The following is a 125,506-nucleotide window of genomic DNA, read 5'->3' as shown; positions in this document are numbered from 1 at the left end:
GAAAAAAATAAATGATGAATTCCTGTTCTGTCTATAGAAGTGTCTATTTGTACGTCTCTAAATGTTTTGATGATTTGAACATGGTGGACCCTATTGGAAACAAGTGTAATGCTTAATTGGGTCGTCCACTCACAGTTAACAGCCTTTGTATTGAGTTTGTGCTTGAAATGTACTGTAATTCTGCAAACTGTTAATACATTCTTCAATCAATCAATCAATGGTCTCCTAAAGGCGTGGTTTGCTTCTCCCCGACCCCCCGCCCATCTCCCAGGCTCACAAGTGACAACAACACATAGGACAACGTCATGTGGATGGATGAGCAAATGTCAATGAAATTAAATGAAATGATTACTATATTTACCCAGGGTATCTGGGCTAAGCTCAAGAACTTGTTTCCAGCCAGGCCCTGCTCATAGAACATTTCATCGTAGTGGTCCAATGCCTTGTTCAAGGGCACTTCAGCGGTGGTAATTTGAACGTGTCGGACCGCTGTCATGATTCCCATTACCCAAATCAGCCCCATCATTCAACCAAGAGTCTATCCCAATTACAATTTACAATTTACAATTTAGGCATTTAGCAGACGCTCTTAATCCAGAGCGACTTACAATAGGCAAGAACAAGAAGCATGGGAATACATCACATATGTAAAAATGCATTTATCGCGAAACATGTGTAAGCTAAGAACGTGACTAGAACATATCTATATAATGACACTATACATATAAACTATAACTAGAACATATCTATATAATGACACTATACATATAAACTACACATATATGCTATACTATGCTGTACATATATACTATGAAGTGCTATGACTACATACAATGCACTTATTGTGCTGTCTACATGACATGCTATAAGTCTGTTTCAAATGCTATATAAGTCTAAGAAGTGCTGTCTAAGGGGGGTAGGGTAAGTGCTATGGGCCATGATGGAGTCTGAAAAGGTGGGTTTTCAGACTACGGCGGAAGATCGGGAGTGATGCTGCAGTTCTGATTGCAACGGGAAGTGCATTCCACAGTTTTGGGGCCAGAAGGGAGAAGAGTTTGGGACGTGTGGAGCGTTGTCCCGGCGTTTTTAGTGAGGGTACTTCCAGCTTCCCTGCGTTGGCTGATCTGAGTGCGCGGGAGGGTTTGTAGGGTTCAATCATGCTGGCAAGATATGGGGGAGCCATACCTTTGGTTGCTTTAAATGCCAACATCAGAGTTTTGTATTCTGTGCGGGCAGCGACCGGGAGCCAGTGCAGGGAGCGGAGCAGGGGGGAGACATGTGAGAATTTTGGCTGGTTGAAGACCAAGCGAGCTGCGGCATTTTGGATCAGTTGGAGAGGCTTCAGTGCACATGCCGGTAGGCCAGTAAGGAGAGAGTTACAATAGTCAAGTTTTGACAGGACTGTTGTCTGGATTAGGAGCTGGGATGATTCCTGGGTGAGGAACGGTCTAATTCGTCGTATGTTATAGAGTGTGAACCTACAGGATCGAGTGACAGCTGTGATGTGAGTTTTGAACGAGAGCTGACTGTCCAGGACAACACCAAGGTTCCTGGCTGTTGGGACAGACGTTACCAGGGCGTTGTCTACGGAAATAGTTAGCTCCCGCATCGGGCAGGACTTAGCTGGGAAGAAGAGAAGCTCAGTCTTGTCTGGGTTCAGCTTGAGGTGGTTGGAGGACATCCACTGTGAGATGTCAGCCAGGCAAGCAGTGATGCGCTCTTCCACCTGGGTGGCAGAGGGGGGGAAGGATAGAAACAGTTGTGTGTCATCGGCATAACAGTGATAGGATATATTGTGAGCAGAGATGATAGTGCCAAGGGATTTAGTGTACAGTGAGAAAAGGAGGGGACCAAGTACAGATCCCTGTGGGACCCCAGTTTGGAGGGTTCGGGGGGATGATAACAGACCTTTCCAGGAGACCTGGTAGGTCCGGTCGGTGAGGTAAGAGGAGAACCACTTTAGTGCCGTCCCGCCGATGCCTAGATCCGCTAGGGTGTCTAGGAGCAGCTGGTGGTTCACTGTGTCAAATGCTGCTGATAGGTCTAGGAGAATCAGGACTGCAGAGTGGGAAGCAGCCTGGGCAGCATGTAGTGCTTCTGTGACTGCCAGCAGGGCAGTTTCTGTGGAGTGGGCCTTTTTGAATCCGGACTGGTTGGGATCTAGCAGGTTGTTATGTGAGAGATGGAGAGAGAGCTGGTTGGAGACAACACGTTCAATGCTTTTTGATAGAAATGAAAGGAGCGATACCGGTCTGTAGTTCTTGACATCTGAGGGGTCAAGGGTTGGTTTCTTGAGGAGTGGTGTTACTCTGGCTGACTTGAGGGCAGATGGGACGCAGCCTGAGGTTACTGAGGTGTTGATGATGGAGGTGATGAAGGGGAGCAGATCAGGTGCGATGGTCTGGAAGATTGGAGACGGGACAGGGTCGAGAGGACAGGTGGTAGGTCTAGTGGAAGTCACTAGTTGTAGGACCTCGTCTGGGGAAAGAGGAGAGAAGGAGGACATGCATGGTGTGTTGGGGTTAGTGTTGGTTGAGTCAGATGCCACTTTATGGGGGAGGGGGGGGGAAGGAGCTGCTGATATCGTCAACCTTCTTCTCGAAGTAGTTGACAAAAACATCAGCAGTGAGGGATGAAGGTTGGGTGGGGGGAGGGGGCTTAAGGAGGGAGGAGAAAGTGGAGAAGAGCTTCCTTGGGTTAGAAGTACAGGATTGGATTTTGGTGTGGTAGAAAGAGGTTTTAGCAGTGGTTAGTGAGAGGGAGAAGGCAGAGAGGAGTGAGTGAAAGTGGGATAGGTCATCAGGTAGCTTTGTCTTGCGCCATTTCCTTTCGGCTGCCCTTAGAGGTGTTCGTTCAGATCTGAGAGTTTCAGATAACCAGGGAGCCGGTGGACATGAGCGAGCTGGCCTGGATGAGAGCGGGCAGTGTTGGTCGAATGCAGATGAGATAGAGGAGAGGAAGGATGAGGTTGCAGAGTCAGGTGAGAGAGAGAGGAAGGACTCCAGGGAGGGTAGAGAGGAGAGAATAGAGGATGAGAGGGAGGAGGGGTTTAGGGATTTGAGATTGCGTCGGGTGGTGACGTTAGGAGGGTTAGTGGGTTTAGGCGGGAGGGTGGAGAGAGAGAGGGAGAACGCTATGAAGTGGTGGTCAGACCTAATTAACGGAGTAACAGAGAGTGTAGAGGGAGAGCAGGCTCTGGAGAACACAAGGTCCAAAACATTACCAGCCTTGTGAGTGGGAGGGGAGGGAGATAGTGAGAGGTCAAATGAGGCCAGAAGGGATGTAACGGGAAGATACTTCTCTGCTGTAGGTAGGTTGAAGTCGCCCAGTAGGATCAGGGGGGTGCCATCTTCCGGAAATGAACTAATCAGGGAATCTAGTTCTTCCAGGAAGTTCCCAAGAGTTCCTGGGGGGCGATAGAGCACAATGAGGGTGAGGGGGACTGGTTGTGATATTGAGATAGCATGGAATTCAAATGTGGACAGAGAAAGGTGAGAGAGATTTAAGACACGGAAATTCCATTTGGGGGACATTAGTAGTCCTGTGCCACCCCCTGCACCTGTTGGGCGAGGGGTGTGGGTAAACTTGTGGGAAACAATCCGCTCCCTTGCTGACTCAATGAGCTCTCAATTCAATTCAATTCAATTCAAGGGCTTTATTGGCATGAGAAAACATACGTTTACATTGCCAAAGCAGAAAGCACAATACAACAATACATCAATACAATCAAAACAAAAAATATGTACATTTGAACGTCAGAATCTTCAATAGATCAATTTCTATATTGTACCAAGATCACTGGATGCAGGTATAGTGCAGGAATATACACAATGATTAGTCTTTAGGGTGGTTGTGTTCCGTTTAGGAGTACACCTTTTGTGTTGTGGTACTAGTAAATTAAGGGGGGAGGAGTGTAGTGTATTGCTTATCCAGGGACTACTTTATGTGGCAGACCACTGCCTTGTGCTAGGTGCTCTTAGATCCTGCGCAGCTGCATTGCATTATACCCTTGATTGATGTATGTCAGTTCTGGCTTTGACCAGTAAAGTACTATAAACCTGAGCTCCCTTCTCCAGTGTTTTATTTCCTTATTAGTTGTGTTCATAGGCCACATACACAACAATATCCTTCTCCTATCACAGCAACTCACAAATCTTGCTGCTGTGTTTGCACATTGTTGTACTTCGCCCAGCAGATATGGGAGTTTTTTGTCATTGGTCATGTTTTCAAAATCTCCGTGTGTGGTTGTAATCTGTGGGAAGTATGTGTCTCTGATGTCTTGGTACAATGGACAGATGGTTAGGAAGTGTAGCTCGGTTTCCACTTCATTTTGTGTGCAGTGGGTGCATAGTCTGTCTTCTCTCGGGATACAGGTCTGCCTATGACGGCCTTTCTCGATCGCAAGACTGTGCTCACTGAGTCTGTACCTAGTTAGGATTTGGCTTTGTTTTGGGTCGGGCACGGTGCTCAGGTATTCTGCCACTGCGTATTCTCTGTTTAGGGCCAGATAGCATTCTAGTTTACTCTGCTTTTGTGTTGCTTCTTTCCAATGTGTCAGGTAGTTTTCCTTTTGCCGTTTTATAATTTGGTTTAGTCCAATGGGTTTTCTATCTCGTGGCTCTGTTTGCGTTTGTGCCCGGAGTTCCAGGGCCAGCTGGCTGAGGGGGCATCTCTCTAGAGTTTCGCTGTGTGTGAGTGCCTTTTTATGGAGTGCATCTAGGTCGCTTTCTTTTAGGTGGTTGTAGAACTTAAGTGCTCTCTTTTTTATTTTGATTATGAGTGGGTATCGTCCTAATTCTGCCCTGCATGCATTATTTGGTGTTTTCCGCTGGGTACGGAGAATGGATTTGCAGAATTCTGTGTGTAGGGTCTCGGTTTGGTGTTTATCCCATTTTTCAAGGTCATGGTTTGCTAATGGTCCCCAGATCTCACAACCATAGAGGGAAATTGGTTCTATCACAGAGTCCAGTATTTTAAGCCAGGTTTTTATTGGGATGTCTATTTTGATGTTTCTTTTGATAGCATAGAATGCCCTTCTTGCCTTGTCTCTCAGGTCCTTTACAGCTTGGTTGTAGTTCCCTGTGCTGCTGATGTTTAGGCCAAGGTAGGTATAGTTTTTTGTTTGTTCTAGTGGGATTGTATTTAGGAAAAATTGATGGTTTTGGCGGCTGGATCTTTTTTGAAATATCATGATTTTAGTCTTAGTTAGGTTCACTGTCAGGGCCCATGTCTGGGAGAATTTGTGTAGGAGATCAAGTTGCTGCTGTAGTCCTTCCTTGGTTGGAGACAGCAGCAGCAGGTCATCTGCGAAAAGTAAGCATTTGATTTCTGTGTTTGCCAAGGGGATGCCTGGAGCTGTAGACTGTTCTAACGTTTTTGCTAATTCGTTGATATATATGTTGAAGAGTGTTGGACTCAGGCTGCATCCCTGTCTAACTCCTCGGCTTTGGGGGAAAAAGTCTGTGTGCTTTTCGCCTATTTTAACTGCGCATTTGTTGTTAGTGTACATTGATTTTATGATGTCATAGGTTTAACCCCCAATGCCACTTTCCAACAGTTTGTACATCAGACCCTCATGCCAAATTGAATCGAATGCTTTTTTGAAGTCGACAAAGCATGAGAATAATTTGCTTCTGTTTTTGTTTATTTGGTTGTCAATTAGGGTGTTTAGAGTGTAAATGTGGTCTGTTGTGCGATATTTTGGTAGAAAGCCAATTTGTGATTTGCTCAGGACATTGCTTTCTGTGAGGAAGTTTAAAATTCTGTGGTTGAGGATCATGCAGAGGATCTTTCCGAGGTTGCTGTTTACACAGATCCCGCGGTAGTTATTTGGGTCATATTTGTCTCCACTTTTGTGGAGTGGCGTTATCAGCCCTTGGTTCCATGTTGTGACGGCCCGAAATGGTCCCCGAGCCGTCTACTGTGACACCTGTCACTCACCCCTGGGAACCGCCTTTTGAAATGCCCCGTTGAGTGCGCGGGTGCGTGAGCGTGTGCGAGTTTGGAGCCAGACAGAGAGACAGTGTGAGAGAGGACTGAACGAGGAAGTTAGCCCCTCGATTCGAGTGTGTTCGGTGTCGTTTTGGTCCGTATAAAGTGGCGTAGCCTCGGGCGTTTATAAAACCTGCAGCGCTACAAACAACCCTTCAACAACGGACGACAATAAACGAAACCCTACAACGATCCCCGCATCTGGAGCTGTCTCTGTCCCTGTCACTTGTCACACCCGGAGCATTGGTATTTCCCCCTTTATTATTTCCAAGCGCTGTTTTGTTTATTATTTTGTTGTTTTGGAGACTATTAAAGAGCCGCTCTGCTCGGACAGACGGACTCTCACATTCACATTGCGTCTGGATCTGAACATTGAATCCTCGCCGGGCACCGACCCGTGGTACACTTCTTTTTCTTCTTTTGCTTATATCTAATATCTATATCTATAACTTTGGGAAGGTAAACGAACGTGTTTAAGTGAATTGACGGTGGAAGGTTACGTGGGTAACCCCAGTTCTTGACATGCATATTTTGTTTCTTTTGTTTATTTAACTGTTGGTTGTTCATGAACTGAATTGCTTTATGGTTGATACTTCAATATAATAACTTGAACTGAGTTGACAAGTGTTTGTGTTGTTTATTTCTTGGTGTAAGGGTTTGCATTTTAATGTGCAAGTCCTTTGTGTCGGTTACACGTGTGGTTAAACCCAGATGAGGAAGAACTCAAACAAAAGGAGAAATAATATTTCTCTGGTAGACCAGATCTACCTGGCACCCCTAAAACCGTTAACCAGCCGAAGCGGAAACCGTTACATAAAAGTGGCACCCCAGATGGGACTTCTAAAACACTGAGAATAATAAAACAAACATGGATCAAAGTCAACTCAACCAAACAAACGCTGGAGTCAATCAGTCAAACAATTCAGTCAACGAGGCACCTGATGTTCTCAATCAACCAATCAATTCAATCAATCAACCAATCAATTCAGCCGATCAGTCACTTGACGCCGCCCACCAACCAGTCAATCACTCACTTGGCGCCGCCCACCAACCAGTCAATCACTCACTTGGCGCCGCCCATCAACCAGTCAATCCACCACTTGGCGCCGCCCTCCAACAAGTCAATCATTCAGTCAATCAACCAGTCAATCAATCAGCCAATCAACCTGTCAATCAACCAATCAGTGGAGCCAACAGTGTTCAGGAGGAAGGAAGCCACACCAGCCATTCTATCCTTGATATGGACCTCATTGACTTAACACACCATGATCTTCCACCTGCACATGGCCGAAGGCCACCTCCACCTCTTTTCCCACCTCCGTTACTCCAAATTCAAGGAGATGTACTCGGTCTGCGTCAGAACCAACACAGATCTCAGAATCTCATTCATGACCAAATCACACAACTCAGAGAGAAACAGGAAAGCGACACATTGGAGCTCAAATATGCCATTGACACACTGTCTAACCACATAACACAACTCCATGATCAGGACAAAGGGGACATGAATATTGTTATTGACAAACAGTTTGATTATCACAGAACACAACTCTTCACTGGCATTCAGTGGCGCTTACAGAACCACCACCAGGAGCTTCTCAAAGAAGTAAATGCCATCACTACTCCTTTAATGAATTCAATAACCCACTTACAAATGGAGCTTTCACAATGCAGCCAAATGTTAAAGAACATGTCTGTTGACATGACCACTCTCAAACAAAGGTCACTGCACACAGCTTCTGTGGTATCCTCCACTCTGCCACCCCCTGAAAAACAAACCACCTTCTCCAACCCAGTGGCCACACGTCATGCCACACCCTCCCAGATGCACTCTACTATGCATCCTTGCCCTCAGAATCATGGTCTCCTTAACACTTCACCAATCACCTCTGCCCATACTTCTTGCTCTCCTGTTCATACGTCTGCTCATACTGATATGTTTCGACGCCCTGTAGGGAAACTGCCAATTAAATTGGAATTTCCTACTTTTGGGAAGAAGGATGACAGCTCTGATCCACTCCTTTACCTTGAGAGGTGCCGTGATTTCCTTGCTCTCAATCCTCTAGCAGATGACGAATTGCTTGCCACATTACGCAATGTGCTTGATGGAACTGCTAGAGATTGGTGGAACGTGGCACGCTTGAACACGCACTCTTGGGCTGACTTTGAGAACAAGTTCTCTTCTGCTTTCTTGTCTGAAGACTACACAGATGAGTTAGCCGACAGAGTCAGAAACCGTGTTCAAGGCGAGAAGGAGAGTATCAGGGACTTTGCTTACAGCTACTACTCGCTGTGCAAACGCTGGAACCCAGACATACAGGAGGATGAGGTCATCAAGTTGATTCTTAAAAATATCAACCCTCTTCTCGCTAGCCAGCTTAGAGAGAGAGTTCAGTTCGAAAAGGACAGAGAATGTCAACAACAATACGACCTGCGCACCAGACCCTCAAACAAGCAGACAAACAAACAACCCAACCAGACAAACCAAAGCCAACCCTCTCAGTCAGAGTCCACATCCAATGTTGGACTATTCTGTTGGAGATGTAATAAGAAGGGCCATTCGCCGGACTCTTGTTACTCTCTGCTACCGCCTGACCACCCCAAAAACCGGAACAGGTCCTCAAATAAAAACCAATCATCCAATCCTCACTCTCAGCAACAGACAAACCAACCGACACTCGGTGCTTTAACCCAACCAGAAAGACCCAGAGAAAACTCTTATGTCTATCCTTCCATAGTCCCTCCCCATCGACCAATACCACGTCAGCTGGTCTTACCTCTGGCTGTAGGGCTGTGGACAGGAAAAGCCATACTGGACACTGGGTCATCCTACACTCTACTCAATGAGAAGCTGTGGACTGAAGTGAAGACCAAAAACCAGAAACTTCACCCTTGGGTTGAAGGTCCTTTGTATCTGGCTGATGGTGGAGCCAAGCAACCACTTGGATGGAGTGAGGTTGAGCTTCGACTGCATGATCAGTGTTACACGATCCCTTCAGTCATTCTACCTCCCGAAACTCTTGCTTTCCCTGCTGTGTTGGGACTTGACTTCATGTACATCAGTGGTATCCAGATGAATGTCACCCATAACTCTTACTGGTTCCCTCATAACCCCGGTAAGAAGTACTCTTTCTTGTCAGAAGGGGCAAAGCTAAAGGATTGGCGTCCTACTGTCGCATTCTTTTCTGCTGTCCCTCCCTTTCTGCCCACCCAGGACAACCCAGTTGATCTACTTGAACTCTCAGTAAAGAGAGCTCAACTGGAACAGTCTGAAGAGTTAAAACTGCTGGCACAGCTACGCCGGAATTCTGATGTATGTACATCACTGCTGGGACGCACTGGGCTCTTGAAGCACAAAATACATCTTACACAACAAACTGTGCCCATCAAGCAAAAGCCCTATCGTTTGTCTCCAGCCAAGTACAGCATCCAACATGAACTTCTGCAGGATATGCTGGCCAAAGACATCATTGAACGGTCCATGTCTCCCTGGGCTTCTCCTGTTGTCCTTATCCCCAAGAAGACAGGAGATTACAGGTACTGCGTGGACTACAGAAAGTTGAACAGTGTCACCCAAAACGATGCGTACCCTCTGCCTACCATCAACGAGATCTTGGAGTCCTTGTCTGGCTCAGTTATCTTCACCACCCTTGACCTTAACAGTGGATATTGGCAGGTTGAAATGGATCCACCTAGCCGTGACATGACTGCCTTTGTCTGTGCGGAAGGCCTTTACCGCTTCAAGGTTATGCCATTTGGGCTGAAGAACGCGCCAGCCACCTTCCAAAGACTCATGGAGACCGCATTGGGTGAGCTGAAGGGGAAGAACTGCTTTGTATATCTTGACGATATCATAATCTATTCCCAGGACAGAGAACAACATTTCCAGGACCTCCAGGAAGTGTTGAACAAACTGAGGGAAGCTGGCTTAACTGTCAACATTAAAAAGAGCAATTTCTGCCAGACTTCACTGAAGTTCCTTGGACACATTGTGTCAGCCCAAGGAATCGAGGTGGATCCTGGAAAGGTCAGCGCAGTCCAGGACTTGCCTGTACCAACAAACCTCAAGGCTCTACAGAGATTTCTGGGCATGGCCGGCTGGTACCACCGGTATGTACCCAACTTCTCACACATAGCAGATCCTCTGAATGCCTTGAAGCGGAAGGGGGCAAAATTTAAATGGACGGCTGCGTGTCAGACTGCCTTTGACACCCTTAAGCACCATCTTGTCACCCCTCCAATACTTGGACACCCAAACTTTGACTTACCCTTTGTGGTATACACCGATGCCAGCGATGTCGGTGTGGGAGCAGTACTCGCTCAACGGACTGGACTTGGTACTGAAGAAGTGCTGGCATTCGCCAGTAGAACCCTGAACAGAGCTGAACGCAACTACTCAACCACAGAGCAAGAATGCCTTGCTGTTGTGTGGGCTCTGGAAAAGTGGCGATACTATCTTGAAGGCAGGTTCTTCACTGTCGTCACTGACCATTCGTCACTTGTGTGGGTGTTCAAAACGCACAACCCCAGTACCAGACTTATCAGGTGGGCACTTCGCTTACAATAATTCACCTTTGCAGTGGAGTACAGGAAGGGGAAGTACAACACAGTCCCGGATGCACTCTCAAGAGCTCCGGTAGATCCTGTTGACTATTCCCAACCCACTTGTGCCACAGTCTTGTCCAGCCATCGAGACTCGCCTACAGATGACTTCCCTCTCTCAGACGAGACCATCTGGAAAGCCCAGCAGGACGATCCTGAAACACAGGTCATCTACCAGAAAATTCTGGATGAGGGAGAACAGGTCATCAACCCTACCACAAAGTTGACCATCATTGAGGACAAAGTCTACCGTATCTTGGAGTTGCCCCACCGAACCCTCTACCAAGTATACATTCCACAACCTTTCCGTCTATCACTCTTACAACACTTCCATGAACACCCAATAGCAGGTCATCTGGGCAGATTCAAAACATACAAACGACTTCAGGCAGTACTGTACTGGCCAAACCTCAGCTTGGATGTCAAGACCCACACCAAAAACTGTCCGGTTTGCCAAGTGTACAAGCCTGAAGGCCGAAAGACTGCTGGGATGTTGCAGCAAACCAACCGTGGGAAATGGTAGGAGTGGACATAATGGGTCCATTCCCAAAGAGCTCCAAACTAAATGAGTATCTGCTCGTTTTTGTCGATTATAACTCCAAGTGGGTAGAGCTCTTTGGTCTTCGTCAGGCCACTGCAAAGACCGTCTCCAACATTCTCACAAGGGAGATCTTGACCCGCTGGGGAGTACCAGACTTCATCCTTTCAGACAGAGGTTCGCAGTTTGTCTCAGACCTCTTCGAGGAGACCTGCCAACGGTGGAACTTAAAGCATAAGCTGACCACAGCTTATCACCCGCAAACAAATCTCACAGAGAGAGTGAATCGAACTCTGAAAACAATGATTGCCTCTTATGTAGGGACCCAGCACAAACACTGGGATCAGCACCTCCATGAGTTCCGCTTTGCTCTTAACTCAGCCGTGCAAGAGTCTATTGGAGTGACGCCTGCAGAGTTGAACCTAAGCCGTCCTCTTCGTGGACCCTTGGACCAGGCTCTTCAACCTCAGAACGCTACGCCAGACTCTGCATGCTATGACCAGGTAGTTCAGCTTCACGACTTGAAAGCTCTTGTCAATGAGAACCTGACAAAAGCCAGAGTTAAGCAGAAGAGGAACTACGACAAGAAGAGACGGGAAGTCCAGTTCCAATTACGAGATCGGGTGTGGTTAAGGACCCACCCATATTCAAAGAAGGAAAAATCCTTTACAGCCAAGCTAGCCCCAAAATGGCAAGGTCCATATAGGATCGTGGAGCAGCTGGGCCCTCTGAATTACCGAGCGGTCAAGGAAGAAACAGGTGAAGACATGCGTGTTGTCCATGTCTCACGCCTTAAGGCCTGTTACCCCTCGGCAGAGGAAATGGAGGAACTGGAGCGCCGTAAAGTTCTGGATATCCTGGAGGAGGAAAGTGACGAGGAGACCTTCCTTGGTTTTCCGGACTCTGCAGTCTCACCAAACAAAATTTCTGTCCCCTCAGAGAACCCTGTGACGACAGAGGAAGAGGAGGATGAGGAGGAAAGTTTGCTGGAGACTAAAGCCCCTACTGGTCGTTACCAGTTGAGGAAAAGGAGCCCAAAACGGTATGGGAAGTAAATGGACGTAAGGATAGGACCTTACTTTTTTCAGGGGGGGAGGTGTGTGACGGCCCGAAATGGTCCCCGAGCCGTCTACTGTGACACCTGTCACTCACCCCTGGGAACCGCCTTTTGAAATGCCCCGTTGAGTGCGCGGGTGCGTGAGCGTGTGCGAGTTTGGAGCCAGACAGAGAGACAGTGTGAGAGAGGACTGAACGAGGAAGTTAGCCCCTCGATTCGAGTGTGTTCGGTGTCGTTTTGGTCCGTATAAAGTGGCGTAGCCTCGGGCGTTTATAAAACCTGCAGCGCTACAAACAACCCTTCAACAACGGACGACAATAAACGAAACCCTACAACGATCCCCGCATCTGGAGCTGTCTCTGTCCCTGTCACTTGTCACACCCGGAGCATTGGTATTTCCCCCTTTATTATTTCCAAGCGCTGTTTTGTTTATTATTTTGTTGTTTTGGAGACTATTAAAGAGCCGCTCTGCTCGGACAGACGGACTCTCACATTCACATTGCGTCTGGATCTGAACATTGAATCCTCGCCGGGCACCGACCCGTGGTACACTTCTTTTTCTTCTTTTGCTTATATCTAATATCTATATCTATGACTTTGGGAAGGTAAACAAACGTGTTTAAGTGAATTGACGGTGGAAGGTTACGTGGGTAACCCCAGTTCTTGACATGCATATTTTGTTTCTTTTGTTTATTTAACTGTTGGTTGTTCATGAACTGAATTGCTTTATGGTTGATACTTCAATATAATAACTTGAACTGAGTTGACAAGTGTTTGTGTTGTTTATTTCTTGGTGTAAGGGTTTGCATTTTAATGTGCAAGTCCTTTGTGTCGGTTACACGTGTGGTTAAACCCAGATGAGGAAGAACTCAAACAAAAGGAGAAATAATATTTCTCTGGTAGACCAGATCTACCTGGCACCCCTAAAACCGTTAACCAGCCGAAGCGGAAACCGTTACAATGTGCTGGGGAAGATCCCAGAGCTGAGCACGATATTTAGGAGTTTTAGTATGGCCAGTTGGAATTTGAGGTCTGTGAATTTTATCATTTCATTTAGAATACCGTCTGCCCCACAGGCCTTCTTGGTTTTAAGTGTTTTTATTTTGTCTTGTAGTTCTTTTAGGTTGATTTGGGAATCTAGTGGATTCTGGTAGTCTTTTATGGCTGACTCTAGGTTTTGTAGTTTATCTTTTATTTGTTTTTGCTCTTTGTTCTTCTCGATTGGGCCAAAGAGGCTAGAAAAATGGTTCACCCATATATCTCCATTTTGGATGGGTAGTTCGTCCTGTTTTAGCTTATTAAGTCTGTTCCAGTTTTCCCAGAAGCTGTTTGTCTGTATGGAATCCTCAATACCTCTCTCACTGACTTAGCTCATGTGAAGTCTGCGAGTGCTTGAGGGATATGTCCCATTTGAAATGGGTAAGTCAGTGAGGGCTCAGCCTGTATGTGCCCTTTGCCAAAGTCAGCATCGATGCTAACTTTGGTTGACTTTGGCAAAGAAATTACCCACAGTTCATAGCGTTACCAGGGGAATGAGGGGGATCCTCCGAACGTCAATCATTTAAGTATGCAAATTAGTTATGTATCGTCAGAATGTCAACAAACACAATAGTGCTTTCTCACTGTTCTCAAATGGAGACGGAATGGAAGGATATAGAGCGTCGCAGTCCCGCCTCCTACCCTGACCCAGGAAATGAAACCCAATGCATTATTCTCATAGACATTTCGTAAAGTATTTATTTAAAGACGGTTACGCCGCGGACAAAGCCAACTCGAGTCGTGACAACTCATGACAACACAAACAATATTTTGGACCAAACAAATAATTACAAAGAAGAAAAACAACAAAGAAAGTGTTGTAACCTGCCGTTTTTTTCTTCTTTGTAATTATTTGTTTGGTCCAAAATATTGTTTGTGTTGTCATGAGTTGTCACGACTCGAGTTGGCTTTGTCCGCGGCGTAACCGTCTTTAAATAAATACTTTACGAAATGTCTATGAGAATAATGCATTGGGTTTCATTTCCTGGGTCAGGGTAGGAGGCGGGACTGCGACGCTCTATAGGCTATATATTTAATAACAATAAATGGAAACATGAGAAATTACTAGCAAAGTAAAATAATATGGTAATGCAATTTATAATGATTATATGAATATTACAACCCCTATCACACAGGAAAGTGTATGAAACTAATAATAAAAGGATCATCTTAAATACTAAAATAGACATGTATAAATATAGGCCAAGCATATAGGCACTGGCTGTGAATAAGGACAGTTTTTATAAAGTGATGCAAAGTGTCATGAATGGGACTCATCTTCAAAGTGCTGTCCCATTCCTTTCACAACAATTTGGAGCCCTTGCAGCCTCAAGCACTTACAGCTGACGTCACTAAAGTCAATGAGGGTTCAGGGCTTGAGGGAGGCAATTGGGATTGGGCCTAAGACAGTTATGGAAATGCATATTATACAACAGGTCGTTTCGAGGAAGCGATCTGATTGGTTGAAACAGCCTTCTAGTACCACTCCACACCTAATCAAAATAAAGAATTCAGCTGCTCTGTTCTCGCAGCAAACTCGGTGGCTAGGCTAGCTAGTTTATCGGGACATTTGTGGCCGTAGTAACTATCTGTAAACACTAGAGGGGGTGGTTTAACGTCATTAATGCACTTCTGGGGGCACGGTGGCACAGTCGGTAGTGCTGTCGGCGTCGCCTCACAGCTAGAAGGTCCTGGGTTCGATTCCCGCTGGGGACGCTGTGGGTGCTGGGGGCGTGTTCCCTCCTCCACGTCATCAGTGCCCATACCCGAGGTGGGGTTGGCGAAAGGGCCTTTCTGTGTGGAGTTTGCATGTTCTCCCCGTGTCCCCTAGGGTAGGTACGCTCACAAAAGACATGCAGTAATCGTGGTCTCTAAACTAGCCTGATGGAGGGGAACCGAGCTGGTCGGAATAACGTGTTCCTTCCACGTGCAACCCCAGCACACTAGTGGAGATGCGGTGTACGACCTGGATTTCTAAACAAATGTTGTGTTCAAGTTCAGGAGACTCAGGGGGAAAATAGCCTTTCTCCTAAACGCTGTCGGCGTGGCATGGGCAGGAGAGGCATTTGCATTTCTTTCACCACAGTAAATGCTGCATCCGTGGTCTGGAGAGGGCAGTTGTTTTACAGACAGGTAAAAGGGCAGGGGCTGAAGCCCCCTTTGATGTCTATGTGTGCACATCCCTGCTATTGAAGAAACCTATGCATCGGCTAAGCCATTGAAATGGCAATCAGAGTTATTACGTACCTCGATTCGAGGTCCTCTCCTACCTTTCCAGGAGCGCTTGTGAAGAGGGTCGGGATCGAGCGGTGATAAAGGAGCTCAGACGAGTACCAGCCCCCCATCCATCCATCCATCTTCAACCGCTTACCCCTCCTGGGGGATTCCGAGACGTTCCAAGGCCAGTGAGTCAATGTATTTCCTCCAACTGCGCCTCGGTCTGCCCCGGGGTCTCCTCCCAGTGGGACGTGCGTCGAGGACCTCCCTAGGGAGGCGCCCGAGAGGCATCCTAACCAGATGCCCGAAACACCTCAGCTGACTCCTTTCCAGGCGAAGGAGCAGCGGTTCCGAGTCCCCCAGCCCAGCCCCCCGCCCCCATTCAAAACACAGCTCCTGCAGCATAAGGGTTTTTTTTTATTTCTTTTATTTTTTTTAGAGAAATATAGAACAATGAATTGATATCAAATAAAATACAGAATTCTATGCAAAAGGCTCTTACAATTAATACAATCGTGAAAAAATTAACTCATTTTCCTTCACAAAACGCACTGTTAAACAACACAAATATAGATTGTGCAACACCTGGCCGCCCATTCATCCAAACAGACAAGACAGATCTGATTGTATTAAACGTTAAACTCACCAACATTGCAGCTGTATGGAAAGCTTGAATTGTCCTTTCAATCTGCAACGTGTTTGTTTCATAAGAAAAATCTCGCACACATGCTCGTTCCAAGCATTAGTTTTGCAAAAAAACACTCATTGGGCTAAAAACGGCCAATGCCGTTAATCACAAATTGATGATGTCAGTACATTTGGGCAAGTGGGCATGGCCGTTTTAAGCCCAATGAGTGTTTTCTTTTTTTGCAAAACTAATGCTTGGAATGGATTCAGCATCATGAAAACCCCCTAGTTTGACACATCACATGCTAGATAAAGCATGAATATTTTGCCTTCTATAGGTTGTTAACTCGTAACCTGCCACTAAAACCCCCGGGCACTGTTGGCTATTGCCACCATAGACTCTTGTTCTATTTTGCTTGGAGAAGACCGCTTCTGCCCCCCCCCCAAAGAGCTAGCGAAAATCCGCTAAAGCGAATGTCATCATCGTCTATTTAAGAGCCTTTAGAAGCATTCATATTTTAACCGCGCAGTAACTGGGATTTAGAATTGAGCCGCCAACATCGGCGCGTTGTTCAATTCAGCTCAATCTGAGCCGTATGTCCGAGATAAACGGCTATAAAGATCAGCGGCCGCAGCATTGTGTGCAGGGCTCTAGCGTGCGACTTATTAAGTCGCATATGCGACTTAATATCTTAATGTGCAAGTTAAAATGTAACGAGGTAGCGCCTGTGATACTTGCAGCATTGCGTGAATAAGAATAAAACAACGATCAGAGGATCTTTTTTTTTCACTCCCTGCCTCAACCCACAGACACAATCATTTGCATGGCCGCATCGGACCTCATCCTACGTTATAAAGCATGAACAATAAAATCCACGTAGGAATTGTTGTACAACTACGAGTAGTTTGATAATCATAACACAACATGGGTGCCGCCATCTTGTCGAGCGAGACAGGCAGCACTGAACCGTATCCACAGACCAGAGCTCTTCAGAGAGAGAGTGTAGACAACAGCGTGGTAAATGACCCATGCAGCTCCATGAATACTATATGCATGAATAAAGTGAACTGAGTTGTCGCAACTCTCATCTAAACGGCGCTGCCTCAGACAGTCTCAGACCAAAGAGGGTCACTTCTTTGAGGAGTGCAACGCAGCGAAACAGTGGAACTCTCTGCCGTGACACGAGCAGACCTGAATGAATGGTACCGCAGACTGAAAAGTGTTTTTCCGAGCTTGTATATCTGCATATTGTGGCTAAAAACAGTCCATGACAAATGAGACTTCAATTGAGCCGTGCATAAATGCACCATACACTTTATTTAGCTCACTAAAGTACCACAAAAGTATTTAATTTACTTGTCAGATTTAGAACTGTGATTATTTCTTTCAGATACTTTTCCTACATGAATATAAGCATATAAGATGAAATGGGATTTAAATGGTGCAGTTTGTAAAAGATGTACCAAATGCTTTACCAAAAACTGTACGAGTAAAGGGATTTTCTCCTTTGAGTTCCCATGTGTTCTTCCAGATTACCCATTTCAACACAACCTTTGCCACAAACTTTACAAGTAAAGGGCCTTTCTCAAGTATGAGTTCTCATGTGACTTTTCAGATCACTCTTGCGACCAAAGCCTTTGCCACAAACTATGCAACTAGCGGATTTTTCGCCGGTATGTTTTCTCATGTGACCTTTCAAACTACACCTTTGACCAAAGCCTTTGCCACAAACTGGGCAAATAAAGGGCTTTTCTCCAGTATGATTTTTCAAGTGTAGTTTCATATGAGCCATTCTACCAAAGCCTTTGTCACAAACTGTGCAAGTAAACAACGTTTTGTCAGTATGAATAATCATGTGTGCTTTTAGATTACTCTTGCAAGGAAAGCCTTTACCGCAAACTTCACAAGTAAAAGGTTTTTCTCCTGTATGAGTTCTCATGTGGTCCTCCAAATAACTTGCACCATATCCCTTACCACAAACTGTACAAATACGGGGAACAGGCTTTTCTCCAGTATGAGTTCTCATGTGTAGTTTCAGATGACCCGTTTTACGAAAGACTTTACCACAAACTGTACACGTACACGGCTTTTCACCAGTATGAATCCTCATGTGTTTTTTTAGAATAGTCTTGCAATGAAAGCCTTTACCACAAACTTCACAAGTAAAGGGTTTTTCTCCTGTATGAGTTCTCATGTGGGTTTCCAATAAACACTTTGCAACACAGCCTTTGCCACAAACTGTACAAATAAGGGGAACAGGCTTTTCTCCAGTATGAGTTCTCATGTGTTGTTTCAGAATGCCCGTTTTACGAAAGACTTTACCACAAACTGTACACGTACACGGCTTTTCACCAGTATGAATCCTCATGTGTTTGTTTAGATTACCCCTGCAACTAAAGCAATTACCACAAACTTCACAACTAAAGGGCCTTTCTCCTGTATGAGTTCTCATGTGTGCTTTTAGAAGACTCATTGAAATACAGACTTTACCACAATCTTCACAAGTAAAGGGGTTTTCTCCTGAATGAGTTCTCATGTGTGTTTCCAATAAACACTTTGAAACACAGCCTTTGCCGCAATCTGTGCAATGAAACATTATATTCCCTGTGTTCAGGTTTAGGTCCTGGGACATATCGTTGCTTAAAGACAAACTTTGCCCTTCCACCTTTTGTGTCTCGAGTGATTTCAGTGTGGTTAAAGCCGACTGACCTTCCCTAATTTCTTTCCGATCGTCATTACCGTCTTCAGTGTCAGATTCAGAACAGTGTGAAGAGAGGAGCTGGTCATCAGTAGTTGGTTGTGACGTTCCAATGTCCTCTATATCAGCTTGAGTTTTCATATGTTCAGGTGAGGTGCTGCTTACAGCCTCTGTCTCTCTGTTTTCACCATCGTTGTCATTATTATCGGCATCATCTTCTTCACTTATCACTGCTAGTAACGTCAAAGTTGACCCAGCAGCCGTCTCTGGTCTTTGAAGTAGCTCCTCCTGATCCTCTTTAATCTGTGGGGGCTCTGGTTTCTCCTGGACCAGACTGGGACTCCTTTCCTGCCGTTCAGTGGAAAAACTCCTCTTTACACACAGGGAGGTGTCTAGGCAAAAGATGAAATGAGAGTTAAGCATTGAATGTTCGAATTTTACATTTCTTTGAATTTCACATTACCCGTTTTGCCTTCCACAGTGAACTCATTATTTTTGCGTCAGGCAGTATCTGGTATTTAACCCATTTAGGCCTGACGTCGAAATTAAAAAAATGTCATATACCTATGTTTCTAGGCCTACATCTGCCGACCCCCCCATCTGAAAATATGTTGTTCCAGGGACCCCCCCAGAAGCAAAGATTTGAGTTAAAATCGGTCGCTCTGAAAGAATAGTCCAAGGTTTGTGCAACATTTTCACGATTTTTAAAAAATAGCAGACCTACAAGCTCGTAGCGCGGCACTCAATTTCCGATCACCCGATCCTCCTCATACTCCTATTTTATCGCTGTAGTGCCGAAATGATTTTGGCTCGTCACAAATTTTCAGTAGCACCGAAGACCCGACTTTAGGACGGTACCCGCCCCCCCCCGAACCTCAAATGACGTCACATTGTAGGCTCTACAGAGCCGAACCGACTTTTATTCGGCTCTAAAATAGAAGTATGAATCGCGCCTTATAGTTAACAGCCAGCTAAGTCCAGTTACCAGCATATTACAGGCTCCAAACTTGTGGGTGGTACCAGAGTTCCGATTTTATATAAAACAAATGACCACTTCTGCTTCAGGTCCTGATGGGACGTGTGTGTATGTATGTATGTATGTATGTATGTATGTATATATATATATATATATATATTACTTACGCCAGCATATGACTCTACATAAATGACATATGTAGAGACATATGCAGGCGGACAATTTATAATAATGTCACATATACGATAAACATAATATGTTGCATATAAAAAATATGTTCATATAGTTCCTTTCCATCTAGGGGGGTGCATCAGCTAGTTCGGTAGGGAACAGGGGTGCACGCCACGGCCCAAAAGGTTTGGGAACCGCTGGTCGACACTTTGCAACTAGTTTGGCTTTAAGTCTTGTTAGATTAGTAGTATTAAAGTGATCATCATGTTTTACCTGCCTCCTCTTTGATCCGTGGAGGTTGTTGTGGTTCTTCCTGGACCCGACTGGGGCTCCTCTCCAGATGTTCAGGGGGAAACTCTTCACACACAAACGGAAGGAGCAGAAAAGAGGTAGCATCAGCACAACAACTCAGAGCGCTTTTCTCATTGGATGACAGCTATTCTCCTACTAGAGTTTAATATTTTCCCCGGATTTTTCATTTAAATCCATTTTGACCTGAGATCAGATTCTAAAAATGTCTTCTACATCCTGACAGTTTTCTGAAAAAACTATGTTTCTATGTCAGTCGTTCTTCGATTTTTCAAAAATAGCAGAGTGGCGCGCTATGAGCTTGTGGATCTGCTATTTTTCAATAGCTAAAGCATAACATAATGCTAACACCAAAAGGGGTTCACACCCAAAATGGGTTAAATCCCGGGAATTTGTCGACCTTTTCCCGGGGCTACCCGGGAATTCCCGTCGGGAAAATAAATTAAATTAAAGAAAAAGTGCCCACTAAAATGCATTAATATGTAGATACTTAATATTTTCAATAGAATAGTGATATTTTATTGTTTAAAACGTTTTATTTGAACAAAATATGAACATATACGAAATACGAAGGTATGCATGGACTGCAATTATATAGCGCCATTCTCCAGAGCGCTTTGCAGGGTAACAGGTACGGTCGCCCCAATTCCATCTCGCCCCAGCTTTTTTCCGCCGACCTCACGCCTAAAGCTCGGTGCGGCGGTTCTTGTATTCTTTATTTTACTGAGAATAAGGTTAGAAATAAGTTTAGGGTTAGGCATAGTTTTACTGGGGTTTAGGAATAGGGTTAGGCTTAGGCATCGTTTTACTGGGGTTAAGTTTAGGAATAGGGTTAGGTTTAGGCATAGTTTTACTGAGGTTAAGGTTAGGAATAAGGTTAGGTTTAACCGTTTAAGCATAATTTACCTTGATTACTTTAGGAATACCAGGCCGCGCTGTTCAGCCGGCTGTACGCCCGGGGCGAGTTGGTAAAGGGGCGAGTTGTTTTGTATTTATTTGCAGTGCATGTCACATTCACACACATTTACACATCGATGGCAGAGGAAACCATGCATGATGATGACACCAACCTGCTCATCAGGAGCAGTTGGGGGATACTGTAAGTATCTTGCTCAAGAACCCTTCGACAAGCAATCAGGAGGAGCAACTGCCTAGTCCCCATACCGTCCCAGTCCTACTAGTAGTAAGGCTTGCCGAGCTATGAGGCCCATAGGAAGATCTCTTGTAGCGTGAGCATATCGTGAGGCAGCTTGATGTACAAGTACACCCCCTGGAGTCTGGACACTAGCATGTCATTGACAGTGCCATGCAGGGAGGCACTGGGTCCCATTTTTCAGAAGGTTTTTTTTCTTTTCCAAACAATTTCTGGTCTGTCCTACATAGGACTGTAAAAGCTAATTCCAGGGGTGCAACAGTAATCTAAATAATCAAATTACTCAAAGAAATATATTTATTTTTTCATAAATCAATTTATTAGTAGCCGAATCCTATTTTGGCCACGTCATTACAGACAAAATATTTCAAAGAAATGTGGCTTTCAGAACTAGTGAAAATAGGAGATCTACGAGCTCACACTGCAGCCTGTGCTGTGACACGATGTGAGCTTACAGACCACTTACGCTTAAAGTTAAACTGTTTCAATAAAATAGCAGATCTACAAGCTCGAAAAGACGTTGCGGCACTCGTCGGAAGTCACTCAGCGGCTATGCGTAGCCGTAGGCCCATAGATATATATATAAAGAAAGACTAGATGGCTCACCCACGCTCTGGCCAATGGAGAGCGACGTTGCTACGTGGCGGCCATCTTACCGAGGGGCAGCATAACATTGTGTCTATGTGGGATGTACTTTTTGCGGCTTTCGCCTTTATTTTTTTATGGAGGGACAGACAGTAGGCTGACAGGAAATGGGGGGAGTGACATGCAGTAAAGGCCGTCGGGATCGGGAGTCGAGCCTGCGGCACACTGCCAGACTCGGGCTACCGGCCAAATTGCCTGGACCGCTGAGCCACGCCCCAGGCCGTGGCATGTACTTTTTAAATAACCATAACTTGCTCAATTTTCAACCGATTTTCAAACGGTTTGGTTTGTTATGAACGTCAGAGACGTCCGCATACTTATATGCTATTATACAACGTTCATATAAAAACATTAAGCAGATAAGCGTCCTGAATTATAGCCACGCCACGAGTTATGACTACTTTTGTGTGAGCTGCCATAGAACATACTGTACTGTAGCCCCTCAGCAAGATGGCCGCCGGGTGAACTACGTCAGAGACTCCACCTTGAGCCATCTATCTAGCATATATATATATATATATATATATATATATATATATATATATATATATATATATATATATGCGTAGGCCTGCCACCTGTTTCAAAGCAGCACGTTGGTTTGATGAAAACGAGTGCTTCCAAACTACAACACTTTCACAGAATTTCTTAGCATAAAATAGCTCGTTTTCTGTACAGCTGCAATGTTGGTGAGTTTAGTCATTTAATACAAGCAGATCAGAATTTTTATTGGATGAATGGAAATTAAATAAAAAGGTTACTTTTCAGGATTCCATTTCCAAAATAGCAAAAAGAAATTCAGGATTTCAATTAAAATATAGCAAAAATAGCTGATCAACTCATCAACACAAACTCTTACGTTAAGTCTGACAAATGCCTGTCAATCTTTAAATCATTACAAAGGCTACACATCATGGCCATGTAGTTATGGTGCCAAGACATTACTCAAATGTTCAATAATCTTAACCCATTTAGACCTGACGTTGAAATTAAAAAGCTAATCTTCTAAATCCTAACAGTTTTCTGAAATACCCATGTTTCTATATCAGTGGTCAATATTTCATGTCAAGGACCCCAAAAATTACATGTAATATGCCTCCGTCCCCCCATCTGAAAATATGTTGTTCCAGGGACCCCAACCCAGAAGCAAAGATTTTAGTTAAAATGTTCACTCTGTAACAATATATTAAAAGATTTGAGGCACATTTTCACGATTTTTCAAAAATAGCAGACCTACAAGCTCGTAGCCCACCCCTCGGTGGCGTGCTATGAGCTTGTAGATCTGCTATTTTTTCAATAGCTAAAGTATAACAGAATGCTTGAAACACCAAAAGGGGTTCCCGCCCAAAATGGGTTTTTAGCTTCCATGCACGTGTCCCATTCACAGCACTCGGGTGTCTTTCATGATTGTTGTGTAGTTCTGCTGCAAGAGAACAATGTTCGAAGACAGACAGTCTCCTTGTACATGTTCATGCTTGTTGAATAGCTGATTTTGTTTGTGCTATTTAGCATAGTATCTTTAGGATGTAACAACTTTTAATAAACAAATGACTGACTATCAGAGGCAGAGCGTATTTGTCCTCCTTGTATTTCCTTGTGGATATTTTCATTGATTGTAATGGCCTTGGTCTAGGTCTATATTAATGGGCTGGCAATTTACTTACATGGCACAGTGTATGCAGCATTATACTGTAGGCCTACTGGCTATGTTAATGATTAGATTTAGTCAGTGATGTAAATAGGTTTTCAATGTAATGAGTCCCAGGATGCAGGGATGGTCTTTTAGATGAGTCCCAGGATGCAGGGATGGTCTTTTAGATGAGTCCCAGCCAGGGACATTTGATGAGTCCCACTTCAACGACATTAGGAGTCATATTTTGCCATTTTTACAAATTGCACCATTTCATTTTATATGGTTATAATGTGGTTATATTCATGTAGAAAACAGAAGAAGAAATGATTATTATAACTAAAGCTAGCAAAATAAACTAGAATAAAAAAACAGTACAGTAGTGCATCCCGTGGATGCAGAGGTCGTTTTATTGCGTCCCTTAACTATAATAGTTTTGGGGTGCAAAATGCACCCCATTTTATTTTTAATCTCTGTTTAGTTATAGTGCATTTGTAAAGTTCTGATCGTATTTGTTTAGAACATCAGCAATGTGTTGTGTGCACAACAACAACATGAGACAACAGCGATTTATGGACCTATCTGACATAGAAAGTAGCATAATGAATGATCAACTGAAGAGGTGCAGATCGAGTCCAGGTTTATGGACCTGACATAGAAAGTAGCATAATGAATGATCAACTGAAGAGGTGCAGATCGAGTCCAGGTTTATGGACCTATTATATTTATTTGATAATATATGCATTAATGCATAGCAATATTAATATTGAGTCACCGTTTGATCTGGTCCTGCCTGCTTAACAGAGGACCTACATCAGGTGGTGCTGTTCTACTCACACACTTCCTGAAACAACGTTTCTGCTGTTCACAGCATGCCAGGCATAGAGCTATAATTTAATCCCGAATTTAATCCACTAAATCAAGTGTTTTTCAACCGTTCTTGTCTCAACTCTCAAGTACCATTATATATTCGGCATTTGAGCCACGGACCACCATTTGATTACATTTAGCCTCTCAGACCCAAAACTATAGAATATTTCGTTGTTGTTGGATAAGATTGTGTCCACAATTCCATGCTGTAATGATGTTGGTACCAGTCCATTAGGAGTCGACTCGATATAACAGGCAAACGTCGATCAAATATATTCTGCATTCTCCAATTGTGTAGACTTCTTGCAAATGAAATAAATTCAAATAATGCATTTGTTTAACAATATTTTTACTCTCGAGTGTAAAATGAAAAAATTTATAATTTTACGCTCTCAAGAGTTAAATATCTATTAGGGTCAATTTGGTATACCAAGTCTGCATCATTTAGCTGTGGGACCACCTGGAACCCCCTCAAAGACCACTGGTGGTCCCCGGACCACTGGTTGAAAACCGTTCAGTCATCACTAAATATGGGACACACCGGTGATACGATAGCGTCCCCCCAGTAAAATAAATACATAAAGCACCTGCACCACGAGTTGATGCCATGTAAATCCGTGTATATTGTGTCCAATCTGATGTTATTTCAAATCCGTGTCCGTGTTAATTTGGGGTCCGTACGTCCTTTTGAACAACGAACTCGTCTATTTGTACGTCTCTAAATGTTTTGATGAATTGAACAAGGTGGACCCTCTTGTAAACAAGTGTAATGCTTTATTGGGTCGTCCACTCACAGTTAACAGTCTTTGTACATTGAGTTGTGCTTGAATTGTACTGTAATTCTGAAAACTGTTAATAAATATTTCAATCAATCGTATGTAAACGTGTTTAAATGCCGCATGGACGTACCTGCAGTGTGTAGTTTGATGTCCATCACTTTGTTGTGTTTTCTAGTTTATGAGATGATTGAGATCTTGTTGTTTTTCTTTCCTTCACCGGGATGTTGGGGCTGTTGTTATGGGAAATAAATAAATGAAAAATACACACACTTACTTCCGGGTCAAAGCACTAGACGCATGCGCGTTGCACAATACAGCTGGTGCATGACTTAATGCATTGCGCCCCCTGGCGGAGGAGATGTGTAACTGCCACTGAAGAAAGAGAGAGAGACAGACACCCCCTTTTTGAAACTAGCTCCTTGCCACTTCCCCTACACACTTCCACTTGGTTTGAGCATAGATATATAAATCATAGAGACGGCACTGGATGGGATGGGAATCCCAGGGCCATCTCAATTATTTATATATCTATGCTCAAACCAAGTGGAAGTGTGTAGGGCGAGTGGCGAGGAGCTAGTTTCAAAAAGGGCCACAGACAGACAGACAGACAGACAGACAGATATTCTTGTATCTGTTTTGTTTTTTTTTAGGTTAAGGTTAGGAATATGGTTAGGTTAACCGTTTAAGCACAGATTACGTTTAGGAACACCAGGCTGAGCACTTCCTCCCCCATGAAGGAATGGCAGATTCGGCAATGCCCGAAATACCTGTATTTTATCTCAGAGAATAGGGCTTTGCACTGTACTATAGTACTATACTATACTATAGTGCAGTCAAGTGCACAGGCCCTAATCATATAGGGTGCGTTCGGAAATGCGCACGGGGAATGTGGTCAGTTGGTTGAGTGTGGTGGGCGGTGACGTCACAGAGTGCGTTCAGTGTGCCTTATTTACGAACGACCACAGCTGTGACACATTCACACCAGACAACCCCAGCTTCAGGGTAGGGTCGCTCAGTGCGGGCACTCGGCGCACTGGATTTCCGAACACACCGAGTGCACTGAATAAACGAACGACAAACAGAGCACACCAGTGCATTCAGGGCGCATTTCCGAACGCACCCTAATGTCATGTTGCAACACCCCTGTAAGAGAGGTTCCAGTGGGAACTGTCAAGTGAACATGTAACACATGGACGCGTGTGGAGGGCTGAGGTGTGATGGAAATAAAAAGTGAAGCCTAAGGCATCTCCAACTCAAATGTCCCAAATGACTTGCCCTTAGCTCAGTTTTTAATGTCATCTGCCAGGCAATCAAAAACAAACCACAATCGGTGTTGTTTTGTTTAATTATCGCAGGCATCAGATGCCATTTAAAGACCACAAGGTTGAAATGGCACAATAACACCAATTAATTATCACATGGGCCAATGCCTTGCTAAATTGGCTGTTTCAATTGTTTATCCCATTTTGACCTGAGATCAGATTCTAAAAATGTCTTCTGACAGTTTTCTGAAAATGTCAGTCATTCTTCGATCTTTAAAAAATAGCAGACCTACAAGCTCGTAGTGGCGCGCTACGAGCTTGTAGATCTGCTAATTTTCAATAGCTAAATCATAACATAATGCCGCCCAAAAAGGGTTATTTGACAAAATTTGCATCAAGTGTACGTTTAGTACCTTTAATACAAATCGCCTATTTCCCTACAAAGATGCGACATGTAGCAGAATAATATAATTTTATATGAAAACATGCCAAAATTATGTAGCGTTAGTGAATATCTGACACACACACACACACACACACACACACACACACACACACACACACACACACACACACACACACACACACACACACACACACACACACACACACACACACACACACACACACACACACACACACACACACACACACACACACAATATGAAAGTATTGCAAATGTATGTTAAGCCCTGCCTCTACTTCTGCCTTGCTGGCCCCAGATGAGTGTCATACGGGGGCACGGGGGATCATGACACAGCACTGTGTATAAAACTTAGCAACTGGACAATGGATTTAGAGAAGGGTGGGAGGGTGTTAGACAGAGCAGGACAGTCATGATGAGGTCCTCTCTAGACACACACCTGCTGCTGTCATACCTGTACATGTCCTTGATATTGTTGTTATCCTCAGTCTCTCCTTTGTCTTCCTCTACTTGTGAGTTACAGGCACCGTTTAATCTCAACAGATTCTACAAGGCAGGAGACGTGGTTCTGGGTGGGTTGTTTAACATCCACTTCTCCTCCATGTCTCCTGAGCTGCCTTTCACCTCCAAGCAACAGGAGCCCACTTGCTATGGGTGTGTATCACCTGACCCGAGATCAGATTCTAAAAAATGTCTTCTACATCCTGACAGTTTTCTGAAAAAGCTATGTTTATATATGTCAGTCGTTCTTGGATTTTTCAAAAATAGCAGACCTACAAGCTCGTAGCGCGCCACTCGGTGGCGCGCTATGAGCTTGTAGATCTGCTATTTTTCAATAGGTAAAGCATAACATAATTCTAACACCAAAAGGGGTTCCCGCCCAAAATGGGTTAATACAATAGCAAGCAGGAGAACACGGTCCGACCTCGCTGGGATATATGCACCGGGTTTTAGTTGATGTTGTATATTTCTACAAATTACTATATATCCTAGTCTATTGGGTCCAAAATCGTTACTTTTCAGGAAATAACTACATGGAATTCATTTAAATTTTCTTCCAAAATAGCAAACATTGTAGATCTACAAGCTCACAATGTGTCACTTTTGTGTGACACTGTAGTATGGCATTCGTTTACGAAAGAATAACATAAATTGAAATATGTAGATATAGTTTTCTGCCCGACAGCAACGATATTCAAGGTGACAAGTGTTATTTTGTGTCAGTTTTTGGATTGAAGGGTTCAGATGGGCCCAGACAATGGCTTTTGCCATTAATGAGATCAACAGAAACCCCAGCCTACTACCCAATGTGACTCTGGGATACAGCATTTATGATACCTGTGTCACGCTTGGAGTTACATTCCGTGCAGCAATGTCACTGATCAGTGGGAGAGAGGAGCAGTTTCAACAGGACGAGAGCTGTGCTGGGTCTCCTCCGGTGCTCGGAATTGTGGGTCCATCTACCTCGACAAGTTCTATTGCCATCTCTAGGATATTAGGTTTGTACAGAGTGCCCGTGGTAAGTTGCCCACTATAGAATCCCCCTTTGCCTCAACCTATATTATATACGCTTCATTTGGGTTATTTGGCTATATAACCTAAAATATGATCATTTATTTATAGACAAAAAAAAATGTCCCTTCTTCTTCAAAGTAGTACTGCTTAATTCCAAAAAGGTGTAAATTGCAGACTTGCAAAGAAAAAGATTCCAAGGCACTCCGTCCATATAATGATTTATTTATGAGCAAGGCAACAAGAAAAAAGACCAACGCGTTTCTTCCTACAAGGGTCTATCTAACATTTTGGCTAATCACTATCAGTCACACTGAAATACGTGATAGGTGATGTTCCAATCATGTCCTTGTTATTTTGTCATCATATCATTTCATTTCAATGAACCATGCAAGCGCTTCTTTTTCCCCCTATTTTTAAAATGATAATGTATTTGTCTTCTTTACAGTTTGGAAAGGAGGGACACCCGCACACCGCCACTTGAGAGGTAACGTTTCGGTCTTGCGACCTTCCTCAGGCGACCTCCCCAAGCCTGAGGAAGGTCGCAAGACCGAAACGTAGCTTCTTAAATAAATGCTCTGAACCCCCAGCAAGTGGCAGTGTGCGGGTGTCCCTCCTTTCCACATTGTATATGCCTCGTCATCATCGCACCTGCTCCAAATTACCTACCGGGTGTGCGGAAGTCATCTCTCTATAAGTCTTCTTTACAGTTTGGAATACCTAGAACATATTCACTTGGAGGCAGAGCATGTGAGCAGAGAGGGCAGGTTGTGAAGGGATCAAGTGTGAAGCCAAGCAGGTTTTCCAAAAGGTTGAAGCACAAGAATGCATCTGTGCATGCAGTGCCGCCGCTAGTCATACTTACAGTACGCACGTACGCGTGTAGGGCACCACGCCGAGCGGGCACCAACATGTGCCACAAAGACAGTATGCGTAGGGCACCTAAATGGCCAGCAGCGGCCCTGCGTCTGTGTTTGATTCTTTGCACAGACATGAGTGGCCTTGTGGTTAGAGTGTCCGCCCTGAGACTGGGAGGTTGGGGTTCAATCCCCGGCCGGGTCATACCAAAGACTCTAAAAATGGGACCCAATGCCTCCCTGCTTGACACTCAGCATCAAGGGTTGGATTGGGGGTAAGTCCCGGCGACATACTAGCGTCATGTCCAGGGGGTGGGTGTACTTGTACATCAAGCTGCCTCACGCTACAGAAACAGGAGATAGGCTACTGCCCCTATGGGCCTCATGGCTACAGAAACAGGAGATAGGCTCCTGCCCTATGGGCCTCATGGCTCGGCAAGGCTACTTACTTACAGACATGAGAGTAGGAATCCTACGGCCCTGAGTCAGACTCATCTCATGTAACGTCTTTTTTAATATAAAAGGGATGGAGAGTAAACTAAATCTAGTGTGGTATTCATATTCAGGATGTTAAATGTACTGTGCTCTGTAGGCCTACATCATTCAATTACAACAGCCTTATAATGTGGCATGACATGTCCTCGGCCTAGTAAGAACCCACACGTCATTCAAATTCGTCTGTATCTGTAATTCTTAATGAGTGATCGTTAACAATTACTGCCAATGATGTGTAACACGTCATGTTTTCCCAAGGCCCACAGCGTTGCTCTCCAAAACTAGCCTAATTATCCGACTGAGCTTTTCAGCAGTTCAGTCCACTCAGTGGAGTGGGCAGGGCCTATGGGCTGGAAACAAGGCTACTCCAGTTCAGTCCACTCAGTGGAGTGGGCAGGGTCTATGGGCTGGAAACAAGGCTACTCCAAAACAAGGACTGTCTAAAGAGGATGAGACGCGAAGACCGTACGGGCGATGCCATGTTGCTCCATGGTGTTCCATGGAAGGAAAGAAACATACGCAGTTGAGACCAAGGAAGCTGAACACGGAAGTGTTGGCTGCATATAGCCCATTGCGCATGTTTCTTTCCTTCCATGGAGCACCATGGAGCAACATGGCGTCGCCCGTACGGTCTTCGCGTCTCGTCCTCTTTAGACAGTCCTTGCTCCAAAACAGGACATTGAGCTCCAAATGCTTTCTGAAACCAAAATCCAAAAAGGCTGCCATGCACTGCTTGTTTGCACAGCTTTTTTTCTTCTTTGTTTCCCCCTTCTCTAAACTCCCTGATCAGCTCACACGTTCTGCTTGCAGGGTAAATTTGTAAAACAAAATAATGGAATGAATAAATAATGAACGAACACATTTGTTGTATATATATTACAGAACAGATGTGTTGTGTCTTCTTCAGATCAGTTACTATGCTGCGTGCACCTGTATATATATTACAGAACAGACTTCAGATCAGTTACTATGCTGCGTGCACCTGTATATATATTACAGAACAGACTTCAGATCAGTTACTATGCTGCGTGCACCTGTATATATATTACAGAACAGACTTCAGATCAGTTACTATGCTGCGTGCACCTGTATATATATTACAGAACAGATTGTTGTGTCTTCAGATCAGTTACTATGCTGCGTGCACCTGTATATATATTACAGAACAGACTTCAGATCAGTTACTATGCTGCATGCACCTGTATATATATTACAGAACAGACTTCAGATCAGTTACTACTGTATGCTGCGTGCACCTGTATATATATTACAGAACAGACTTCAGATCAGTTACTACTGTATGCTGCGTGCACCTGTATATATATTACAGAACAGACTTCAGATCAGTTACTATGCTGCGTGCACCTGTATATATATTACAGAACAGACTTCAGATCAGTTACTATGCTGCATGCACCTGTATATATATTACAGAACAGACTTCAGATCAGTTAATATGCTGCGTGCACCTGTATATATATTACAGAACAGACTGTTGTGTCTTCTTCAGATCAGTTACTACGCTGCGTGCACCTGTCTGAGTGACGTGGATCAGTTCCCATCCTTCTTTAGAACCATGCCAAGTTTTGACTTCCAGGTGAATTTCTATAGACTATAGATAGATGTGTTGATGTCTAGTGGTTCATGTTTCACATAATTTGACAAATTAATTACTCTGGCTCAGCCATTCTCAACCTGTGAGCTGTGACCCAGGATATTGTATGCGTTAAACTTTCCCATTAAAACTGTTTAAGTGCCAGGGACGTTAAGACGAGTTTAAAAAAAAACATTTATTTTTTTTATATTCTTTTTTTTTTTTTATCCATATTTTTGAAAATTCCTCTAATCTGGTGTGCAGGTAATGACATGCACAATATAATTACATTTTCTTTCTTTTATCCCATTATAAAATGGGCTAAAATGGCACCCAGGACCAAAACTGGTGTCCACCCCCTGGCACTTAAGGATGGGAATCCCTTTTTGTGTAAATGGGTTAAAAGAGTTTGGGAACCAGTGGGTTAGAATAGAGATTATTCACATAGTGGTCCCGGGCAAACGTCTACTTCTCTTTTGGGTCTTTGGGCTCCATTTTCGTCACCGCTAAACCCCTTATCCCTAAACTTCTTTGCCTTTTTTTTTTTACTATTTTGCAAAACATTTTTGAATAGTTAAAATGGCCAGTCTACAAGCTCACAACGTGTCAATGTAGATTGGCTAGTTGAACTATTCAAATATGTTTTGCAAAATAGTTAAAAAAAGGCAAAGAAGTTTAGGGATAAGGGGTTTAGCGGTGACGAAAATGGAGCCCATAATGTTTTTTTGTGGTTTTCGCCTTTATTTTATTTAGGAGGGATAGGCTGACAGGAAATGGGGAGAGAGATGGGGGGGGTGGCAGCGGTGGCAGCGGTGGCCGAACGGTTTGCGGATCGGTCTTGATACCGGAAGGTCGCCTGGACCGCTGAGCCACGTCCCAGGCCCTCTTTGGGGTCTTGAGCTAAAAATGTTGGGAAACATGCACTGATCTAACCTATACTTATCCCTCTATGCTTTATCCAATCAGGTGCGAGCTATGATCCAGATCACGAGGTGGTTTGAGTGGACTTGGGTCGGAGTGTTGTTTAGTGACGACGACGGTGGCCGTGATGCTTCCCTATTATTCCATGCTGACCTGGTCCAGTCTGGTTTGGGTTGTGTGGCTTATTCAGAGGCTCTGCCCTGGGACAATGACCAGGCTAAACTTCAGAGGATTGTCACTGTGATGAAGTCATCCACAGCTCGTGTGGTCCTTGCATTTGGACATGGCAGATATATATATAATGTCATGGATGAGGTTTGTGTTATGATGATGCATGCTAATTTCGGGGTTAAATCATCAGAATGAATCAGAGAAAAGCAAAAAAAAGCCATTCACAACATCTTTAAATTTAGCAGATCATTATACCCATCTGCCAGTGGTGGAACGTAACTACGTACTTTTACTTAAGTACTGTACAAGTACAATTTTGAGGTATTTGTACTTTACTTGAGTATTTCCAATTTCCAATACTTTTACTTCTACTCCACTACATCTCAGAGCCACAATTTGTACTTTTACTCCACTATACAATTATTTGAAAACTTTAGTTACTAGTTACTTTGGAGATTTTAATTTTGATTAGAAAACATACATTAACCACTTCAACCCTATACATCTACAAGCTTGTAGATCTGCTATTTTCAAAAAGAATTGTACACAGTTTGAACTTGTGAAGTGGGACATTCTGCAATATGAGTACTTTTACTTTTAGTACTTTAAGTACATTTTGATGCCGATACTTTTGTACTTTTACTAAAGTACATTTTCAATTCCGTACTTTCACTTGTAACGAAGTAGTTCTAAATTGCAGTATTGGTACTTTTACTTAAGTAAAACAATTGAGTACTTTTTTCCACCACTGCCATCTGCTGAAGACCTGTTTGTTCTATCACCACCACACCCGACAGGTGGTAAAGCAGAACGTGACAGGTCTGCAGTGGATATTACCTGCCACTTCAGCGTGGTGGGGAGACCCTAATCTCCAGTCTCCTCATTACCTGCCATACCTGAGAGGCACCCTGGGTTTTGCCATTCGCCGTGGAGAGATACCAGGTCTCAAGGATTTCCTGTTAAAGATAAATCCTGGCAATGACCCCGACAAGAGCCACGAAGATAACATAGTGAGTATTTTTGTTTAATTTTGTATTTAACCCATTTTTGGCGGGAACCCCTTTTGGTGTTAGCATTATGTTATGCTTTAGCTATTGAAAATTGCAGATCTACAAGCTCATAGCACGGCACCGAGTGCCGCGCTACGAGCTTGTAGGTCTGCTATTTGTTTTAACTCAAATCTTTGCTCCTGGTGAGGTCCCTGGAACAACATATTTTCAGATGGGGGCGGAGGCATATTTCATATAATGTTTGGGGTCCTTGACATGAAATATTGAGCACCACTGATACAGAAACATAAGGTTTTTCAGAAACCTGTCAGGATTTAGAAGGCATTTGTAGAATCGTCTTCAGGTCTAAATGGGTTAAGATAATTTAAATGTATTTGATTCATGCTCATTATTTATGTCTTCATTGATTTTCTTCAGGTGAGGCAGTTTTGGGAGCACACATTTCAATGTAAATTTGCACCCCTTCCATCAGAGTGGGTGGATGCTGGTGGATCGGTGTGTACTGGACAAGAGGACCTAGGGACAGTAGAAACTACCCTTTTGGATGTGTTCCGCCTCAGGGCAGACTATAATGTGTACAAGGCTGTGTATGCTCTGGCCCACGCCCTCCATGGCATGCTGCAGTGTGTGCCAGGAAGAGGGCCTTTCCCTGGGCACAGCTGTGCCACTTTGCAGACAATACAGCCGTGGCAGGTGGGATATTAATTCAGTTCATCTGTTAATGTTTCTAGTTGGATTTAAAATGTGAATAAATAATGAAATTGTCAATATAACATTGGTGAGAAACCTGTAGTGGAGGAGCTTAGGGAGATATAAGGGTGATTTTGCGCTAATTTGTCTAAAAAGCGCCACATTTTGCACAGATATGGCCCTGCAGGGCATGCTCTAATGATTTAGCTAGGACAGAATGCCCTGATAGGCATGGTAACCTATCCAGAAAAATCTGAGTGGACAATTTTTAGGTGGCCGAACGGATTGCGGAGCGGTCTTGATACCGGAAGGTCGCCAGTTCGAATCAGCGGTCCGACACGTTAAAATGAACGTGTCGCTGAAGTGCCCTTGAACAAGGCATTGAACCACTACGATGAAATGTTCTATGAGCAGGGCCTGGCTGGAAACAAGTTATTGAGCTTAGCCCAGATACCCTGGGTAAATATAGTAATCATTTAATTTCCTTTCATTTCACCCTTTCTAAACCTTTTTTTTTTTTTTTTTAAATGTTTTTTTTTTGTGGCTTTCGCCTTTATTTTATTTTTTTATGGAGGGACAGACAGTAGGCTGACAGGAAATGGGGAGATAGATGGGGGGGAAGACATGCAGTAAAGGCCGTCGGGATCGGGAGTCGAACCCGCGGCACACTGCCAGACTGGATTGCCAGCCAAGGTGCCTGGACCACTGAGCCATGGCCCAGGCCTACCCTTTCTAAACTTGCCCTTAACAGGGGTGAGCTGTGCTTGAATACAACAGTTCCTATCAGTGCACTTAGTGTGTATTGTATACACGCAGTAGGGTTTAAAATGTCTTGCTCTTCATGATTTTGCTCACCACCATTGCAATTATGGTTTGACCCTAGAAAAAAAGGTTTCTCAACTGTTTTGTGTAGTATTAGGTGTCCTTAATAACATACTAAAAGTTTACCAAAGTTTGACCATGCGAAAGGTGTCATTTTCAAGATGGCCGCCGCCAGTTCTTAAAAGACCATTACTCATCCATTATTCATCCTAGACAAGTAATTTTGGTGTCTAACCCTATGTTTTAGTTATGTAGGAATCCAATTAGCTTATATAAATTAGAGTTATGATTATAATAACTAGTGTATTTGAAAAAGTGGTTATAAGGTGGTTATAAGTGGTTTTAAAGGTATTTATGTTCAAAATGAACGCTTTCCAATATAAATTTACATTTATCCTTTTTCCACGTGCCATAATGCCCATCATGGTGATTTGTTGGCTCTAAATTCTGAACCAGATGAGCTATAAATACAAACTCATGGTTTCTAACCACGAGAGATATATACTGTAAATATTTTAGCCATAATTTCCCTCTATTAAGTATTATTGTTCTGGGGTGTTTATTTGCAGAAAGACATCCCTCTGGCTGTATTTTGGTTTTGTTCTACTGTTTCTGTTGGCATTTCCTCTGTTTATGTTGACAATCATCCCTGGCAGGGACGTGCATCGCCAAGCCGGACATCCCTTCACTGAGTATGGATGGTCTCTCAGTGATGGTCCCCTGTCCATCTAGAGCCAGCCTGGCCTATGCCAGAAAATCTGTTCATGTGCCAGGGACTGGAGACAAGATGCAGCAGGAGCTTCACTCCATTCCTGACTGGGGATGCATCACCATTATCTTGGACTCTGGCTGGCATCCTGTCATGAAAGGACGCGATGAGAGAGATCAATGTCCCTGGACAGCCAAACTTGCCAGGGATCTGCCACAGGCCCTCACGATTGACTGTGTGAAAGGCCTTGGTGAGGTCGACAAACACCATATAGAGACCCTTCTGCTCTCTGCACTTTTCTTGCAGCTGGCAAATGGAAAAGATCATGTTACAGGTACCTCTGCCTCCGTGGAAACCACATTGGGATCCAGGGATAACATTCTCAGCATGGCTGATTAGCCGGTTGAGGATGATTCTTGCTAAGATCTTTACTGTGATGTTCAGGACTCAGGAGGGCTATAGGATGGTTATCGCAGTATGCCCTGTCCCCTTTCCTCTTGTAAACATGCACTATGGATGCGTCCTTGAAGTCTGGAGGGACTTCCCCCTATCCAGATTACCTGGTACAGGTGCCATGCCTCCATTCTTGTAGATGTCTGCAGGCAACCCATCACCTCCTGGTGCCTTTCCAGAAGTGGGTTGTTGGAGTGCTTTCACTGTCTCTGCACTGGTGGGGGGGGTCAGCCAGATCAGCTTTGATTGGCAGCTGGGGTATCGTGGCAATATCCTCTTCGGAAATTGAGGACTCTCTGTTTAAGACCTCACTGAAGTGCTCTTCCCAGTGTGCTAGGATGTCACTCTTGTCAGTGAGCAGGACACTTGTCAGAGGAGCGGACTGGAGTTGAGCCAGTGGTTTTGGGCCCATAAAGAGCACACAGAATGATGCATGCATCTGAGACATTCCCAGTCAGGAATGGAGTTAAGCTCCTGCTGCATCTTGTCTCCAGTCCCTGGCACATGAACAGATTTTCTGGCAGCCTTTGATACAGCTACATGATATTGTCTTGTTCATTGACATAGGCCAGGCTGGCTCTGTAGATGGACAGGGGACTGCATTCCCGTCACTGAGAGACCATCCATACTCAGCGATGCACGATCCTGCCAGGGATGATTGTCAACATAAACAGAGGAAATTCCAACAAACAGTAGAACAAAACCAAAATACAGCCAGAGGGATGTCTTTCTGCAAAGAAACACCCCAGAACAATAATATCTTTCGTGGTTAGAAACCATGAGTTTGTATTTATAGCTCATCTGGTTCAGAAGCCAAACCTATTTTCTGGGTGCTAGTATTGTGGTGGCCATATTGGATATCATGGAAACTTCCAATACAAACCATTATGGTATTCATATCATTGATCAACCTGTGAAGTTTCGTGGAAATATCCCTCAGTTAAAAATGTTCTATTCACCCGCATTATAGGCTAATGGGGGCTAATATTGTGGTGGCCATATTGCATTTCCAGCAAAGAAATTGACCGGTGTGTCCTTATAGGTTGTGATTCTATTGGGTCATAGATATTTCTGGTGGTCAACCTTTGATGTTATGGCAAATGCAGGTATCCAAAAAGGGGTGGTTTGCCCCCCTGGGTAATAGGATCTGACAGGAAATGTAATGTCTCTTTTCTTTTTCATGTTTGCAGCCATTTTGACAATATGCAAGATCAAGAAAATATGTTCCTTCTGTGCCATGAATCTTAGCCAATGGATTAATATTGCTTGTGTTTGCCAAAACAGTCAACAGTCATGGTAGAAATCATGGTAAAGCACTATTTCGGGTAGCCACTATCTTGTAAATATGCACAATAAGGGTCCAGACACACCCAATAATAAAAATAGGTATTCCATTGAGTCTCTCATGGTCAGAAACCATGAAATAGAACGGTGTAGTATGAAAAAAGCAAAAAAAAAATAGGGGTTAGCCGTACTGAGCCTTCACGTGGCGGCCCTGTTTTGACTAATTTCACAGTACCACACAATAATAATGCATTTATTCCTTAAGTAAATTGTTGAAAGCTTCAACATAATTTGAATTACAAGTAAAATCACCAATGATGGGCATTATGGCACGTGGAAAAAGGATAAATGTAAATTTATATTGGAAAGTGTTCATTTTGAACCTTTAAAACCACTTATAACCACCTTATAACCACTTTTTCAAATACACTAGTTATTATAATCATAACTCTAATTTATATAAGCTAATTGGATTCCTACATAACTAAAACATAGGGTTAGACACCAAAATTACTTGTCTAGGATGAATAATGGATGAGTAATGGTCTTTTAAGAACTGGCGGCGGCCATCTTGAAAATGACACCTTTCGCATGGTCAAACTTTGGTAAACTTTTAGTATGTTATTAAGGACACCTAATACTACACAAAACAGTTGAGAAACCTTCTGTTGCAATTTTTCTAGGGTAAGGTGCCTTTTTTTCATATATGCCCTCACCTACATTTCTAGCTTGTGTATTACCTGGAAAAGGTCAGTTTCACCACATCATTTGGTGATCATGTATCATTTGATGAGAACGGTGATCCTTTACCAATCTATGATGTCATGAACTGGGCGTGGCTCCCGGATGGAAGCACAAAGATTCACAATGTAGGCGTGGTCACGAAGTCAGCCTCCGGAGATGAAGACTTCTTCCTTGATGAAGACAGAATCTACTGGAACTTTGAATCCAAAAAGGTTATTTTAAGCTTTCTAAAAAAATAAACTAATGTTGAGCTCATGATGTGAATATAATTTAGTTTAGGCTGAAATTGGTCGTTGTTCCTTTCCTGTGTAGCCTCCTGGATCAGTGTGCAGTGAGAGCTGTTCCCCTGGAACCCGTGTGGCCAGAAGGAAAGGAGAACCTGTCTGCTGCTTTGACTGCATTGCTTGTTCTGAGGGAGAGATCAGCAATCAGACTGGTTGGTTAACCATTTAGGCCTGACGGCGAAATTTAAAAAAATGTCTTCTAAATCAGTTTTCTGAAATACCTGTTTCTATATCAGTGGTCACTGCTGCTCAATATTTCATGTCAAGGGCCGCAAAAAATATATGTATACCGACCCCTATCTGAATGTTGTTCCAGGGACCCCCAGAAGCAAAGATAAGAATAAAAAACGTTCACTGTGATTTTCAATAGCTAAAGTATAACATAATGCTTAAAACACCAAAAGGGGTTCCTGCCCAGAATGGGTTAATAGTCCATTCAAAGGGTTGTTCACACCCAAACGTCTATGACTCCAACTGTAGATCCACATGCAGCCCGTGGCAAAAAAAACGATAATCACTGAAATTTGAATAAATAAATAATCTTAAATTAGCTAAAATTAGCGTAATTAATTTTGAACATTGTACTATTGATTGTAGTAGTATTTATTAACAGTTTGTTTTCACATGAAAGCACAACTCAATACAAAGACTGTTACTGTGGACGACACACTGATAAAGCATTACACTTCTTTACAACAGGGTCCACCATGTTCAATTCATCAGAACATTTAGAGACGTACAAATATACACTTCTATATATTAAAAAAAACAGAAATCATGTAAGGAGGTAAAAAGGGAAAAGACACAGTAATTGGGGGAAAGGGGGTGGGGGGGATTCAGATTTTACGGGGTCCAGTTTCGAATTGCAGCCGTCCGTAGGTGCCCTTTGAGAGCGGTTTTGAAGGAGTCAAGGGGTCTTAATGGCTGTTTGTTCCACATTTTGGTGGCATAGGAGCGAAATTAATTTAGTCCCTTGTTTGTGCCGAATCTGGGTTGCACATGGTTTGTTGAACTCCCTCTGGTGAAACAGTGTGTGTGTGTGTGTGTGTGTGTGTGTGCGTGTGTGTGTGTGTGTTGAGCCCAGGTGCAGGATGCCACAATAAAGAGGAGAGCACAATTACACAATTGGAAACACTTGCTGGTCAGTTAACCCAGCTGGCACTGCTCCTGTGAGTCACTCCCCCTGTCTCCACCACACAGTGGGAAATGCAATAGGCCTAGGAGGTCAGAGCGGGGTGCATACGTTGATTAGACATGCCAACAGTCCGACAGGCATAGTCCGACAAAACACTGTCGCTCCCGACATGCGTGGCAGGCACTAGTGGCGTGCACTGACACACCCATGTTGTACAACAAACAGACTAATAAAACCATTACTGAATCTTTGTATTTAAAATACTCAAATATGTATAATATGGATGCTATAAGGGGATAGAGGAATACAGACAGAGGAGTACATTTTATTCATAAATAATATAGACGTGTTAAAAATATAAAAATGTATAAAAAGATCAAAGGCAGCCGTCCTCCGAGTGAGGCTGGTCTGTTTATAGAAGATCGGGGCCGTTTGTGTTGTCAGTTTGAATTGTTGAATGTTTAAATAGCAATTAATTGTTTTCAGTGATCTCCGTCCAAATACATTGAGGAGGCTCCTCTCTAGTCGACAATAGACGATAATAAATAGCTCTAGCCTACATTTACTGGACTATCAACACGTCAACTCAATTCACACTTTGAGCTGTTTTAGACGTTATACTGTACAGAGCTACAGTAACTCAAGGGACTCAAGGGAACCGACAGCGTCCGTCCGTTGCATGTCAACTCCTACTGAGTCAGACATTTGAGTTCATACATACAGCCCTAGACGTCTAGAAAACGTCCATGTTACAGTGAATGTGTGAAAGTCACTCTGGTTATCTGTACTGTACGATAATTCTTCACTTGTCTATGTCCCTTTAACCTCGCTGTCTTTGTTAGACTCTGCAGAGTGCACCAGTTGTCCAGAGGACTTCTGGTCCAATCCTCAGCGTGATCTGTGTGTCCCTAAGAGCGTGGAGTTCCTCTCCTACCACGAGCCCCTCGGTATCTCCTTGACAACCATCGCATTACTAGGCACACTCATCTGTGCCATTGTCCTGGGGATCTTCATATATCATCGAGATACACCCATGGTACGCGCCAACAACTCAGAACTCAGCTTCCAACTTTTGCTGTCACTCAAACTGTGTTTCTTGTGCTCACTTCTGTTCATTGGCCGTCCCAGACTCTGGACTTGTCAGCTGAGGCATGCAGTATTTGGGATCAGCTTTGTGCTGTGTGTCTCGTGCATCCTGGTAAAGACTATGGTGGTGCTGGCCGTGTTCAAGGCCTCCAAACCTGGGGCTGCAGACATCATGAAGTGGTTCGGTGCGATGCAGCAGAGAGGAACAGTTCTGGCTCTTACCTCCATCCAAGCAACAATCTGCATAGCCTGGCTCGTGTCTGCCTCACCAACTCCTCATAAAAACACACAATACCACAGTGATAAGATAGTCTATGAGTGTGAAGTGGGATCAACAGTTGGTTTTGCAGTGTTACTAGGTTACATTGGTTTACTGGCACTCCTCAGCTTCCTCCTAGCATTCATGGCAAGGAATCTTCCAGACAACTTCAATGAAGCCAAGTTAATCACTTTCAGCATGTTGATTTTCTGTGCCGTGTGGATAGCCTTCATCCCAGCATACATCAGCTCTCCAGGCAAATATGCAGACGTAGTGGAGGTATTTGCTATTTTAGCATCCAGTTTTGGCCTTTTGGTGGCGCTGTTTGGACCAAAGTGTTATATAATCCTTTTGAAACCTGAGAGAAACACTAAGAAGTTCATCATGGGTCGCAGTGCCACATAGACGTAGTAGAGTCTGAAATTATTATGTGTTAATGTGTTCTGTGTGATTTTTATCAATAAGTTATATAGATATATTTGCTTACTGATCACCTTGTTATACTACTTTCTACCAGATCAAACCATCCATGCAGTCAGAGATGTAACTATCACAAATAAAGTTTATGAAAAGTGGGAAAAAGAATAGCACAAGGGTGTTCCACCGCGCCACAAGCCTGTGTTTCTCACTGGCAGGACTGGTAGCAGGTAAATGGAAGGCACTGGAGCAACTCGGACAGATTAAGCCTTTTTATTCAACAGGGTGCAGGTAATAAAACGTAATATAACTGAACGTTATGCATTGCTGTGAAGTGCTTCTCAATAATAGAAATCACACCCGTGTGAAGTGAGGGGCGCTAATATATTAAAGTCTAACTCATGTTGATTAGGTGATGTAACCTAATGGTGCCAACACAAACATAAGACGTCACAAATGTGATGATGTCAGCACATTAGCCCTTTTTAGCCCCAGGAGTGCAAAACTAATGCTTGGAATGGATTCAGCATCATGGAAACCCCCTAGTTTGACATGTCACAACAGTCACATGCTACACAAAGCATGATGACATTTTGATATTTGTTTTGCCTTCTATAGGTTGTTATAGTGCTCTGTTCAGGGCAGGCCACTATTCTACTGCCTGGACAGTTATAAACTGACTGGACAAGCTGTACTAGCATGTGTGACGGTGGCCATGAACTTGTCACACTTCATTATAATGAGGACAGGAATGTGTTTTGCCCCAAGCTCCTATACTCCTATACTCCATAGTCTACTCTACTGGCTAAACTAACTGCCGATTATGTGCACAAGATACGTTCCTTACCTCAGATAAACAAGGCAGCCTTTATGTGTTGACTGAATGCCAAAGGTATACATATGTACCTTGTAGGCCTATCATGTAACACATACATGGGCAACTGGCGGCCCGGGGGCCACATGCGGCCCCCACCTTCACTTAATGTGGCCCTCAGGTTAATGTCAGAATACTGATATGATATTGGTTTCAGCTGTTTACAATTCCACAACATGCAAACATGACCCACTTTAATTACTTCAGTCTAAATTAGTAGCTCATTGCTTCAACACAAGTATAATTAAAGGCATTTGAAATTACATAAGAATGTTAATTTTCAGGATTCCAATTACAAAAATAGCAAAAAATAATTCAAGATTTCAATTCAAATATAGCAAAAATAGCAGATCTACAAGCTCAAAACGCGTCGCACGCGTTTTTAGCTTGTAGATCTGCTATTTTAAAAATAGCAGATCTACAAGCTCAAAACGCGTCGCAGTGCAACGCGTTTTGAGCTTGTAGATCTGCTATTTTTGCTACGACAGTAATGTGGCCCCTCTGGAGTGAGTGTGGAAATATAGTGGCCCTCGCCATTGTCAAAGTTGCCCAAACCTGATGTAACATGTTACAAAACGAATTAAGTACATGTTGTCACCTGTAGCACATGTTCACGGGGACATCCGCATTCTTCCTACATGTTATGACCGCACGTACTTCGTACTTCGGATAGATAGTTTCTTCTATCATTATTATTATTTTGTTATTACATTATTGTTGTATTTTGATGTTTTATAATGTTTTGGTTGTTCAAGCACTTTGTAACTTGGTTTAAAAAAGTGCTATATAAATAAAGTTGTATTATTATTATTATTATTATTATTATTATTATAACACAAACATGAATGTTCACTGATTGTAGTGATTGTCTCACACCACAAGGTGGTAGTATTTCACTTCCCCACGGACATATGTACTCGACTATTTCCTCCGAGGTGGTGGAAAGCCTGGTGAGGCGAGGTTACTCTAGCCTGGCTTGGCAGCCTCATAGCGGGGATTCACTGAAGATTGTTCCCGGAGGAAACATCAGTGAACCCTCGCTATGAGTCTGGCCGCCGCGCCGCGCCAGGCTAAGGTTACTCGACTATAGTGGTAAGCAGAGCTCTGGCGGTAATAAGTATCCCCGCCTATGTCACGCGGGGGAAACCGGGGTTCGATTCCCTGGCTGGGAGATGACAACATTGAACATTCTGTTAGTTATTCACCCGGGACATCCTTATTCCTTTATATTAGCAATTCAGTGAAATCAACCAGGTACTTTGGCAATTAGGCCTGCAATGAGCATGTATTTAATTATTAATTTTAAATTTTTGATTGTGTAGCAATATGCCTTTCTACGTCAGAGAATACGTTTCAACACGCACACTTGACTTGGGCTGTCGATCTACTCACTGATGAATTCAACCCAGTTGATTATGGCAGGCAGGAGTCGTGAGTAGGACGTGGCAAAGTTTCAAAATAAAACAGGGGCAAACCGCAAACAAAACAAGAACAGGCTCCAGACATCTTCTTCTTCTTCTTTCTTTCATTCAAGAAAAATCAGTTTCTCTACTGGCGTCCTACCCATAGAGTATATATATAAGGTCCTACCACACACACACACACAGCTGTGACCTAATTAAAGGGAACTCTGGTGCTATTTCCCAAGGCGACCAGTGGGGGGCAGAGCTGCAGAGATACAGTCTTGACATTAAGGTTAATACATTTATTTTTAAATCAAATTAAATGGCTCCTACAGTAACAAGCAACACTGTCATACTAGCTATGGTGACCGTCTCATTCTCTGTGGTGGAAGGAGTAGCTGCTCCTTTTTTGTTTACTTGAGTAAAAATACCAATACCTTGAGGTCTTAAGTAGGCTAAAGTTCACATATTTAAATGTGTAGGCTATTTGAGTATAGAGGGTATAGCCTACCTACGCACATGCATTAAGTGAACGGCAAATCGAGTGGAAAAGTGAGCCTAGCATTGTTTAACGTTGATTAATGCAATCATACAGGACTTTTCTGTTTTTATTTTTTCAATCTGGCATCATTCAAATATAGGTAGGGCTAAGTGGTAGGTCTATGGTAGGCCTACTGCAAAATACAAACACTCAAGTAAAGTAAAAAATACCTCAATACTGTACTTATAGACTACAGAGTAAAATACCTGAGTAGGTCTACTTAGCTGCTTTCCATCACTGCATGTTTCTCCCACTGTCTGTCTGTCTGTCTGTCTGTCTGTCTGTCTGTCTGTCTGTCTGTCTGTCTGTCTGTGTAGTTTAGAGAATACATGTTCAGTTTTCTGTCTCCCATCCTGTTTGTACACATTTGTGTGTGTGTGTGTGTGTGTGTGTGTGTGTGTGTGTGTGTGTGTGTGTGTGTGTGTGGTCTGTTTGAAGATTAGCATCTACCATCCCCACCTTCATCCTCAATATACAGCTGTCTCTTCGTGTGCATGCATGCGTGTGTGTGTGTGTGTGTGTGTGTGTGTGTGTGTGTGTGTGTGTGTGTGTGTGTGTGTGTGTGTGTGTGTGTGTGTGTGTGTGTGTGTGTGTGTGTGTGTGTGTGTGTGCCTGCCTGCGTGCGTGCCTGCGTGCGTGCGTGCGTGTGTATCAGTGTGTGTGTGTGTGTGTGCCTGCGTGTGTGTGTGTGGTCAAGTTAATTGCTAAATGTCAGGACATCCTGCATGTTTCAGTGGCGACCATTCACCCCAAGCAGCCTGATCGACGCATATCATCTTTTCGATCTGGACTCCACTACATTGGAGTCAGTCGTCAGACAACTCTTAGATTGAATTTAGAATAGGCCTATATGTATTGAGCATTATTGAGCAAAGTACATTTTATTTATAAAGCACCTTTCAAAACAAAGGAGCAAATAACACAACAAAGAATAAAAGCAGAAACATTAATTGACAACAATGATGGTCAAAATAAAAGTTCACAAGATAAAATGTAACCTATATAAGTGAGTTTTTAACAGACTCAGCATTTTTAATTGATAAGGGTAGGGCGTTCCACAGTGTGGGAGCAATACCACTGCAAAGGCCCGGTCCCCCTTGGGGTGCGTTCGGAAATGCGCCCTGAACGCACTGGTATGCTCTCTTGTCGTTCGTTTATTCAGTGCACTCGGTGCGTTGTTGTTCGAAAATCCAGTGCGCTGAGTGCCCGCACTGAGTGACCCTACCCTGAAGCTGGGGTTGTCTGGTGTGAATGCGTCACAGCTGTGGTCGTTCGTAAATAAGGCACACTGAACGCACTCTGTGACGTCACCGCCCACCACACTCAACAAACTGACCACATTCCCGGTGCAAATTTCCGAACGCACCCGTAGTTTTAAGTTTGGTCACAGGAATATTCAGGAGGCCTTTGTCAGGCTTCGTACACACATAAAGAACAACTGTGCTGTGCTCTGCCTGTGTTTCTTGGCCGCCCCAATGCTTTTCCAATGGAAGTCACGTGGTTTGACCAACACTTGTTGTGTTTGATTGCCCCCCCCTCCCCCCATCACACACAACTGTTTGGTCAAACCATGCACGTGACTTCCATTGGAAAAGCATTGAGGCGGCCATGAAACACGGACAGCACAGAGCATGTTCGTCTGATATGTGTGTACGAAGTCTCAGAGGACCTGAGAGGTCTTACATTTCTGCTTCTATCCCTGTCTCTTCTACCCCTCTCTCGTGCTCCCTCTTCCGCTAGACAGAGGAACCTGTCAAGTCTGCTGTGCAGCTATTCGCATTAATATGCAAGTAATTACGGTCAGTAGTGGAAGGTATAAGTACATTTACTCAAGTACATGTGAGTAGCCTACTTCTTCCAATTCACTGATTACTGTTTAGACTTTAGCTACGGAAACCTATTGAGTCATTACTGGTGGGAAAGACATCACACACAGGCTCTTTGCAGCGTTGGACAAAAGAGCTTTTCATTCTGCAGTCTGATTTGTGTATGACGACGACATCTTCCTGGACATCAGCATCTCCACTTCTGAGGCTAAGGTTCTCAGCAGGAAACCAGTGGCTTGTCTAATGCACCGTGTATTTAGGAGAGAGAGAGAGAGAGAGAGAGAGAGAGAGAGGGATAGTTCTCCTCTGGGAAATCACGGTATTAACATTCTCTGGTTTTATTATATTAACTGACTTTGCCTTACAGACCATGCCCCCATTCAGTAGCCACGCCTCCCTATAATTTTGCACTTGGTTTTATTGTTCTGGCCCCGCCCCCTTAGGCCCTATCACAACTGTTAACCCCTTAGGAGCCAGAACTATCTATCTATCTATCCATCTATCTATCTATCTATCTATCTATCTATCTATCTATCTATCTATCTATCTATCTATCTATCTATCTATCTATCTATCTATCTATCTATCTATCTATCTATCTATCTATCTGCCCATGATCTATGGGTCTCTGAGAGTGTACAAATGGAACCAAATGCACCATAATGGGTCAATTTGGTTCAATTTGTAACTCTCAGATTTAAATAAACAGAGTTTTACAGTGCACATTGGGGTTCCAGAGATAAACGTGACATCAGATGGGGGTCCGTGGTCTGATGCATATTAAACTAGGCGTCGTTGAAATGAACAAGGTTGAGAACGACTGAACTAAAGTCTCTTCAATCTTCACTGACTCCTTATAATTCTCTCCTTCACTCTCTCTCTCTCTCCTCTGCCTTAAATCTAATAATAGTCTCTGATTGGATGTGTAGACGCTGAGGTGAGGTCAGTGTTTATAGATCAGTGTGTGTATTGATTATTATTGATTGTGTTAGAAACCCAGCAGGATGGATGGACACATATTGACACGTATGCTCTGCACACACTTGCTGTGATGTGACGTCTGATCGCGGGAGACTCTCTTCTCCCTGTGTTTCTTTCACCCAGGTTTTTTTTTTTTTCTAAATGTTTTATCCCACAATTTTCTAACCCATTTTTTCACCCAGTGTCAATTATCTAATGTAATTCTGGGCTCTACGCTTCCTCTGCCAACCCGGGCGGGCAGCGGACTGAACTCATGCTTCCTTCTATGCATGAGGAGTCCAAGCTGCTTCTTTTCACCTGACAGGGGAGGGTTTCCCCGGTCGGACGTAGCGTGTGGAAGGAACACGTTATTCCGACCAGTTCCTTTCCCCTCCATCAGGCGCCCCGGCTAGCCAGGGGGAGGTAGTTTAGAGACCAGGATTACGGCATGTTTTTGTGAGGGTACCTACCCTAGGGGACACGGGGAGAACATACTCCACACAGAAAGGCCCTTTCGCCAACCCCGCCTCGGGTATGGGCACTGATGACGCGGAGGAGGGAACACGCCCCCAGTGCCCACAGCGTCCCCAGTGGGAATCGAACCCAGGACCTTCTAGCTGTGAGGCGACAGCACTACCGACTGTGCCACCGTGACCCCAAGGTCAACAGGGTTTTGAGCTTGAGGTTAGGTTTACGCATCATTTCTGTGAGGTTAGGGGTTAGGTTTAGGCAGAGCCATCTAATAGAAGAGTTGCGATATTGAGGGGCAGAAAACAGCACGGTTACGTGGTTCATGTACTCGCGCGAGCCCATAGACTCCAATGCATTCCGTAAACTTCTGGTTAATTGTCCCCATTCAATACTTCCGGTTGTCCCCATTCTCAATAGAAGTCTATGTAGAAGAGCAGAGTTTGCGTAACTCTGTCTTACTCTATGGCTGGGTTTATGGCTCTGGGTTTAGGTGTTGGATTGGCCACACCATCAGAAAACCTGCGACAAATATCACCCTGACAAGCCCTGAAATGGAACCCCCTGGGGAAAAGGAAACAGCTGGAGAAGGAGCATCGAGGCAGAAATGGCAGAGAGTGGGCTCAACTGGGGAGATCTAGAAAGAACGGCTAAAAGCCGAGTGAAATGGAGGACATTTGTCAACGGCCTATATGCACCCTAGAGGAGCAAAGGGCTTAAGTCAAGTTTAAGTCAAGTCTGGGTTTAGGCATAGGTTTTGTGAAGTTAAAGGTTAAATTGGTCTGACCACTGGTGGGGACTTCCCCCAAAATGGACAACAGTTTACATACTTAAGCCATATTTCCAAAATAGCCGATCTACAAGCTTGCAGATCTTGCAGATATGCTAATTTCGAGTTGACAAATCTTCTCTTGTGGAGGTCCCTCCCTTTTTCACATAGGGGTCCCTGGCCAAACAATAGCCTATAGCCTACACATATTAATGTATGCGTCCTAAATGAAAATGTTTGAGAAAAAAAAGCTGTAATAACACAATAGGGAGAGACCAAAAACTGTGCACTCAACAAAAAAAGTATTTGGATTTATGTTATGATATTATATAAATATATTATGGTCTTTTTTTTTCGTAGTTATTGTCACTTCACTGTCATCTGGGACACCCCCCCCCTCCCAAAAAAAAAGAAAAATTAAATAAACAAACCAACAAACAAACGTGTGGGGTCAGGGGTCCCAACCTGAGAGGTCCCAACCCACAGGTTGAGAACTACTGCCCTGGGGTCACACAATTCGATAGGTCACCAGTATCCGTGCAGTATGCCAGGCCGGGCCGGGCCAGGCCGGGCCGGGGGGAGGGGGAGGGGGTGGGCCGTGGGGGCCAGTAGAAACTGAAGGTCCCAGTGTGTGTGTGTGTGTGTGTGTGTGGAGCTACTTCTGCTGCAGACCGTGTGTCTGTCTGTGTCTGTCTGTGCTCTCCTCTCACGCACTAGTGCACACTGTGCGCGGCGAGAGAGAGTTTAGAAGTTACAACCGTGGACTTTTACGTAACCATTTTTTACGAAGAAGGATTTATTTAATGCTTTTTTCTCCATTTTTCTGGATGGTACCACACTGCCGTTTTACAGTGAGTGTGTGTTGGACGCACGCACGGGGAGCGCACACGACACGGGAGAACTACAAAGGAGAGCCATGAGGATCCACCACGGCGAAACGAAGCTCTCTTTATGAGGAGTACAAACTTTATGAGAGGAAAATTATAACAACATTCACCGTTATATATATAAAAAAAACCTTGTTTCCAGGAGCTTGTTGGACTACAGAACATACCTTACAGCCACGGGACGCTTCAAATATATATTTCCACTACATTTTGAAGCATTTTTCTTTCTTTTCTTTTTTTTAACCTTCAACTTAAAGTTTCTTCCCCTCAAGTCAACTATGACACAGCAGTCCTCCTCCTCCTCCCAGGTCTGTTGTGTTCGTGAATCTGCGGGGTTTGTTTTTGGGGCTCGAGTTTCGTTTATATATTTGTAAATTTTTGTTTTGAAGCGTTTCTGAAAACTCTGGGAACCAAAGTGTGTGTTTCCTCCTCCTCCTCCTCCTCAACTATGGCGACAGCGGTTTGCAGCTGGCTTGATTCGATTCGATTTGACTTCATTAGATTTGAAAATCAAATAAGTAGTAGTAGATAATAACCACAGATAACGCCATAATACATATATATATATTTAAAAAAACACATTCAAACAAAGACGCATCATCACACATAATAAAACAAGACAACATAAAACTACTGAGTGAAAGTTTAAAAACAAAAACAAAAAAACAGAAAGCAAGCATGAGACAGATTAAACCGTTCTCGTTGTTTGGGGTTTGGGTGTTTTTTTGGGGCGGTATGTTGGGGCTGTGTGCGGGTGAACATGGAGGTGAACACGGGGGTGAACAGGGGGGTGTCCATGGTGGTGTCTGGGGCTCAGAGCACGGTAACTGTCAGCCCATCTCCATCCCCCTGTGCGCGGACCTCCAGTACAACCAGACCATCCTACCCAACCTGCTGGGGCACTCCAACCAGGAGGACGCTGGCCTGGAGGTGCACCAGTTCTACCCACTGGTCAAGGTAAATACAGTGCAAATATACTACCTGTGGTGCAAGTAAACATTTGTGTTCATATAGGTTACTACCATAACCTTTTTTGAATGAATAACTGATTGATTGTTTGATTGATTCTTTATTTAAGTGTAATGCTTAAAGGAGAATTCCATACTAAAAGGCTTTCTTACCTTTATTTGTAGTTGTTACGTCCCCACCAAAGAGGTCCAAGTGTTATTTTGTGCAAAAGCTCCTTATTGGCTATTTCCCTACCATAATCCCTCAATGAATTGCATTGAATGGGAATTGAATGGGGCTATGGGGTGTTGTGCTAATTCGCTTATTTCCATCGCTCAAAATTACATTTTTTTGAGTGGTGTAAACCACTCCTACAACTGGCTTTTGTGTGCATAAAAAAATGACCATGGTTGCTATGTTCAAAATAATTTCTGACGTAATTAAATCACACCCGGGTGAACTGGATGACCGTAGCAACCGTGGTCATTTTCTCTGCACAAAAAAAGCCAGTTGTGAAATCACATCCAGGTGTGATTTCATTACGTCAGATCAGAGCTGATCAGGGTATATAATACCTTACCTTATATAATACCTCACATCGGACAAAAACTCCAGGTGAATCAACTTCATGGTCACAAATCATCACATCAGAAGACGAGTCTACCTAGCCAAAGATCTTTAACGTCAGACATTACGTCAGACCACAGCTGATCATGCTATATAAAACCTTACACCACTCAGTTCACACGGGTGTGATTTTTTGTATATATCCTCTCTTCATAATGTAAATAATATCCCAAGCGGCACACTTTACTACTTATTTCGATGGAAATAAGCGAATTAGCACAACACCCCATAGCCCCATTCAATTCCCATTCAATTCAATGCAATTCATTGAGGGCTTATGGTAGGGGAAATAGCCAATAAGGAGTTTTTGCACAAAAAACACCTGGACCTCTTTGGTGGGGACCACTACAAAGAAAGGTATTAAAAAAGCCTTCTAGCATGGAATTCTCCTTTAAGAAGCCCAGCCCATATGGACTTCCAGGGACACCTTTAGAGTTTACATAAACAATGACAATAAACAGACATGACAGTTTGCAAAACAATGATCAAGTGAATACTAAACTAACTAATACACCCCAGATTCTTAAAAAGGCAGATTACATAATAATTAATATTCAACATAAAATAAAAGACACCATTAGGCCTGTAACATGACGGGAGACACATGGACCTACTTGAAGAGCTGAGATTGAACATGTCATTTTGTACAATATGTAGGGTGGTAGTAGGCCTATGTTAATATAAAATATGGAAGAGTATAATACAATATAACTTATACAGTATGGTAGAGTATGTTAATACAATATAACTTATATGTATAGAGTATGTTGATACAGTATTATAAGTTATAATACTGTATCAACATACTCTACCATACAGATTGTATAAGAATTATAATCTATAACTTATACAATCTGTATGGTAAGAGTACTATGTTAATACATTATTTTAACTTATACAGTTTGGAATGGATGGTCCCTGTTTTTGAGACATTGAGACATTTCGATCGTGTCAAGGTCACAGGCAATAATCAAGCAGGCAGACTCTATTATCTCGATGATGGCAGGCATTGTACTCGTATGTACAAAATTATCCTTGAGGAAAGGAAGTACCAAGGTGTTGGCATCAAATTACACCTAAAGTTTATCTTAAAGTAGGCTACCAAAACAAAATACTCAAATGTTGTTTTTTCCCCCCAGAATCTTCAGAAATAGCTTATCAACAAGCTTGTAGATTGTCTATTTTAGACAGAAGTACACAATAGTACTTCATTGGTTAATAATACACCTAATAATACACCTATTATGTTTTGCTTTAGCTATTGAAAAATATTTTAGAAAAATCGAAGAACGACTGACATAGAAACAGCTTTTTCAGAAAACTGTCAGGATTTAGAAGACATTTTTAGAATCTGATCTCAGGTCAAAATGAGTTAAAGTTAATTCCCACCCTGTTCATTAGGTCCAGTGTTCGGCGGACCTGAAGTTCTTCTTGTGCTCCATGTACGCGCCGGTCTGCACGGTTCTGGACGCCGCCATCCCTCCCTGCCGCTCGCTGTGCGAGCGTGCACGTCAGGTACGACTGTCCATATATACCCTTTATTTCTGATTAATTGAATAATTGAGAACCACGCTTTTGAATTATTTTGTATATTATCAATGAACCGATGAACCCTTTTAAGTCAGGGGTCCCCAACCAGGAGGTCCGAGCATTCGCTGGGGGTCTGCGACACGACACCCTGCCTCACGGAATGTTGTTTTATTATGTTTATGTTTTACTACAGTGACACTTAGGGACACATAGGGACACACATAGGGACACACATAGAGACATACATAGGGACATACATAGGGACACACTTAGGCCTGACTCACACCTTCACAACAGATTGATGTATAGCTGATGCATGAGACTTATTGACTGATGCAAGCTCACAATGCATTTCCAATGGGAGTCACATGGTTTGACAACATTTTTGTTGTATGAGGGGGAGGGGGGCAGTCGAAAAACACAGCCGAAAGCCGTACAACACAAATGTTTCTTTACATCTAGCATGCATCAATGTTGTATGCTAGATGCGGTGTGAGTGAGGCCATAGACACACACGGCCAGTTATTGGAGTGGTGTGCACCGCTCAAAAAGGGGGTAGTGAGACCCTCTTTTGCAGTGGTGCCGACATTATATATACTGCCCCTCACTCCCGCTGTTATGGCTGGCTCTGCGTTGAGAAGGTGCAAACAGATGGCATAGCTGCAATGTAAAGGATTCACACTGAGAGAGACAGTGTACAGGTCCATATTTATAACATAATGCAATGTGAATGGGTCCTTAAATCAGACCAACTGGCTAGAAAAGCAACAATGTGTGAATTCCTGGGAGTTATACCTCGCCGTATAGCGGGTCGCCCGTTGAAAATAGCAGATCTACAAGCTCGCGCTGTGCCGCGTCCATGGCGCGCTGTGAGCTCGTAGATCTGCTATTTTCGGCGCACGGCCGGCCCCTGCCATACGACGTACGGAGTACACATTTGGCTGTAACGTGCGGTGTCGGGTTACTACAGTTATGTGACTGTGCACGCTGTCAATGTACAGAGATGAGACGACAAGAATGATACGTAGCCGCCCTGCAAGGTTAGTTCAGGCAGAATACACTGGAGAGTACACACACATGCACTTTACCATGTGGGTGGGTTGTATTTACGCTCACCTAAGTCTGTGTTCATTGTGCATTATATATGTGTCCCTGGTTTGTTGTTATGAGCTGTTTGCTCCCACCACCACCACCCCATAACCACCACCACCCCATAACCACCACCACCACCACCCCATAACCACCACCACCCCATAACCACCACCACCACCACCCCATAACCACCACCACCCCATAACCACCACCACCCCATAACCACCACCACCCCATAACCACCAGTGAGCTCTTAAGTCAGTGGTTCCCAAACATTTTCGTGTCAAGGACCCCCAAATCAACATTTATTAGGCCACGGACCCCCATTTGAAAACATATGCCAGTGACCCCGATAAGGGAGGATTTTTACGGCTCTAGCACTGATTCCGAAACATATTAATTTAATGGACCCCCAGTTTCACACGCATTATGCTACGGACCCCCGATTTAATGGCATTTCTATCTCTGGTACCCCAATTTATATTGTAAAACCACTGTAAATTGAACTCAGAGAGTGTACAAATGTACACTATTTGTACACTCTTTGTACACTCTCTGAGTTACAGACCCATAAGGGTCCATTTGGTTCCTAACTATCTCAAATTGAGCTAGGTACTACTTGAGGGAGTTCCAGGGGGTACCTAGCTCAATTTCAGCTAGGTACCCCTAGGTACCTAGGTGACCAAACTCACATTTCAAATCACAGTGACTAGTGATATAAACATAACTGACATAAGTTTTAACATCCAGACTTGACAGCAAACGTTAAGAATCAAGTACTGGATCTTTGTGAGACCGGGGGACATGCATTCCTGATTCCTGCGTCGTCAAGCTTGCAACGCACCGTGAGAAAAACTAGAGTTGTAGTTTCATTTTCGTTGTTACGGCTCGTCTTTGAACATATAGCCTAGAGCTCACATCAAACGTACAGTAGCTGATTAAACCGACAACTAGGAAAAAGCAAAATCCATGACCTCGTTCCTCTGCTCTCCTCCGCCCCATTCAGTAGCCTATAAGACAGACAGGGGAGGGGACTGTGTTTTGTAGCCTAGAGACTCGATAAGTGCAACAAGAATGTTCAAACTAAAAATGTATGAAACATTTGGTGCACGCTTTGTATCGATTATGTTTTATTAAAGGGACACTTCACCCTTTTTGCAAAAAAAATGACGTTTAGAAGATTTAGAACACTTTCCTGGGAGTCTTTATGTGTGTAATATGTGGTTTTAGATATTTTAGATTTTAGCATTGAGCCCAGTGTCTCTGATGTCATCGACACTGGGCTCACTTCCTTCCTGGACTACAATTCCCATAATGCTTTGGTGCACTGCTCTTCCTTGTGGATAGGGGGAGGGCTGTCTTACTGAGACAACATGTAGTCCAGGAAAAGAGTGAGCCCAGTGTCCATGACATCAGAGACACTGGGGCTCACTGCTAAAATATAAAAGATCTAAAGCCACATATTACACACATAAAGACCCCCAGGAAAGTGTTCTAAATCTTCTAAACGTCATTAACATATATTCTTTTTGCAAAAAGGGTGAAGTTTCCCTTGAATAGATTCAAAATCCATGACTTTGATTTTAACCGTTGCCCCTCTACTCTCCCACGCAGGGCTGCGAGGCACTGATTTTAACCGTTGCCCCTCTCCTCTCCCACGCAGGGCTGCGAGGCGCTCATGAACAAGTTCGGCTTCCAGTGGCCCGAGCGGCTGCGCTGCCATAACTTCCCGGTCCATGGCGGGCCGGACATCTGCGTGGGTCTGAACAGCACCGACAACACCGGGAACCCCACCCCCGTACCCGGTAGGATGTTAAAACTCACTCATGACTATGTCATTAATGTACCTTAGAGCTGTTTTGTGGAAATAATAAAAAAGTTCCCCCATTATGTGTTTCCTAGAACTAGAGGTCTGAAAAAAATCATTAACATGGTGAAACACATCTTGATGATGTCATCAAGATGTGTTTCACCATGTTAATGATTTTTTTCATAATTACAGTTCTAGGAAACACAAAATGGGCGGACTTTTTTATTATTTCCACACAACAGCTCTAAGGTATATTAATGACATAGTAAAATGTTGAAAATGGGTGGTTTTCCCCTTTAAGAGAGCATAGATCTGGCTGAGCCAGTGTAAATGTTTGCCTTCCATTTAAATCGCTTGATTTATTGCACAAGTGACCTTTGATAGGCACAGTTTGGCATGGTAATATAAACCCCTTTTTTGCAGGCCAATGGCTAATTCTCTTTGATTGTAGCTTTTGAGAGAGTTCTTCACTGCTGCTCTTCAAGTTGTATCCCTTTTCTGCTGAGTGTGTTACATGCCAAGAACGAGCTTTCTATTCATTAATTTTCGATCATATTTACGGCGTAGCAGAGCTCTCGGTCGATCTGTGCTCGACACCTGGAATGTTTTAGTGTTAGTCTAGTTTTAGTCGACTAAATCTACAGTTGATTTAGTCGACTAAAATGTATTTTGAGGAGCGGAAATGGTCGTCTTCTACAAGAGAAATAGAATGAGAGTCTATATATATATATATATAGCAACAGCGCCTGGGGGTTTTAGTGGATTTATTTTATGAATTGTTGCCGTCTTAGAAACATATACATATTTTTATTTTCCCGAAGCTGCTTGCAGATAAATAAAACAATCTTGAAATCCACGCACGCAAATTGTGGCCAAAAGGTGTCCTTGTCAGTAAAGTGAAGGTGTAAGAAAATGTCCTCGTGTCGCTTTAATGATTAAACTGAACATTTGCATCCCTATAGGCCACCTCCTGCCCGAAGCCGTCACCCTGCACCCGTCCCATGCGGGCCGACCCCCCATCCAGCAGCCTCCCCACCAGCACACGTCCCCCCACTTCACCTGCCCCCTGCAGCTGGAGCTGCCCTCCTACCTGGGCTACCAGGTACTGGGACTGTTCTGTATAGAAATAGTGTTAGTTATTATTACGGTGTCATACAAACAAGTAACAAAAATGGCAGATCTACAAGCTGGCAACGTGTCACCATGCAACGTGTTGTCAGCTTGTAGATCTGCTATTTGTGCCATGTATTTTTTTGCAAAGAAAAAGTGATAGTGGGGTGTTTTTTAAATTTATTTAGAAAGTGTAAAATCATTAAATAAGTCAAATGTCTATATCACTTATAAAGGTATTTGTCTTACGGTATTTGACCTGTTAGCCTAAAAGGCAAAACAGAAATATGTCTTTGAGATGAGATGAGATTCAATTTATTGTCAATGTACAGTACAAGTAAAGTACAGTACAGTACAGCGAAGAGATGCGAAGTATTTTGGCATCTCACCAATAGTGCAAACATGTCAGTAAGGAGGACACATTAAGTACAGTAGTAAAAGCAGATATGGTTTAAATAAATAAATAAGGATATGAGCAGGAAGAAAAAAACATTGATATGTCCATATTGCACGTAGCCCTTATTGCACAAAGTGCTAGACTAAGGTCCAGTGACCATATTGCACAAGTCCAGTGACCATATTGCACGAGTCCACACATAGTGCTAGACTAGGATGTGTCCAGAGTCCCTGATACAACAGGGAATGTTCCCAATGTTCAATGTCAAAAGCACAATTAAACCGTTAATTGGAATTATACGTGCGACAATTTATCGTCAAACAAGATGTCACGACTGTGACGGTCCTAGAAATTAACAGATCAGGGTGTGCACGAATAGGAGAAACAAAACAAAAACTTCTTAACACTAAAACGTGTGCCGTGACAACAAAATCATCCTTTTCTGATGGCAGTTCTTTCCCTGTTGGGAGAAAAAGGAAGGCAGTCTGCACACTGTATTGAAGCTCCCAATTAATTAACCCATTTTGTGCGGGAACCCCTTTTGGTGTTTTAAACATTATGTTGTAATTTAGCTATTGAAAAATAGCAGATCTACAAGCTCATAGCGCGCCACCGAGTGGCGCGCTATGAGCTTGTAGGTCGGCTATTTTTGAAAAATCGTGAAAATACTTATTTCAGAAAACTGGAGGATTTAGAAGATTTTTTTGTAATTTTGAGGTCAGGTCTAAATGGGTTTAACAAGCCTTCCCCCCCCCCCCCCCCCCCGTTACCACCACCATCAGTTCCTGGGTGCCAAGGACTGCGGCGCTCCGTGCGAGCCCTCCAAACCCAACGGCGTGATGTACTTCACCGAGGAGGAGGTGAAGTTCGGCAGGCTGTGGGTGGGGACATGGGCGCTGCTGTGCTGCGCCAGCACGGCCTTTACCGTGCTCACCTACCTGGTGGACATGAGGCGCTTCCGCTACCCGGAGAGGCCCATCATCTTCCTGTCCGGATGCTACTTCATGGTGGCCGTGGCCTACGCCGCCGGCTTCTTCCTGGAAGACAAGGTATTTATTTGACAGTGGTGTGCGAAGTCTATCTCACAGCCCTTCCCCGCCCCCTTTCCAGACCTAGTGGTGTTGACGTGACGTCACTCCATAGACATTACATGTTAACCCTTCTGGGCGGGAACCCCTTTTGGTGTTAGCATTATGTTATGCTTTAGCTATTGAAAAATAGCAGATCTACAAGCTCATAGCACGCCACCGAGTGGCGCGCTACGAGCTTGTAGGTCTGCTATTTTTTTTTATTATCGAAGAACGACTGACATACTAACATAGCTTTTTCAGAAAACTGTCAGGATGTAGAAGACATTTTTAGAATCTGATCTCAGGTCAAAATGGGTTAAAAGACCTACATTCACAAGCCATAAACAACGCCTTTTCTGAAGGTAAACTTTATTCTATTTGGTTTAGCGGTCTTAACATCTTGTTTTCTTCATAATAATATTGGTCTTTTACATTTTAACATTTGGAAACGGCCTTAAATGGTGCAGAGAAAGCAGGTAGGGATGTAGCTCTGGTCCATGAGTAAGGCTATGGATCAGAGGTATACATCTGGTACATACAAGAATATATATTAAAAGATTTGCACCACATTTTCACGATTATTCAAAAATAGCAGACCTACAAGCTTGTAGCGCGGCACCAAGTGCCGCGCTATGAGCTTGTAGATCTGCTGTTTTTCAATAGCTAAAGCATAACATAATGCTTAGTTAAAACACCAAAAGGGGTTCCCGCCCTGAATGGGGGCGGGAATGTAATAAAGGCCCTTCTCGGCCCCACCCCTCTCCTCTGGGCTGCGTTCACACATTCAAGACACCTGTCTTGTGTCTGTCTTGTGTCTGTCTTGTGTTAAATGGCCGCTTCAATGGAAGCCCATATGGTTTGACCAAACATCTTGTTTGATGGGGGGGAGGGGGGCAGAACACATCCATCAAAGCCATGTTCAGACACAAGTCAGGTGTCGGTCACAAGGCAAGTGTTTTGAATGCAGCCCAGTAAGGGCATATGTCGACCCCGCCCACTCACCCCCGCCCCACCCCCTCCTGGTGCTGCGGCCATCTTGGAAACTAAACACAATATAAACAATGAAAGAGGGGTGGAGCCAAGAAAGGCCCTTATTGGCCGCCGACCCTCCATCTGAAAATGTGTTGTTCCAGGGACCACCAGAACCAAAGATTTGAGTTAAAAAAAACATTCGCTAGGCAAGAATATATATTCAAAGATTTGCACCACATTTTCAAGATCTTTCAAAAATGGCAGATCTACTAGCTCGTAGCTCGGCACCGAGTGCACAGTGAGCTTGTAGATCTGCTATTTAACATTATTTGTTAAAGCTTTGTTTAACAAATAATGAAAATCAAGCCAAATAACACTAAGATATGGGAAGGGATTGGTGGTGCCAAAATAAGGGAAAACTACCATCTAAAATAAATAAATCAAGTCTAACCTGTCAAACAGGGAAACAAATCTTCCTACTAATCTTCCTTGTACAAAAATAAATGACAACATGTGGCACTCACCTCTAACCTGGTGGAAACATAACACATGTAGAGAGGGTGCCCCCGTACTAAACTGCCCCTTCCCTGTAAAGTGTTCCCAGTAATGATTTAAAAGTAGATGAACTAGTTGAAAAACTAAGATGAGCTGCTTTGGACTGGACAAACAAACAAACTAACTATCTAATTGTTTGGGAAGGACTGGAGGGAACATGGCTGGAGGAAAATATAATGATGGTTGGGAACACAGGTGCTTTATATTCACCTGTTTCCTAGGCTGTGTGTTTTCCACTTCCTGTCGATTTCATTGGATATCATTGGTCATCTGACCAGTTTCATTGGATTTCATTGGATCAAATCGACAGGAAGTGGAAAACACACAGCCTAGGAAACAGGTGAATAGGCTGATGGCTGGTGACATTTGGTGGACTTCTGAGGCTTCGTACACACATAAAGAACAACTGTGCTGTGCTCTGCCTGTGTTTCATGGCCGCCCCAATGCTTTTCCAATGGAAGTCACATGGTTTGACTAAACACTTGTTTGATTGCACCCCCCTCCCCCATCACACACAACTGTTTGGTCAAACCATGTGACTTCCATTGGAAAAGCATTGAGGCGGCCATGAAACACGGACAGCACAGAGCATGTTCGTCTGATGTGTGTGTACGAAGCCTGAGTGGTGGCCCAACCGGTGGTGAGATGCGGCGTTGACTGAGTTATGGAATGATTCAGAGCTGAGTGAACGGGCTGGACCCGTGAATCTGAGAGAGAGAGAGAGAGAGGAGAAAACAACTACCTACAGCTGCCCTCCCCCGTAGCAATACATGTACCACAACGTCTAGTTTGTCAACCTATAACGATATTTGGAACAAACTATAAGGTTAACCCATTTTGACCTGAGATCAGATTCTAAAAATGTCTTCTACATCCTGACAGTTTTCTGAAAAAGCTATGTTTCTATGTCAGTCGTTCTTTGACTTTTCTAAAATAGCTGACCTACAAGCTCGTAGCACGCCACTCGGTGGCGCGCTACGAGCTTGTAGATCTGCTATTTTATCAAGACAAGTCTCCGACAGCGCCTCTGTCGTGACTGTTGACAAGGGAGTTAAGTCGCATAACATTAAATAGGCCATGCTGTACCGTATAGGAAAATACTGCATTCACAGCCCTGTTTGAGCCCCATGCCCCATTTACATTATACTAACCTTTCAGGATTCAAATTCAGAAGCTTGCGGATCTGCTATTTTTGATGCTTTTGTGTGACGATGTAGCATGATCATAGCCTGGATCCAGCCCAAAGACCCCGCCCACTCTGAGTGGACTGCGTCTCTTGGTCTGGTGTTGCACTGTGAACCTATAATTTCTTCGGTACAAAAATGTATTATCCAATGAGAATCGGTGGTGGGGTTGGGTAACAACCAATCAGCGCCGAGTCCCGTTTTCAGCGTCATCACGCAGCGCAACACACAGAGGAAGGAGGGAAAAACAACACCAATGGCTACTGGTTGAGGGAAATTCTAATCCCCTCCCCTTTGAAATCGCTCAGACAGGAGACAATGTCAGACTGAAGCTTCAAGAAAGCTACAGTCTGATAATCAGGCTAGCATGATCAAGTAGGGTGTTCATTTATGGAGAAAACCCCCCACAAAAAGTTAAAATATGGAGATGAGAGGATTCATACCGAAAAAGACATTATTGTTTGTGGTGATGCTGTGCTGATTTGGTTTGTACAATTATTGTCCCATACAGGTGGTGTGCATCGACAAGTTCAAGGAGGACGGGTATCGAACCGTGGCCCAGGGCACCAAGAAAGAGGGCTGCACCATCCTGTTCATGATACTGTACTTCTTCGGCATGGCCAGCTCCATATGGTGGGTCCAAATGACTTGAATGAAAAAAGAACAAAATTATTGAAAATATAAAAGTTCATTAGCTCAGCTGGGCGGGTGATCTTGTCATTAACCCATTTTGACCTGAGATCAGATTCTAAAAATGTCTTCTACATCCTGACAGTTTTCTGAAAAAGCTATGTTTCTATGTCAGTTGTTCTTCGATTTTTCAAAAATAGCAGACCTACAAGCTCATAGCGCGCCACTCGGTGGCGCGCTATGAGCTTGTAGATCTGGTATTTTTCAGTAGCTAAAGCATAACATAATGCTAACACCAAAAGGGGTTCCCGCCCAAAAATGGGTTAACATGGTTCCTCTCAGCTGGGATGAAACGGTTTAACCCATTTAGGGCCTGACGTCGAAATTCTTCTAAATCCTGACAGTTTTATTAAAAAAACCCATGTTTCCATGTCAGTTGTTCTCAAACGTATTCATGTCAAGGAACCCCAAATATATATGACATTGGCCGCCGACCCCGATCTGAAAATATGTTGTTCCAGGGACCCTCCCAGTAGCAAAGATTTAAGTTAAAAACTTGCTCTGAAAGAACATATATTCAAAGATTTCAGGAACATTTTCACTATTTTTCAAAAATAGCAGACCTACAAGCTCGTAGCGCGCCACTCGGTGGCGCGCTATGAGCTTGTAGATCTGCTATTTTTCAATAGCTAAATTATAACATAATGTTTAAAACACCAAAATGGGTTAATTAATCAATCAACTCTTGTATTTCCAGGTGGGTGATCTTGTCGCTGACGTGGTTCCTGTCAGCGGGCATGAAATGGGGTCATGAGGCCATCGAGTCAAACAGTCAGTACTTCCACCTGACCGCCTGGGCTGTACCTGCTGTCAAAACCATCTCCATACTGGCCATGGGACAGGTACGTGAATGTTAAAACCATCTCCATACTGGCTATGGGACAGGTACGTGAATGTTGAAACCATATCCATACTGGCTATGGGACAGGTTGGTGAATGTTAAAACCATCTCCATACTGGCTATGGGACAGGTACGTGAATGTTGAAACCATCTCCATACTGGCTATGGGACAGGTACGTGAATGTTAAAACCATCTCCATACTGGCTATGGGACAGGTTGGTGAATGTTAAAACCATATCCATACTGGCTATGGGACAGGTTGGTGAATGTTAAAACCATATCCATACTGGCTATGGGACAGGTACGTGAATGTTAAAACCATCTCCATACTGGCTATGGGACAGGTACGTGAATGTTAAAACCATCTCCATACTGGCTATGGGACAGGTACGTGAATGTTAAAACCATCTCCATACTGGCTATGGGACAGGTACGTGAATGTTAAAACCATCTCCATACTGGCTATGGGACAGGTTGGTGAATGTTAAAACCATCTCCATACTGGCTATGGGACAGGTACGTGAATGTTAAAACCATCTCCATACTGGCTATGGGACAGGTACGTGAATGTTAAAACCATATCCATACTGGCTATGGGACAGGTTGGTGAATGTTGAAACCATCTCCATACTGGCTATGGGACAGGTACGTGAATGTTAAAACCATCTCCATACTGGCTATGGGACAGGTTGGTGAATGTTAAAACCATCTCCATACTGGCTATGGGACAGGTTGGTGAATGTTAAAACCATATCCATACTGGCTATGGGACAGGTTGGTGAATGTTGAAACCATCTCCATACTGGCTATGGGACAGGTTGGTGAATGTTAAAACCATCTCCATACTGGCTATGGGACAGGTTGGTGAATGTTAAAACCATCTCCATACTGGCTATGGGACAGGTTGGTGAATGTTGAAACCATCTCCATACTGGCTATGGGACAGGTTGGTGAATGTTAAAACCATCTCCATACTGGCTATGGGACAGGTTGGTGAATGTTAAAACCATCTCCATACTGGCTATGGGACAGGTTGGTGAATGTTAAAACCATCTCCATACTGGCTATGGGACAGGTTGGTGAATGTTGAAACCATCTCCATACTGGCTATGGGACAGGTTGGTGAATGTTGAAACCATCTCCATACTGGCTATGGGACAGGTTGGTGAATGTTGAAACCATCTCCATACTGGCTATGGGACAGGTTGGTGAATGTTAAAACCATCTCCATACTGGCTATGGGACAGGTACGTGAATGTCAAAACCATCTCCATACTGGCTATGGGACAGGTTGGTGAATGTTGAAACCATCTCCATACTGGCTATGGGACAGGTTGGTGAATGTTAAAACCATCTCCATACTGGCTATGGGACAGGTTGGTGAATGTTAAAACCATCTCCATACTGGCTATGGGACAGGTTGGTGAATGTTGAAACCATCTCCATACTGGCTATGGGACAGGTTGGTGAATGTTAAAACCATATCCATACTGGCTATGGGACAGGTACGTGAATGTTGAAACCATCTCCATTCTGGCTATGGGACAGGTTGGTGAATGTTGAAACCATATCCAACAGTAGTAGTAGTTAGTTAGTTAGTTAGTTGCTGCGAGAGTGAGGTCTAGCCAACACCAACTCGGGATTCCTGGATCGCTGCCCTCCACAAATTCCTATCCAACATCAGGTTCTTGAACTCTGCAGTGTTGTCAGCCAAGCTGTCGCGCCGCAGCACGTCTACATAGGTGGTACGCTTCTTTCCCCTCCTGGCTTTGCCCTGGGTTGGTTCCCATAGGGTCAATTTACTTAGGGTCAAGTAAACCCTATGAGGCTGGCAGTGCCCTGCCAGCCTCGTCCTTCTCTCTCTGACTTTGTCCGTGACGCGTGGTAGATCCCCATAGAGGTCCACATTTCTGATGCGGTCCGTCCATGTGACACCTAGTGCCATTCGTAGCATTTCCTGTTGTACTGGAAAAATTAGTTAGAAAAATGTTCGTCGACTACCATTTTCCACTGACGAAAACTAAATGAAAACTAAGACTAAATATACTGATAATTTTGTCAACAAATAAAAACTAGACTAAAATGTTAGTCCACTAGACTATAGTGGACAAGAGATCTAGTATAAGTCATTTCACACTTTTGCATGCTGAAAATAGCTGATCTACAAGCTCACGACGATTTTCAACAAGTGTAAAAACAGTGATTACGCCAAGATTTTAGTCGACTAAATCAACTGTAAATGTAGTCTTTTAGATTTTAGACTAAAATCTTATGACATTTAGTCGACTAAAACTAGACTGGACATTCCAGATGACTAAAATGTGTCTAAAACTTAATGAAAGCTATTGAAGAGACTATAACTAAAACAAAAAAATCTAAATGTGCTGCCAAAAAACAATACTGCCTCGAGTCACACCTCTTGTGGGCTTTATTATTGCTTTATACTTGTTTATTGCTCTCCTCCCCTCCAGGTGGACGGCGACCTGCTGACCGGCGTGTGCTTCGTGGGGATCTACAACGTGGCGTCTCTGCGCGGCTTCGTCCTGGTGCCGCTGTTCGTCTACCTGTTCATCGGGACGTCCTTCCTGCTCGCCGGCTTCGTGTCGCTCTTCCGCATCCGGACCGTCATGAAGCACGACGGCACCAAGACGGAGAACCTGGAGAAGCTCATGGTGCGGATCGGAGTCTTCAGCGTCCTCTACACCGTGCCCGCCACCGTGGTCATCGCCTGCTACTTCTACGAGCAGGCCTTCCGCGAGCAGTGGGAGCGCACGTGGCACATGAAAACGTGCAAGCGCTTCGCCGTGCCCTGCCCCGCGCACAACTTCGCCCCCATGCAGCCCGAGTTCACCGTCTTCATCATCAAGTACCTGATGACCATGATCGTGGGGATCACGTCGGGGTTCTGGGTGTGGTCGGGCAAGACCGTCCAATCGTGGAGGAGGTTCTATCAACGACTGGGCGGCGCCGGCGGCGGCGCCAACCAAGGAGAGACCACCGTATGAAACCTTTCCTCTCCTCGGTTTATTTGACTTGTGATTTTTTTTTTTTAAATCATAAAAATCACATTTTTTTTAAGACCCTCCAATCCTGAAGACGGGTTTATAAATGACTTTGCAGTGGGAACCAAAGGAGAGACACATTTAGTAGACTGTCGACGTCTAGAGTCCGCGGGCCCCGATAGGAGTCTAAATGAACCCTTACAGGTCTGAACCTGAGAGTGTACAAATGGAGCCTTTTAAAATATATATATATATATATCTCTGGGACCCCAATATACACTGTAAAAGTATGAGTTCATTAACCCATTCTGGGCGGGAACCCCTTTTGGTGTTAGCATTATGTTATGCTTTAGCTATTGAAAAATAGCAGATCTACAAGCTCGTAGCGCGCCACCGAGTGGCGCGCTACGAGCTTGTAGGTCTGCTATTTTTGAAAAACGAAGAAGAACGACTGAAATAGAAACATAGATTTTTCAGAAAACTGTCAGGATTTAGAAGACATTTTTAGAATCTGATCTCAGGTCAAAATGGATTAATGTCAAGTGTAAGGATGGAATAATAGGCTCTATATGCACAGCAGCCATATTGGAAAGCAATTGGGCCTTTTGCTTATACTTCATTCAGCCTTCATGATACTAATGAAGGCTCTGTTCCATTCTGGTCAAACAGAGTCAGGGTGCTGGTGTTGTGCATGTTGGAAACACCCTGCGACACCAGAGGGTCTCACAGTGGGGTCCCGGGAACCCTCTTGGTTCCTCGAGGGGCTTCCAAATGGCCCCTTATAATAGGTGTGACCTTACTTACGGGTCCATTTGGTTCCATTTGTACACTCTCAAGAGTTATAGGGGTTCTTGAAATTAAAACGTTTGGCCCAATTTCTTTCCAATATGATCTGCTGTAAACAGACCCATAAAGGTCCATATACGGGCCCCGAACAAGTGGTTTAATTTAAGAGCTTAAAGTTCAACGTAGCTTTGACGATCCAATCATGGACAAGGGCCAAATATATTTGGAGAGAGAGAGAGAGGAAAAAAAGACGATATTTGGACAAAGGACTCTGCAGCATGAAACAGGGAGAGACAGCTGCGTCACACTTTCCTCCCCTCTGTTTATTTAACTTTTAGACGAGTTTAAAAGGTTCAGTAAGTGATAGTTTTTTTGTGTGTGTATTGTGTTAGTAATAATTGCTATAGTGCTTGTTTAGTAACAGGGGTTCTCATCCATGTCTCTCCAGCACTGTAGATCTGCTATTTTTTTATTTAGTACATTTGCGATCCCGCTCGGGAATTGAACCCTTTTTTTCCCCGCACTGACACTATAGTGCTGACATTTTACCATTGAGCTGATAGAGCCCTTTGCCTGCCTGCTTGGCTCGGGGGATGAATTGAATCTTTTGACCATCAGGTCAAAATACGTGTCAGATCCTGTGTTCTAGGTGAGACGTGACCTGAATGTCTCGATTGAAGATCAGGGGGACAAAATGCAACATCCCCCCCCCCCCCCCCCCCCAATGAATGCATTGTGTTAAGTTATATTGTATTAACACATACCCTGCTATACATACAAGGACAAAATCACGTTGTATTATTTCAAAGGGTTACATAGTGAGGCTTTCATGTAAGAGCAATGTGTGCTGTTTTTATGCTCACAGATTAATACAAAAATAAAAACCACAAAATGTTGAAATCTTGCCAGATGTGCCTACAGATCAGTGTTGTATTTGGCAGCAAAAATGTTATTTTAGTTTTAGTCATAGTCTTTTGAATAGTTTTCATTTAGTTTTAGTCATAGTCTTTTGAATAGTTTTCATTTAGTTTTAGTCATAGTCTTTTGAATAGTTTTCATTTAGTTTTAGTCATGCCTTGATGCCATCGTAATGACCGATCTACAAGCTACAATCAAACAGATCTGCTTTTCAGCATGCAAGTGTAAAATGACTTTTTGTTGATTTAGTCGACTGAAATGTATTCTGGCGGGCCTTGATGTCGTCGTAATGACTGATTTTTACACTTCTGAAAATAGCTGATCTACAAGCTCACAATGCGTAAATGCTTGTAGATCTGCTATTTTCAGCATGCAACTAATTGTAAAATGACTTATACTGGATCTCTTGTCCACTAGTCCCTTCCCAACATTTTAGTCTAGTTTTTATTTGTTGACGAAATTGTCGATATATTTAGTCTTAGTTTTAGTCATCATATAGCTTAGTTTTCATTTAGTTTCCATTTAGTTTTCCTCTGTGAAAAAAAGGTAGTCAACGAACATTTTTTCGTCTTAGTTTTGGTCGACGAAAATCAACACTGGTGGACAGAAATGGTGCCATCTTAACCCATTTTGGGCGGGAACCCCTTTTGGTGTTAGCATTATGTTGTGCTTTAGCTATTTAAAAATAGCAGATCTTTTAAAAAAATAGCAGACCTACAAGCTCATAGCGCGCCACTCGGTGGCGCGCTATGAGCTTGTAGGTCTGCTATTTTTGAAAAATCGAAGAACGACTGACATAGAAACATAGCTTTTTCAGAAAACTGTCATTTTCAAACAGACATTTTTAGAATCTGATCTCAGGTCAAAATGGGTTATAATGAGCATGAGTGGATCAAGGACCAATTAGGTGAAGATAAGGTTGAAAATGGGTGAAGTGCTTTAACACGAGCAGAATATGTAGGAAATAACGCGTTGATGTGACACAAGCGACACCATTGTGTCGACGTTGAAGAACCAGCATTCATGTGGTTTTTGCTGCGAGAAAATCCCCTGATTCTGTTTACACATTCACAATGTGTCGAATCCTCCGCGTCGGTGTGTGTGTGTGTGTGTGTGTGTGTGTGTGTGTGTGTGTGTGTGTGTGTGTGTGTGTGTGTGTGTGTGTGTGTGTGTGTGTGTGTGTGTGTGTGTGTGTGTGTGTGTGTGTGTGTGTGTGTGTGTGTGTGTGTGGTCGTTCTCTGGATCTCAGTCAAAAAGGCATTTTTTTTCTTTTTCAGAGCAGGAAACTCCCTCTCTGCATCCAGTAAGATTCTGTCACATTTATTTACTGTGCACTCTCTCACTAGCCGTGCTCACCAGCGGCAGCACGGCGAAATTCTCTCGCTCGGTGCTCAAACTGTTTTGCTCAAAACCCATTTTGACCTGGGAATGATTCTACAAAATGTCTTCTAAATCTTGACAGTTTTCTGAAAAACCCTATGTTTCTATGTCAGCGGTGCTCAACCTTTTTCCATGTCAAAGACCCCCCAGAATTATCTCTATTGGGCCACGGACCCCCATCTGAAAATATGTAGTTCCAGAGACCTCCCAGAAGCAAAGATTTGAGTTAAAAATGTTCGCTCTGAAATATATATTCAAAGATTTGCGCCATTTTTTCCCGATTATTCAAAAATAGCAGATCTACAAGCTCATAGCGCGGCACTCGGTGCCGCGCTATGAGCTTGTAGATCTGCTATTTTTCAATAGCTAAAGTATAACATAATGCTTGAAACACCAAAAGGCGTTCCCGCCCAAAATGGGCTAAGAGAAATCATGCAGTGAAATCATGCAGTTACAACTTAAGGTCCTATAAAATAATTGTGGGGGAAAGAAATACAGCAATCCGTTGACGTGAAAGATAAGACATTTTCTTTTACTCTTGAATACTTACATTTAAAAGCAAGTACTTTTTTGAGTAACATTTTGACTGAGCCACTTTTACTTGTAGTGCAGGTAAATCCGAACAGGTCATATGTTGTACTCTTACTCAAGTACTCTGTCCACCTCTGAGTATAGCCAATATAAAAGTTAAGCTTGTAGATCTGCTATTTTCAGCGAATGTTCCATCCAGAATAGGGATGCTAGGGTTCAAGTAGTTAATGGGGGAAAAACAAATATATAATAATCCTATCAGTGAAGATTTAACCCATTTTGGGCGGGAACCCCTTTTGGTGTTTTAAGCATTATGTTGTTATGCTTTAGCTGTTGAAAAATAGCAGATCTACAAGCTCATAGCGTGGCACCGAGTGCCGCGCTACGAGCTTGTAGGTCTGCTATTTTTGAAAAATCGTGAAAATGTGGCACAAATCTTTGAAAATATATTCTTTCAGAGCGAATGTTTTCACTCAAATCGTTGCTTCCGGGAGTGTCCCTGGAACAACATATTTTCAGATGGGGGGTCCGCGGCCAAATACCTATAATTCTGGGGGTCCTTGACATGAAATATTGAGCACCACTGATACAAAAACATGGGTATTTAAGAAAACTGTCAAGATTTAGAAGACATTTTTTTAAATTTCGATGGGTTAACCCATTTTGGGCGGGAACCCCTTTTGGTGTTAGCATTATGTTATGCTTTAGCTATTGAAAAATAGCAGATCTACAAGCTCATAGCGCGCCACCAAGTGGCGCGCTACGAGCTTGTAGGTCTGCTATTTTTGAAAAATCGAAGAACCACTGACATAGAAACATAGCTTTTTCAGAAAACTGTCAGGATGTAGAAGACATTTTTTGAATCTGATCTCAGGGCCTAAATGGGTTTAAGGACCACCGTAGGGGTCCCGGACCCCCTGTTGAAGACGCATCATGCTGCTGTAGCCATTTTGTTGTCGGTTATTACTGCATGTGTCACGCCACGTTGAACCACGCGCTCATTGTCACATTTTTCCTGGTGACAGAAATCACCATGACTTGATCTGCTGATATCTGGCACACACACACACACACACACACACACACACACACACACACACACACACACACACACACACACACACTCTGCTGATATCTGGCGTCGGAGCAAATATGTTCTCGTGTTCAGCAGCTCATTGTGTTTCACAGTAACACACACACACACACACACACACACACGCACACGCACGCACACACACACACACACACAGTCGCTCTGGTGGGAAAGAAACCTTGTAGGCCTACGTTATGTTCAAACCATTACTTTGCAGGAAAAACGTATTGCAATGGATCCAATGTATAGTTATTGTTTAGTCACAACTTAAGCTCTTGACGTTGGTATCGGGCAGAAACCTCACAACTCCACAGTTCTACTTATGTGGGGTTTTTTTTTCATCATCATACGAAAGTGTCACACCCCCCCCCCCCCCCCCCTCTCTCTCTCTCATTAGCAGGCAACAGTGCAACACTATCTCTCTCTCTGTTTCTGGCACAACAGCGCCACTTTTGCTCCTACTGGTACACATAGTCACATAGGTTAACACTGACATTGCTGTTCCTTGGAGTGGTTGCACCACTCAAAAAAATAAACGCGCTTAAGCCCAAAACACACACAAAGGGTTGGGTCGGGACAAAACAGGTTTTTAAGGTAAACCACACCAACGCAACTCATTGCAACTCATTGAGTTACATTGGTGCGGTTTACCATACAAACCATTTTGTCCCGACCCGACCATTTGGTGTGCAGTTTGGGCTTTTAGACATGCAATCTCCACCCGACGGTGACGATATATTTAAAACTACTTAACCCATTCTGGGCGGGAACCCCTTTTGGTGTTTTAACTAAGCATTATGTTATACTTTAGCTATTGAAAAATAGCAGATCTACAAGCTCATAGCGCGCCACCGAGTGGCGCGCTACGAGCTTGTAGGTCTGCTATTTTTGAAAAATCGTAAAAATGCGGCACAAATCTTTGAATATATATTCTTTCAGAAGAATTTATTTATTTCGACGTCAGGCCTACAAAGTATATTTTTGCTGTGTACTATATGGCAAAGTATATATAGGCATTAACCCATTCTGGGCAGGAACCCCTTTTGGTGTTTTAAGCGTTACGTTAAACTTTAGCTATTGAAAAATAGCAGATCTACAAGCTCATAGCGCGCCACCGAGTGGCGCGCTATGAGCTTGTAGGTCTGCTATTTTTGAAAAATCGTTAAAATGTGCCTCAAATCTTTCCGAAAATTGTCATGATTTAGATTTTTTTTGTTTTTAATTTCGACGTCAGGCTTGAATGTTAACTTACGGCGGGAAAAAAGAAAAAAAGAAAAAGACAGAGGGGTAAATATGGAGATACAAGGCTTCTGCCCGACAGCAGCTACATGAGGAAGCATGAAATCCAAGCAGTGGGTGTGGTCATGTGGACAGTGTGAAAGGCACACATGCATACAGGGATACTGGCTCACGTTACCAGGACACAGAAAGACACTCTGAAGTAGGATACTGCTTTATTTTATGAACTTTATTCTAGAAATTATGTGCCAGGGGGTCTCAAGCTTTTTATACCAGGACTTTTGTATAAAGGTTCATGCAGGGGGGGGGGGGGGGGGGGATTTGTATTGTATTTGCAATGTATATGTTTAAATATATAAGCTTATTTAAAATAAAGCATATACTTGAATGTGAAGGAATTCGTAGGAAATGAATTTACGATACTGTTATTCTTGCAGATTTTGTATCTCAACAGTAGGCCTATGTCATTTCAAAAGTAGAAGAAAAATGGAATCCCGCACACTGTCTTCACTTACAGACTTTTATTGTGCAACGTTTCGGTCGTTTAGAAAGGGGGGTTAAATATCTTGCTCGACATTGCCAGGGCCTAGGCTAGTCTCTTTTTTTTTGTCTTTTTTTTTTCTCCTAATGAAAACGTGACAAAACGAATTCTAGGCCTGAAACAGATGTGGACACAGATGTTGACATCAAGACTGAGCTAGCCAAAATGAGAAGTGAGGGGGAACATGTCTAGTGGGTGATCACACCACTATTGACACAAAGCAGAAGACAAATAATATCATTTAAACATACTACAAAATTACTACAAACATAATCCACTACAACACGTCACTTTGAACTCTATGAAAATGCAATGAAACTGAAATATCAAAAGTGCATTTCTTCAAAATTCGAATACAATGCCGTGACACAATGCCGTATGTCAGTGTCTGTGTGTGTGTGTCTGTATGTGTGTAGGTGGTAAAGGAGTCAGTCGTAAATGAAGGCAGAGGTAATCCAACAGATTAACTATAGACTATAATTATACTGACACACAACACATGCAACAATGACACTCTCTCACACACACACACACACACACACACACACACACACACACACACACACACACACACACACACACACACACACACACACACACACACACTCTCTCTCTGTCTCTGTCTCTCTCTCTCTCTCTCTAGCGGGAGCTCTAATTCAGCCTCCTTTGACTCTGCTTCCACCTCTTGGTTCTCCAGCATCACGCTTCAGAGTCAGACCTCCCAAAACAAACTCATTCCACTACTTCTCGGCCTGTTGCCCTAGCCCCATATGTGCCCTCTCCCATCTCGGAGCTACAGAATGAGCGTAGGGAGAGGGCACATATGGGGCTACCTGTTGCCCATGATGACCCGCCTCTTTCCATCCCATTTTGCTCGTCTAAACCGGCACCGGGTAGAAGACAGAGTTAAGCATTTGAAAATGGGTTTGACATTCAAAATTGTAAATGCAGCCTATAAAATAGCTCAAGGCTCTATTGCTGATTACTTAGGTTAGGACCCCCGCAGTGGTGTCCGGTTAGAACTTAAACCAGGATGCTTCGACTTCTGCTTTCTCCCTGAAGCCGACCTCTATATATTCTCCGACCAGGCTTGTCACGATGACTAGGCCATACCATATCTATCTGATATCAGCACTAGGTCGGCTCGGGCCCAAATATAGGGATTGTCATACTAAACATGTCATATGTCATATAGCCCAACGTCCTAGTCAGAGTCTTCGTTACACAGCCTATAGCTTGCCCTCGATGCCCTCAGTACCCGCATACCTGACTACCTAAACAAAATCACACCTGTGTGAACTGAGTGGTGCAACTCCCCTCTCCCCTCTCCCCCTGCCTCTCTCTCTCTCTGTAATTAGCAGGCAACAGTGCAACACTATCTCTCTCTCTGTTTCTGGCACAACAGCGCCACTTTTGCCCCTACTGGTACTCTTCTCATAGTCACATAGGTTAGGACGGACATTGCTGTTCCTTGGAGTGGTTGCGCCACTCAAAAAAGAGTGACACCCACAGCCACAATACTAGAGGGAGCGTGAACAGCGATCTGGTACCGCCCACTTTCAAAACAAACACGGGTAAATTCTCCCTCTACAACACGGCCACGCTGCAGGCATGGAATGCACCAAGCCCCCAGTAAGGCTATCTAACGTTGAAGATGCCACTACCTACTGGCGAAATGTGGAATTGCAGCACTTTAATGGAAGTGGACAGACGTTCATGACGTCACGTGTGTAAGCCCGGACCTCAAAATTGAGGTCTGGGGCTAGGCTAATGAAATAAAATGAAATGAAATGATTACTATATTTACCCAGGGTATCTGGGCTAAGCTCAAGAACTTGTTTCCAGCCAGGCCCTGCTCATAGAACACATTTCATCGTAGTGGTTCAATGCCTTGTTCAAGGGCACTTCAGCGGTGGTAATTTTAACGTGTCGGACCGCTGATTCGAACTGGCGACCTCCCGGTATCAAGACCGCTCCGCAATCCGTTCGGCCACCGCTGCCACCAGGACGGACATTGCTGTTCCTTGGAGTGGTTGCACCACTCAAAAAAGAGTGACAGCCACAGCCACAATACTAGAGGGAGCGTGAACAGCGATCTGGTACCGCCCACTTTCAAAACAAACACGGGTAAATTCTCCCTCTACAACACGGCCACGCTGCAGGCATGGAATGAAGCCCCCAGTAAGGCTATCCAACGTTGAAGATGCCACTACCTACTGGCGAAATGTGGAATTGCAGCACTTTAATGGAAGTGGACAGACTTATAATTATACTTCCGGAAGTCTTCCGGGTGCTTCAAAACGCCACTGAGCAACTTCCACTGAAATTAATAGCGGGGGGGGGGGGGGGGGGGGCTAACGCTCCAGTTCGGTCTCTATCCTTCTTTATACTCTATGGAATGCACGGACCCCCGTCCTTCAAAAAATGCAGATCACTTTAACATCTTTTAATTCAAACAGGCCTGAAAATCCACCTTTCAGCTGCAGGCCCAAGGGGCGAGGAAATGCACCTTAACCCATTTAGGCCTGACGTCGAAATAAAAATAAAAAGGTATTCTGAAAGAATATATTATATTTAAAGATTTGTGCCGCATTTTCACGATTTTTCAAAAATAGCAGACCTACAAGCTCGTAGCGCGCCACTCGGTGGCGCGCTACGAGCTTGTAGATCTGCTATTTTTCAATAGCTAAAGTATTACATAATGCTTAGTTAAAACACCAAAAGGGGTTCCCGCCCAGAATGGGTTTTAAACAGGTGATCATCGCCCCACCCCCCCATCCTCCACCCCCCCCCCCCCCCCCTCTTCCTTTTTCGTCACTCTGTACATATAAAAAAAATTTTCCCCTGAAATCCTAAACTACTCAATCAATCAATCAAACACACACTAAACACTAACATAACATCACAAATGATAAACCTTAACTGAGGGATAAAACCATTTGCGGGAAAAAGTATACCTTCGCTGACAATAACCCAAATAGATCACCAATATTGCAGGAAATGGATGGATAAAACAAAACATTAAAACAATAGTCAACCTGCTAGTCCTTAAAAAAGAGAGAATTAGATCTCCATCCTCCTGCCCCACCACAACCCCCCCGCATGGCAATTTAACAGATACTAGTATTAAATGCTGGATATTCACATAATGTGGGAAAACAGTACTTATGTTATCATTTGGCATTCTCACAAACAATAAATATGTTAGAAAAGGGTGTTTGAACAGCTAAATCTGCCCCGCCCCCCCCAACGTTCAGTTGAGCAGTTTTAGTGATGTCAGGAGTGGAGGAAGTGCAACATGGTCCCTATAAACAAAGGGGGGGGGGGGGGGGAGAAGAGACCGTGTTACACCTTCCAGCCTTCATTCACAATGTTCATCTGAACACAATGACATGAAACTGAAACTGTGTGTGTGTGTGTGTGTGTGTGTGTGTGCGCGCGCGCGTGCGTGTGCCCGTCCTCGGGCAGTAAGGTAATCCAGGGTCGCTTGTCTCCGTCAGAGAGACCCGAGAAAAAGACAAACAGTGAAAATAGCCGATCTACAAGCTCACCACGTGTCAAGATGCCACGCGTTGAGAGCTTATAGATCAAGACTATTTTTGGAAAAGGCATTTGATGTAGACCAGTGGGTCGGCACATGATTTTGGGGGGGTCCCCTGATGGCAGTGAAGTGAAGTGACTTTAAGGATTTTTAAGACCATTACAGCCTTAAAAGCAATAAAAAAAAACTGGTTGGCGTTGGCCAAATTGTCAAATAATAAGAGAAAGAGGCAAAAATTGTGTGAAACGCCTCGCAACAACTCAGGTCTAGAAGTGGTTTTATAAGTAGAGTAGAGTTGATGTTTCTTTCACCCGTGTTTCTGAGGTCTCTGATGGAGTCAAGCGACAGGCTTTAAGGTCTGGCAGGTGTAATCCTCAGGTGTGTGGAGATGTTTGTTCAGTCTCTCCTTCGTTCCTCCAACAGATCAACACAACCTTTCATGTGGAGGAAATCCCCTCCACACACGCACACGCACGCACACACACACACACGCACACACGTGCACGCACGCACGCACGCACGCACCACCCAAAATGTTCGTCTCCAACCCTGTGGAAGACACAATGGAGAGGTTTATGTCTTCAATGGATCAGCAAAAGGATGAAAATTTCCTTTGACTTTGTTTAGCTCTTTTGTCATCTAAGGAATCGAAACCTTGTAATGTTTTTTTGTAGGACAACTTTGAGGGCTCTGTGTAACTAATAGTAATACTTCCTATCAGAAGAATTAGATCGTAGATTTAGATTAATTCACTCAAGGCGCTTTACTTGTAACAGAGTATAAGGCCTATCTCTACATTGTGGTATTAAGGAAAAGGAAGTATACTTCTTTCATGACTGTATATTACTAACCAACATGGCGGGCTCCGCTTCGTGCACTGAAGAGCCATTTGGTAAATTGGTACACGAGGGCTTAAATGTTTCTCATGTTTTATAAAGCACAACAGCACAGAACCATTTGGCACATAAAGGGTTAACACAATCCCCGCTCTCCTGGCATATAGTAATCATTCTTTAATTAATCCTGGTGGCCAAATGGTTAATAAAGTTAATAAGTTAAGTTAATAAAGATTGTTGTAAAAGATTCACAAAAAACATCTCCTCTCCACTCCTCAGATTAGCTGTTCAGACAGACAGACAGACAGACAGACAGACAGACAGACTGACTCCACCGTCCTGAATGGTGGAGACAATAACCAACACTGAAATTCAACACTGAAATTGAACACCAAAGTAAAAAAAAAAGTATTTAAAAGTCACACCTGTGTGAAGTGAGGGGTGCTCTTATCATCGTACATCATCATACATAAATCATCTCATTCTGGCCAATTGCGTCCTCACCTTCATCAACAATGTGTATTGTCCATTCATTGGCATTTAATGTTTGTGTATAGGACAAAATGTGGGTTACTCACACCAAAAGCTGGACATAGGAGAGGCTATCGCTCCTCAGAAAAGTGAGAAAAAAGAAAAATGCTAAACTATTATAGCCTTGTTCACAAGCCCTCCTGACACTTGTTCTGTAAACTTACACGTAAACGTATCTGTCTGATGGCAGAGAGCAACACTGTTGTCTTATTGTGAGCTTCAGGCAGTACTAGCCTACTGTTAGTGTTGACAATGAGACAATTGTGCTACTGTTTCTGTCATCCAATAACAGCAATCACCGCCTGTCCTCAAGGTTCATGTCTGCACACAGCGCGCGCGTGCACACACACACACACACACACACACACACACACACACACACACACACACACACACACACACACACACACACACACACACACACACACACACACACACACACACACACACACACACACACACAAACTGTTTCTATACATGCTGAATTAATGTGTGTCAATACAAACAGTTAGTGACAGAGGGCGGGGTCCCTTGGGGGCCTCACGTGTGTGTGTGTGTGTGTGTGCGCACTTATTATACCTGTGAGGGTCCCTAGGCAATACAATTAGTAGGCTATTGTTTAAAACGTACTCTGTTACAAGTAAAAGACCTGCATCATACTTTCAGTCAACCCTAGAAGACTAAAGTTGAAAATTGTCACACCATCACTAACATTGGGCCTATTTTACCCGATGTAATAAATTCCATAAAAATACATTTCTCATAAAAATATATTCAAGTACAATATGCATGGCAATTTGAGGCAGTCTTCTTTATTATTCTTTGAACATGAACTTTCACATCGGTGAAAATCGGTGAAAAATGTGGGTATTGTTTTAAAAATATATAGTATAAAAAAAACAATAATAATGGAGCTGGGAACTTCTTTGGTCCAACCACTCCTGGGACAGGTGAGAATGGTCCAGTGATCAACTGTCCATTGTGGGACTATGGGATTTTTTTTACCAGCTGCGAAGCAGGCTGGTCTACTTTCTATCAGGTTGGTAGTGGCCAAGGACCCATACCACCCACCTCAGACATCAGCAACATTATGAAAATCACATAATTACAATAAATTGTTCAGGTGAAATTCACCCAGCATTAGTGTTCTAGAGGTAAGTAAAAGTATTGGCCTCAATATACTTAAAGGACCACTTCACCACGTTTCAACCTATCTTCATATAATTGGTCCTCACTAATGTTCATGATCTACTCCGTTTGTGTCTCATAGGAGGGCTGTGGGCAGTTCAGAAACCCATCCACCAGTGACATCATCGTTAGGCCGATTAAAAATATTTAGATTTTTATTATCGTGAGAATGATGGCTTCCATTTTCGCATTGCAACTTTTCAGGAATAGAAAGCCTGCCGTTTCTATTAGCTTGGATTCCCCATGATGATGATGTCACTGGTGGACGGGTTTCTGAACTGCCCACAGCCCTCCTATGAGACACATGCAGACTGAGTAGAAACAAAAGGTGCTATTTTATCATGATCATTTGTGAGGACGAATTATATGAAGATGGGTTGAAAAGTGGTGAAGTGGTCCTTAGTCCAAGTAAAAATACACAAAAGAAAATCTTCAATCTGACACATTGCCCCTGCATTCTGTGACTCATGGCAGACCCCTGAACAGTGTTTTTGCTGAACAGAGCAACAGTAGCAATGGTGCGCCTCGCAGGGCTGCATGTTACGTTTCTGACGTCCACCTTCCACTAGGTTAGGGTGAATGGGGAATCACATCTTGATGACATCATCAAGATGTGATTAATCATGTTAATGATTTTTTTCAGACCTCCAGTTCTAGGAAACACCTCTAAGGTATATTAATGACATAGTAAAATGTTGAAAATTAGTGGTATTCCCCTTTAATCCCGTAAGTAAGCAGGCTGTATTAGCTCAGTGGTAAACAATAATAAAATAAAACAAACGCATTGGAAAAGGGAAGTTAATTGCAAAGTGTATAGCTTTAAAGGGCCACAGTGAGTTCAAATCAGACTGAGGTATTATTTTGTGGTTGCATGTCATCACCTCTCTTCATCCGTCCTCTTATCTCAGCGGATTCGACCGTTATCTCTGTATTGAATAGACAAAATCATCCGTTGTCAGCACCTTCGAATAGGGCCAATATGGCCATACTGGCATACTCACCCTTGGCTGAACATAGCCTGGTCAAGGTTTCCCCCTGGTGGACGTGTCATTTCCAACTGGCGCATGGAAACTAGGGGCTACTACTAATATATACTATTCTCTGCCTATCGGGATGTAACTCGAACGGCGCTGAGTCGGGTCTGGTGGCCGTCGCAACGCTCGGCACGGCGACTCACTCGGCTAGCGCCTCGCTCGGCGGTGCCTCACGTGGCTCAAGGCCACCAGACACGGCGCGCCTCCGTCAGGACATCAGTGATAATGACAATAGGTGATAATGACATACTGAAACGGTGAGTATGCCAGTATGGCCATATTGGCCCTATTCGAAGGTGCTGATAATGGATGATTTCGCCTATTCAATAGAGAGATAACGGTCGAATGGGGTTCATTGTCTGTGTCTTCGCTATTAGGAAACCCTTATAAAAAGAGAATGTGTTAGCTCAACCGTCCGGGCACCTAGGCTGCTGAGCCAGCCTGACGGCGTGCCGCGCGTTCGACTCCCGATCCCGACGGCCTTTGCCGCGTGTCCTCCCCCCCATCTCTCTCTGCATTTCCTGTTAGGCCCCGTTCACACTATGGAGACAGCTGTCTTGTGTCCGTGTTTTATGGCCGCCCCCAATGCATTTCCAATGGAAGTCACATGGTTTGACCAAACATTTTTGTTTGATGGGGGGAGGGGGGGCAGAACACAGCCATCAAACAATGTTTGGTCAAACCATGTGATTTCCATTGGAAATGCATTGGGGTGGCCATTAAACACGGACAAGACACAACTTAAGACACAGACAAGACAGCTGTCTCAATAGTGTGAATGAGGCCTATTAGTCTACTTTCAACCTATCAATAAAGGCAGAAAACACCAAAAAATATATATTTAATACAATAAAAATAAAAATAAAAGAGAGAAAATGTGAGCCGCGAGGTCACTGGGAGTTTAGAACGGAACCCTGAAGGACTTTTTACTGCATTGTGTTTAAACAATGACTATATTACATAAACCTCACTTCCCACAGCTATTTCTGAATCTATTCCTGAACGCTGCCCGTCAGCTGTGATTAAAAAAACAATAAATAAATCCTCGCCTTTTTTGTTACCTTTATTTTGACAGCACAACTTATTTACATGATGTAGCAAAGAAATAAACAGAACATAATGTGTCACTATACATAGATCCAATGTGATAGTGTCCAATTTATATGTTAAGAAAATACAAATTTGGAGGAAAAAAATACATTCACAATATCAATATATCATTATGACTAAATATTTAGGCGGTTTGTTTTAATCATTGGAAACACTGAAATAACTTGTATTCTATGTTTTAATATAACAACCTCTGGGAAAAAAATCTAATCTACAGTAAATATTCAGGTCAGGTGTAGGTGGGACATACAGTACATTGTTGCTGTCGGGAGGAAACCTCATAACTCCATTTTGAGGTTTTTGATTTTTTGATTTTTTTCATAAATCAGTGCTATTGAACACCCTTTACGTCTGTGTGTTGTTTCGAAAATATTGAACCAATGGAAAGTAGTAAAAAGTGCTTTGGACAAAAACTCTTAACTCCATTGGACCCTCAAAATGTCTGCTAAAACAACTAACTCCACCACCTCTCTCCCTCTCATGGAAGTAATTGTCAATATATAAAGTCACAACACCAACTTTGATGAGGCTGTATTGCTTTGTTTTTAAAAATATATGGTTTTCTTAATTTGGATATTTTTCATTTCCTGAAAAATGAACATATTCAGCGATTTCACTTAATAGAATATCACTTATTTCTTTGTTTTGTTGTGATAATCCTCCCTACTATAGAGTGTGCTGACCATATAAGGAGTTCCTCCCTGTCCCCAGTTAACCCCTGGGGTAAAAGAAAACGTAGGTTTTGTTTTTGGCTAGGTGGCCCATCCTTCATCCAATCAGGATAGAGATGATCGAGCGGGGGCGGGCCTTGGTGTGCGTGCTGTTGGCCTGTTGCATGTCCCCCCCACTGTAGTGCGTGCATGTGCACATCTAGTTACCGGGGCGGACCAGGGTTTTTTCCAAATCACCCAAATCACTGAATGCTCCTTTAAGAATCATCAAATCAACATTAAATTCATCCCCATCCTATTCATCTAGAATCAACATGCTCATATACTACTACTACTAATGTGTTTATAGTAGGCCTGTCAGTCCATTAAAATATTTAATCGCGATTAATCGCATGATTGCCCATAGTTAATCGCCGATTAATCGCAAATTAATCGCATATTTTTAATCCATTCTAAATATACCTTAAATCAGTGGTTTTCAAGATTTTTCATATCAAGGTCCATTATTTATTCTGCATTTGAGCCACGGACCACCATTTGATGACATTTAGCCTTCCAGGCCCAAACTAAAGAACTGTATTGATGTTGGTACCATTAGGAGAGATAACAGGCTATATGTTGATCAAAATAACATGTTTTCTAAGTTCTCTAATTGTGTAGACTTCTTGTAAATTCACTTTAAGTAATGCATTTGTTTAACAATTATTCAACTCTTGAGAGTTAAAGATCTATAAGGGTTCATTTGGTTACCAACCCTCCATCATTTAGCTGTGGGCCACCTGGAATCCCCTCAGGGACCACTGGTGGTCTTTTCAAGACTCAACATGGGAGAATGCTTGCTTTATTGCAAATGCCATGGAAGAGGGAAACAAAATCATAAACTCAACACACACACACACACACACACACACACACACACACACACACACACACACACACACACACACACACACACACACACACACACACAAGCCCCTGCCCCTCTCTCTCCTGCAAGTCAACATTAGCTTTAGCCCTCATTAGCATGGTCTGTGTAGCATGATTAGCATCAAGCTTTCACAACTAACTAACTATGTTTGTCAACCAAAACGGCCAGAGTTTTGCTTTTGCCCAATGCCCACTTCAAAGAGCTTCTGATCTAACACATTGTGAAGCAAATTAATTAATTAACGAGCCCAACGGAGCCTACGGAGGCATTCAGCCTCTGCTCACAGCCCAACTGCCCTATAGTACTGACGGTCCGGAGTCCGGAGTGTGGGAATGGTAGAGAGGGGGGGGGGGGGGGGGGGGGGGATGAGAGAGAGGCGGGGCTATTGGAATCTGCCTGCCTGCATTCAGATGCATGCGTCTCTCAACCGTTCTGTCAAACTTCACCGTGCGTTAATCGCGCGTTAATTAAATTAACGCCGTTAAAAGGACGTTGAGTTAACGCACGATTAACGCGTTAACTTTGACAGCCTTAGTTTATAGTTTAGCATTCTTTTTTTTCTTCTTATGAAATATACCATAATGGATCATATCATGCTACACTTTGTTATGTGGATCTGCTGATGTTTCTCGTCCTCTATAATTAAGCTCTTGTCATCCTGTTCACACTAATCAGATTTATCTTTCATGTGTGCACTCATGACATTTTAGGTGGCTAGTAGTAGTATGTACAACTCTTTCCACACTGACCACAAGCTAAAACTAGATTATTATTTGCATGAATAAAAGCTTTTCCACACACACATCACAATGAAAGGGTTTCTCCCCAGTTTGAATTATCTGGTGTATGTTAAGGTTAGACATTATAGGGAAGTGTTGTCCACACTGATCTTACCGCTATTTTTTCTCTCCAGTGTGAATTCTTTGGTGTTTTTTAAGGCTGGGCATTTCAGAGAAGTGTTGTCCACACTGATCACATCCATAGGGTTTCTCCCCAGTGTGAATTCTCTGGTGTTTTTTAAGGCTGGACATTTCAGAGAAGTGTTGTCCACACTGATCACATCCATATGGTTTCTCTCCAGTGTGAATTCTCTGGTGTGTTTTAAGGTGGGACATTTGAGAGAATTGATGTCCACACTGATCACATCCATAGGGGTTTTCTCCAGTGTGAATTATCTGGTGTGTTTTGAGGCTGGACATTCGAGAGAAGTGTTTTCCACACTGATCACATCCATAGGGTTTTTCTCCAGTGTGAATTCTCTGGTGTGTTTTAAGGTGGGACAATTGAGAGAATTGATGTCCACACTGATCACATCCATAGGGGTTTTCTCCAGTGTGAATTCTCTGGTGGCTTTTAAGGTTGGACATTCGAGAGAAGTGTTGTCCACACTGATCACATCCATATGGTTTCTCTCCAGTGTGAATTCTCTGGTGTTTTTTAAGGTTGGACATTTCAGAGAAGTGTTGTCCACACTGATCACATCCATAGGGTTTCTCTCCAGTGTGAATTCTCTGGTGTTTTTTAAGGCTGGACATTTGAGAGAAGTGTTGTCCACACAGAACACATCCATAGGGCTTCTCTCCAGTGTGAATTCTCTGGTGTTGTTTAAGATTGTGCATTTGAGAGAAGTGTTGTCCACACAGAACACATCCATAGGGTTTTTCTCCAGTGTGAATTCTCTGGTGTGTTTCAAGGTGGGACATTTGAGAGAAGTGATGTCCACACTGATCACATCCATAGGGTTTCTCCCCAGTGTGAATTCTCTGGTGTTTTTTAAGGCTGGACATTTCAGAGAAGTGTTGTCCACACTGATCACATCCATAGGGTTTCTCTCCAGTGTGAATTCTCTGGTGGCTTTTAAGGTCGGACATTTGAGAGAAGTGTTGTCCACACTGATCACATCCATATGGTTTCTCTCCAGTGTGAATTCTCTGGTGTGTTTTAAGGTGGGACATTTGAGAGAATTGATGTCCACACTGATCACATCCATAGGGGTTTTCTCCAGTGTGAATTATCTGGTGTGTTTTGAGGCTGGACATTCGAGAGAAGTGTTGTCCACACTGATCACATCCATATGGTTTCTCTCCAGTGTGAATTATCTGGTGTGTTTTGAGGCTGGACATTCGAGAGAAGAGTTTTCCACACTGATCACATCCATAGGGTTTTTCTCCAGTGTGAATTCTCTGGTGTGTTTTAAGGTGGGACATTTGAGAGAATTGATGTCCACACTGATCACATCCATAGGGGTTTTCTCCAGTGTGAATTCTCTGGTGGCTTTTAAGGTTGGACATTCGAGAGAAGTGTTGTCCACACTGATCACATCCATATGGTTTCTCTCCAGTGTGAATTCTCTGGTGTTTTTTAAGGTTGGACATTTCAGAGAAGTGTTGTCCACACTGATCACATCCATAGGGTTTCTCTCCAGTGTGAATTCTCTGGTGTTTTTTAAGGCTGGACATTTGAGAGAAGTGTTGTCCACACAGAACACATCCATAGGGCTTCTCTCCAGTGTGAATTCTCTGGTGTTGTTTAAGATTGTGCATTTGAGAGAAGTGTTGTCCACACAGAACACATCCATAGGGTTTTTCGCCAGTGTGAATTCTCTGGTGTGTTTCAAGGTGGGACATTTGAGAGAAGTGATGTCCACACTGATCACATCCATAGGGTTTCTCCCCAGTGTGAATTCTCTGGTGTTTTTTAAGGCTGGACATTTCAGAGAAGTGTTGTCCACACTGATCACATCCATAGGGTTTCTCTCCAGTGTGAATTCTCTGGTGGCTTTTAAGGTTGGACATTTCAGAGAAGTGTTGTCCACACTGATCACATCCATAGGGTTTCTCTCCAGTGTGAATTTTCTGGTGTGATTTAAGGTTTGCCATTTGAGAGAAGTGTTGTCCACACTGATCACATCCATAGGGTTTCTGTCCAGTGTGAATTCTCTGGTGTCTTTTAAGGTCAGACATGGCATGGTAACGTTGTAAACACTGGTCACAGCCGTACTTTTTTGGTTTAGCCAAGCTTCTATGTTCGTTTACTGTTGGAAAGACAGGGAGGCCAGACTGGTGATGCAACACTGTATTGGAACAAAAATAAATGTGGTGCAATTTTTTAATAAAGAAATGAAAGAAAATGTAGCAACTGATGATACAATAAATATAGCGGAGTATGGTAAAATAATACTACAACCACTTCTATTCACAAATTCACTGTGAGACAATAAAAAGGCAACTCTAAATTACAAATTACAATGAAAAAAATAAAAAAATAGATTGAGAATGCAATGACTTTTAACTATTCAAAATATGACAGACGAAAAGGGGCAAGAAACATACCATGGTCTTTGGGTTCCTCCTGTTCAGCGGAGTTGAGGTTGATAGAGTTCATCTTCACCTGGAGTCCACAGTCAGATCTGATAAGAAATGATATCCTGGAGCAGTTGTGGAGAACTGACACAGACCAACTCTTCTTATAATAGAGAGTCTGAGGTGGAGCCACTAACTGCTTGGATTGATAGGCCGAAAAGGAGAACAATAGAACCATATCTCAACCAATCACAACCGAGCAAACTGCTGCATGCTCCACCCCCTCCTCCCCCAGGCATGCTCTTTGCAACCTTCTCGAAAGAAACTGGTAACTGTGCTTAAAGGACAACTTTAGTTTTTTTCAACCAAGGTTCATGTTTTAGGTTGTTAAAGTAAAAGATGAGTGTTAATTTTTTTTCATTTGCTGCTTTCTTTCGTTTTAGCGATTTTAGCTATTTTTGATAGGGGGCGGGGGCATTCGAACATGGGGCTAAATACGTCTTTATTTACAAAATATTACGGCGATTTCTTTTTTTTATTATTTACTATAGTCCTATTAGACCCAAAGAAATTACATCTAGCCACAAAAGATCACAGATTCTACTGAATGTGAAGGAGGCCTACTGGGGAAGCCACACTGTGTGTCATAGGCTCAAAATGTCAGTATGACACATTCAGTAATAATTCGTGATCTTTTGTGGTCAAGTATAATTTCTTGGGTCTAGTAGGACTATAGTAAATAAAAAAAAGAAACCGCTATAAAATGTTGTAAAACAATAATACATATTTAGCCCCATGTTCGAATGCCCCCGTCCCCCTGTTACAGCAAAATCCCTAGAATTAAAGAAAGCAGCAAATGAAAAATAACACTCATCTTTTACTTTCTCTAATAACAAGCTAAAACATGAACCTTGGTTGAATAAACTAAAGTTATCCTTTAATATTTAACATGCAGTATATGAGTCTATTATATCCAATAGATATCTATATCTATATCTATCCATGGGCGTAGTTTGAACTTGACCCCTGGGGGGGTCAAGTTCCATATAACTTCCAGCCCTACGGGGGTTTCATCAGCACACAGTCCAACTACTGCTGCGCGTCTTAATCATTGACAAAGTGACAAAGATAAAGAAGGTAATACTAGAATAGAAAGACCACAGCAAGTATTGCTGCTCCACTTTACTTGTACCAAACATAAAATACTGTGCGACACTTACTGCCCTAATACATTGACTCAAAACAGACCAGCAGGCACTATATCTGTCACACATACAATATTTGTACTTTACAAATAATTGCACAGTCTCAGAACGCGCAGCCGCGCACACGTATGCATAAATACAGTAGCTGTACAACAACCAAAAAAAACTTGTCTCACCTAGTGCAGTGGTCCCCAAACCCTTTCCATGTCAAGGACCCCCAAATTGACACTAATTAGCCCGCAGACCCCATTTGAAAAGATATGCTCCCATGAGAGAAGGCTCTAGCAGTGATTCTCTACCTGTTTAATTTCAAGGACCCCCCCCCCCCTAGTTTGACATGCATTAGTCTACGGACCCCCATTTAATGGCATTTCTATCTCTCTTACCCCCAATTTATGTAGCGGCGGTGGCTCAGGGGTAGAGTGCCTGGATGGTAACCGTAAGGTTGCCAGTTCGAACCCGGGCTCCCCCAGAGTTACTGTCGAAGTGTCCTTGAGCAAGACACTGAACCCCTAATTGCTCCCGATGTGCTGGTTGGTGCCTTGCATGGTTTCCGCTGCCATCGGTGTATGGATGCGTGTGTGAATGGGTGAATGTAATGCACAATCTCTGTAAAGCGCCTTGGATAAAGGCGCTATATAAATGCACCATTTACCATTTATATTGTAAAATCAATGTTAATTTAACTCTGAGTGAACCATTTGGTTCTATTTGTACACTCTCAGAGTTACAGAGCCATAAGGGTCCATTTGGTTCCTAACTATCATTTAGCTGGGGACCCCCTGGAACTCCCTCAAGGACCCTTGGGGGTCCCCGGACCCCACTTTGGGAACCACTGACCTAGTGGAGAAGCAGGTGCCTTTGTCTGCGTCCATCATAAATGTCCACAATCTTCTCCGTGACAGCTTTGCTGTTACATCATCCTCAATGTTCAGAATGGACAGAGAAGAAACCTTGTATCTGCCATTGTTGACCGCCAGCCAATTTCGGATTCTACTCCTGGCAGAGAGACTTTATATGTTATGTTAACTTTATGATTATGAACTGAAATGCAAATATTGGACATAAAAAAAGACTAGTACTAGTCATTAAGCTATACTAATATAGACTGAAGTAATTCAAGCGGGTCATGTTTGCATGTTTGGAATTGTAACAGCTGAAATCAATTAACCTGCAGACCGCATTAAGTGAACAATTCTCATAATGCTCTGGTGCACTGCTCCTGGATAGGGGGAGGGCTGTTCTTACTGAGACAACATGTAGTCCAGGACGTAAGTGAGCCCAGAGTCCATGGACACTTTGAAATACTAAAATATCTGAAAAACACATATTACCCACATAAAAACCCACGGAAAGTGTTTCTTGTCTCCCAAACATCATTAAAATAAGACATGGGTGCAAAAGGGGTGAACGTGGCCCTTTAAGCAAAGGGGTGAACGTGGCCCTTTAAGCACAGTACTTGAATAAAGGGGTGAACGTGGCCCTTTAAGCACAGTACTTGAATAAAGGGGTGAACGTGGCCCTTTAAGCACAAAGGGGTGAACGTGGCCCTTTAAGGCACAGTACTTGAATAAATGCACTTCTTAGTTATTTTCCACCGCTGCTTGTCAGTAAGATGAGAAGATTGTTTGTATTCACAGTGAACGAATGTGAGATGAGAGAACACTAAGTGGATACAGCCTGCAGGCTGCTCTCACTACAACAACACAATGGATGGATGTCTGGATGACCACCAGGCACCAGTTAGAGCTTCCTAGGTTCCTAGTCTCTTGGGTTATAAAGTCATAGACTGTTGGCTCGTACTATTTTCAAATATCCTACTTCTATCACAGGGGTGGGCAACTGGCGGCCCGGGGGCCACATGCGGCCCCCACCTTCACTTAATGTGGCCCTCAGGTTAATGTCAGAATACTGATATATTATTGGTTTCAGCTGTTTACAATTCCACAACATGCAAACATGACCCGCTGTAATTACTTCAGTCTAAATTAGTAGCTCATTGCTTCAACACAAGTATAATTAAAGGCATTTGAAATTACATACAAATGTTAATTTTCAGGATTCCAATTTAAAAAAAAGCAATTCGAATATAGCAAAAATAGCCGATCTACAAGCTCAAAACGCGTCGCAGTGCGACGTGTTTTGAGCTTGTAGATCGGCTATTTTTGCTACGACAGTAATATATGGCCCTAGGGGAGTGAGAGTGGAAATATAGTGGCCCTCTCCATCATCAAAGTTGCCCACCCCTGTTCTATCATATACAGTCTTCGCAAAAAAGAAAGTGCTGAAAGCGATCCGGGAGTAAAGCAGATGTTCGGCCTGCTCCACACTTCCATTTTGTCTTTGCAGTCGCATACTTTGTCCTACTGTAAATCAAACGAGTCAAAGCATATCGTTGCTGTCAGGCAGAAACCATGTATCTCCATATCGTTGCTGTCAGGCAGAAACCATGTATCTCCTCGTTGCTGTCAGGCAGAAACCATGTATCTCCAAATGTCATTCTCTCCTCCAACTCCCTACTTCACTCCTGCATGAGTGTTGAGCAAAGGTATAGTGAAAATAACCGATACACAATTTCACAATGGGTCGCACTTGCGTGCATAATTCATGTGCAGATTTCATCAGGGCATCACTGAGGATACGTCCCAGGTGCATCCAAGCGATGTATTTTCGTTCTGAGGTATTCTATTCATAGTGACTCATAGGAATAGACTATGTGACAACCAGGTATAGTCATGGTGACCACCGGAGAGACGGGTGACAGCCAGAATGTAGATGGCACCCTGGGAGCAGTATGGGTTGGCGCGGCCTGCATCCTCATGAGGAGGAAGCCCAAAAACCTTCGATGAGGCCTTTAGGAGGGCCATTCGAGCTGAAAGCGGAGCCTGCAGTACCACCGTTGCCCAGGTGGAGCCTGCAGAACCATTGCGGCTCAAGAAACCAACACTCCTGAATGAAGTGTCTGGTGCTGGGAGTCCTGGCGGTACTCCTGGTTAGAGCAGGAGTGGACCTGGTGAGACGTAGGAGGGGCCCGGACAGGAGGCAACCCACAGAGCCTAGTCCCTCCACATTGCCCCATAATTTGCTGCTCTGAGGGCAGCTTTTGAATGCTGCTCCCAGGGCAGCTTAAATGCTATTGCTATACATGCAACCATGTTACTTTGCTGCTCTGAGGGCAGCTTTTGAATGCTGCTCCCAGGGGTTGTCTCCATAAGACAGTGATGAGTAGGGGTACAACAGTTAATCGAACTAATCAATTATTTCAATTGATAGGAAAAATAATCAAAAAAATTAAAAACATAGTAATTATTTGTGCAAGCAGAGTGTGAAAGTACTCTGGTTGGCTGCGTATGTATGGTATGTAGGCCTGTCCTCGGTGGTCTTGATGACGTAACTACGGTACGTTTGGTGATTGGCTGCATGATCGCCTGGGTATGTATGTATTAGAGACCTGCGGATGAGCTTTTTTGACACCCGCATCCGCGTGTGCATATTAATAATCCGCCCGTTATCCGACCGCACAAGTAGGTCATGCATGGCCTACTTGTGTGCAAGTTGGCAGCTCGACAGAGTGCATTTCTAGTTTATCCCTGTTTTGGGCATGTCATGTCAAAAAGTTTAAAAAAAAATCCCAAATAGTGAATTATTTTTACTATTTTTGCACGTTGTTCAGTGAAGATTACGACAACATTTTACAGGTTAATCAATTTGTTGATATATAAAAATGTACAAAAACTGAGCTTCTCAATTATTTGATCAAAACAGTACCAATCTGAAAATAATATTGCAGATCTACTCATGTCTTACAACGTGACACGTTGTGACTTGTATAAGAACCATCTGTAATGACAAGACTATTACTATTACGTTTTTTTTAAGACGCAAAATTACGTCCTGGCACAAGGGGTGCTTAAAACTTTATAGTGCTTAAAACGTAACCTGTCGTTCCTTGGCTTGGATTGGGTTAATAACACTTCAACATTCAAATGATCAAAAACATATAATATAGTTCTATTTATTAAGGTTGTCTTTTTAGAACACTGCTTACACCAAAGCCTTGGCAACAAACTATACAAAAAAACTGAGAAAAAGGCCAGCACGCCATGTACTTTTCACATTATTTTATTTACCTCTTTATGCACAGAGCAACAGACCCATTTCATCCTAACAGATCTTCCTCAGCGACAAGAGTACGTGATATATAAATAGTGTATGATGCATTCTAGTCCAAGTTGTATTAAATGTATTAATGCTAAGCACCAACGTCATTGACTAAACATCTGAAACAATTCACAATATGCAGCTTAACAGATGCTCCTCATTAAGACCCTTTGTAACTCACTCTTGATCATGACTGATCATATCCCCTGTATGAGTACTCATGTGCTTTTTTAGAGTAGCCCTTTTACTAAAGCCTTTGCCACAAACGGGCTTTTTTCCCCCCCAGTATGTATCCTCATGTGTTCTTCTAGATGAGCCTTTCGACTACAGCCTTTGCCACAAACTGTACAAGAAATGGGCTTTTCCCCTGTATGAGTCTTCATATGCTCTTTGAGGTTACCACTATAAACAAAGCCTTTGCCACAAGTTGTGCAAATACATGGTTTTCCCCCTGTATGTAAACTCATGTGTTTTCGTAGAGCACCCCTTACACCAAAGCCTTTGCCACAAACTAAACAAATAAATGTTTGTTCCTTTGTATGAGTTGTCATGTGTATTTTTAGTGTGTTCTTTCGTCTACAGCCTTTGCCACAAACTGTACAAGTAAAGGGCCTTTCCCCTGTATGGGTCCTCATGTGCTCATTTAGCTCACCACTGTGAACACAGCCTTTTCCACAAACTGTACAAGTATATGGCTTTTCCCCTGTATGAGTACTCATGTGTCTTTTTAGAACAGCCCTTGCACCAAAGCCTTTGCCACAAACTGTACACAGAAAGGGTTTTTCCCCTGTATGAGTCCTCATGTGTTCTTCTAGATGACTCTTTTGACTACAACCTTTACCACAAACTGTACAAGTAATGGGCTTTTCCCCTGTATGAGTACTCATGTGCTGTTTTAGCTCACCACTGTGAACACAGCCTTTGCCACAAACTGTGCAAGTATACGGCTTTTCCCCTGTATGGATACTCATGTGTCTTTTTAGACAGGCCCTTGTACCAAAATCTTTTTTACAAACTGTACACATGAAGGGCGTTTCCCCTGTATGAGTCCTCATGTGCTCTTTTAGATGAGCCTTTCGACTAAAGCCTTTACCACAGACTGTACATTTAAAGGGTTTATCCCCCGTATGAATCATTGTGTGTCTCTTCAAATGTCCCTTTAGAGTAAACGATTTGCCACAAATTGTACAAAGAAAAGGCTTTTCCCCAGTATGAGTCTTAATGTGGGCTTCTAGGTTGCTCTTTTGACTAAATTCTTTGCCACAAACTGTACATGTTAAGGGTCTTTGCTTCCTTAAATGTGTGTTCTCGGATACATTCCGTTTGTTTAATGGCTGACCTTCCCTGGTCTCCTCCCAATCATCACTGTCTTCAGCATCAGATTCAGAACACTCCCAATCATCACTGTCTTCAGCATCAGATTCAGAACAGTGTGAAGAGTGGAGCTGGTAATCAGTAATTGGTTTTGATTTTACCCAGTACTCTACATAAGCTTGTGTTTTCGTGTGTTCAGTTGAGGTGCTGGCTACAGGCTCTGTCTCTCGATTTTCACAATCTTCATTTTCTACTGCTAGTGATGTCAACGTTGATCCATCAGCCTCCTCTGGTCTTTGAAGTAGCTCCTCCTGTTTTGGCTCTGTATGAGTCTTTGTGTGTATTTTTAGATCACTCTTTTGACTACAGCATTTGCCACAAACTGTACACGTAAAGGGCGTTTCGCCTGTATGAGTCCTCATGTGCTCTTTTAGATAACTCATGTGACTCCAGCCTTTTCCACAAACTGTACATTTAAAGGGTTTATCTCCCGTATGAATCATTGTGTGTCTCTTCAAATGTCCCTTTAGAGTAAACGATTTGCCACAAATTGTACAAAGAAAGGGTTTTTCCCCAGTATGAGTCTTAATGTGGGCTTCTAGATTACTCTTTTGACTAAATTCTTTGCCACAAACTGTACATGTAAAGGGTCTTCCCCTTCTTCTCTTTGTGTTCGCATATACATTCAGTTTGTTTAATGTCTGACCTTCCCTGGTCTCCTCAAAATCGTCACTGTCTTTAGTATCAGATTCAGAGCAGTGTGAGGAGTGGAGCTGGTCACCACTAGTTGGTTTTGATTGCACCCAGTACTCTACATAAGCTTGTGTTTTCATGTGTTCAGTTGAGGTGCTGGCTACAGGCCCTGTCTCTCGATTTTCATAATCTGTATTTTCTACTGCTAGTGATGTCAACGTTGACCCATCCGTCGCCTCTGGTCTTTGAAGTAGCTCCTCCTGTTTTGTCTCCAGATGCATCCTTGTGTGTATTTTTAGATCACTCTTTCGACTAAAGCCTTTGCCACAAACTGTACACGTAAAGGGCATTTCCCCTGTATGAGTCCTCATGTGCTCTTTTAGATAACTCATGTGACTCCAGCCTTTTCCACAAACTGTACATTTAAAGGGTTTATCCCCCGTATGAATCATTGTGTGTCTCTTCAAATGTCCCTTTAGAGTAAACGATTTGCCACAAATTGTACAAAGAAAGGGCTTTTCCCCAGTATGAGTCTTAATGTGGGCTTCTAGATTACTCTTTTGACTAAATTCTTTGCCACAAACTGTACATGTAAAGGGTCTTCCCTTTCTTCTCTTTGTGTTCGCAAATACATTCAGTTTGTGTAATGTCTGACCTTCCCTGGTCTCCTCAAAATCGTCACTGTCTTTAGTATCAGATTCAGAGCAGTGTGAGGAGTGGAGCTGGTCACCACTAGTTGGTTTTGATTGCACCCAGTACTCTACATAAGCTTGTGTTTTCATGTGTTCAGTTGAGGTGCTGGCTACAGGCCCTGTCTCTCGATTTTCATAATCTTTATTTTCTACTGCTAGTGATGTCAACGTTGATCCATCAGCCTCCTCTGGTCTTTGAAGTAGCTCCTCCTGTTTTGTCTCAAGATGCGTCCTCTTGTGTATTTTTAGATCACTCTTTCGACTACAGCCTTTGCCACAAACTGTACACGTAAAGGGCGTTTCCCCAGTATGAGTCCTCATGTGCTCTTTTAGATAACTCATGTGACTCCAGCCTTTCCCACAAACTGTACATTTAAAGGGTTTATCCCCCGTATGAATCATTGTGTGTCTCTTCAAATGTCCCTTTAGAGTAAACGATTTGCCACAAATTGTACAAAGAAAGGGCTTTTCCCCAGTATGAGTCTTAATGTGGGCTTCTAGATTACTCTTTTGACTAAATTCTTTGCCACAAACTGTACATGTAAAGGGTCTTCCCTTTCTTATCTTTGTGTTCGCAAATACATTCAGTTTGTGTAATGTCTGACCTTCCCTGGTCTCCTCACAATCATCACCGTCTTCAGAACCGTGTGAATAGTGGTCATCACTATTTGGTTTTGATTGTACCCAGTACTCTACATAAGCTTGTGTTTTCGTGTGTTCACTTTGGTCCTTTGGTCCTTGAAGTAGATCCTCGTGTTCCTCTTTAATATGTGGTTCCTCCTGGACCAGACTGGAGCTTCTCTCCTCTTCAGGGGAAACATCTTTAGACACAGGGAGGTGCAGAAAGTCTAGGTAAATGAAAATAAGGGGGAGGGGCACTAAATGTTTGAACTGTTTCCTTATTTAAAGCTACATAAATGTAATATCTTAACTTTTCATTGCAAAGAAATAAATTATTATTACTGCAGAAGGTGAAACAGCGACATCTACTGGGCCATTAATAGGAACTGCATGCTGAAAGAGAACCCGGAAGCAATCTTCAATTCCAGCACCAGGGTTTTCCCACTGGTTTTAACTCTCAATGCCACATAGTAATTTGGAGATAGAGTGTATTCCTTGATTTCTTCAATCATAACACAACTCTCCATATAGGCCACACCATTAGCTACAACTCCAACAACTTTAGGACAATGGGTACACATCTCTGAAGTCATGTGATCGTGATATACCATTCCAATTGTCTACTTCCCAAACATTGCAGGGCCTGGGTAGACAACCAATCCTGGCGGAAAACTGTTCTCTGAAGAGCATTTTTCTAGTTTTACAGTCTAGCAGAGGACGGGGGGTTAGTGCGTGCCTGCGTGGGGGTACTATTTTGTGTGGAAACAGGAGACATAAATCAGCATGGCGTGGCACGGGGTAGCAGTCTTTACATATCCAAAATACATAGCCCAACTTAAGTGGCCCACCTACACCCCTGGTGATAGACCTACAACACAACACAATTTCAATTAATAAAAAGAGAGCTTGAAACTCACTGAGATCCAGGTGGTCTTCAGGTTCAAGTTTAAGGCGGTCTTCAGGTTCCTGTTCATTAGAAACCGTCCTGGCTGGATAACTCATCTTCACCTACAGGCTGGACTCCACACTCCACAGAATGGTCTAGATTCTAGACTGAAAGAGTAGAATATGGGTCCAGATTCACAAAGCCGGTCGTAAATAATGTGTAAATAAAGTGACTAAAGTAGGGTGAATTTTCTCTAAGCAAAAAACATCCTGCAATTCACAAAGGGGCGTAACTCCCTGAAATATGAGGATCACAGGTGTATGTCACTAATGGCTGCCAGCTGTCATAAAATCTCAAGTGCGCTCCAGGAAAGTTAATTTGCATTGTCTCATGTCCCATTTAACACCATAAAAGGCAACCGAGAACACTAACGTGATGATGTTTATGGTCTGACATTACTAACATGAACGTCGGAATACTTGGGGAATGGATCGACACAATTTCAGCCACACAGTATCCTTCCCCATCAGATGGTAGGTATGTGTTCATGTGGTCAAAAAAATAATATACAAAAATCACACTTGTGTGAAGTGAGGGGCGCTCTTATAATCATACATCTCATTGCGGCCAATCACAATTTGTGTCCTCACCTTCGTCTTCAATATTTGTGTTTACACAAAAACTCAAAGCTGGACATAGGAGGGGCTAGCGCCCCTCAAACATTAACGACACAATATTGGAGTTGGCATGATGAAAGTCCAATAGCCCACTTCTCCCTATTTGGAGACCAAAATAAAATGTTGTAAGTCCGGTCGGCCTTACTAAAAGGTAACCCCTCCGTCTTCTCTCAATCTCTTAAATTATTGTAATGAGTCCGTCGTCACCCGGGGTTACACCAAAAGTGTAATTGACGGTTGAATGATTACACAACTACCACAGACTGCAAGGCATTGGAGATCGTCACTGTTACATTTGATTTTACATTTTGAAAACTAGTAACGTTTATAACGTTTTTGAAAAAGCCATTAAACACACACACACACACACACACACACACACACACACACACACACACACACACACACACACACACACACACACACACACACACACACACACACACACACACACACACACACACACACACACATTTTTTTAAAACTCATTGCCTATTGGCGTTCCCTGCCGCTGTATCACTATGGCAAGAGGCAATATTACTTACTAATTATGTCTGATCAGGTCTCAACATTTTTTAAGTTGCTTGATTCAGTATTTATATTTATTTTAGCTGCCCCACCCCCTTCCTATACAAACCCATTGTAACTTCAAACTCCATTTTAGCCATAATAGATTCATCAAAAACACCCATCCTTTTTTCTGGTGACTCATAGTGTCCTCCTAACACGTGAGGGGCCGTGTTTTTATTTATTTACTGTATTCATTTATTTTTAATAATTGTTTTGGAAAATAATAAGAAGCAGGAGGAGGCCAGAGGTCACTATTTTTTTGGACATGTCGGAAAAGCGTACGCACCCCGCTCCGTAGTATTAATATAATTATGTTTTTTGAGTGGTGCAACCATAGGGTGCAGCACTCCAATGCCCAGCAATGTGTGTCCCTTGCTGGCTGGGTCTGTCCGTCCCAGCACGGCAATAGCGTTCATTCACCACCAAGTGTCACTGTTGGGCAGCGCAGCCCCCCCCCCCCCCCCCCCACACACAACAGGGAGACCTTGTACAGTACAGTAAATGAAACGTATTAAAAGTGAAATATCCCTTTAAGTTATAAATCAATGGCAGTGTATGGCAGCAACTTAATTTGCGTAGCACGTGATTCGATCTACAAACCCACAGCACCTCGCATCTGTGATACATTGACCAAGTTGTACATTACCTTGGGACTAGGGATGTACCTACCCAGGCTACCCAGCTGTTAATTTGAGATACCCCTCCTTTTAATACTCTATGTGTGATACCGATAAGAGAGAGAAAGAGAGGCAGAGAGAGAGATGCAGAGAGAGAGAGAGAGAGAGGATTGTTTTGTCGGCACTAAAACCGAGTATGAATCGTTCGATCCCGGCCTCCAAGTCTCCATTGTTGTGTCATGAAGACTCATGATCATTGGTTGGATAAAAAGGTGTCACACAAATGCACCATTTCCTATGTACAGGAAGGGTAGTGACACTTTAGAGTGTCGAACAGACCATCCAGAGGGACTGGACTGTGAGCTTGTAGATCTATCGTTAGCATTGAAGCTAACTGCAATGGAAAACGCCATCCATTGTAACATGGCTAGCATTTGCACAGATAACAGAGTAGCAGCAGTAGGTACTGCACAACCTTTAGGTTCAACATTAAAACCAAACTATTGATGGTTTAAATGGAAGTAAACAAGTTGAGTTGTGACTCACCGCTGCCGAGTGTAAATAGCTGGTTTATGACTGTCTTCACACCGCCTATGGACGTGAGCGTTGGCAGTGCCAGTGTTTTCTTTTTTTTGCAAATCTAAGCTAGCAAAACTTCCGGTGGACCATCTCTTCAAAATAAGAGTATTTTCTAAAATGAATCCATTGAAAAACAGCACTTTGAAGTCCGTGACGTTTCTTTTCCCTTTTTACCTCCTTTATGATGAATTCCTGTTCTGTTCTTTGACTATATGGAAGTGTATATTTGTACGTCTCTAAATGTTTTGATGAATTGAACAAGGTGGACCCTCTTGGAAACAAGTGTAATGCTTAATTGGGTCGTCCACTCACAGTTAACAGTCTTTGTATTGAGTTTGTTCTTGTAATGTAGGCCTACTGTAATTCCGCAAACTGTTAATAAATATTTCAATCAATCAATCAAGCTGCAGGCAATACATCGTACCACTGTGTTTATTACCAAAACTGTAAATCCCTGGAACATGTGACGCGTTTACAACCTTAACACCAATGTGTAACAATTTAAAGGACAACTTTAGTTTTTTTCAACCACGGTTCATGTTTTAGGTTGATATTAGAGAAAGTAAAAGATGAGTGTTAATGTTTTTTCATTTGCTGCTTTCTTTTGTTTTAGCGATTTTAGCTATTTTTGACAGGGGGTGGGGGCATTCTTATATGGGGCTAAAATACATATTTTTTTTTACAAGATTTTACAGAGATTTCTTTATTATTATTTACTATAGCCCTACTAGACCCCAGGAAATTACATCTGGCCACACAAGATCTACTGTATGTGAAGGGGAGTACTACAGGGGGATGCCATACTGTGTGTTGTAGGCTCAATATGTCACCTCCCCCTTCGCATTCAATAGATCCCGTGATCTTTTGTGGCCAGATGTAGTTTTATGGAGTCTATTAGGACTATAGTAAATAATAAAAAAATAAATCGCTATAATGTTTTAAATAAAAATACATATTTATCCCCATGTTCGAATGCCCCCGCCCCCCTGTCAAAAATAGCTAAAACGAAAGAAAGCAGCAAATGAAACCAAATTTACGCTCATCTTTTACTTTGTCTAATAACAACCTAAGACATTGCGTTGCGACGATTATAAAAAACTTTTCGTTTCTGGTTATCGCAAGCAACCATAGATAGCACCGGTGTGAACCTAGAAAGATCTGACCCTTCCTCATCCAAAACCTGAAAGATCTGACCCTTCCTCATCCAAAACCTTACAGATAAATACAGATAAATCTGACCCTTCCTCGTCCAAAACCTTACAGATAAATACACGCGTAAATAACTACATAAAGCTGAACATGTGGAAGTTTGAACTAGATTTCTAGCACAAAGTATGTGGAAGTAGTTGGATGCCAAAAGATAAGTGACTGTAGAGAACTAGCGTGTGCTCGCTGGAGCAAGCCCACAAATAATCCCTAACAAAAAGCAACTAAATCACAACTGAATGAACAAAGTAATGAACCAATGTGCTGTGTAGTTAGCCAGTGGTGTTTATTTAAAAAAAATCACACCTGTGTGAAGTGAGGGGCGCTAATATATTAAAGTCGAACTCATTGATGCTATGATTAGGTGATGTAATGGTGATGTAAAACACAGACAAAACAAACATTAAACTCTCTTTATTGTTAATGGCATTTAATGTTTGTGTTAGCGACTAAACAAACATTAAACTCTGTCCATTGTCAATGGCGTTTTTAATGTTTGTTTAATTAAAAACAAACATTAAACGTGTATATAGGCAAAAATAGGAATTTTAAAAAAATCCCTAAAAGGTACCACATCCAAAAATGGCAGACAAAGTACTTACATTTCCATCTCTTTATTGGCACACACCTTAACGCATGTTCGCCAACCTTTATCCGGTTGCCAACCATAACACATGTTCGCCAACCTTAATCCGGTCGTTTTCAACATGTCGGACTATTGACATGTCGGAAAAGCGTACGCACCCCGCTCCGTAGTATTAATATAATTATGTTTTTTGAGTGGTGCAACCATAGGGTGCAGCACTCCAATGCCCAGCAATGTGTGTCCCTTGCTGGCTGGGTCTGTCCGTCCCAGCACGGCAATAGCGTTCGTTCACCACCAAGTGTCACTGTAGCACAGCCCCCCCCCCCACACCAGGGAGACCTTGTACAGTACAGTACAGTACAGTACAGTACAGTACAGTACAGTAGCACTCACTTCAGACAGGTCTGTTTTTGAGTGGTGTAAACCACTCCTACAACTGGCTTTGTTAGTTTACGTGTCTGTCTGTCTGTCTGTCTGTCTGTGCTCAAAAAATGAGCACGGTTGCTATGGTAACCCAGTTCACACGGGTGTGATTTCATTACGTCAGACATTACGTCAGACCACAGTTGATCAGTCTATATAAGACCTTACACCACTCAGTTCACACAGGTGTGATTTTTTTTATGCATCTTGACTTTTCTTTTGCCTCGTTTCTACTGTATACTACTGTACGTTTTCTTCTTACTTCTGTAACCGTAACGGCTGTGTCACCTCTGGGCGACTGATTTCCCCCTGCGGGATAATAAAGGTATCTATCGATCTAACATGGTGATGGTGTGTGTATGGAAAGTTAAGTCAAAACCTAAAGGAACAAAGGCACATGGAGTCTTCTTTGGATCTCTCTCAACAGTGCCATGAACATGAGCAGCATTTGTAGGCTCCTGGAGGCAGGAATGTAGGACTGCCCTACCCTGCTCACCTAGGGCATCACAACAGAAATACACATTGACACATGCAATACAATATTAACCACAAACCATGCAAGGCTTTTACCCTGTATGAGTTTGCATGTGTTTTTTTAGACCAGTTCTTGCACCAAAGCCTTTGCCACAAACTGTACACAGAAAGGGTTTTTCCCCTGTATGAGTCCTCATGTGTTCTTCTAGATGACTCTTTTGACTACAACCTTTACCACAAACTGTACAAGTAATGGGCTTTTCCCCTGTATGAGTACTCATGTGCTGTTTTAGCTCACCACTGTGAACACAGCCTTTGCCACAAATTGTGCAAGTATACGGCTTTTCCCCTGTATGGGTACTCATGTGTCTTTTTAGAACAGCCCTTGCACCAAAACATTTACCACAAACTGTACAAGTAAAGGGCTTTTCCCCTGTATGAGTCCTCATGTGCTCTTTTAGATAACTCATGTGACGCCAGCCTTTACCACAAACTGTACACGTAATGGGCGTCTTTCCTGTATGAGTACTCATGTGCTGTTGTAGCTCAACACTGTGAACACAGTCTTTGCCACAAACAGTGCAAGTATATGGATTTTCACCTGTATGGGTACACATGTGCCTTTTTAAAACAGCCCTTGCACTAAAGCCTCTTCCACAAACTGTACACAAAAAGGGCTTTTCCCCTGTATGAGTCCTCATGTGTTCTTCTAGATGACTCTTTTGACTACAGCCTTTACCACAAACTGTACACGTAATGGGCTTTTCCGCTGTATGAGTACGCATGTGCCGTTTTAGTTCACCTCTGTAAACACAGCCTTTGCCACAAACTGTGCAAGTATATGGCTTTTCTCCTGTGTGATCACTCATGTGCCTTTTTAGAAGAGCCTTTGCACCAAAACCTTTGCCACAGACTGTACAATTAAAAGGTTTTTCCCCTGTATGAGTCCTCATGTGCTCTTTTAGATAACTCATGCGACTCCAGTCTTTGCCACAGACGGTACATGTAAAGGGTTTTTCACCCGTATGAATCATCATATGTCTTTTCAAATGTCCCTTTAGATTAAATATTTTTCCACACACAATACAACTAAAGCTCTTCTCTGTGTGACCTGTCTTGGAGTGAGTTTGTTTTGATTTCAGGTCCTGGGACAGTACATTCAGTTTGTTTAAATCTGACTGACTTTCCCTGGTCTCTACCCAATCATTGTCTTCCGCATCAGATTCAGAACTGTGTGAAGAGAGGAGCTGGTCACCACTAGTTGGTTGTGATGATACCCAGCACTCGACATAAGCTTGTGTTTTCATGTGTTCAGTTGAGGTGCTGTCCTGGGACAGCTTGTTGCTCAAAGCAACGTTTTTTCCTTTCACAAATACACTCAATTTGTTTAAATCTGACTGATTTTCCCTGGTCTCTACCCAATCATCACTGTCTTCAGCATCAGATTCAGAACAGTGCGAAGAGAGGTGCTGGTCATCACTAGTTGGTTGTGATGGTACCCAGTACTCTATATAAGCTTGTGTTTTCGTGTGTTCAGTTGATGTGCTGGCTACAGGCCCTGTTTCTCGGTTTTCACCATCTTCATTTTCTACTGGTAATGTCAACATTGACCCATCAGCCTCCTCTGGTCTTTGAAGTAGCTCCTCCTGTTCATCTTTAATATGTGGTGGCTCTGATTCCTCCTCGACAGGACTGGAACTCCTCTCCGCTTCAGGGGAACACTCTTTAGACACAGGGAGGTGCAGAAAGTCTAGGCAAAATATACAAAGAGAGACGTTTGAACAGTTTCCTGATTTAAAGCTAAAAGAATGTGATACATTTCTAAATCATAACAGGGATTAAAGTGCATTTTAGAGTCATTAACTACCAGCTGTGTAATCTTTGAAATGTTTCCATTTTTAGAGTACAGTCTATGCACTTTTTATGTTTGTCTTATTCATGCCCCCGCCCCCCCGTGACATCACATCATGTGGAAGCCAAGTTTATGGACTTTGTGCGTGCCCCCAAGGTGCCCCTCACTTCACACGGTGCAATTTTCGAGCGCGCTAGCTGCTCCTATGCACAGCTTTGAAGTCTGTATGAGCACGGAATGTGCTCAGCTGATTGGAATGTGGAATGTGATGTATGATGATAAGAGCGCCGTTCTCTTCACACAAGTGTGATTTTTTATTGAAGAGTGGGCGTCGCTTTAAGTCAAACTTGAACAACAATGTATACAAGTTCAGAATGCACCTGCCGACAGTAGCACAGCTCGCAATCTGTTCTTTAAGTCGAACTGTGGTGGGAGGGTGTAGCGCGAGGGGTTACCATTGTGTGTGGAAATGAGACATAAATCAGCATGGCCTGGCACGGCCATCACCCCTGGTGAGTGGTGATAGACATAATACAATGAACAAAAAATACTGTTCCTGAAGAAACGGTGTGGGCTCGAGTAGCTCTCTATTCGATAATGTGACCCATATGGCGTCACAGCCACCCCCCTCCCTCTGTTTTCCTAACGGTTGACCAACATGACGTCACAGCCAAGAGGGCAAACGCCCCTGGGAATAATTACGATAGCAATAGTGGATTCGCTACTCAGGCCCACAATAAACATAGAGAGAGCTTGACACTCACTGAGTGTCTTCAGATTGTCTTCAGATTCAACTTCAGAGTCTTCAGGTTCGAGTTTAATGTGGTCTTCAGGTTCCTGTTCAAAAGAAACCGTCCTGGGTGGAGAACTCATCTTCACCTGCAGACTCCACAGATTGGTCTAGATTCTCTAGAATGAAGAAGTAGAATAAGGACATTAATAATATAAGGACTTTGATTTGATATGTATATGGACTTCAATAAGAATAATAACATTCAAATAAAAGACAACTCTATCACTATGACAAGAGCAATATTACACAAATTTTGCCATATCTGGTCTCAATATTTTTTGATCATTTTTAACGTATGTTTAAGTAAATAAATTGCAATGTGAGCAACTTATTTTTGCTATGTTTGCCTAGAGGGAGAACTCCCATTTTATACTTGGCCAATTGTTGCCGTGTTACAAGTTCACTATACATAGTAACATTTTAACTTTGACAATATAGTGAATATATTGGCGATTGGATGCGTCAAATCGTCAGTTGTTGTTTATTGGGCGATTTTTGTAATATTATTTTACAAATGTAATGGACTGTTCCTCGAGAATTCAACTCTTCAAATATAGCCAAATTAAATACAAGGCGTGTGTGAAATGTTAATCAATGTGGGCCATTCTAATGACTATTACACTGCCCGTTTTTGCGAAACTAATTTATAGTCTAGGCTACAAAACAGTCCCCGGTAGCCTACTGGTCTGGAATGGAGCAGAGGATAGAGGGAATAGCTTTTGCTTTCCACTACTATATGAGAGCAAAGACTTATATTTACTTATATTTTCAAAGACGAGCCGTAAAATGAAATCTGTCTACAGCTGTAGTTTGTGCAAATCCTAGCTGTGCATTGCAAGCGTGACACTGCAGTCACCCCGTGTGAGTTTGTACTGTAGATCTGCTATTTTTTACATGTTACCCTAGCTTATAGATCTGGTAGATCTGCTATTTTTGACATGTGACCCTAGCTTATAGACCTGGTAGATCTGCTATTTTTGAGGGGCGCCTAGCCCCTCCTATATACAGGTTTAATGTTTGTTTTTAGTTCAATGTTTGTTTTAAAAACGCCATTGACAATGAAAATGTACATCATCACAAACATTAAAAGCCATTAACACTTATACCGCCATTGGCCGAGTTCAATTCAATTAAAGCTCATTATTTAATAACAATAAAGAGACACCGTTTGTTTTACATCAGCATTACATCACCTAATCAACATGACTTCAATATATTAGCGCCCCTCACTTCACACAGGTGTGATTTTTGACATGCGACCCGCTGTACGGTGAAGTATAAATCGAGCTTGAGTACTGGAAAGCAGACAAGCGGTAGTCACATTAATTGATTTTCTAGCGTGAATCTACAAGTGGTATATACCACACAAAAAGTGGTATATACCACTTTGAAAGGAGTGGCATGCCAAAGACCACTTTTGGAGCTCGCCCTCCCTCATTTTGGGACTAACAGTGGCCAATAGGAGTATTTTAGCATATTATAGTTATACATTCTCGTCATTTCTGGATTATGGTCAGCTTTATTAATCTATATATTGTTGTAAATCAAACATAGGGTTGGGAACCATTTGATTGACTGCCACTGACAACCAGTGAGACAGCAGTTCACTAGGCTTGTGTTGTATACATATACCGGTACCTCTTGTTTTAGTAAAATGTCAGTTCCAAGTACATTTCTAACAGCAGGGTAAATAAACGATTTAAAAAAATCGTCCACATTGGTGGCATAAAGGTGGTTGCACACTGGACGCAGCTAAAAATCCGAAAAACGCGCTCTGTGTGCAGGGACCTTAACTCTTTTTTTCCCCTGATGCTGTCAAAAAGATGTATCTGCGTTACATTGGTCAGTAATTAAACAGTAGCTACATACCTATGCTGTACAAAGTTATTTGTACAGCAAATGTTTGATGCAGCAATGCATCAAACAGGCCCTCTCTCTCTCTTGATACTGTGTGTAGACCTCACTCTGTGGAAATCACCAGTAGAAAAACAAAACAAAAAGCATTTATTTATGTGTGATCTGTGTTGCACCTGAGCTTGTAGATCTGAACATTTTGGTTCCTCCTAAGATAGCTGGGATGGAACTAGCGACAATAAGTGGCGGTGGTGTGATGAACAAAAAAAAAGAAATGAAAATCGGTGCTCAAAATGTCTTTTGTGCTATATTCTTCTACATTTTATTATTTTAAGATTTTTCTTTTTTGATATATAAGATCTACAATTAATTAATTCAATTATTATAGAAAATATACGAAAAATCTAGCAGCACTGGCCCAGAAGCAGCCACTTGGGATTCAGACAGGATCTCCTCACTGGTCAACAAAAACACCTTGAAGACCCTAACAGGAGCCCTCGTACAAGGTTACTATGCATGCACCTCCTGGTACCACAGCACCTCTAATAAGGCCCTTAAAACAAGGCTCCAGACTTCCCAAAACAAACTGGTCAGGCTACTACTTGGCCTCACTCCCCGAACTCACCTCACCCCTGCCCACATTGACAAGCTGCAATGGCTCAAGGCTCATTCATAGTCTGGATTTTCGGTGGTGAGGTGACCACCGGAGCTGAATAACATTGAGCGGTGCAAGTAAAAACAGAGAAGGGCTGGGGCGGTGGTTAGCTCTTCACCGCAGCTCGTGACGTCATGTAGTAGTCACCTCACCTCACCACTGAAAATCCAGACTATGAATGAGCCTTTAGGGTTGACGACAGAGTACAGCATCTTGCAATGGGTCTGGTCCACAAGATTCGATACACCACCAAGATACCCATGTACCTGTCTAAATAATTCCTTAATGTCAATGAAGTCCACACTCACAACACCAGAGGGAGTTCAACAAACCATGTGCAAGTGCAACCCAGATTCGGCACAAACAAGGGACTAAATTAATTTAACTCCTATGCCACAAAAGTGTGGAACACCCTACCAACTGTCATTAAGAGTAGGCTAAGACATGTGAATCCCTTGACTCCTTCAAAACCGCTCTCAAAGGGCACCTATGGACGGCTGCGGCTCCCATAAAATCTGAATCCCCAACCCACCCCTTTTCGCCTCACTGTATATATTTTCCCCCCTTTATGATGTTTTTGGCCACAAATTAGTGTATTTGTACGTCTCTAAATGTTATGATGAATTGAAAACGGTGGACCCTCTTGTAAACAAGTGTAGCCTAATGCTATATGTCGTCCACTCACAGTTAACAGTTTTTGTATTGAGTTGTGCTTGAAATGTAGGCTACTGACTACTGTAATTCTGCAAACTGTAATTAAATACTTCAATCAATCACTCAGACATAAGGTTGAAAAGGTTCCCAGTTCGATCCCGGCCTCCTTGAAGTCACAGATGATGTGTCGTCATTGGTTCCAGGCTGCAATTTCATAAATGCACCATTGCCTATCTACAGGAATGGCAATGACACTTTAAAGATGAATTGACCATCCAAAGGGACTGTGAGCTTGTAGATCTGACCGCTAGTTAAGTTACCGTATATATCGTTAGCATTCAAGCTAACTAGCTTCCGCAACTAGCAGCCAATGGAAAACGCCATCCATTGATTGTAACATGGCTAGCATTTGCACAGATGCACAGAAAACAACATAGCAGCAGTAAACCTTTGGGTTCGACATTAAAGCCAAACAATTGATGGTTTAAATGGCAGTAAACTATAGTTGTGATGTGAGTCTGACTCACCGCTGAATGTTACTGTAGTGTACCTCGTTTAGCTTCTGGGTCATGCTCAACAAAGGATCCAGACAGCGCCTTAATGCATTTCGCCCCCTGGTGGAGGACATGTCTAACTGCCTCTGAATAATGTTTGATTGACAGACAGAATCATCTACACTTGGTTTAACAGGGTTATTGTAATCTATTAATACATAAGCATAGGCTACATATAAATTATTATATTATATATATATTACAATATCACTAGTAAATATATGATTATTCCTATCACAATTAACCACACGGACCCAAGCCTCCCTATTCTGGGGTGTAACATTTTAACTTTTATGATGATTTCCTGTTTTTGGTTATTTACATGTTCTGATGAATTTAACATGGTGGACCCTATTGTAAACAATTGTAATGCTTAATGTTGTCGTCCACAGTTAGTATTGAAGTTTTGTATTGAATTGTGCTTGAAATGTAATTCTACAAAATGTTAATTGTAACATTTTTGCAACAATAGAAATATCTACTAGATCACAACATGATGTGTCTAATTAGTTTTGTCTTATTTTGTCTACTTTAGACCTATAATTCTCAGGCTAGGAAAGCATTTTCTTAAAACATTTTTCATTTAATTTAACACTTTAATCATTAAGTATTGACTTTCGTTTGAAATGTACATACTGTGAAGGAAAAAATATCAATCAATCAAACAATCCATCAATCAATGAGATCACGAGCAATACATTTTGGTGACATTTCAAGTGTTATAAATCTGTTATCCATAGGTCTACAGTATTCTGGCTTGCCTTGTACTACCACCTACTGGTGTCTTAAGTACATAGCAAGTCAAATTGCAGTATAGTATAGTATAGTATAGTATAGTATAGTATAGTATATATACTATACTATACTATACTATACTATACTATACTATACTATAGTATAGTATAGTATAGTGATGGATGGATGGATGGATGGATGGATGGATGGATGGATGGATGGATGGATGGATGGATGGATGGATGGATGGATGGATGGATGGATAGATAGATAGATAGATAGATAGATAGATAGATAGATAGATAGATAGATAGATAGATATAAATGTTACCTGTTAATCTAACTTCCACTAACCATACCATGTAATACAGATAGTGGTTTTGATTGATTGATTGATTGAACATTTTATTCACAGTTAGAGCAAAATTAATTGAATCCCTTGTTTGAGCCACATCCTGGTTGCACGTGGTTTGTTGAACTTGTGATTGTGGACTTTGTTGACATTAAGGAAGCATTTTGTCAGGTACATGGGTATCTTAGTGATGTAGCGAATCTTGTAGACCAGGCCCATTGCAAGTTGTTGTACTCTGTCATCAACCCTAAGCCATTCCAGCCTATCAAAATGGGTAATCTGGGTGTAAGGCCAAGTAGTAGCCTGACCAGTTTGTTTTGGGAAGTCTGGTCTGGAGTCTTGTTTTTAGGGCCTTAACATTGTGTTTATTGTCATGATTTGTCACAACAAGAGTTGGCTTTGTCCGAGGGTTAAATGTCTTTAAATACTTTTTGAAACGTCTATGGGAAAAATGAATGGGGAATTCTCTTCCGGGCCTGTCGTCGTCATGAAAGGGAGCGGGACTGCGACACTCTATATGGCTCTGGAGTCAATGGTCTGTCTCGAGAGAAACATAGCACCACATTTTGTCCAGCGACCACTTTAGTCTGGAAATGGCACGTTTTTGACCTCTGACCCCCCTTTAGGGGCCCGCCAATTTTTTGGCGTACATGTCAAACTAGTTGAAACATAGCACAGAATTTTGTCCAGCGTACAATTGTCTGGAAATGGCACTTTTGACCTCTGACCCCACTGTATGGCCAGTCTTTTTTTTCTTTATTTTTTTTACACCTCTGCTGCTTAGCGGAGTGTGTGGTGTTGTGGAGGAGGTATCCCCAAACACGTGCGTATGTCAGACTAGTTGAAACATATCACAGGGGCAATTTTTGTCCAGCGTCCAATTTATAAAGGCCATGCACTCCAGTGAATAGCATATCCATTTAGATGTGTTTTGTTGTTATTTATTTATACACAGAAACATAATGTGTGTTGTATAGCAAAAGCTAAATGTATTGTTTTAATGTGCAAATGAAACGTTTTTTTTGTTTACTCTAGAGGGTACTCTTATTTTGAAGAGATCGTCCTCCGGAAGTCTTATATTTGCTGCTAGCTTAGATTTGCGGGCTGTGGAAAATAAAATAAATAACACGGGCTCAAGAAGCTACTCGTGGCCAGACTGTTGCCACTTGCCAAAGAGAGTCAGGCAGTAGGCAGAGAGTTATATGTGGGAGAAACAGCATGTGAAAAACGTCTCACAAACGAGGTACAGTTTACACTCAATATATTGTCGTTTAAGTAAACAATTATTTGACATGCTTAACTGTGATGTTACTGCGTCTACTCCCTTTAGCACCCTTAGCTCATGGATGCTAACGTTAAAATGGCGATTGTAGACTGCTAGTTTCTGTTAGCGTGAATCTCGTTTGGGTCCGTTGCACCGTTCACAGTTCAGACATACTGTTGATTTTCTACAGACCACCACAGCTACTGATCTACAGTATCAAGAGAGATGGCCTCCAAAAGATATGCAGCAATGTCAGAGTACCAGCAGGAGATGGACGAACGACGTGGACTGTTTTATGCAATGTTTCAACCCATCGTACACTTGAACAGGATAGGTATGTATAGCGTTTACATTACTGGTGGTTTTAAGCCTATAGTAAAGTTAGCTAGCTGCAGGAAAAAAATACAAATGGAGAATGTTTTGAAGGTTAAATGCAAAAGATTAATTGCATAAAGTCCTATTGTAACTGTCAGGCAGAAACTGATTCTGATGTTTGTTTAAAAGCTGCATGTACAGCATTTCCAGCCATATCAATACGATACGATTATCGGCAAGGAATACAATATGATTATTGCCATATCAATTAATTGAACCCACCCCTACTCCGCACACGTATAAAACATCCATGACAATAAAAACGACTCGCCAGCCACTAATGGACGAGCAAAACATGTTAGTGGTGTCAACAAAAATCGATTCGGCAATGCATCGCGATTCGGCCGTGTGCGATTCTGCATCGGTGCAGAAACGGACAATCCGAGTATAGCAAAATCACCTTTCTTGACCCTTTGAAGCATCCGTATGGTCTCTGTTTGCGCATCTAAACCAATCACAGCAATCGGGGGGCGGAATGTTCAGGACAGTCTCGTTTGGGATTCGCTTATACGGCCATCTGTTTAGTGTAAACACGGAAGTCACACTGCTACATGACACCGGGTGAATAGGGAACAAACAGGCTAAAGGCTTGTCTACGCGGTGTGTCTAAATAAATACCCAAATTAAACCGTTGTTTCACAGCAGGATCATTTTCCCTGTATCTGTAGGGCACGTTAGATGTGGACCCTTTTACATTAACGTCACAACGTTGGGCGTTAGCGCTGGTCAATAGTGTTAAGGACTTCTCCTTAAGGCTATGGACCAGAGCTGGTTGGGCGTTACGTTCAAGGGGCCAGTGAGGCTTTCCAACGTTGAAGCTCTGGGCCCTAGCGGTAAGAGGAAGGACTGCAGGTGGACCCGTGGAAGTATGACGAGGAAACCCCGTGCAGCTGGGCTTTAACGTTGACCGCGTTTGCACTACCGCATTTTGGGCACCAAATTTTGGTGCCCAAATCGAAAAAAGGCGGCGGTAGACGGTCCTTCCGGGTGCTTCAAAACGCCACTGAGCAACTTCCACTGACATGAATAGCGGGGGGGAGGAGCTTCGCGCCAGATCAGTCTCTATCCTTTTATATACTCTATGGTTACGTTACATGAACGCAACTAAAGTTATATGCGTGCTCTGAAACATCACTACATAGACCATATTTGGCCTATGTACATACTGGTGAAAAGGCATTTGTCATCACTGTCCACTAAATTTCTTTCACCCCTGTGTCAATTATCTAATGTGATTCTGGGCTCTACACACCCTCTGCCAACCTAGTCCCCATATATGGGGGACATGGGGAGAGCAACGGACTTGAACTCATGCTTCCTTCATGCCTGAGTGTCCAAGTTGCTCCTTTACACCCTCTGTTTCGACCTTAATCTACAACGAATGTCATTTCATTATTATTAGTCTTCTTCCATGTCAAGTCAAAGTCCATGTTTTCTTTATTCTTATCCTTATTCTACTGCTTCATTCCAGACAAAATTGTGGACCTTAAACAGGAACTTGTAGACCATCTTAAACAAGAACTTGAAGACCTTAAACAGGAAGATGAAGACCTCCTTAAACAGGAACCTGAAGACTACCTTAAACAGGAACCTGAAGACCACCTTAAACAGGAACCTGAAGACCAACAGGAACCTGAAGACCACCTTAAACAGGAACCTGAAGACCACCTTAAACAGGAACCTGAAGACCATGTTAAACCAGAACATGAAGACCCTCATAAACTAGAACCTGAAGACTACCTTAAACAGGAACCTGAAGACCATGCAACTAAAGACAACCTGGACACCAGTAAGTTGACTGCAAATTAAAGCTGATACCTCAATCCATGCCTGACATATAACGCATGTTATAGATATGTTTTCTTGTCTGACTGCAACCATACATTTATTAGCTTCCCTCCAGAATGGCATAAATAGTAACCTCGCCTCACCAGACTTTCCACCACCTCGGAGGAAAGCCTGGCCTCTGTTTCAAAAGTCTGTATGATCCTGTCGGGAGCGGATGATATCGTTACGTCATGTTGTAGTATTGTTTTGTAGTCGATCAGGCAGGAACAACAGGCGGTAACTTTATATATGGCAACTTCCTTTTCATTTTCTCAATAAAAGCTCTCGTAGCCTGTAGCTTTTATTGAGAAAAATCGGTTTGAGGGAAAAGGAAGTTGCCGCCTGTTGTTCCTGCCTGTCGACTATCATCCGCTCCCGACAGGATCATATACCCAAATGAAATGGTGACCAGGCTACATAAATAGTGGATATACAGTATACTTTAGGAAATGGTGCTTAAGTGGTAACTTATTTTTGCCACACCCTATTTCTAGATGTCCTGAACCTCTCTTTGTCTAAAGAGCTTTACCCTGAAGAGGAGAGGAGCTCCAGTCTGGCCCAGGAGGAACCAGAGCCTCCACAAAATAAAGCAAATCAGGAGGGGCTACTTCAAAACCCAGATGGGTTGACATTACTAGAAGTGGAAAGTGAAGATGATGATGAAAACATACAGACGGAGCCTGGAGCCAGCACCTCAACTCAACTCACAGAAACACAAGATGATGTAGAGGACTGTGGAAATTCACAACCAACTACTGATGACCATCTCCTCTCTTCACACTGTTCTGAAACTGCAGATAGTGATGGGTGGGAGGAGACCAGGGAAGGTCAGTCAGCTTTAAACGCACTGAGGTCACACACTAGTCAAGATGCGGAAGGACAGCTGTCCCAGGACCAGAAATCATCAATACAAACTAAATCCATGAGGAGTCACATAGGAAAGAAAAGGTTTAGTTGTACAGAGTGTGGCAAAATCTTTAAACATAATAAATCTATGGAGAAGCACACTAGGATTCATACAGAGCCGAACCGCTTTAGTTGTACAGTGTGTGGAAAAATCTTTAAACGTAAGAAATGTATGGAGAAGCACACTAGGATTCATACAGAGCCAAAACGCTTTAGTTGTACAGATTGTGGCAAAGTATTTCAAAGCAAGGGAAATCTGGAGAAGCACATTAGGAATCATACAGAGAAGAAACGTTTTAGTTGTACAGAGTGTGGCACAGTGTTTAATCGGAAGGCTGATCTGGACGCACACACACCGATTCATACAGGAAAATATCCCTTTAATTGTACAGTCTGTGGCAGAGGATTTACTGGAAGGGGTAATCTTGAAAATCACATTAGAATTCACACAGGGGAAAAGCCATTTAGTTGTACAGTTTGTGACAAAGTCTTTACTCAAAATAGTAATCTTAAAAAACACATGATGATTCATACAGGGGAAAAGCCCCATACTTGTGCATTTTGCGGCAAAGATTTTGGTCAAAAGTTCACAATGCAAGAACATATGAGAACTCACTCAGGGGAGAAGCCAAAGCCCTTTACTTGTATACATTGTGGCAAAAGCTTTATTGGAGTGAGTAACCTAAAAACACACATAATGTCTCACACAGGGGAAAGACCCTGTATTTGTACAGTTTGTGGTAAAGGTTGTGTTCAGAAGGGTGATCTAAAAAGGCACATGAGGATTCATACTGGGGAAAAAACATCCCTGTGTACAGTTTGTGGCAAAGGCTTTAGGGAAAAGGGTGATCTGAAAAAACACATGCGGTGGCATACAGGGGATAAGCCCTTTAAGTGTACGATTTGTGGCAAAGGCTGGGTTTCAACACACTTACTAAAAGCGCACATGAGGTTACATACAGGGGAAAGGCCCTTTACTTGCACAGTTTGTGGCAACACATTTAGTGATAATGGTCATTTCAAATCACACATGAGGGTTCATACAGGGGAAAAGCCGTATACTTGTACAGTATGTGGTAAAGACTTTACTCGAATGGATGTTCTAAAGACACACATGAGGACTCATACAGGGGAAAGACCCTTTACTTGTAAAATTTGTGGCAAAGGCTTTCGTGTAATAGCTAATCTAAATACACACACTAGGAGTCATACAGGGGAAAAGCCATTTAGTTGTACAGTATGTGGTAAAGACTATACTCGAATGGCTGTTCTAAAGACACACATGAGGAACCATACAGGGGAACAGCCCTTCACTTGATCAGTTTGTGGTAAAGGCTTCATTTGTAGGCCAACTCTAAACAGACATAGAACTATTCATACAAAGGGAAAAAACTAGTAGCTAAAGTCTGTGAGAAAAGTTGAACAATAGAATATTTTAGTTCTTTAACGCTGCTGTCTTCACAAACATACAGTCAGTCATTCATTCTAATCCAGGATGGAAATGACAGGTCATATAGATGCAAAGCAGATGAATCACATAATCTAATCTGACAATAGCAACATGGCTAAATAAAACAGTTCTATACACTTTATTCTCCAGTTGGACATGAATGTAAAATGATGATTTATCCAATTTACTTTTAATTTATTTTATTACCTGCAGCTACTGGTAGAATAATATGAGCATCAGTGTTTTTCCACATTTGTCAGTGTTTAGAAATGCATATTCATTATTGTGCTCATTCATACATGCATGCAACAATGCTGCAATAAAGTTCTGACAAGTTTTGTAGCTGTTCTTTATGTTGACATGTTTGTTTTGTTTAAAGGTGTAGTGAAATGAAAAATACGTTTTTCACACTTTTAGACCATATCCGTGGTCATCATATGGGCATACCTAACAATGGATGCCACAAAAATGGGAAAATTCTCATTTTTGTGTGTTTTTATATCAAAAGTCCATAAAAAATATTTTGTATTACTTCCTGAAAACGGAAACGTGCTGCGTGATGACGTGTCGAGGCCCACATCGATAAAAGCCAATACAAATGAAGCTCACCAGTTTAATTCCCCATATCTCCGCATCCGTCCAGCACAGGCTGCACAGCTGCTACTGATTACAGAAATCTTCCGGTTTTATTCCCATTCAAGTTAACATCCAGAGAGTGGATACTCGGTTTCAACTTAATCATCACGCTAAAAATGTATCTGAAAACATTATAGGGTAGAAATAAGCCACATTAAGAGTAAAGCTGGCCGACTATCTGATTTGTAAACAAACATCCACACGCTGTCCTGCGTAGCATAGCTACCCGTCCCTAGCTACCGTCCCATCCCCTGAAGGGATGCGACGCTCTGATTGGTTCAGAAACTTCATAGAGGTGTTTCAACTTGAGACCGTCTGAAACTTCAAAATAAAATGTCCACCATTTCCGTTTCACTACGCCTTTAAACTGTTAAATTATCATAACTCATATGGGCAGTGGCAGAGAGACATTTATTTTTTAGAATCTGATTATTATCACTTTGTGTTACTTGTGTATTTTATAGGGGTTTTGTGAAAGCAGTAATCTCTTCTGTTCTGGGAGAAGACAGAAACCAGATTTAGGGTGTGGCCACACCAAACTGGAATTTTACCTATGTTGGCGGATTCTGGCAATGCTTTTCAATGGGAACGGAGCGTTTGTTGCCAAAATGTACTGTCCATAAAAGGTTGTCAATACTGGAATGAGCTCCCTCTCACACAGCTTTTAAAGGACAATTTAAACAATGGTTAACCTCTTGAGCCCCATTGCCCCCGCGGCTGTCCACCTCTGAACAGCACTCAGCAGGGCAATGGAGACCCAATTGGTCTCCGGTTCCAACTCTGATGTTGCGGATTTTGGTTTAAGAGGTTAAAAAATAACCAGTCTTGTGATGTATGACGCTTAGTCCAAAATAGAGTAAACCTACCCTAATAATAGTTTAATCTTTTCTTATTTTTTATTCTTACTAGTCTTATTACGTTTGAAATGTACTAGGTATTTACAGTGTTGTCCCTGGCGTGTGTGAACATCACTTTCTCACTTTCAACTTCGTGCAAGAGTGAGTGTTTCCATAGAGCCTTCCAGACGAAACCCCTGTTAAAACACACCCTAAACAGGCCTTAATATCTAGCGGAAAACCCACCAATAAGCCCTTATCCGACACATACAATTTCACTGGAGTGCGCAGCGCGCATATCTAACTGCATGATGCAGCCTGCAGCAGCGCCAGTCGCACAGACAGCAACACTGAAGAGGCTCCTCAGGAGGTAAATGTGTTGTTGATTAAACATGTAATGTTCCATGAAAAATAGTTCCAATATCTTGTTATTTTTGCAAGACATCTCCGGCCTTCACAGAAGCGCAGTGATGCCTGATTTATTCTTCGTCGTACAACGTACGTGTTCCATGCTGAAAATAGCTGATCTACAAGCTCACTCAGCTTGTAGATCAACTATTTTTAGCACGCAGAGATATGCAGGCTGTGAGAACTGAACTGAGAACAGAGAGCCTTTACAATAAAAGCATGCAGCTTTCACAAGTTGGCCCATAATAAAGACATGGGAAAGGATTGAATTCGGTGGCATTTCACATTGAAAAAGAGCAATTTTTTTGTAAAAAAATATATATAATAAGGAATTAATTTGGATAATGGTAATGGAGATATTGTATATTAAAGTTGTCACTTTATTTATTCCAAAGTGTTTTATTTTTTTAAGGTTTGGACTTCATTCCCAATAGGAATTAGGTCTGCGGTTATGGGCTGTGGCAATAATTTTGAAAAAAAAGAAAAAGAAAGAAAGAAAATTAACTAAAATAGTTCATTTTTTGGAACCATGAACTTTAGTTCAAAATGTTTAATTATGAACTATGAACTGAAAAGTTCATTTTTTTAATTTAAAACTTTGTGCCAATTGAAAAGCATTGGCAGAATCTGACCCCATACGCATAATAAAAGTGACTGCATTGTTATAGATGCATACCGGTAGGCCTACTTAATTTAGATGTATTCTGTTCTTGTTTTGTTAATGGAGAATTCCGGAGTAGCTGTTTCCTTACCTCAATCTGACGTTAATATACCTAATAACGAGTGGTACACATTAAATATTACATAACATCCAGGGTGCCGTGCAGCTCAGACCGGGCACGCTGGCTTGCCTTGTTACAGAAGGCCTGTTGGAACAAGACATGTCTGTACGTCTTATTACAAAAGACACGTAGAAAAGAATTCGAGCAGTGTCCAAAAAATATATATATATTTTCGCTCAATCTAAGCGATTTTGCCTAAGACCAAGCACGCCCGGTCTTATAGCTGCGCTGTGCTCTGGATGTTATGTAATATTTCAAATGTACCACTCGTTATTGGATAGATTAACGTCAGATTGCGTTAAGAAAATGGCTACTCCGGAATTCCCCTTTAAAGGACCACTTCACCACTTTTCAACCTATCTTCATATAATAAGTCCTCACTAATAATCATGATAAAATGGCACAGTTTTTTTCTACTCGGTCTGTGTCTCATAGGAGGGTTGTGGGCAGTTCAGAAAGCCATCCACCAGTGACATCATCGTTAAAAGATTTTTTTTAAAACAAGATTGTTTTTTACAAAAATGTTTATATTTGTATTATTGTGAGAACGATGGCTTCCATTTTCGCATTGCAACTTTTCAGGACTAGAAAGCCTGCAGTTTCTATTAGCTTGGATTCCCCATCGATGATGTCACTGGTGGACACTGGACAGCATTCTGAACTTCCCACAGCCCTCCTATGAGACACAGACCGAGTAGAAAATAATTTTATCATCATTATTAGTGAGGACCAATTATATGAAGATGAAAAGTGGTGAAGTGGTCCTTTAATATGAATTCTGTTATTGAATGTAAGCAAGGGAAAACGAGAGGGAGATGTGCATTTTTCTGTTCTTTTTTTAAATAAGGTTTCACATTGGGTCCTTTGTGTTTGCTATATCCTTAACATTTCTGCTGTTATCTAAAGGTGTGTCGTTCCTTTAATTCTAAATATGTTATACTTGTGGCCGGGTGGGAGCAGCTCGGGGTGATGACAAGTAGTGTGGGCGTGTCTCTGGCGTCATAGTTACCCCATAATCACTGCCAGATTAAATATATAAATAATCACCCAGTGCCATCCTTTTTTGAGTGGTGTAAACCACTCCTACAACTGGCTTTGTTAGTCTGTCTGTCTGTCTGTCCGTGCTCAAAAAATGAGCATGGTTGCTATGGTCACCCAGTTCACACGGGTGTGATTTCATTACGTCAGACATTACGTCAGACCACAGCTGATCAGTCTATATAAGACCTTACACCACTCAGTTCACACGGGTGTGATTTTTTAATTATTTGCCTACTTTAAGTAGTCACAGAATATTCATCTCCACTGCTATCGCTTCCCCAAACGCAAAAATTAAAAGTTTGAATCATGGGTTTGTCTAGTAACTATTGCCTGTAGGACTGTTGGTATGTCTAACCATTGTATGCATCCCCTATTCCCCTTACGGGCATAGCAGCAATATGGCTCCAGTACTGCTTCTGTGGTGTTCTGTTTGCACGCAACAAGAATGCCTGCTTCCTCCATCGAAGAAGACATTCGTCCAAAGCAGTTTTTAGTTTCGCTACTGCCGCGCTGTAAAGAAGTTGTCGGATTATTTGAAGTCTACTTTTGTGTTTGTGTGTCTAAAACATATTTTCTAATTGAATTAACCGAAACTAGAAAACTAAAAGTTAAAAACCAATAAATTAACCAATTAATAAATACTACAATAAAGCATGTTAAATAGGGGGTCTAAGGCCTATGTTTGTAATAGGCTAATGTAATTAGTACAATAAATGACCAAAATATTAATTATAGACATACACAGTATTTATTATTATTTATGATAAATGCATCAAATTATATGGCCATATTATTGGGTTTGTTTTTCAAGGGGAGATTTGGTTTCATTTCTATGCTAAGAGTTGGCTTGTGTTTGGAGGTGGGTTGGCTTATTTCTCTCACGAGAGTTGGCAACACTGATATTTGGCACAGGTATACCAGATATGCATGTTAAAATAGGTAAAAGAGTCCCCGACAAACTATCAGTGTATACCTCAGAAATACATGGTGGCGGTCATAATAGGGCTACAATGGGTAGAAGAAGTCAGGCCAGACAGAGTGGTGTTGTGTGTAGATTCGGTATCTGTTCGCTGTTGCAGAGCCTAAAATCATCCAGAGAAGCCCTGGTCATGGAGGTCCATCAAAGTATATGTTTTGGTAAAGGGGAAGCTAAGGCTATGCTGAAAAAAGAAAGAAATGGCAGAATAGATGGGACAGTGAAAACAAAGGAAGAACATATTATAACATTCAGAAAGACATCAATGCACAGGGTGTGATGAGAGGGAACAGAAGGGAGGAAACAGTCCTGACCAGTCTAAACAAAACACTGTTCATGATAGGGAAAAGTAACACTGATACATGCCCAGAATGTAATGATAGGCCCTACAGAAAATGTTGAACATGTCTTCTGAAGGAGATAGAGATTTATCATAGGATCTAGGCTCTAGGGTGTAAATTGTGTAATACCCTTTCTAGTACTAATATAACATAGCACGTTGCAAGTAAATAAGGTTGTGTAGGACGTCCGACTACATACTCCGGTACAGTAGGTGGCACCGTAGCGGTATACACCAAGTCAATGGTTGCAACCCGCCATAAAACTTAAAGAAGAACTTGCCAGAGAGTCAGCCGACAGCCATTAGTTAGTAGGCAGAGAGAGTTATGTGTGGGTCAAACAAACATCATGTGAAAAACGTCTCATAAACGAGGTAGGCCTACAGTTTACACTCAACTAATTGTCATTTAAGTAAACAATTCTTTGACATGAATGCTTAACTTTACTGCTGCTACTCCCTTTAGCACCCTTAGCTCACGGATGCTAACGTTACAATGGCGATTGTAGACGGCTAGTTTACTTTCTGTTAGCTTAGCTATGCTAGTCTATTTGTATTATAGGCTATCTGTCGTTCCTTACCAGGCCCGCTGTATTAATGCACGGCATTGCACGGGATTTAGTGCAAGTAACGGCCCTGAAATGCTGTCCATGTGCTGCCGAAATAGCGCTGGGCCTGAGACGAAGTCGAGGAGTTTAATCATCCTGAAGGGATTTTATTTCTCGATAATAGAACAAAACGAGGTATTTCCTCTCACCCATATGCGATTTTAGGCTCTCCCAGCAGGGGGACACAACAAGGATTACACGTGGTATAATAATAGCTATTAGCTAGCCTACATCTGGGTACACATCTGTGAGAACTTAATGGCTAAGTTATAGAATGTAAACAACTAAATATGCAAGACAAGTGCGTATTTTTGCTAGACACTATATGATTTATTTACTCGTTTTGGAGCATACTATAGCCAAATCAGCATATGAGACATGTCAATGTCAATCATGTAATGTTGCAAAAAACGTACAAAGCATGACTAAAATATAAATGAGTAAAGTTACAATTGACAACAAATATAATAATCCATTTTTTATTACTGTCATAGACCTATTTCTTGCTTCAAATGCTTTCCTCAACATTTTTTGGAAGCAACATTTAAATTCAATGATTGATTGAATAACTTGATTGGCAGAAATATAAAAACGTACAGTCAAACAGTTTGCATTTCCATTCAGGTCCTGGGTATTCAATTCACTATCATGAAATGACAAATATTCATTCAAATTCAAAATCATAAAAAAGTAATAATAATAAAATCATATGTACAGGTTAATAAGAATAAAGCATTCAACCAAGCCGTAAATACATTGAATTATACAATGTAATTACATTTAATCATATTGTATAATATATATTTTATACATGAATGATGACTGACGGCGTCAAATGAACCGGGGCAAGTTTTGAGGTTTGACCCCATCACCGAACGCAGCGCAGTGTAACGCAACGTCGGCAGTGGAGCACCCTTCATTCCCCCCCATATTGTTATTATTATTTAGACCCGTAACCCGTGTGTTGCTGATAGACAGATAATCAATCCGATTGCATCTGTAACTGCGTGTCACTAGGCTGTGAGCTGGCTGTCTGCCATGCACCCCCACCACGATCACGATGGCATTGGCTGCGCTGTTTCACCCGCGTTTGGTTTGAAGTTATATCGAGTGATCATGTTCGAACATTGCAAATGTGTGAAATAACTGTAGTATGCGCCGTGTCGGGGTGAGCTCTTCCCCTTGAGTGTGATCATGCTGTTCTGCTGCGTTGCTCTGCAGCCTGCCTGGCTGGCAGGGAGGCACGCAATCATACTACACTCCCATTGGCTTAGGCAGTGTGTGTGGCAGCCAATCAGGCTGTAGCTGAGCACAGGTGCTCATTTTCAGCAATGTTTCAGTATGTATGTAAGGTTACTAAATGATTTTTTTCCTCTTTTTCATATCCCTACTGTTGATTGTATACAGACCACCACAGCTACTGATCTACAGTATCAAGAGAGATGGCCGCCAAAAAATATGCAGCTATGTCAGAGTACCAGCAGGAGATGGACGAACGACATGGACTGTTTTATGCAATGTTTCAACCCGTCATACACTTGCACAGGATGGGTATGTAGTGTTTACATTACTGGTGGTTTTAAGCCTATAGTAAAGTTGTGTAGCTGCAGGTGTGTACTTGAGTTCTCAATGGGCCGGGAAATTCAAGCCCAATCGAAACATTCATTAATCAACAAAGTCCAACCCAGACGAAAATAATAAATAATGCTACAAACGGCTGCGCGTCGCCAGAGGCTCAAATCACTTCAGGATGAGACAGACGGTAATATGTTTGTGTCTAACCAACTTCTAGTAGGTGTCTGTTCGGCACTCCGCACAAGTGGTGGGTATTGCCTGCAACCTCACGATAGATATGTATCACGATACGGATACAGGCTTTAGTTTAGACATACTATTGGTCCGACTGTCATTAGACCGTCAACCTACCTCAAATCCTAAGGCCCGATTCATACTCCTATTTTAGAGCCGAATAAAAGTCGGTTCGGCTCTGTAGAGCCTACAATGTGGCGTAATTTGAGGTTCGGGGGGGCGGGTACCGTCCTGAAGTCGGCTCTTCTGTGCTACTGAAAATTTCTGACGAGCCGAAATCATTTCGGCACTACAGTGCCGAAACAGCGGTAAAATAGGAGTATGAATCGGCCCTAACCCTAACCGAAAGCACGGGAGCACCGCATGTCCGACCGTTGTTTCCGCATGTCGGTCCGTTGGTGTGTCTAAAAATTAATTGCGCATATCGCAACTGTCAGGCAGAAACTGATTCTGATGTTTGTTTAAAAGCCGCCTCACACACGGCATTTCCTGCCATATCAATATGGAATACAATACGATTATTGCCATATCAATTAATTGAACCCACACCTACTCCGCACACACAAAACATCCATGACAATAAAAACAACTCGCCAGCCACTAATGGATGAGCAAAACATGTTAGTGGCGTCAACAATAATCGATTCAGCAATGCATCGCGATTCGGCCGTGTGCGCGATTCTGCATCGGTGCAGCAACAGACAATCGATTATAGCAAAGTCACCTTTTTTGACCCTTTGAAGCATCCGTAGGTCTCTGTTTGCCAATCACAGCAATCGGGGGGGCGGAATGTTCAGGACAGTCTCGTTTGGGATTTGCTTATACAACCATCTGTTTAGTGTAAACACAGAAGTCACACTGCTACATGACACCGGGTGAATAGGGAACAAACAGGCTAAAGGCTTGTCTACACGGTGTGTCTAAATGAATTTCACAGCAGGATAATTTTACAGCCTGGGTTTCACTACAGTGGATGTGGACCCTTTTACATTAACGACACAACGTTGGGCGTTCGCTCTGGTCCATAGCGCTAAGGACTTCTCCTTAACGCTATGGACCAGAGCTGGTTGGGTGTTACGTTACATCAGTGCTGCTGTGTACAGAGACTGAGATGTGTGTGAGCGAGAGTGTGTAGATGCTTTTCACAGCGAGCCCATGTAATTTATAGGGCCGGGACTTTAACGCGTTAATTGAGATTAATTAACTACAGAAAAATTAACGCGTTAAAAAAATTAACGCATTTAATCGCACCTTTTTTTTCCACCGCGGAACGTTTCTCACTGGGTGCGTTTCTAGTAGTACTGAATAGGCTGCGGCACGCGAGCAGCAGCAGCAGCAGCGCAGCAGCAGTTGTTCACTAGGCTACAGCTCCGTCAGAAAGCCCAAACCCAAATGAATCGAATGAAGAAGCCGCTTATATCGCTTTTGCTCCATGGATGGGACATTTAGATGTAAAAGCTATCGGATGGACGCGTGGATAGCGGCATGGCTGTGTGCAATGTCAGAAGGAAAGGATCCATTTATGAGCAACGTTAGCTTCTATGCTAGGCTTGCTAGCTGCTTCAGTTTAACATGTCTCACAGACCACCGGAGACGCGGTGATTTCACCACAGCACGAAGCTGTCAAGCTGTCCTCGATGCGAAACATACTGAAGTAGCAAGCGTGGGTCAGCCCCAACCTCATGTGAAATGTTACCCCCATAATAAAGTTGTTCTCATGCCCCGCCATGTAAAGCACATTTGAGTATTCATATACACACTGAAGACACTATATAGGCACTTGCTGCTCTTGTTTATCTGTTGGGATAAAAAAGTTGTATTGCTTAAAGGAGAATACCACTCATTTTCAAAAAATTTCTATGGAGTTGTGTGCACTGGAAATAATAAAGTCCCCCCATTATGTGTTGCCTATAGAACTGGAGGTCTGAAAAAAACAGTAACATTATGAAGTACATTTTTGTGATGTCACTGAGATGTACTTCATAATGTTACTGATTTTTTTCAGACCTCCAGTTCTAGGCAACACAGAATGGGGGGGACTTTATTATATCCACAACAACTCTAAGGTATATTAATGACAGTAAAATGTTGAAAATGAGTGGAATCCCGTAGTCACTATTCACTGGAATACCAAAAAACATTTAAAAAAAAGGTTTCTCACTGTTCTCGGGTTGAATATTGATATGCGATTAAAATGCGATTAATCGAGATTAATTAACTACAAAGCCTCTGATTAATTAGATTAATTTTTTTAATCGAGTCCCAGCTCTAGTAATTTATAATCCATTCATTGACTGAACCTCGCACCACCAGGCTTTCCACAAGGAGGAAAATGAACGCCTGGACGCGAGGAATGATGTTTGAGGAAGGGACCGAATTTGTTCTAGTTTTTTTTTTTAAGGAAAAATAAAGAATTGATAACACATTTAGGCCATATTTCTCTGTTCTAATTAGGTGACATACTGGTGAAAAGGTATTTGTTATCACTGTCCACTGTGTCCAGTCTTTGAGAAAAAACACTGCTTTACAACCTCTGTTCCCTCTGTTTCGACCTTAATCTGCAACGCATGTCACTTCATTATTATTAGTCTTCTTCCATGTCAAGTCAAAGTCCATATTATCTTTATTCTTATTATCCTTATTCTACTGCTTCATTCCAGACAAAATTGTGGACCTTAAACAGGAACTTGTAGACCACCTTAAACAGGAACTTGAAGACCTTAAACGGGAACCTGAAGACAACCTTAAACAGGAACTTGAAGACCTTAAACAGGAACCTGAAGACAACCTTAAACAGGAACCTGAAGACCTTAAACAGGAACCTGAAGACAACCTTAAACAGGAACCTGAAGACCACCTTAAACAGGAACCTGAAGACTACCTTAAACAGGAACATGAAGACCACCTTAAACACGAACCTGAAGACCACCTTAAACAGGAACCTGAAGACCACCTTAAACAGGAACCTGAAGACCACCTTAAACAGGAACCTGAAGACCACCTTAAACAGGAACCTGAAGACTACCTTAAACAGGAACCTGAAGACCACCTTAAACAGGAAACTGAAGACCATGTTAAACCAGAACATGAAGACCCTCATAAACTAGAACCTGAAGACTACCTTAAACAGGAACCTGAAGACCATGTTAAACCAGAACATGAAGACCCTCATAAACTAGAACCTGAAGACTACCTTAAACAGGAACCTGAAGACCATGAAACTGAAGACAACCTGGACACCAGTAAGTTGACTGCAAATCAAAGCTGAGTGCACCTCAATCCATGCCTGACATATAACACATGTTATAGATATTTGTTTTCTTGTCTGCAAGTTTGCAATCATACATTTATTAGCCAAAATAGCATAAATAGTGGATCTACAATTCACAACACGTTGCCACATGATGTTTTGTGAGCTTGTAGGTCGACTTATTGGAAAGTGGTAACTTATTTTTGCCACACCCTATTTCTTTCTGAAATTATGGTTCTGGGTGCACGCATAGGTGTGTATATGGAACTGGAGAAAGCAACATGAGTTGAGGAACAAGCTAGGGATTTCTTTTATAATTAATCGACTATCCGCGACCATGAATTTTCTTGACTAAATCAAACGATTATTTTAACAATTATTTTGAAATGCTGTGGTTTGTTTCTGTATTGTATCAATGCCCTCTGCAAAGGTTTAATAATGTGATTCAATTATTGAGCAGAAAACTAGCAGTGTATTGTTGAAGCTCTTTGGTGATCTACTCTGACTATAGTATGTAAGGTTGCTGAATAACTAATCTAATTTCCACAGAGCACCACAGGGAGAGGTCTACAGTATCAACAGAGAGAGAACGGCGAGAGATGGATGAGCGACGTGGACTGTTTGATGCAATGTTTCAACCTGTAGTACAGATGCACAGGATAGGTATGTATGTTTTGATTTTCTAGAGCTGTTCTGATTCCAACTTATTCACTTTCAATACTGATACTACAGCCAAAAACTCTGTAATGACACAAGTTGGGAATGATGCAAATAGGGAATGTATGCCCCACCCTGTTATGCAATACTTGTTATACCTGTTGTGTATCGAAACTATGCAGCCCGGGCTAAATTGTTCTTTTCGTTGTAAACACTTTGGGTGCCACAGTATATAAAGAATGAGGTGTCTCTTTAAAATATCCTCTTGTTTTGTGTTCATTCAACATGTACAGAAACTGCAAACTCGGTACAACAAAAACGTTCTTCTTCTCTCCTCTTTACACCACAATGTTCAATGTTTTATTCTCATTTTATATTTTGCCTAGACGTCCTGAACCTCCCTTTGTCTAAAGAGCTTTACCCTGAAGAGGAGAGGAGCTCCAGTCTGGCCCAGGAGGAACCAGAGCCTCCACAAAATAAAGCAAATCAGGAGGGGCTACTTCAACAACCAAAGGAGGCTGATGGGTTGACATTACTAGCAGTGGAAAGTGAAGATGAAAACATACAGACGGAGCCTGGAGCCAGCACCTCAACTCAACACACAGAAACACAAGATGATGTAGAGGACTGTGGAAATTCACAACCAACTACTGATGACCATCTCCTCTCTTCACACTGTTCTGAAACTGCAGATAGTGATGGGTGGGAGGAGACCAGGGAAGGTCAGTCAGCTTTAAACGCACTGAGGTCACACACTAGTCAAGATGCGGAAGGACAGCTGTCCCAGGACCAGAAATCAATACAAACTAAATCCATGAGGAGTCAAAAAAGGTTTAGTTGTACCGAGTGTGGAAACATCTTTAAACATAAGAAATCTATGGAGAAGCACACTAAGATTCATACAGAGCCGAACCGCTTTACTTGTACAGTGTGTGGCAAAATCTTTAAACGTAAGAAATGTATGGAGCAGCACACTAGGATTCATACAGAGCCGAACCGCTATAGTTGTACAGATTGTGGCAAAGTATTTCAAAGCAAGGAAAATCTGGAGAAGCACATTAGGAATCATACAGAGAAGAAACGTTTTAGTTGTACAGAGTGTGGCACAGTGTTTAATCGGAAGGCAGATCTGGATGCACACACACCCATTCATACAGGAAAATATCCCTTTAATTGTACAGTCTGTGGCAAAGGATTTACTGGAAGGAGTCATCTAGAAAATCACATTAGAGTTCACACAGGGGAAAAGCCCTTTAGTTGTACAGTTTGTGACAAAGTCTTTACTCAAAATAGTTCTCTTAAAAAACACATGATGATTCATACAGGGGAAAAGCCCTATACTTGTGCTGTTTGTGGCAAATGTTTTGGTCGAAAGTTCATATTGCAAGAACATATGAGAACTCACTCAGGGGAGAAGCCAAAGCCCTTTACTTGTATACATTGTGGCAAAAGCTTTAGTGGAGTGAGTAAACTAAAATCACACATAATGTCTCACACAGGGGAAAGACCCTTTATTTGTACAGTTTGTGGTCATGGTTGTGTTAATAATGGTGTTCTAAAAAGGCACATGACGA

General features: G+C 42.6%; 2 protein-coding genes and 3 long non-coding RNA genes across 5 annotated transcripts; 3 read left to right on the top strand and 2 right to left on the bottom strand.

Moving 5' to 3' along the window:
* Window positions 1-15,942: 15,942 nt before the first annotated feature.
* Window positions 15,943-43,873, bottom strand: LOC306935088. Its single transcript, XR_013791352.1, has 4 exons — window positions 43,698-43,873; window positions 25,433-25,532; window positions 20,190-20,273; window positions 15,943-19,161 (listed from the first exon to the last, which is right to left on the bottom strand). It is a non-coding gene; the product is annotated as an uncharacterized lncRNA (long non-coding RNA).
* On the top strand, window positions 28,361-41,419 carry LOC306935560 (extracellular calcium-sensing receptor-like; the record flags this gene model as incomplete). The annotated part of the gene is made up of 6 exons (XM_079518659.1): window positions 28,361-28,507; window positions 32,413-32,533; window positions 34,021-34,241; window positions 38,235-38,462; window positions 38,563-38,686; window positions 40,512-41,419. The coding sequence occupies 6 exons, from the start codon at window positions 28,361-28,363 to the stop codon at window positions 41,417-41,419; spliced, it is 1,749 nt and encodes a 582-aa protein (XP_079374785.1).
* A 5,872-nt stretch (window positions 43,874-49,745) lies between the features above and the next one.
* LOC306935087 (frizzled-7-like) lies at window positions 49,746-64,997 on the top strand. The gene is made up of 8 exons (XM_079517940.1): window positions 49,746-50,116; window positions 52,136-52,249; window positions 55,020-55,161; window positions 56,129-56,268; window positions 57,456-57,722; window positions 60,966-61,087; window positions 61,842-61,986; window positions 64,458-64,997. Exons 1-8 carry the CDS (start codon window positions 49,838-49,840, stop codon window positions 64,989-64,991), a joined length of 1,743 nt encoding a protein of 580 aa, XP_079374066.1. The 5' UTR covers window positions 49,746-49,837; the 3' UTR covers window positions 64,992-64,997.
* A 33,259-nt stretch (window positions 64,998-98,256) lies between these two features.
* Window positions 98,257-105,711, bottom strand: LOC306935345. Its single transcript, XR_013791382.1, has 4 exons — window positions 105,657-105,711; window positions 103,836-103,931; window positions 101,938-102,082; window positions 98,257-101,071 (listed from the first exon to the last, which is right to left on the bottom strand). It is a non-coding gene; the product is annotated as an uncharacterized lncRNA (long non-coding RNA).
* A 2,181-nt stretch (window positions 105,712-107,892) lies between these two features.
* Window positions 107,893-112,921, top strand: LOC306935382. Its single transcript, XR_013791385.1, has 4 exons — window positions 107,893-108,013; window positions 108,225-108,368; window positions 109,881-110,198; window positions 110,731-112,921. It is a non-coding gene; the product is annotated as an uncharacterized lncRNA (long non-coding RNA).
* Window positions 112,922-125,506: the final 12,585 nt, after the last annotated feature.

This window comes from Electrona antarctica, assembly GCF_951216825.1.
Source record: "Electrona antarctica genome assembly, chromosome: 13".
Taxonomy (NCBI): domain Eukaryota; kingdom Metazoa; phylum Chordata; class Actinopteri; order Myctophiformes; family Myctophidae; genus Electrona; species Electrona antarctica.
This window is presented reverse-complemented; position numbering and strand designations above follow the sequence as displayed.

Excerpts from the sequence above, each read along its gene's own strand:
- LOC306935087 (XM_079517940.1), top strand. The coding sequence starts at position 49,838 with ATGAGACAGATTAAACCGTTCTCGTTGTTTGGGGTTTGGGTGTTTTTT. Across the intron at positions 50,117-52,135 it reads AGTTCTACCCACTGGTCAAG|GTCCAGTGTTCGGCGGACCT; the intron begins GTAAATACAGTG and ends CCTGTTCATTAG. Across the intron at positions 55,162-56,128 it reads GAACCCCACCCCCGTACCCG|GCCACCTCCTGCCCGAAGCC; the intron begins GTAGGATGTTAA and ends GCATCCCTATAG.